Genomic DNA, 144,179 nt, shown 5'->3' on the forward strand with positions numbered 1-144,179 from the left:
GCAGACGCCGGCACTGCCATCCTCGTCTGGTTATCTACTTTCACTGCGGTAGCTCGGCCCAAGGAGGTTGGAAAAAAAAAAAAAAAAACTTACTCGGCCCCACAAAAACTTTCTCCACAACTGGGTGCTCCTCGCCTCTTGTCAGCCACTGAAAAAGAAATACCAGTCAAGGTAGGCAATGCTATTCCCTTTAAAAGCAAGCAAAAGTGACCGCCTATATGAACGAGGAGAGCGTTTGATTGGACTGTTGAATGAACGCTGCGGGTCATCGCTTGATGTTTGCGTCGGCAGTTACGTAGTAAACTGGCGTCAGGTGATTGGAATAAAAACAGATTGGAATAGTTTTGCGTTAATTGACCCTGATCGCTTTTCTTACACAATCTGTATAACGAAAAGGCTACTTTGGCATAGACAAGAAATGGCGATCACATCTAATATGTTTAGTCAGATGTCCTACGACCGAAGCATCAAGTTTATCCTCACCAGCACACCGCGTGCTATCTCGCTATGACATACTTTATCCCGAATGACGTGCCACTATTGCCCTACACGCCTCATAGAAACGAGAAGAATTTGTCGTTTATTCACCAGGCGCGGCGCAGCGACCTCCTTCCTTGCTGAATACGTCTCTCGAATAAGGAGGAGGCTTGGCAGGTACAAAGCGACACGGGCATAACATAGATGACGTTTGTATAACAGGCGCAAAAACCCAATAAAAACATGATGCCCAGAAAACCAGCGACAAAGATGTGTCTCTTAAACGGGCTGTGGCTATTCATGTTTTTATGCATGGTCCGGCATGCCATGTTACCGTCTTGACAACAACCTCTTTTCTTATTGTTGTTCTTAGTAGTGTTCGGAAACGAGAACGAGAGCACGCTATCCTCTTATATGATTAGACAAAAGATGCGGTAAAAGAAAAAGACAAGCGGCTAACACAAACGTGTTAAAAAAATAAAATAATCATTCTTTCAGAATCTCTGTCCCAGCGTTTTATTTTACTTCCCTCACCTTATCTTCCTTAATTTACTGCCTTTTCCGCTTCACTGATATTGTCATTCCCTCCAACGCGACACAATATGGAGGCAATGTGCGTAATCTCTCTTCCGAATCTCAAGATGCAAACGGTCTACCCACTCGACGTCGTTTCACCTTATCACAGTTCATCGAGCACGGTAACGCTGAGCTCACCTCAAGCAGCAACAAAAGTAAACCAAAATGTGCCCCAGAAATGCGGAGGAAACGTTTGAAACTGCAATGCATTTGCAAAAGGAAGAGCACGTTGCTATGCAATATTTAACGCAATCAAAGAGCGAAAATAAAAACCAAAGATGGAAAAATAAAAACGGGCTACAACGTTTTGCAATACCTACTGCAACCAAACGCGAGGGGGGGGGGGGGGGTGGGGGGGGGGGGGGGGGGGGGGGAACTAGCGAATAAAGGCAACATAGTCCGGAATGCGGTCTCACAGTTCCATGGCGTGGAGCAAGGCGGATGAAGTGAAGGCACGCATGCGTCCTTCATTGGTTACATGAACGGCGCGAGGTGCGAGAACGTTGGGAGCAGGGGCAGGTGTTTGTGTTTCTCCTGGGAGGTATTTTATGAAAACATCGAAGGAGAACTTGCACTTCTGATGGATTCCTAGGGCCGAAGAAACAACTATGATTTGAGCTATGACACCGCAGTCTTTGCTATCAAAAGGTTCTGTACGAAATTTCTGCTGTCTACAAGGGTCGCATAAGGGCACGTGTTGAAATAATATCTCTATAGATATAGGGGTGAGGATAAACGGCAGATATCTCGGCAGCCTTAGGTTTGCAGGTGACATTGTCCGATTCAGCAACAGTGGAGACGAATTAACAAAAATGACTGAGCACCTTAACCGAGAAAGTGTAAGAATGGCGTTGAAGATTAACATGCAGAAGACAAAGAAAATGTTCAATAGCCTGGCAAGGGAACAAGAATTCAGGATCACCAGTCATCCTCTAGAGTTTGTAAAAGACTACGTTTTTCTAGGTAAATTACTCACAAGGGACCTGGATCATGAGAAGGAAATTTACAGACGAATAAAATTGAGTTGGAGTGCATACGGCTGGCATCGCCAAATACTGACCGGGAGCTTACCGCTGTTGTTGAAAAGAAAAGTGTACAATCATTACATTCTACCGGTGCTAACATATGGGGCAGAAACTTGGAGGTTAACAAAGAAGCTCGAGAACAAGTTAAGGACCGCAAAAAGAGCAATGGAACGAAAAGTGTTAGGCCTAACTTTAAGAGACAGGAAGAGAGCGGTGTGGATCAGAGAACAAACGGCGATTGGCGACATTCTAATTGACATTAGGAGAAAAAAAATCACAGCATGTCCACGGGGTGAATGATGATGAGTGGGTGAAGCTCCGGAGGGAATCATCGGATCTCCCGCTTAAGGGGACGCTAGCACAAACGCGTTAGAAACGGTGCAGTACTCTCTAGTAAGGGGGAGCGGCCACAGCGTCTTACGCAGCCATTTACACATGCCGGAACGTGCACCGCGTTTGCCGACGCCATCACATGACTGCTGAGAGAGTATACCCCCCGTATTCATAAACGCTCCTCGACTTGAACTTGACTTGCCACCGCTTTGGGCAGCGCGTTCGAAACGCGTTGAAGGTAAGGCGGAGAGGCCATAGCGTCTTACACCAGCTTCTTACACGGGCCGTAACGCGCTAGCACAAACGCGTTAGAAACGCGCTAGAAACGCGGCCTTTCGTTAATGTTGGGTATTTATTGCCATCGTGGTGCGTGTGTCCATGTCCGCTTCGTGGCGTAGTGGGCTAACGCCGCGCGCTCGGAAGCGAGGGGTCCCTGGTTCGATTCCGCGCTACGGACACAACTTCGGAATTTTTTCTCTCAGACTGGTTACACACTACTACTACGACGACGGGGACGGAACGGGTGCCGCTATAAGGAGCTTCGCCCCTAAAAATGGGGCTGAGCAGGCCATGTAATGCGTAGAATGGATAACCGGTGGACCATTAGAGTTAGAGAATGGATACCAAGAGAAGGGAAGCACAGTCGAGGACGACAGGAAACTAGGTGGGGTGATGAAGTTAGGAAATTTGCAGGCGCAAGTTGGAATCAGCTAGCGCAAGACAGGGGTAATCGGAGATTGGAGATCACAGGGAGAGGCCAATTCATCCTACAGTTGACATAAATATAGGCTGATGATGATGATGAGATATATCCAGGCGTATACACAAAGTATTCAGAGAACTTTAGGACAATAGAGCATATATCCAGATTGAGTGAACAACCACCCACATACATATCTATCTGGGAACGCACGCGCTTTCGCGCTCATCAGCCGACTTCTGGTTCTGCCTCATGACGCCCGCGACAACAAAGTAGATCGTATACGTTGACTCCAAGCAGCGTGGAAGATAGAGCGACGAGACATTCGTCATTAGTCATTGCTACTCTGCCACCTCTCACCTCGCTGACGAGAGAGGTGATTTTACGGCGCCTTCGACTTGAGGTAGCACTCCCGCTAAGTGTTGTAGAACGATGGTGCCATTGATTGCTTCAATACGCTGATGATCCGGCAAAAAAAGCTTGCGTGTTCGAAATGTTGGGGCATAGAAGAAGCTGTCGAAGCAGTGCGCTTGTTCTGGAGGGGCTTTCGAACGCAAGAGGTCCGACGAATACGCATACCACATCCTCTCATCTCGCTTATTGCCCCGGGCGACTTCCGTCCAAACCAGTGCGTGACCTACATTATCCGCTCTTACGTCTCCCTTACGCCCTCTGCTCATACGTCGTAGAGCCTGGCCTGAATTCCTCGCTATAGTAGATGAGGAAGAAGCCACGACCAGAGGCCGCTATTTCAGTAAATGCATTTATGTTACTCGCCGTCTCTAGGCCAGTCGTTTATAATAATATACCAGTTCAAACAATAGCTTGCCAATTCCAGGAGTAACGATCAATCACAAATATTTTACGCTTTTGTATCACTCGTAGTCTTTCTTACGCTACACGTTCTTAAGAACTAGTTGCAAGCAACTCTTGCATTTTTACAACTGAAGAAGCAGAGACTGTGCACATGCACGAGCGACATTCTATTTCCGATGGACAATGTGGATGGAGAAGAGGGGAAACAGATGAAGCGGCAGTGCGAGCAAATCATTTGCCAGCAGAGCACATCACAAAACAGGCCGCAACCGTAGGCTCTGATGCCGTCAAACCAATCGATCGTTTCGCAACTCTTCGTGTGCAAAGCCTCTCAGTGTGCACGTTCGTTGGCTATAGAGGCGGCATAGAGGGCAATGGCGTCGGGTCGTTTTGCCGAAGTTCGATGGTGCCGCGTAACCACCCATTTTTCTCACGTGACTAAGCGCTATCTTTCGCTCGTTACGCTCCGATCGCGGCCCTCATTAATCGACCTCACCTCAGCCAGTTGCGTGCCCCGTATCACGCTTCCACTTCCACCGAGGGAAACATTTCTCTTGTTTCCGTCCCTAGACCCTCTCTCTTTCCTGTTTTGGCTTTGAAATTTTTATTTCTTAAGCTTGAGAATCCTCCTTGCACATACCATACCCTATATCTTCGTTTCCCGCTCTTTAATTAGCATGCGTGTCATCGCTGCCGCTTAGCTATTAAAGGCGTTGGCCACTGTTCCACGAGCATCGCTTTCGTTGCTAAACGTTGCTTCTGTGAAGAGGCAGAAGCATTGACAAAAAAAAAAATGAAATCAACAACAAGAAAAGGTTGCTCTTCAACCACAGCCTACATTGATCCTGTACTAAAGATGGGTGCACACTCACCAGAGCAGCGTTACTAAAGGCACCAGAGGGTGTTGCTAGCCCTATCTGCGAGGCCGCCACCGAGAGAACTGGAGCAGCCAGCGAAACGAAATAGGTGAAGCGCGCACACGAAGTTGGTGGTAAGTGTGTGCCTTCGTCAGTGAGTGGTATGGTAAAGCTTTATTGAGATAGAGATGGCTCATCGGCCTATTAAGGGTAAATGAGTTAGGGAATTTGGAGATGAGGACAGGGCTATACACCGATGAATGCTTCCCCACATGGTTACACCATGCGGATAATTCCCGATTTTGCAGCAAAGGCGAACAGCGCTCGAAGGACACTGTCGGCCTCCACCGAGGGACGGATCCGCTCTTCGAAGCTGGCGCCTTGCTCCCGGTGCTTTCGTCGGAGGGCGGCATACTTTGGGCCCTCCCACAGCAAGTGCCTGATGTTTGGCACAGCTAAATTAAGAAAACACGGGCATCAAAACAAGAATCGCCTGCCTATACAAGCATCATTGAACTATGTGAAGGCGTGTCTTTCGGAACAAATGCAGGGACACGCAAGTATAGGAACCAAGGTGAGGCTGGGACGGCCGTAAATGTGTACAAACATTTCCGTCATAAGAAATCTATGGCAGGTATCAGAGCAAAAATTTCCGCTAGTACAAAACGATTAAAACGTAGGCAGAGCGCTCGCCCAGATCAACACCTAAAGTCAGAAAAAAAAAAAAACAAGATGTGAGTGCAGAAAAAAAAAAAGAACGCGGATATCAGCGCAAAAGGAGAAAAGCAAGTAACAAGTATAGCTCATGAAACACGCTGCAAGAAGGAGCGGAAACGTGGAGAAAGTTTGGCAGGGGTAAAAGGCGCTCATTCTTTATTTACGACGCTGTGCTCCTCACGACCTGAAGTGGAGCTAGAATGGGGCCCGGAACCACGTCAGTCATTAAGTCAACACATCCTGGTTCTTATGGGTGCAAGGAACAGAAAACGATCAGAATGGCAGGAAGCCATAATGGCTCGGAGTACAGCATTTACAAGCATCGAGAGATGCGCCTTCAAGTAGCGTAGGCATGGATCTTTTGCATTGCCTACTTTTATCGGTAATACTTCGCTTTATCTTCAAATAATGTGTAGTAAAATAGTTGTGGCTTCGCCTCTGGAGCAGTCCGGGCATTATGCGTTGAACTTATTCACTCTACATTGCCGGGAGCATGAACTCCTCACCTACTTGGCTGAACAGCACTCGTATAGCCATGATCTGCCTCTTGTTCAGCAAATAAGTTCATTGTACGCAGGCGAAATTCATAAATGCAAAATAGAGTAGCACTACAAGGTAGAAGACACACTCAATGCAACACCACGCGTCGCAATATCTACCCAACTTCGTCCTTGTAGCACTACTGAAATTCTCGTAGCACTACATTTGCCATTGGTGTGTACAGTGGTTTACAGTAAGACATCATTATCATCTCTACATATTGGTGTTTGTGCCTCTTCTCACTCAGAATAAGTTTATAGGTTGAAAACAAGCGCTCAACATCCACAGAGGTGGCGGAACGCTAGTGTATTTTGTTTTGTTTGATGGCTTCACTCTTGAATTCTAGGGTACTCGAGTGTAAGAACCTCCGAAATTGTTTTGAGCAGAAAAAAGTCATATTTGTTGTTTACGACAGACTAGCTTTGCACACTTTTTTAGGAGCTGCTGCCACACACATGGGATGCATTGACCTTGTGTCATGGTGTGATACCTATGTCGCTACTCCTGAACTATTCACAAGAACTCTTCTTTAAACACTTTTTCTATATCAATATGGTTGTATTATTCGCAAACTGTTGCTTCCTTTATCGCAGGTTGGAACACGGGGGTATGCATCATACATTCACAAACTTGTGGAGGAGGACAGAGTTTACTGCACGGAGGCAGCGTGCATTGTCCATCTATTGCAGAGATTAGGTGAGCCGCGATCGCCTAAGTCTGCACAACAACAAAAGGAGTCGAGGTGCCGAAAAGGGGAACCACGTAACTAGAACCGACAGCATTTCCAGCACACTTTGCACGCTTCCTCCTAACAAATGTGCGGCGCAGCCTACAGTCAAGAGTCTACAGTACACATTTCTTAAATTTCTGAACCTTTCTGTCTCAAATACCCGCCTACAGTATACCATGAAGTTCCATGTCCACTGCAGAAGAAGGGAAACTTTCGTGATCTTTTCCTCTGGCGTTGCTAACAAGTGTCAGAGAGATGGTGGAGGCCCTCAATAGATCAACGAAATTCGACAACGCAAGCGCTTGATTGCTTTGCACCTTAGTCAGGTGCGTTGCCATTATCAAAAACATTTGTCAATGCTGCCAGGTCTTGTGGAAAGAAATAACCGAATGTGCTTTCGAAACAAAAAGAGTGCGCCAAAACAGCATCTTCAGGTGGTAAAAGCAAAAGTATGCATTTATATAGGCACGAAGGACTGAAATAGGCATTTATAGGCACTTAAAGTCAGTGCGAAACCACATCTTATACCATAATTGGGGCCCATACGCCAATAGGTTGGGGCCCTGGCGTGCGGGAACAAATAGTCATTTGCCTGCGATCCGGTCTCTAATTATCACCCAGGACCTGGAGTAGCATGCTAGGAGATCAGCCAGGCTAACATCATTAAGGATTGTATCTGTTTCACTTTGTTGGTGGAGCCTTTCTACTCCTGGAAGCATGCTCTGTTATGTTAGTTGTACGAAGGATAAGCCAGACGCTAACGGCCCAGGGGTGTGTCTTAATGAAATAGAATAGATAGTCCACTGATCGGTTATGAAATATGAGTTCGGCAGCGGTGCACAGGAGACATACAGCTACATTGGCGTTTATTTTTTTATTTTATTATATGGACACTTCAACCGGATTTCTGCCATCGGCGTCGCCGTCGCCGTGAGGTTCCCTATAGCTAAAATCTTCGCCGCGCGCCGTATGCCCGAGCGGAAGCGTGCGGGGACGCGCGCTATCACGGAGAGCGAACGCACTCAATCTCCCACGCGCAAGCAAGGAAGCGGGAAGCCAGCGCCGGAGGGAGCGGAGGGGGGGGGGGGGGGGTGCGCACTTCTACTCTGCCAACAACCGCGCTCGTCGCTCGCCCGCACCGTCGCTCATCTCCACACGGCTCTGACCTTTATGCGCCGTGCATTCGCCGCTCAGTTTCCGTTGAAGCGATAGACCGCACGTACCTTCGCCCGCTGCGGCGTATGCGCTTGCTGCCAGCGTTTTGACAGTCGTTGTCTGCAGTCATTCAGTGTGATCTATTCATGTTTGTTTGTACGCGCTCACACCACGCTTGTTCCTTCAGTTAGTAATAGTCGGGCCACATTTTCCAACGCACGCTACACATGCAATGCTACCCGGGTCGGCAGTGCAGCGCTACAGGTGTGTCCCTTCGCACGCGCTGCCCACGGGAAGCGCTTCTCGTCAACACCATCGCTTCACACGCGCCTTCTCGTTGTCATCGAGTCTCTCTTCATGTAGGTTTACTTACGCCGCAGCACACCTGCTTACTTAATCAGCTCATGTTTACTACAATTCATATTGCTACCAAAGCCGCTCACCTTACTTCGTATGACATTGCTGTGTTGCTATCGCATTCATTGCTTCGCCCTTAGAGCGAAACTGTGACATTTTTTTTTCTAGGTATATGATGCTTAGAAGACGTTTGCGCTTTGAATTGACGTCTGCTACTCCCATCTTTTTTTTTTGTAATGTAATGCAGTCCTTTATTCGCAATACAACTTTAACTAGGCTCAGGCAGACGGTCTCAATATCCATGACGTCAAGACGTCCTGGTTAGGTGAAGTTCAAGACGGCGTCGCCTTGATTCAACTCCCATTTTGAACACTGCATCAATGGATAACGTTGAGCACATCACACCAGTGACTAGCTGTTTACCATGTGTGATTTTTTCATTCTTTACATTTCGTGATGGCTGTACTCCCTATCGACTTGAAGCGACAAGTTTGGCTTTGACTACCTGCAAAGCTCACCCCTCCCTTATTCTCACGCTAATTCTCGATCACTTAAAACAAGTTTGACGTGTTTGCTGTGTTACTAAACAGTTTTACATGTTTATGATAACATTTTCATGATATCATAAAAATAGCATTTTGATGTTATCATTGTGAGTGAGAAATGGCATGATGACGACTAAATTTTCACAGTTGTGTCACCTTCTTCATAAATCGTCAGAGTGGGCAGCGTGTATCTCTCCAGATAAAAGAAAACGTAAAATGTAAGATGCTTCCCCAATTTACTATTGCGAACAACTCCTGTGAAGTATTGACAAATGATCTGTGGCGTTTAATGGCGCAAGGGCGAGCTATGGCCAAAGAGTGCCATAATAAAATGGTAATGAATTCTTTATGTAATATGGATGAAGTGATTAAATTGAGTTACAAATGTAAAAGTAATGTGGCTGTAAAGAGGCCTAAGAACGGGTTGTTGTAAACTGCGTAAAATATAATGACAATGATTCATGACAAAGTAAAAGGTGCATAAAAGTTTCACTCCGATAAAGCCTCCCCAGGGCTCTTGAAGTTGAGAGCTCAGAGGCATGCTCTGTAAAGACTAATGTCACTGCAGCTACAGCCTCGAAGGCGAGGCTGTGCTACACATGACCCGGGCAAATAATTTCTAGGACATTAACTTCATCTAAAAAGTTAAAACTGTTTTCAAGTTAAAAAGCGGTTCGTTGCTTAAAAAGAATGCTGGGTGAAGTGGAATATGCTGGTGATAGGCAAAATGAAAGTACTTTTTACGCTCCCTTTCTATTTCATTGCACTGAATAATGACATGGATAACTTTAAGCCTGTCGCCACACCTTCGACATGACGGAGGATCACTTCCAGTCAGTAGGTAAGAGTGGGTGCCGAAGGTGTGTCCAATTATTAATCGACAAAGGAGCACTTCTTTGTATCTTGCCGTTTTCTCCGATATGCAGAGCCCTAATTTAGGTTTGATTAAGTGCAGTTTATTGGATACCTGGGTATCCCACTGTTTCTGCCAGTGCTTCTTCAGCTTATGCCGCAAGTATGGTTTAATTTCTGTGACTGGGATGGGTATGCGTATGTCAGTGTCGCTAAAAGCTACTGAGGTAGCGTTCTCGTCAGCATCTTCGTTACCTTTTATGCCGCTGTGTCCAGGTACCCAACATAGGATGATGACTTGTTTCCCTATATAAGCTGAGCATAGCAATGCAAAGAGTTTGCTACAGACAGTGTTTTTATGTTTTCGTAAGCTCATTAGAGCTCGGACTACGCTCAATGAGTCCGTGAATACAATAGCCCTAGTGAGATTCGTTTGCGTTATATGTTTTACTACAGAAAGAATCGCGTATGCTTCGGCCGTAAAAATACTGGCATATGGATTAAGTGTACCGGATAGTGAAAACGATGGTCCTAGAGCTGCGTAAGCAACACCAGCAGGAGACTTCGAAGCGTCTGTATAAAATTCATGTGAAGTATTGACTATAATCTGCAACCGTACCACAATTTCTGTTTCTTACTCACCTCCAAGCGGTGAATACGAATGCTTGCTGGAGTGCTTAGACAGCTTATTTCAATTTGTTAATGACAGTAAATGAGAAATTTCTTTAGATTGTGACTTCAACTTAAATGTATTATATGATAGCAGTTGACCGGACAACTTTGAGGTACTTGTACTGCCTAACAGCCATCCGAATATAGTTAAGGAGCCCACACGAGTCACTGCACTGTCTTCAATAGTCGTTATTCGGTCATCATTATGCGTGGCATGTGCATGATCAAGTTTACGTTGAGCGATTAGTTTCCCAGTACAATGTGTCCAACTGGGTCGTGTGGCCTCTACTTGCACGTAGTCCCTAAGCGGGAACAGCGTCTTTCACAAACATCAATGAAAATTTCTTAACCGATTCCCACAGTGCGTGGGATCCGCCGACATTATTTAAGCTCACGGTTTCCCAATAAAACATTCAGTTGTAAGTGTAGCGATCGTGTGTGCTACTTGTGCTCAGTATTTTTACGCTACTCTTAAGTCCGGTCAACCGACACAAATTGGGCTAATTTTCGGTGTTTCTGAATAACATGAGGTCAGAGCGTTCCGTTCTTTCTTTGCCTTTTCGTGCTAATAAAAACGCGACAATGACCTGAAATCAGCACTGTTCTAAAAACTAGTTTAACGGCGCTATTTTCTCGCTCAGCATGCGACGCGTAGCTTACACGAACACTATTCGTGGTTGACCTCGACAAGTGTACTTCTGGCTCATCTCAACGCTTAACATAGGAGGAAAATAAGGCAAGTACAGGAGGCAAGTAAGCGTGGACAAATCAAAATGATATGTTCGAGGCATGAAGATTATGCAGCTGTCGTTGTGGCTGTACCGCGCATTGCTCAGGATGACCGCAGCAATAGCACTTCTGTCTAACTTTCTGCATCGCTTTGCCACCCAGATCCATGAACAAGCCGGTTAGTTCACGCCTTAGATAAGCGCCACTGTAGTTCGCGCCACCCCGCACTTGTAATGTAATTGCAATCCGCCACAAAATGCTGCGCAGTTATCGTGCCAATCAGCACTACTTGTGAACAAGTTTCCTGGCATATAGGTATAATTACTAGGTATACCCGAGAAATGAAGTACTAAAACGTGACGGCGCGAACAGTTTCGAAGCATTGACACCTCCACTGAATGGCACGAGTCGGTGGACTGCAAATAGGCATCGTATGAGGGCTCGAGAAGCAACACAATAAAATTACGCAATCAAGTGTTCCAAATGGAGGAGATACAGACCCGGTGATCGCAATGGCGGTGCTCCAGTCGATGCAATCAGCCTGGCATAGATTTTCTTTAATGACGCGTGAAAAGCACCCAGAAACTCAAAGGGAAGCTCATCAGAGAAAGTTGTGAGAAGCGTACAAGGAGAACGCACCTCATTACAAACTTTTTCCCGGCAGCCACTCGAGAAATGTAGCGTCGATTGGTCGATTGGCACATGTAGTTTTTTGCAAGGCAGCTGCGACGGCGGCCCAGAGACACCCTGTTTAAATTATACCTCTTGCTCAAGAGGGCTGGACGCGATGGCAAACTTCAAATGTCAGTGCTTTTTCATGTACGCATCGAAGGCCAGGTTGTAGTGTCTTCCTCCTAAACGCAGAGCGGCCGCGTTCTTGCATCACATTCTCGGTTGGCGACTGCCTGTACGCGCATTGTTTGTGCGGTGCCTTTTAGCTTGCGCCACCAGCTGCTTCGCGCTTTCACCGAGGTGAAATAAACTAAAGGCACACAAATACATTGAACGTTGCGTAACCAACGCTCTTCATGAGCACTTGCTTTGTTCCTGCTCTGGGTGTCCGAGACTTTTTTCTTGCTCCGATTTGGCGTGTTTGGAAAGGCATAAAAGTGGGCAGCGTGTTCGAAGAGAAGCAATGAGCCGGGTGAATAATTCATTGGCCAAAATATGCTCTGAAAGTTGGCTATTTTATTTATGCCATGTTAGGCTCTTCCACTCTTTCATAGAAATAGAAAGAAAGAAAGAAAAGGGAAAAAGAAACGAAAGAAAGAATGAAACAAGAAAAGGCACACCTTCATTGAGGCAGACGCCGATGCTGGTCATTTTATATAAGCCAAGCTTTTTTTTTTAATTACAAACGTAACTGCAGGTCCATTAAATATCAGTATATATATATATATATGAGTGTAAGACTTCATTTCAAAGATTATGTAACTTACACAGTCGAGTGTGTTTGAGCAAGGTGACACATATATTGGAATGAACAATGATAACATCGCTGTGTCAATTCATTAGGCTGTACGGGTCGTATTTTTGAATAGCCGTCACTGCACGCATAAATCATGAGAACGCTGCGATAGTTATAGAAAGCAAACAGTAGATATTTTTTGTCGAAAATGTACAAATCCTTATTGTCCTACCAATTTTTTACTAAGGAAAGAACGCTTGTTTGATTCCCAGCTTGTTTTTCATGTATTTCTCCATGCGCTGTTCTTAGCAATGCGTGACTGTTCTTTCTATATGATGTAACTGAAACATAATAGGTCGTGTGACTGCCTCCTTCAAGATCTGCCAGAAGTACCTGCGAATGCCTGCTTGAAAATGGGAGATGTGTTTCTTTCAACACATCTTGACGTTCTCTTCACAAAATTGTTAATCCTAATTCTCTTTAGTATTATACTTAATGTGGTTTTCAGGTAGCCCAGGTGTACTGAACTCACATTACATTCTTTCGACGGTGGTTTTATACGTGAACAAAGAGGTGTTCTGAGCCCGGTTCCAAAGTTTCTACAAGTAGAGATGCTCTACCTCCTCAGAATGAGCTACTTGCAAAGTGCCCAATCATTCTGGCAGTACGAGCGAGCAGTTGCTTTTGATTCTGAACTGCGATGTGTAAGTTGTAACCAGCTGCATATTAAACGGCTACGGAACGCTGTACACGATTCCGACAAGTTCGCATAGAAGATGACACGAATGCGTGTCCAGTAAAAATGTGAGTCCCGCGTCTAAAGAATGCCAGATGTACTTGTGCTAGCCACCATATGCATACCAGTCCATAGGAAGATGAAAGTTTTAGCATCTTTATTATTTAAACAAGTTCGTGACACCAATTGCCTTCCTTCGTCTATCATGCTCGTTGTGCCGATTTCTAAGGCATAATAACCATCATTTTGCTCCAGATTTGCTTGCTTGCGTGCTTGATTGATTGATTGATTGTTTGTTTGTTTGATTGAATGATTGAAGACAACAAGAGCGGCTGCCATTATTTGTTTCATTAGCTACCGAACGTGTTTGAATAATTTTGACTGTTTCGAGAGGCAAAATGCTCCACGATGCAATATGCTACAGAATGTGAGATGGCAGCACACGAGAGGAGTTGTTTTGTACTCGAGTTCTCCAACTGACGGCCATGCGCTGCGGTCATACGGCCCAGGCCTTCACTCGAATTTAAAGCCAATGTTGCACCGCGCAATATGAGCTTCAGACGTCTTATTTATCAAGTCTAAACCGATAATCATAGGCTTGTGAAGGTTGGACAAACGCTTTAAATATTACCAATTCAATAATTCACTGTGCTATCTTCGCCAAATCTATCTGCAAGGCCAGGAAAGCGAAGCTGTAGCCCAGGGAAATCACATTTTGATGCTCGAGCATGCATTGACATTCGCTGAGAGCGGTCACGGTTTGTATACCGAGACTCCATCACGGCTAGGCTTCACGCCTGCTTTTATTCGCAGCTGAGCTGTTGAAAGTGCATCCTGCCAGAAACAAAATAAGTGTGCGCGAAAGCAAAGTCAACCTGAAGTGAGCTTCACATCACGGTACGCTTGAGTTCTAGTTTGCTACAAGCGCTGCATGCCAATGCCTACTTCAGAGAAATTATTCAGCATATTTTATACTTATGCACCGGAAGCTTGCGCAATTCCTTGCTTTTGCTTTCATACTTGCCGGCAGATTGAGAAAGTCGATAGGGGTTGAAGAAACCAGGGGGCGTGTTGCTTGAAGGCCAATAAAATATCTGTCAATGTCATCATGGAACTACAATGTCCCTGTAGTGTTTTTTCTTTGAAGAAGGCTTCAAAGAGAAAAAAGAGAGGGAAAGACAGTGAGGTTAAGCAATGTAAGTAACAACTGGCTACCTTAGGAAAGGGTTAAAAGAATAAAAGGTGATAGAAGGAGAGAAGGAATAAAAAATGAAGCGAGACAAAAAAAGTTCCCACGTTATTGCGATGCAACGCGCTCCAACATTCCGAGTCGGTCCCACATTTCACAAGCCTTTAAGTATCGGAGCAGCGCATTTAAGGCCTTAAGTGCTGCAACCTGCCCGGACCAGCCTCCTAGTACTTTTGCTTCCGTCAAGGGACGATCGTCGAGTTTGTCAGGCGCGGTTGCGATAACTTTTTTTGTCACACTGTAAAGGGGGACAGTCACAGATGAGGTGCTTGATCGTCTCCTCGCAACGGCAGTTGTCGCAAGCAGGGCTGTCGGCCATTCCACTGCGGAAGAATTAGGTTTTCGTGAAACCCACGCCGAGCCATCGACGGCACAGAAGGGTTTCTCCGGTTCATGGCAACCCTGGTGGAGGACGGAGTTCCAAACGTGGATTCTAGCTGTGGAGACGTGCGTTGGTAAATTCAATTGAGTTGCACTGCGCCAGTGCAAGCCTCGCGCACGAGTCAGCGAAGCAATGTGGCTGCATCTTTTCTCGATAGCTGTATTGTCACACAGTGGAACCCACCGTGCACCGATTAACAACTTTATCCGCACTGTCGTTACCAGAAATGCCGCAGTGAACTGGTATTCCATGATGGATTATGTTGTACCCCTTGCCAATTGCGTGGTGGTGAAGTAGTCGGATGTTTGCGACTAGTGATCATGTTATGACCAGTCTACGATCCGTGACCGATGAACTCTCGCGCAGGACGGATAGCAGCGACTTCTGCAGCCGTCGATGACATAATGTGAGACGTCTTCAATAGGATGATGATATACTTCGCGGGAACTACCCGTGCACCTGCTGAACTTTTGGAGGAAACGGAACCACCCGTGTAAATGAGGAAGCGCTGACTAGTTTTTATGCAGGAATAAAAGTACGGTTTGTTCGAGGGCGAAAGGTGACATCAGCTTCGTTTTCTTTTCGATGCTCGGAATAACGAGAGGGGCTCGGAGCTGGTGCAGGCACCACAGCGGTAGAGCGACATGATATTGACAATCATGTTTATTGTGTATATTGAATCAATTTTATCTATTATGTGAGAGGTTTTCACGATGCACAAGTGAAATGCATCTTGTTTTTTATATTTAATTGTATGTAAATTTAGATAGTGTCATGCAATGTATGATCTGTTGTGTTTACTACTGAACAAACGACACGTTCTCGTTGTTATAGGATGGTGCAAAATGTCGTGTTATATAACTTTTCTTGGTCAACGCAATTTTATTGTTGATGTTTGGTTCAGCACATTTCTTTCCCAAGTTTTGTACGTGCATCACTCTGAACTGTTTGGGCTGAGGCCTCGTCAGGCATAAACTGCCTTTAGCTTCTGTCCCGGCATTAGACTTTATGTGCTGTCTGCTGCGAAACTTAAATAAATAAATATTAGCCACTTGAAAACTATTAAAGCGTAGTACAGCGAAGTAAAGATAGGAGGCAGACGATTAGACCGAAAATATAGACTGACCGACAGAAAAGACAAGGACGCGCAGCTTGCTGCTCGTTTCTTTTTATCGGTGTTGGGATTTCCTTTCATAGACGAGTTAAACCGAAGTTTCCACCCACGACACCAGTGCCAATTGCTCCTTAGACTCAAACGCCGAGGGTCGCCCCCCCCCCCCCCCCCCCCCCTCCCGTCGGAGCGACAGCGCGGCACGCGTGCCCGCTTACGTTGGAGCACGTGCTACCGGTGACATGCATTTCTACGATGCCTGGTCGTCCTTAAGGCGTGTTACACAGTATGCATATGTCGTTCAGTGCCACAACAGCCTCGAAAACATGAATCATAAAGAGCACCCCGTGAAAATCTTCAAATTTCAGAAAACTTCGCAAGTAAGACGAGGGCAGAGCTTCATGCACAGTCAAAATCGCGTATTTTACTTTTCGCACGCCTTTCTGCAGCGAAGGTGTACATGACTAGCATCCCGGAATTTCTTCGTCTGCGTCGACAGGCAATAAAACCAATCACAGTAGAATAGGCGCGCCGTAAGTACTACGGTTGCATAAGCTGTAGTTGCCGGGAAGCGGCAACCGTAGCATACGAAGCAGGGAGTGACGTCACTACACTTTCCTGCGTAAAGGAAGAAACCACTTACCATATGATTTCATTTGTGTTGTGATAGCATTATGGAAAGACCACGCATAGTTAGGACTCCCGAAGAGCAGCGTGAACACGATGAGTGGCGACGGGAACGGCAACGTCAACATGCACAACGGCGTCATGCTCAGGCTAGGCACGGCGCAGCGGTACCTGCCCAAAGCAAGTCACGCACAGTTAAGACACCTGAATAGCAACGCGAATACGATGACCGACGAAAGGAACAGCAATGTCGATATGCACAACGGCATCGTTCTCAGGCTCGGCAGGACCCAGTTCAAGGCGACGTCACATTGGTCTATCGGATCAGGTGATACCACCGCTTCACTGGCCAACCACCTGCACAGTGTGGATTGGAGCCCAATTTTTTTTTTCAATTAGTTTTGTATGGAAAATCAAGTGGCCCTTACACAGCAATACATTTTTGCAAGCTTCGTGCATATGGACGCATTTACTCAATGCTGGGGCGCTATAACGTACAATGATTCCAAACTCCTGAAAATTTGCGTAACCACCGACGCAAGCATCGGGCGGTGACCCGCAGCGTTGTCTGAACAACCGAATCAAACATTCTCCTCGATTATAAGAGGTCACCTTTGTTCGCTTTCAAAACCAATAACATTGTCTACACTCAGCGGTTTTTCTTATCTAATTGGCAGACAAGAGGCGAGAAGCACGCTCTAGTGGAGAGGGTTTCGATGGGGCCGAGCCAGCACAGTGAAAATAGATAACCGCATGAAGAGGGTGGTGCCGGCTTCTCCCATTGGTACGCTTCGCCTTACTTAGCTTGCGGTGGCTGGTCGAAAATCGTGGCGGCGTGCAACAGAAGCATAAGAATGCCGCTAAAACGGATCCTCAGCATGGAAGAGTTGGCAGAGTCATGTCGTATGCATGCCGAAAGGGCTCGATAACGTTTTACTGCCACGAAAAAAGGTTTATCATGCGCAAATAAATGCATGCTCACTGGCAGGTGCGAGTAGCGAGGGCCTGAGCGATCGGTGATAAGCCATCTTCTATTCCTTTCGGAATGGGGCAGTCTGTGGCTATTCAGAAAATTTTTCAGTTTTGTGCGGCATATTAATGTATTTTTTTCGCGCTGCGATGCTGCGGGTTACCGCCCGATGCTTGCGTCGGTGGTTACGTAAATTTGACGTCAGGAGTTTGGAATCAAAACAGTTTGGAATCATTTTACGTTATAGCGCCCATGGTGTAGAAAAACAGCGCTAAACACATGGACAGAAGGAAGAACACAGAACTTACGCGTCCGTCCTGTGTTCTTCCATCTGTCCGTGTCTTTAGCGCTGTTTTTCTACACCCTGAAGACGCTAGCTTTTCTTGGTGTTGCCGCCGCGAAAAATGTATCTTGCGGCGGACAGTTTCTGCAAAACGGCACTGGAAGCTACACCTTGTCGTGTGCCAACCAGTACATGCGCTGCCGTTCAAGAACAGGGCGAATGCCACGAGCAACGAGGGGGCGAGTACCTAGCCGCAATGCAAACAAAGCGCCAACGGGGCGCCGTGTGCGACCACTCAGGTGAACTTTTCCAACAGGAGGGTGCTTTCAGTAAGGCGCCGCAACAGGTTGCCGAGGCTGCCTTGTTTATGGTTCAAAGCCAATGAGCATTCAGCGCTGTTCGCTAGTTCTCATTTACTTCACGTGTGGTCGTTAAGCTCTGGTTCATAGAGAATGCCATTGCGTTCTCATTATCAAGAACCATGTCACCCTGCATTGCCTCATTCACGTCTTTACTGCGTGCTCCCAATGCCGATGTGCCTACAGACATTCTTCGACACACAGACTTGACTGCAAATGAAGGCCCGATAAGTTCCGCAGCACCGAGTAATTGTGGACCATGGCATACGAGAGGAAGAGATGAGCTTAAGAAATGGTACCAGGGCAATTCAGTCGTAGATCCTGCTGCCGGAGAGCCGAATCCTCTGACGGCTGAACAAATTGTTGTCGTTGTCTACGTACAACTGTTGATGCGTGGTAACTCGCTCTCTCTTGTTGCATTTGTTGTCAGTTTTTATAACTCTTCAAAAGCCTTTCCTCTATTTCTACGCTGAAAGAAGAAGAAATTTCATTGCATAACATCAGGGCTGTATATCGTGCTTGCGTGTCCTCAGCTTCAGTGCCGTTATCTCCGCCTTATTCTTATCCTGAGTATGCTTTCTATAAATCGTCTGTAAAAATAATGCCCTATAAATCGTTCTATGGTGACTTGAAGTTACCGAAATACTGCGTAGATCTGCCTATTTGACTCGCAAGACACTTTATCTGCACTTTTACGAAGTATTTTGTTGTTTAAGCGCACTTTCCGAGCTCGAGGCAAGCATTCATGAGCTTCGGGAAGTGATCAGTACGCCATTTGAGCGCACAACCTGCACTTCATTATCTTTGCTGGGGCAGAGAAAGCGTTGTATGGTGGCCAGAACAGCACTCGTTTCCGCCTGTTATCAGCTCGAAGTGTATCAATTGAACGAGGTTCCAGGCACATCGTAAAGAAATTAAGTCACAAAACTAAGTTTCCATTCGGTATAATGTTAGTTGCCGCAATGAGGTGTGTGTGCCCATTCGATTCTCATTTGGACGGCAAAGAAACTCATTTCGGGGCGTCATATTTAAATAATGCAAGCGGATTGGCAGATACGCAATTTACGCCCACGTATGTGTTATTGAAGCCGTGGCTGACTTCTGCCAACGCCTGAACGAGCTTTCAAAATAGAAGATTTACGGATCGCTTATCATTTCTCGTCTGTTCTGTCTGCATTCTTTTGGCAAAGTCTATTCTGCGAAGAGACATAGGCACACATGTAGCGCGAATTGACGTGCTGTGCGAGAGCGCGACTTCTGTCGCTCTTTCTCTCTATATATTTTCCGTGTTTTATTGTGCAGCTCACCTTGCTTGCCTAAGGGCGTTGCAAGATAACATAAATTCGCGTGCGGCAACATTAAATTACCAAGAATGAACAGATATTTTGCGAGTGATCACATAAATATTGTCCAGACTAATAACAGTTACTTCAACGACTTTCACTAAGGTCAGCAGATGCTGTTTTTGGAGCGCCTTCCACGAAAAGGCTATGAAACAGTGTGGCGTGATACATAAGAAAAAAAAAACGATCGAGTACCTTTTGCTGCATTCATTATCGTCGTTAATTGGTAGTATTTTCTTCCCGCCGTGGTTGCTTAGTGGCTATGGTGCTGGCCTGCTAAGAACGTGGTTGCGTGGTCAAATCTCGGCCACGGCGGCCACATTTCGATGGAGGCATAATGCGAAAACATCCGTGTACTTAGATTTAGGTGCACGTAATAGAGCTCCAGGTGCTCCAAATTATTCCGGAGTCCCCCACTGCGGCGTGCCTCATATTCATATCGTGGCTTTGGCACGTAAAACCCTGTAATTTAACAGTTGCTTCTTGCGGCAGTGTGAAAGCTGCACTTGGTCATGCGATATTGGCAACTTTGTGCCAACTGGCTCAGTCGTATAAGTTTCTCGTTTATAAGCCAGACAGCGCAAGGAATCTGTGGTACGTGGAAGGTTTCCTCTATTACCACTTTGCCGTACACGCCTATTTCGTTATCCCAGTCCACCTCCTCGCTTACGTATGGCAGGAAGGGATGGTCGCACCTCGTATCGCAGCGCTTGGCTCCGCGGTCAGTTGCCTGAAGCCGTGAAGTGGATCGCTCTTCACATTTGCCTCGAAGAATACCACGATCAAAATGAAGAATGCGAACCGGTTTTAAGGGGAAACAGTGAAAGCACCCCGGTGCTCTCGCAGAAATGGGCCGCACTCTTTCCTTGACTGACATAATGCCTTGAGGCGAACCAGACCGACGTAACCGTTGATGCCAGTTTTCCTTCCGGCGCTTCTAACGCCGGCGCACGAGGCGAGGGATAGGCTCTGCCATGCACGAGAGTACCACGCTCTCTCGGTCCTTCTGCGCTCGCTCTTGGCGCAAATAATTGGTGTGGATGTGGACGCATGCGTGCCTATACGCGGCTGGTTGCGCGGGCGCTCGCGTGGGTCCAGAACATATGCGTGTAACTGAAATCAAGGCAGTGCTTTTGGAAATTGAGAACGACATGTACCGAGAGCGGTTTTGATACTTAGTTCCGTTCTTTGACAGTCGCCTGAAGCTTCTTCCCAGATCACAACGCATTATGCTGAACTCGTGACGCACGAACTTAAGCACTTATTTTAAATAACTCAATGTGCTAGAGGAAACGCATCGAAATGCCCTAAAACTACTACGCTGACTTCGCCTCCTGCCGGCACCGTCATCATGCTGAATCACCATTCTAAGAACAATTAAGCATATGTCCGCTGTCAAATGTATGGAAGAACGCTGTGCATGATATGTATGTAAACCAGTCTTGAATCGATGCTCTGCTGGTTGTCGTTACATTCTGTGGCATAGTACGTGCTTATCTGAACACGCAGGCAATTTCCTTTTCTGTCCCTGATGCTTTAATGACTGTGGATGCCGGGTCGATTAGCCCGAATCCTTATTCTTTGTCCATAGGATAGAAACGCACACGGTCACATGACTCCGTATCTTTTTAATCACGATAGCCTTTCTCGGGCTACTTAAGTGCGAAAAACTTTGTGTGTGTGTGTCGCTCGATTCAACCGCCCGGCCGAAACCAAGCGAGGTACTAGCACTGGTGGCACGGGGTCATACACGTCAACATTATACAGCGCAAAGGAAACCTCAGGCATATTCGAGGCAAAATATATGTACATAACCATGATCCACAGCTGTCATGTAATTAAGAATACACATTGGACTGGTTATTATGTTACTAAAGGAAAAATCAACGCGTTAGAAATGGTGTCGAAGAGACGCTACGCGTTAAAAACAAGCCAACTGAAGCCACGGATCTGTAGCCGGCTTTAAGCCAACAGTAATAAGAGGTCGCAACAGATGCAACGAGAGGAGGGTGAACGCGAGAAATTTGTATTTAATTTAGCAAAACCTGCATTGCATCCATCATGGGGGGAGTGAGAGGGGAGGGGAAAAGCATGAAGGGTGGGAGGGGTGAGAAGAGAGGGTGCTACGTATCAGGGGCGGCAGAAGACTATCGTCTTTCGCCGTCATTTACAGCGAAGCAAGGAGATAAGCGGCCATTTTTTTTCTGAGTTTTGGGGCTGTTTTGAGAAGAAACAGATTCCCTAAGTTTAGAGGAGTGCGAATGGTAATTTTTGGGACCGAATGAAATACAACTCGAATAGTGCCAGAAGCGAATAGAATCGAATATGAAATAATTTTCAAATAGTTTCCAAATATTGAGCAGCTAAACCACCGCTAATACAAGATGATGTTCACATTCTCGCACATCCTCAACGTTAGAAAGCTGACGTTATTGACTGCACATTATGAGGCATTGTTCATTAAAATCACGAATAGATCATAAGGAAGGAATAAGCAGTTTGTTCGCTTTCTAAAGACTCCTCAGTGAGTGCGAAGTCTGGCCCCTTAAGGGATATATCCTCCTAAGTCCCCTTTTTTTTATTTATTTATTTATTTATTTATTTATTTATTTATTTATTTATTTATTTATTTATTTACAGTACCTACAGCGCCCTTGTGGGGCATTAGTGTAGGGGGAAAATATTAACATTCAAATACAAAAAATACTTGTGCAATATACTGCACATTAATGTTTTTTTTTTCAATATTCATTCGGAAGCAGTCACGTTTTCATTTTGGATATGAAGTCCGGTGCATGTAAAGAAATTGTTTACTCATATTCTGGTCATCCGGTTACGAGAAGTTTGACTCCAGATTGATCTTGACCTCGGTGGTGTCACAGACGGTGGAAGGTGACCTTAAAGTGTGATTCTAATTATTTGGGATTGCATGAAAATCTAGGATGCTGCAGCAATGTACTACACGCAGCTGCACCTTCATCTCTGTCGTGAGGCAATGAAATGCACGTTTTACCACAGCAAACATGAAGAGATCGTTACTTGTTCCATGTACATTGAGATGCAGTGTTTCGCATATAGCCGTGGTATTTAAATTTTTAAGACAATGTTTTTAACGTGCGTACCATACCAGCAGACAATAAAAACCATCTTGAAGGGCGATTATATCCCATAGCTCTAATCGGGTCTCAGGAGGATGTATAGAGTATTCGACTTCTTGCGTTTTATGTCTGCTATGGCCGCCGGGATGGAATTTATTGCAATTTTGGTCCAATTTCGTGCTTTATTGTGCACCTCTGACGACTTAAATATTTTAAAGGTAATCAGTAAATACGCGTGCTTACGCATAATTACTATACGGTTCAAATACCGTATGTAATTGAAAATTATTCCAGTTATTACATGAAAGTTTCGAATATTCGCACACCTCTGCTTATAATCAACTGAACAAACGAGGAAAGTATTCGTCTATTCACCAGCATATACTAAAACAAATTACGTGTACGCATCGCTAGTCGTCAACATTCAACAGAGTTGAAGGCTAGCACTGTCTTGTCCTGTGTGCTTATCGTTCTCGTCCCCCGTCTCTTTAGAGCTAGTTAACAATGTCTCAAGCCTGAAGTACCCGTTTTTGTGTCCTGTGGGCTTCTCGTTCTCGTCCCACGTATGTTTAACGTTAGCTAACAATGCCTCCAGTATAAAAAACGCACCAACTAGTGCAACTTTTATTCTAACTGTTCGATACGTTCGTGGAAGATAATTAATTGCACGAACAAAACAGAAACTGCGGTTCGTGCAGCGGCGTTTTTCTGTTCACGTTCCAGTCAAGGAATCAATTAGAGTTGCTCTTTGTGTTGTACCAGAAAAAGCACTCGCAGAAACAAAAAAAGAGAAAAAAAAAGACAATGAAAAGCCCATTTCTTCGATGGACCGGTGGATCCATGGCATTAAAGCTAATGTGGAAAAATGTGTGCTGGCGAATTGAGCGCTTTATGTCCAATCCTTTCGGAAATCGTGTAAAGAAACACTCCATTGGGTACTAAAGGGGTATATGTGATACCAGTCAAGATAAACAGCACGAAAGCAGAGACGGTGTCAAAATAAAATGTTGATTGTGTGAGCAATTAGTGGCCGTAGACCGTAAAAACCTATAGCTACTTGCCCAGGCCTGCAGATATATTCAGCTTCTTTATAAGATCCCGAGGCCGGTAACTAATGACGTCGACTCTATCTCACTTACACTTTATCTTGAACGCCCTTCGATACTAAGCCAGGGTGCTTCAGTCCTTTGAGCCTTTGCGATATTGAGCAAGAAATCAAAGCAGCTACTATACTTGAACATTTCATCTGGTCGTGTCTACGCTAGCACGAAACGATGCAACGCAAGCCATGAAATGACACACTTAACAAAGAACAGGCACTGCAAACGTCATGCATTTCGATACATCGCGTAGAGCAAGTAGCCACGTGTAGTACATATTGCGCAAAGGAAAATGTAGCCTCGAGGCGCTCTGCGCTCAATTGTTACGCGCACGAGAAGAAACTGCTTTTGCGAGGTAAGCTTCAAAAAGAAGGTACTTCCCCTTTCCATCCACCGACATACCAAAGTATTCTTCTTGCGAAAATTGTGCCTCGAGCACAGGTGCCAGACTTATCCTCGTTAGCTAAAAGAAACGACCATGAGTGGGCCGCACGCAGACGAAGTTACCGGCCAGCGCAATGAACCGTGGCTTCGCTGAACGCGACAAGTGGGCGTCAGTCCACTTTGCAGCCGCATATGCAGCGCTCGCGAAACGAGACTCTCTGGGAACCAAATTGATTCGGTGGATATTGTAGCCTTCGACGTCGACTATTGTGCAATTCATTCAATTCCAATTTTTTTCTCTGCAGTTGGTTACCTTTCATTGAGCTCCTTCTACTTACGGTTACCGAGAAACATATGGCTTAAAATTACGCGAGCTGATCTGTTATTTCATTAGAAATTGATTACGGCTGTGACTGTACAATCGACACTGCACGTTTCCTCTTCGTCCGACCATTTTCTTGTTTGCGTACCTTTTATAGTCTGCCTTGCATGCATTTATTTTTCATTTTTTATGCTTTTCTTTATCTATATCCTTGCGCCGGGTGTGCAACTTTCTATTGTTATTTTTTGCTCTTGGCAATGGTATTTTGTCTACCAACTCCTACAGCAGTGCGAAATATTCTTTGCATATCACGTATAATATATAATATAAAGAAATGTGGAAATAGTAATATCGCCGGTTTGCACAAGCGATCAATATTCCATGCAGCCAGTTAATTGACGAAATAAAGATGACTACTCGGAGAGTACGCTACACCCTATTAAAAGAGACGTTTTAAAACGACTTCTCTAATTTACACTTTATAAATATGTAGGTATCGCTGTAAACCGGCACCTTACAAAGTTTTCATAAAATACACGGAACCTTTAGCACCTTTTGGCTGCAACTAGAGGCGTAATGCTGCCGCATATTAGGCTACTATATAAGGCTACTACTTCATGATGCATTTAGAAGCACAGTCCTTTAAATTGAACTTTACTTTGATGACCTGAATTTTGTGTTGTAACTTCATTTATTACCACCTTAAAGTAAGCAGTAGTTAAAATAAACAGTACACAGTACACAAAGTAAAAGCATCTGTGTGTGGTGGGCCAAGGAGTAGGGAGGTGGCCGGGGTCATACAGAGATTGTTACAGCTTTGCTAAAACAACAGGTCAATGTAAAAAAAAAGGTAATAATTTGAAAACAAGAACACATGTTAACATTCAAAAAACAAAACACAAGGCAAAACAAACAAGGATAACTCGTTACTAAAAGAGCCAATAGAAGCTCTGCAGCTAACAACAATTGACTAAACAACTTTTGATCAGCCGAACAGCATTTAATTAGCGCATCTATGTATTCTATTTACGAAGAGGAACTAATGCTCACTGCAATGAATGTCAGTACTGGGTAACGTTCAGTTGCCCTAGCTTTCCTCCAACTCAGTCTTGTGCATTGGCGGCCTTACTTTATTCCTTTCTTTTCTCTCTTTTTCCTCTGTCACTGCAGAATAATAGAAAGACAAAGGGGTCATTGCCCTTATCGATTTGGAGAGGCTGCACAGTGAGTTTTAATAACAATGTATTCATTAACAGCCATGTGGCAAAGAATCCCACGCGGAAGTGGTGTCGAAGGCAATGCATAAATGCGTAGTGCCTTTTTTACGAGGACGCAGTTTCGAAGCATGTAATTAATGCCTTCATGTGAACAGTGAGTGACTTGCGTCGTATCGTTTTTGTACGACGTCTAGACGAGAAGGCAGTCCGCTATAGCGCTCCTACCCTTCAATGAACACTGCCGCTTGAGCAGCCTGCTTTTGCTCGTATTTCTCTTGAAGTATTTAAAATTTTTTGCCCTATTTCTGAATAGGTGCATAGCAAGCGCAAAGGGCCAATAGCACTGGTTGACTGTGCGTTTCCTACTCTTTATTTTTCAATCCAACTAATCCAGAATACTTGTTGATTTTTAAGTATTTTCTCATTCAGTCCACATTTGTTAGCCTGAGGTTGCGTGTGAGAATAGCCCCAGCCGGTTGATCACCCACCTTCTTATTATTGTCTATTTTCTCTTTCTTTATCAGCAGTTATATGCTCTCAAATTCTCGATAAAATTATTTGCAAATGGCATCCGCTGAAGCGAATAGGTATCGCGGTAAAACTGTTTCGTTGTTGTGGTTTCCTTGTGTTGAAAAGGAAAAGAAAAAAAATTAGTGTAGCTCGCACTGGAGGCGCAACGCTAAAGAGACAGCGGAGCTGAGGGGCACCTAGCTAGTCCTGTCTTTTGGGCTAGGCTAAGCACTACCAAGTCATCTCCAGCATTTTCCGCAATTTATTGATTAGTGATCGATTATCGATCAGCTATTTATTCGCTATCGATGAGTAAGCTTAAGTAGTCCCAACCATGCTTAGCTAGACTTAGCCACGATCAGCTTCACTAGTTGACAGGGGTATGTGCCATTCGCTTGGACCCTTTCTGCACTGCCGCCGGGATCGGCCCGCAACTTTTGTCTGCGACGGACGGGCTAACGGCTGGCTTAAACAGCTCCGCTGTTAAGAAATTGTCTCGCCATCCCGGCCCTGCGAAAGTGGATGTCCAGCTAAGCTGTTGAAAACCACCACTACAATTACTGAGCAGAGTGTGCCATGCTTTATTACTCCTCCGGCGCCTCATTCAGCCACAGGCAAATGTGGACGTGAAGACTTCCCATGTACTGGAATTCCACGGCAATACGACCAGCGGCAGCACGCCGATGCTGGTCGTATTGCCGCTTCTGTTGCCTTTGCAGCTCCTTGTATTCACGCTGCTCTTCGGGAGTCCTAACTATGCGTTGCCTACCCATAGCGGTGCTGCAACAACAGTGAAATCAGTTGCTAGGCTGGTTCTCTTATATATGAAAGTCTAGTGACGTCACTCCCCACGTCGCAGGCTGCCGTCGCCGCGGCAGCTTGCGCAACAGTAATCTTTACCGGGAAACGTATGCGGGGAGCGCAACGTACTTCGCATTGTTAGTAGGAGCGCCTTATCATCAATTACGTGGTTTGGATGCTTGTTTTGTGCTTGCTCTATATTGAAACGAATGCTGTGCTGTATTTTGTATGCGTGATAACACAGAATTATTGTGTGTACTTTTCGCTTCAATCGCTGAAGGTTTTCTTTTTTCTTTTTCTTTATCGTGAGGACGAGGCCGCGAAAAATCCAGACCAACTAGACGCTAACAGCTTCACTGTAAAATTAGCGTGCTCTAAACCACCAAATTTAATAGCACATATATGGAAAGCACAAGCCGAATCCCCCACCAATGCGCGCTGCATTTAAGTAGAGGTTGAGTGCGTTAAAAAACCAACAACAAAAAGAAAAGATGACGAAAAACGCAGTGAGTTGCATAATAGTGGGTGCCACCCTGTTTTCCTTATATTTTTGCCGACGTCGAAAAGATCGCGTGTTCTGACGTCCAAGCCTTACGTGCGAGATAATGCAATCCGAACGCCCGCATCGCGCATTCCCGGAGGCGTCTGAATTAGAAACGGCTTTATTTTCCACCCTTACTGTGCTCTCCCCGCTGGATTTCCAACATATGTCGATGCGTGTAGTTATATATCGTTCGTGACATAATCCTATCTACATTTCAAAATACGACTTGCCTCGCATGGCGTGCAGCATGTTAGTTCTTGCAGCGCACGCGCCCTTCAGTTTTCGTGCACTCCAGCGCAATTTGATATACCTTCACTGGATGCCTCTTCGCTGCAGCCAGCTAAACAGAAAGGAGAAAATGGGCGCAACTTGTATTATCTTTTCCAAGTTATTCGGTGGGACTTCGGTTCCTCGCTTCACAATAAAAAAAATTGTTTTCTTGTGTCTATAACTCACTTCTTTATACCAATAGAAAAAAAGTGTTTAAGCGAAGCGAACCAATAGACCCACATGAAAAGGTTATTTTGGGGGGAATCGCACCCTTCCCCCCAAATGTGTGTTTCGTTGAAATGCACACTACATTTTATTTTTACTGGGTTAAATTTTTTTTCTACCACTACGTTAGTTTTTCGGACGTCTACCAAAGTAATCCCGAAGTATTTTCCGAGATGTTTATAAAAAAATTAAGCGAAGAACGACAAAGCAACTGAGCCTGGATTCGAACTGCGGACATGGAGATTGCCAGTCGAACGTGCTACATCTGAACCACTCCTTTATGTTGTTGTTTTTTATTTCATGGTATTTATTACTTTAACATGTAATCCAATAAAACACTCACCAATCGTGCATGTTAGTCGCAGGATGGCAGGTACTGTTCCGCTCTAAAAGGGTGGTAAGGCTAAGCACCTCACCAAAATGGGGTACCAGTCCGGTTGAACATCAAGTTCATCATAAATATGTTTTAGATGCACAGTCATCTGGATGAAATGTGCCCTTGTAGGTATACCGGTTCGGCGTTGAGGTCCATCATTCGCGCCTTCCACAAACTGTGCATTCCCATGAGAAAAAACATGTCGAAAGGTACATTGTCATCAGACGTCGGCAGCAGGTATCGCACTGTATGGGGGTTGATTTCAAAGTCTTTCTTAAGAGTCCGTTGGAGGATATCCCAAAATAGAATGGCATCTTTTCAGCCAATAAAATAGTGTTCAATTGTCTCTGGAACGTCACAAAGACGACAATTAACAGGGGATCCTTTTTCTTTAGCCATGTTTTTACCGGTAGTACGTTTCACTATGTAGTTTATAAAAGAATCTTTTGCAGCATGGAGATATATACATTTTACGAACCCGCTTTAGTACATCGTGGCCTGGCCATTCAATGTATAGTGATTGGTAAAATGGAGGCGGAAACAGCAGGGACAGTAAATCTTTGTATAACCTCTTACGTGACACGCAGTACAAGTATTCAGTGGAAAACCGAACTGCCAGGAAACGAACCACCAAGTAAACCTCTTACATGAACCCCAACAAGCATAAACGCGAAGAAAATGTTGAAGAAACAACTAAATCAGGCAAAGCATCAACAAGTGTGACTTGTATGAATGACGAAATGTTTAATGCGAAGCCTCGCGAAAAAGAAGAAACGATACACTATTCGCCGCACTGTAAAGATGCACTAAGCCGGGCCCACCCTCACTAACTGGTCTAAAAACATTGTCTCGCCTCATGGGCTCAAAAGTGGGATCCGTATGAAAGTTGCAAAAATTCGGTGAAAGCGTTGGATGTAGAGCCTGGCACAGTGAATAACTTGCAATACGTAGTAAATTTTGGTTGCCAAAAACTTATTGCCTTGCCGAAAATAGAAAGTCGGTATGAAACGAATGCCTGAGCGTAGCTTTGCAAAGCCGAAACCCGTTCTTTCCAATAGTGTGCATGCGCTTAATTTATATTACGCTATTATATTAAGCTGCTTGTCGGCACTCAAGCTGCCGACAAGCAGCTTTTACCTTGGCCCCCTCCATTTGCTTGTAAATGGGCCCAAATAAAATGAAATGAAATGAAATATGCGTCTAGCGGCACGCCAAGATAGGTTGGCGGAACGTCAGTCCATTTAATACCTGCAAACTGTTCTGGCTTATAACACCAGGAGCCGAACTATAAGCCTAAGCTTTTCGAGGAGTTCATTTGTGCTCCTGATACGCTGCCAAATTTCTCTATTGTAGCTACAACATTTTCAACATTCGGCTTATCTGTGCAGAAAGACGCTAGATCATCTGCGTAAGCTAACACCTTAACCTGACTACCCCGTATGTTGAAGCCATGGATGGAACTTGACTGAATTACGCTTAAGCATAGTGGTTCCAGGTAAAGGGCGAAGAGTAGTGGGGACGTCGGGCATCCTTGCTTTACCGAAGAGCAGATAGCAACGGGTTTGAAGAGATGGCCATTAATCACTCCTTTATGTTCTTCTTTTTAAAGCGAAGATTTATATGTCTAGGCGAAATCGCATGTGTACAGCAAACTATCATCATTGGCATTGGCTCGAGCGTCGTCGTCTTCTTCCGCAGCTCCCTCGTTGGCGTCCCTCGGGTTGCGCTCGTGCTCGGCATGCGCTCGTGCCACTGCTACCATGTTCGTCGTCGTCTTCATCGTCCACAGCTGGCTGCGTTGCCACTCATCATTCCAGCGTAGAATTTCACTTCTCTTCTCTTGATTGGTGGATTGATTGGCGGGGCCGCCGGCCCCGCTTCAATTCTTTCTCCTCAGGGCCTCAATAAAGTTCGTACTCACTCACTCACTTCTCTTCTGTCGTCGTAATGGGGCGGCCGCGTTTACGGGGGTAATTAGCCATTCATTGTCTTACGCACCGGACAGATTTAATTTTGAAGCAATTTAATTTCGAAGAATCACAAGCGGTAATGGCGGGCGAATGCTGCTAACTACGCCATCGTGCAAACTCGAGACATCGAACGCAAGCGACAACGACGGACCGCGGGCATACCGTCAGTGACGTCGTTCTCTCCGTCGCAGCCGAACGTGTGTGTAACCTCATAATTGAGAAATACTTTAATGAAGCCTCGGGATTAACCCAGTGGCAAACACCGGGGCCGCACGTTTCTGCTTCGCTGGTTAACCATCTTCACGAAGTGAAAGGGCCGACGAATTTTTTATTGCCTTTGCTCTATTCACACAGAAATACATGGTACAATCACACCGGGCCAGCAAGGGCTGAGGAAAGAAACAATCAAAACTCTGGCATCTTCGTCATCCCTGCTTATCTAGAAAACCTTAAGGTGCTGCATTATTGCCCGTTGTTCTGTAGGAGCAGTGATGCCAGCAAGAACCGGAAGCAGTTCGCCTACAGAATAATACAGCACCTTAATAGTGCAGTAAAGCGCCTCTCGCTGCTCTGGCAGATTGACCACACGCTCTTTAGTGCTTAAATTTATTCATAAATTAGCACCAAGGTTAAACTATTGAAGTATGAAGCTTGCAGTAAGATGAGAAAGGCAGGAAGGAGAGAAGGAGAGAAGGGGACACAGTAGTTGTATCTTTCCACGTTTCGACTGGGGCGCGCCACCTCCACAATAAACGCTGGGTTCTTAGCGGTAGTATATTGCTCTTAATGCACCTGCGAATATTTATTTCAACCGACACTGCTCTAAACAACGCAAGAATTACTACGCATGACATTGCGCTGGCCTCTATGCTACACCATAATGAACATGCGCCAAAAGAACTACGATTGGCTTCGTTGACCATTGGCTGCTTATCTATAGAACACCTAGTTGAAACAAGCAAAAACAAGTGGTAAAAAGTAAAAGGCATGGTATGAAATGAAATAAAAAGCTATGTCATGCCAGTTCACCATCGCGGACGCCATGTCTCTGAAGTAGCAGGTTGACATCCATAGCCTACTGTGACCATATGACGTGCTCAAACAACTATTTGGTAAAAACTGCTTAAAAATAGACACTTATGGCTTTTTACTTGCTCGAAATGGTGAATTGCCCGAGCACCCTTAAAATCTTCGAGGAGTATGCTGCGCACAGAACACCTTTTCTTTTAGCCCCTTGAAGTTACTAAGAATGTTCTGCTAACGAATGCACCCATTTTCAAACTTTTCTAGGAAAGTAAGGGCACAAAAGGGTCTTTCGATATCAAATACATACCCGCCGGGGTGGCTCAGTCAGCTAAGGCGTTGCGCTGCTGAGCACGAGATCGCGGGATCGAATCCCGGCCGCGGTGGCCGCATTTCGATGGAGGCGAAATGCAAAAACGCCCGTGTGCTTGCGTTGTAGTGCACGTTAAAGAACCCCAGGTGGTCAAAATTATTCCGGAGCCCTCCACTACGGCGTGCCTCATAATCAGAACTGGTTTTGGCACGTAAAACCCCAGAAAGAAGATATCAAATACAATCTTGAGGGTATAATTTTTCTGGGTGTGTACTTTAGAGCCGCGATCGAACGTCAAGAAAGAAAAAAAAAAGTTGTCGCAGTTTCACCTGAAAGGCGAAGCATCAATTGCGATAGCAAATTTGTAGAGAGCTATACGTAGTAATGATATTAGCTTTATCAGCTGTATAAACTTGGACATGCAGCAGCACCGGCAACACGCAGAACTGTAGTCGACGCCGTCGGCGTTTTGCCCGCGTTCGCTCAAAATGCGTGTGGCGTTGGTGACTGTTGCCGGAGCCTCTTATATAAATAGGCACTTGGTGCCGCAGATAAACGTCGCCTCCCTTCCCTCCCCATCCCCCCCCCCCTCCCCCACGGCCTCTCGCGCGTCGGAAGAAGGCACGTTTGCTCTACATATATGGTGATTGTAACGGAGGAAAGAGTCGCCTACTTCTGCGGCCCTTAAGCGAGCACGGCGCAGAACGCGCGTTTGTTCTCCGCCGTGCGTTCACTCCCCGTGAAAGCGCGCGCCCCTCGCGCCCTTTCACTCGCACATACAGCGTTCGGCGCGCGGCGCCGATTTCATCTCCATTGACGTCATACGGAACCTCACTGCGACGGCGACGGCGACGCCGAAAGCAGAAATCTGCTTTTGAGTGTCCATATAATTGCTATCGCAATAAAAATCACTACTCTAAGAAAAAAAATTTTCTGTTCACCGAAGCGTTCCCTTTCAGTCGAATTTAGAGAGCTACTGCAAAATTTTTTTGCATGTATCCAACTGCTGCTTCACTCTGTTTCATGAACAATTCTGGTTGTGAATTTTTGGCACCGTTGCGCTGCAAAATAAAATGGAGCGTGGAAGTGCATATAATGAATCCCTGGACGCGAAGAAAAAAAAATGTTCCAGAAACCATCGAAGATGGTTGTAACAATATGCTAATAACCTATACGGACGGCAGCAATCAAATGTACAAACTAGCAATACTTCCCACGTATATACTGCTGATGCACTAAAGGTGTTTGATAACAGCGCTACAAATTATCAATGATTTGACGGATGGCTTGACAGCGGGACAATGATGACAATGGGGGTGCGACGACAACTGTGTGACGACGACGGAGAGGACGACTGAGCGACGATATCGGAAGCATGACCAAGACGGCATGACGGCTACAGAATCATGGCAACGTGACAATGACGCTGACACGACGACAACAAAATGACAGCGGACCTGCACCTCCTTCTCCACTCGTTTACACCACGGTGGTCAGACACACCTCCTACCACTCGCTCTAAGATAGTGTAGATCCCACACACTGTGGTAGTTGGTCTAAGCGACGTTGTATAGTGAGCCGACGAAACGAAACGGCGCAACTCGACAAGAGACACGCCGCACGTCGGTGACAAGCGTTCCCAACGATTGTCCACCCAGGTGTTGCAGAAATGAGACACAGCCACCACCACCGTTCACATCAACTAAACTTTCAGAGGCGTTTCAGCAGATTCAGAGACCAAGAAAGCTGGCATGTCTGTGATAATAGGCAATGCCGCCTACTGAGCTTGTTGGAGAAAGTCGATATACTGCCCGACGTCGTCGTATCGTTCATGATTCTGTCGAGCAATGGATCTCACTGATCGAACGCAACTTCAAGTAGAAGACAACGAAGACAACATGCGTACTGATTCTGAACATTTATTGAAAAGCGAGCTACGTTTAAATTACAGGCCTTAAAATAAAATTTAGCAACTACCGTTGCATTGCTCTCGCTCAAATTATGCAAAAATGTCGTTTTTTTTTTTTTTTGTCGACCTCGTTAAGATAAGCTTTCGCATCGTTGTCCGCTTCGTTATTTTATTGCTTGGATCACTCCCACAAGCAGCCAAACCATTCGACAACTCTGCAGCAGTTCACGTCTCCAACAGAACTCTTAAAAATATTTTCCTAGGCGAAGCATGCAGATAAGCAATGACAGGAAGTGTTCCATACACATTCTCCACCAAGAATATGTAGTCTTCCTGCTATTCTCAGGCAAAGAAAATTAACGGTAGCGATGAGTGCAAAGTTTCCCTTTAAAGCTTTTCGAATGAACAACGCAGGTGGCTACTTATATCAGCATTCATTCTAGGCCACATGGTAACAGACTATTCAGTCATAAATAACCCAACTTGTAACAAGGCGCCGATGATGTCACCTGGTTCAAAAGAGTGCCCGGAGATGTTTGGAATAGGAAGGGCAGCAATCTTTTCCTGTGAAGAAAAGTTGTTCGTATTTCTTTTTGTCTTTTATAGCATCGTTTACTACATGTATGCACGTGCCTTCGTGAACAACGAATGGAATGATCTAGACTGTTAACAGTCTATATCATTCCATTTGTTTTGATGAAGCAATTTCTTCGTCAAAACTTTGTCATCCGCTCGAAGCGTCTTGAGGGATCCTTCAAGGAACTGCATTTTAAGAGCTTCTCAAAAGGCGTGTTTTTTTAAGCGCTCATCAAACTCATCTTGAGATTAACGCCTAGCACAATTGTTATAATGCACATACAAGCACAACAGCGCTCATCACACACGAGAATCCCTCCCACCTGTAAGCGCTTAGTTGGATGGACCCCAACTTCCCGCAGTCGTGCTCCAAATGCGGTCACGCATGCTGCTTCTTCGGCCACATGCTCTGACTGTGACCGTATACAACGCGGGCTCCGAACTTCAATACAAGCCCAAGTGGGACGCCTTGTTGAAGAGCTCGGAATTCACGCACCAACCACAGGCCGTCCAGAGGGCCCGCGACGTCGCCGAGAGTCACCACCTTCCGGTCGAGTCGTGGGCGCAGCCACCAACTTGATTGTGGGACCCCCAATCATTTTCCTCAGGACACTTCAATAAAGTTCTTGTCAATTGTAAGCGCGATAATCGCCTCTTGAAACCGTCAGACGTTACGTACATCTCGAGTGCCTACAAAGTAAAAAAAGGAAAAATAGCACTTGGGCGATAGGGTGCAAGCAGTAAACGAACTATAAATATTCGAGAATTCGTTTTTGTTACCGTTACAGCTTTGGAAAACTCAAGCATCTTGTTGCAGTAATAATTTATTTCACTCTTCTTGTGGCTTCCCCCTGCCGTTCAGTTTTCCTAATACAAAACGCCAGGAGCAGCTAATTACAACAACAGAGGAATAAATAAAACAGATATCCCTGAAGGCTTGCGCAAATAAGTCGGATATCATCCGCGGGCAGATCGCAGACTCGTAATGTCACTCACTAAACCCACTACGCAATGCATAAAATGCTCAGGATAAATAGTCTGTTTTTGCTATGGTGAACAATTAAATGCATATATTTTCTCCTCTTTCATCCTCTTTTTCAACATGATCTTCTGAAGATACAAAAAGTAATCACTAAAGCAAGTACAGGATAAAAGGATTCCTGAAAGCCTGATCTTCAGCATAGATGCGAACAATCATTGAGCCATTTCTCGCATCATGTGCGGGCAATCGTATGCGTGACCACCCTAAATTACGTACTGTTCAAACGGTGCTCTAATGACACGAGGGCTTTCAGTAGAAACCGTGCAATTACCTTTCGAACAATCCCACCACAGGTGGGATTGTGGTTTCCTTGTGTACTGCCGTTTCAATGGGGCTCCCTCTGTTACGCCTGGTTATTAATTCATGCGTATGCACGCATAAAACACTACCCTCTCACCCACATGTGTTGCTCATCTTGTGTGCGACCCAGTTTCGAACGTGACATGCTAAAGGGGGCATCTGTATAAGCGGCAGCTCTGAATCGACTACGTGCATTAGCGCTAAAAGCGCTTTCGCTGCTGTGTTCCCTGAAATATAGCGCGGTTAATCGGCTGCGCAAAAAAGTTTTCCTCGCGTGCGCGCACACAAGTTAACGTGGCAAAGAATGTGAACGGTTCAGTAGACATCCAGCTCCTCATCGGTTTTCTCGCGTGTTTAAATAATTGATTGCCTCTCGTCGAATCATCGTGTTCCGAGCTTCATATACACCTAAAGCCACGTACCGGCGTATCTGTACACTTCTGCACCCGCCCACTCTTGTCTGCGTGCCTGCCTATTTGAATATCAGGAAGAAAAAGAAAGTTGATTCACAGTGTAGAGAAACAACCAATAAATTACCCAGTAAGTATCGCGTGTTCATTGTGGACAGTGGCACAGAAATATGTGTTAAAAAGTCCCGTGTTCAAGCTCAGGCTTGAACGGGCGGCTGTTTGAAGCTAGTCCCGCGGTCCAAATTGCAATCTGATTTTTATCATAATTGGTTGTTATGTTGCCACTGCTGTTCATTGTACCGGCAGAATGGACGTGAGCTTCATGCAGGTGAAGTAAGCGATGCAGAAACAGCACACAGCCCACACCACGTAAGTGCGATCACTCAATATTTGAAACATTATTTTCAATCTTGTACGCAGACGTGGCGGGGTTTGTGAGATAAGGTGCCGCACTGCTGCTATTAAGCAGTTATTCCTTTGCTGCCACCTTTTCATACACAAGCAAACTTCCGCATAGAGTTTAGGGTCACCCGTCAGAGTTCCAGTCATTTCTGCCTGCCGCATTTAATGAACGTGTTGCGCTATGCTTTCCGTGTGCCTTTTAGCCTAATTATTCTTTGCTGTTAAATTACGAGTTCGATGGAAACGCGTCTCGTAGGCCGGAGGCATGTGTAAGTAGTTGAAAATTAGACACAGACCACAATGCCCTTTTTGAATCGTACATAACCGAGCTGTCTGCTCTTTCATCCACATTGTGAACAAGTCTGCCTACGGAGGCAGCAGCGTCTTACTTTTGATTTTTGTGATCGGTGCCAAATTTTCGACTGCTTACCATTCTTTGCTTTACGCACATCGCTTTCTTCTTTGTACACTTAATTAAGGCCGCCGTATGAATAACTTGACAGCTCTGCAGTTTACATAAATAAAATAAACAAATATGGCTTACTTGTCACTTACCCCAGCGACACGTGCCCCTCGTGCGGATGCATGGCGACACTCGCACACATGCTCTGGGAGTGTCGAAACGCTCATCCCAACGCTACCTCTGACAAGTGGGAGAAGTCCCTCAGAAGCTCGCTACTCGCCGACCAGCAATATGGGCCGTCCAGAAGGCCCATGAAGCGGCCGCCAGGTATTCCCTGTCGGTACCGACGTGGGAGACGCCCGCTACGCGCTAAGTGCGTCCTGCAGAACCTAAATAGACTTTTTTCAGTCCAGTCCAGTGGCTTACTTGTGACACCACTGCACTTCTACAGGAAGCTACACTTAAAGTCATCTCTGGCACTTAGCATGCACCATGATCGTTGCATGCTGCGCCGTCAGACATCACGACCCATATTCACAAAAATCTCTTGCGCAAGAATTGTATCTAAAAGAAAATCCCGGCTAGTTCTGAAGCTTGACATTAGTGAAGGCGACCGCCCGTGGCACGATCGACAAGCTTGAGGAATTCGGCCCCAGATCCTCTGAGCGAGCATTACACGTCCCGAATTCGCAACCATTTAAAAAGTCCCGCCGCGCATATTCCCGCATAGTTAAGTTATTTTGGATGAGTTGTCTTTCACCGATATTTGTTAAATGTGTCACCAGCCCATGAATTTCTGCACGTATTGCCAGGACATCCACTTGGGCATGCCGCAAGTATTGCTATCAGGTTGTCGCCTCGTAAACTTGAAATGAAATCGTTACAAGAAGGCAAGACTACGATAAGGATATGACAGCAAATATCCGCAAACTAACGCTGAACAAGAAGTGTGTAAATGAAAGCGTCAGTGGGGATGAAGAAGATATGAAACAGGTAATTCAGGCACGGAGTGGGCAGATCAGGGCGAGAGATGAAAAGAGGTCTTCGACTGGGAGGCCTGCATGGGAACGAGGGCTGGCTCACGAAGCGGTGTGGGATGCAAGAAGGAAAGAAAGCATTGTTAGAACCACTGAATATAAATGAGAAATAAGCGAACTTCGGCGTCGTCTCTCTCCTCGCTGTCAGAACGCTTTCACTCCGGAAGCTCGTTCGCGCGGTCGCTTTTTGGGCGACCGATAGGAAACTGTCGGACGGGGGAGCTATTAGCGGAACTCGATTATCGGTGGAGGAACACCTAATTACTAACTTTTTTTCTTTCATTCAGTCGTCTTGCTTCGTGCATCATGGATCGGCGCAGAATGCAGGCTGACGGTGCCATGTCGACGGGGGCAGTTTGGCGTAGTGTCCTTTGCTTTCTTATTTATTTGAGACACATTTGGTTAACAGTGTTCGCCAATTTGCAACCGGTTGACTGCAAGCCACCAAACTAAATTTTTGTGGTTAACTATCGCGAATTCCAAGCATTGAATAAGGAATCTTCCAAGCGCTTTCAGAGCGCCCCGGAGTCGTATTACGTAAAGAAGTCGAATAAATTCATTCTTAGCCATCTGTAAGCGCTTTGGAAGAGTTTCTGAGTTCCTTAGTCGTTTTAAGTGCTTCAAGAGATTGAGTTGTTATCAAAGCTTTATGCAGTTGCTCGATAAGAAATAGGGTCACCTACTTCCTTTCCTCTTCTTTCTTGGGTTTTATGTGCCAAAACCAGTTTTGATTATGAGTGGAGGGCTCCAGATTAATTTTGGCCACCTGGGGTTCTTTAACGTGCACTACAACGCAAACACACGGGCGTTTTTGCCTTTTCGCCTCCGTCGAAATGCGGCTGCCGCGCTCGGGATTGGATCCCGCGACCTCGTGATCAACAGCGCAACACCTTAGTACTTCCTTTGTCATCCATGGTATTTTACCTTGTTTTCGGCATCTCACTGTCTTTAAAGGGAAGCTTTTCCTCAAGTTTAAGTCCTATTTTCCTCTACAAATACATGCGATACGCAAAAATGGTTTCAATGAATGGCCGCCGAACCAATTGGAATAAAATATGCTGTTTTAAAGAAAGAAAGTTCTATTCTACCGATTGAATGAAGCATCATTTTGATTGAGGACCCATTTTTTTATAAGATTCGGTAAGATACTTAGGTTTAAAACGAAACTGATGCACGAAGTTCACACATTATTAACTCTTCATCAAAACAAAACATACGAGTTCTGTAAACTTAATCTATTAGAGCATTTGGAGCTGATAAAGGAAATACATCAGTTTATCGCTATTGCGAAATTGATACTAAGGAGGGTTTTGTAATGATCCTACTCAAAAATTAATCGTATAGTTGAGAACGCTGTGTAATACATCAATCTTGTCGCTCTAAATGTATCAATAGGTGTTGCTAAAATAATTGTAGGCGCTATAGCGCCAAACTATTCAAAACAGTTTTATGTTCCATTTCTGCCACTAGCGCTCCATGATTGGTAAAAACATTTTTAGCCCACCCTCACAATTCATCTGTCTCTCACGTGGCATTACAAAAATCGCGAGAACTCCCCTTCTGATTTGGCATGTGCACACTAATTATGCATGATTAGGCCGAATAAAAGACAACGAGTTCTTTCTGATTCTATACCATTTCACAGGTGGCCTTCGGGTATTGGTCAAAATGTTTTGGGTGCCATCCATTTCACCTGTCTGTCACATGACGTCACAAAACCACGAAAACACATAACGTCAAAGTGACCTGTACGGACTAATGATGCATTAAAATGCCGAGCAAGACTGAATTTTGTTCCGTATAGCCGGAGACTACCCCGTGCCGAAAGGAATAATAGATGGCTGCTCAGTTCTGGCTGCTCGTAGCGACCGGGGAGAATGGCTTCGTCTGCGTATAATAAGCGTTTTTGGCGTGAAAGTATAACGTTGGCGAACCCTTTCGACACGTATCCCTTGTTCTGCAAACTCTTCCTCGCTGAGGATCCATTTTAACGACATTTTTAACCTTCCATTGCACTCCGCGATTTTGAACCAGCCACCGCAAACTAAGCAAGCGGAAGAGGACCAATCGCAAACGCCGGCAGCATCCTCCACATCCGGGTTTTCTACTTTCACTATGCTTGCTCGGGCCCACCGAAACCCTCCCCAGTTCGGAGCGCTCCTCAGCTTTTGTCAAGCAATCAGATAACAAAAATCTGTAAAGGTAAGCTTGCTATATCATTTCAAAGCAAACAAAAGTGACCTCCTATAGACCAGAACAGCATTTGATTGGGGTATTCAAACAATGCTGCGGGGCACCGGCCGATGCTTGCGTCGGCGATTTGACGTCAGGAGATTTGAATAAAATCAGAATGGAATAGTTTTATGTTATACTGTGCTTGATTTCTTCCTTTATGACTGTGTTGCAGAGTTGTAGCTCTGTTATTTGCTTCAGTTTCTTTAAATATTTTTATATACAACCTTTCTTGTCTGAAGAGTAATGGCCTAAATAAAAAAAATGTTTCCGCATAGTCCGTAGACTGCAAAATTTTTCTTTTAAGTGCAACAAACCAAATTTAATTTGGTGCTTTGGATCACCTCTGCCATGCCGTGTAAAATTATTTCTCCGTTACCATAGATTTAGATGGGGGCTCCTGAGGCGAAGTTTCCTCTTAAAGGACGCCAAGAACGATATCCTTCTAAGAATATCGTAAGAAGTATGTCATATGCAGTAGCAGGATCACTATACCTTCTTACACAATGTTCAGGTAGAGACGTATTAACTGTTTCCTGAATCGTGATAATGTTAGAGGCTAACACGGTCGAAACATTTGTTATTGGGTATGCTTCGAAAGATTCAGGGTGCGATCCGGTTGTAATAAAGATGAAGTAATCACTAGCAACACTGTTGTGCCTCGGGGTTGAGTTTTAGTCCGGAATATGCCAGGCATGGGCATGAGTACGTTCGGGAGTAGGAGCGAAAGAGAAACGTTTATCTACAAATTGAAGGAAGTTGTCAGATTCTAGTCAGAGCTCTCTCAATCACACTCGAGAGGCCCCTGTCAGTTAATCTTCCCTGGTTGCCTACACCAGGGAATTGGGTGGTCTTGGTGCGGCCAATCAGAGCGGTCGTATTGTTCAAAGAACTCCGCCTCTGATGTCCAACCTCCGAAGCAAGGACGAGGCAATCTGGAAACAGGGAGTTCACCCTTCTTACACGAAATTCGTCGACTTGGTTTCTTGCTCTCCGTGACGGTCATCTTGCCAGGATCGGGAGAGTGACCATCGCACTGTACCCCGCTTCCACGAAGAGTGGCGGTTGTGGTGGCTTCTAAGTGAGCTTCTTCGTCATCGCGTCACAGCCGGTGTCGGGCCACGTCGCCAGGTAGGCTGGCGCTGATGAAAGGGGTGACCTCGAGGGAATCACCCAAAGAATGCGCCCTGCTTACTTGGGGCGCTTGTTTGCCCGTCACGTTCGGTGACGGGCACTGTCGCCATCTGGGCGACGCTGATGAAAGCGGCTGCCTCGATGCAAACAACCAAATTATGCTCACTTCCGCTTTGGGCGCCTGTTTGCCCGTCACGTTCAGTGTCGGGCAATGTCACCGTCTGGGCGACGCTGATGAAAGCGGCTGCCTCGATGAAAACAACCAAAGAATGCGCCCTGCCGATTCGGGACCCAACAGCACAAATAGCAGCATCAGTGTTAATGTGCCGTATATCGTTATGAATGTTTAAGCTTATGAGGAAATCTACGAATCAGCGACGTACAAGCGAGGTCGAAATTTTGCGGGATCACGAGCCTATGCTACCGTGCGTTCTCTAACGAAGCATGCCGCTGGTGTCCACATGGCATTGCGCTTGCGCACCATTTCGTGCTCGTGTGCCGGCCAATAGGCTCGTAGTATAGGCAAAAACTAGGCTGATCTCAGTTGAAGTGGGAGGTAAGGCACCAGGCAACCAGTATGTAAGCTCTCCCAAGTAACAAAGGACCTATAATAAAGAAACAACAAAACATAAACGTGGCAAACTCGAGAGATCAGACAGAATTCGCTGAACTGTCAAAACTGACCAACAACATCAAATAAGGGATATTCGAAATTATAACGTGGAAAAGATTGAGGAAGCAGTAAAATATGGACGCAGCATGAAATCAGTGAGAAGAAAACTTGGCATAGGACAAGGCAAGATGTATGCACTGAAAGATAAGCAGGGTAATAGCATCAACAATTTCTATGACATAGTAAAAGCAGCTGAAGAATTCTATACTCACCTGTACAGTGGCCCAGAGCAGCCAAGCTACTTTCATTCGAAGTAGCGATGAACAGGATACAAAGGCTCCTGTAGGAAATACAGGAGCCACTGTACACAGGAATACAGGAAAAGCTGATGGAGACGATGGAATAACGGCCGTTTTAATTAAAGATGGAGGAGATATGATTGAAAGCTTGGGGCCCTGCCCATACGCAATGCCTCACGACTTCAAGTGTACCAAAGAGCTAGAAGAGCGCCAACATTATACTTATCCATAAGAAGGGAGACGTTAAAGAATTGAAGAATTATAGACCCATTAGCTTGCCTTAAGTATTATATAAAATATTCACCAAGCTAATTTCCAATAGAATCAGGGCAACACTTGACTCCAGTCAACCAAAAGAACAGGCTGGCTTCAGGAAGGGATATTCTACGATGAATCGCACCCATGTCATCAATCAGGTAATCGAGACATCTGCGGAGTACAATCAACCTCTCTATGTGGCTTTCATAGATTATGAAAAAGCATTTGATTCAGTAGAGATACCAGCAGTCATAGAGGCATTGCGTAATCAAAGAGTACAGCAGGCATACGTGAATATCTTGGCAAATATCTACAAGGATTCCTAAGCTACCTTGGTTCTTTACATGAAAAACAGAAACTTACCTATCAAGAAAGGGGTCCGGCAAGGATACACAATCTCTCCAATGCATTTCACTACATGGTTAGAAGAAGTATTCAAGCGCTTAGACTGCGAAGGCTTAGGAGTGAGGATCAACGGCGAATATCTCAGCAACCTTCGGTTTGCAGATGACATTGTCCTATTCAGCAACAATGGAGACAAATTGCAACAAATGATTGAGGACCTTGACCAAGAAAATTTAAGAGTAGGGTTGAAGATTATTATGCAGAAGACAAGGATAATGTTCAATAACCTCGCAAGGGAACAAGAATTCAGGATCGCCAGTCAGCCTCTAGAGTCTGTAAAGGAGTACGTTTACCTAGGCCAATTACTCACAGGGGACCCTGATCATGAGAAGGAAATTCACAGAAGAATAAAATTGGGTTGGAGTGCATACGGTAAGCATTCCTAAATCCTGACTGGGAGCTTACCACTGTCGTTGAAAAGAAAAGTGCACAATCATTGCATTCTACCGGTGCTAACATATGGGGCAGAATCTTGGAGGTTAACAAAGAAGCTCGAGAACAAGTTAAGGATCGCACAAAGAGCGATGGAACGAAAAATGTTAGGCCTAACGTTAAGAGACTGGAAGAGCAGTGCGGATCAGAGAGCAACTGTGATAGCCGATATTCTAATTGACATTAAGAGAAAAAAATGGAGCTGAGCAGGCCATGTAATGCGTAGGGTGGATTAGAGCACTGCACGGGCCGATTTTTTCAGCCCGGGCACGGCCCGGGCCCGTTTTTACGTTGGGCTGCCCGCCCGAGCCCGACCAAAAGTTTTATGGCAAGATGCGGGCCCGGCCCCGGCCCGGAAATAGTCCTACGTTACCCGCCCGGCCCAGCCCACCACCCCTTTACCTTAGGCCCGAGCCCGGCTCGAAACCGGCCCGAACCGGGCCTGAGACCGAAAAAGACAGGGTTTTCAGAGTCGAGACGCGCGAGGATAACTCGATGCACGGTACATGCACACCACCAGAAAGTCCGAGTCCGGCCCGGGCCCGCGTCAAAAAACCCGAGCCCGGCCCAGGCCTGGGTCAAAAAGCACATGCCATGGCCGAGCCCGTGAAAAAACTGCCCTACCCGGCCCGGCCCGGACTTTCGGGTAAGCCCGACCCTGTGCAGTGTTCTAGGATCGATAACCAGGGGACCATTAGGGTTAAAGAATGGGTACCAAGAGAACGAGAGCGCAGTCGAGGACGGCAGAAGACTATAGGTGGGGTGATGAATATTGGAAATTTGCAGGGGCAAGTTGGAATCAGCTATAGCGCAATACAGGGGTAATTGGATATCGCATGGAGAGGCCCTCGTCCTGCAGTGGACATAAATGTAGGCTGTTTTTGATGATGATGATGATGATGATGATTATGATGATGATGATGATGATGATGAAGCGATAGGTCTATCGCTTCAACGGAAACTGAGCGGCGAAAGCTCAGCGCATGCATACAAAAGTAAGAGCCGTGTGGAGATCGCTTTTAAGATACGGTGCGCGCGACAGCCCGCAGGGCCGCGAAGTACAAGTACGTAGTTGTTGGCAGAGTTGACGCCGCACCCACTCCCTCCCGTGCTGCCTTCCCGCTTTCCTCCTTTCGTGTGGGGAAATTGAGTCGCCAGTTTCCCTTGCGCCCGGTTACAAGATACGCATTTAAAGCCGTAGACAGCGTCACCCCCCTCCACCCCTCCCATCACCCCACTGCCTTTCGCGCAACGAAAGAAGTCGCGTTTTCACTCCGTGAAAGCGCGCGTCCCTCGCGCGCTTTTACTCGCACATACGACGCACGGCGATGACGACGGCGACGCCGACAGCAGAAATCCGCTTGGAGTGTCAATATAATTGCTTTCTCAATAATAAAAGTGGCAACATTAATCCGGAGTCCCTCACTACGGCGTGCCTCCTATTGAGATGGAGGGGTTGACATAAAAGCGCTTAACTTAATTTCAACTTTCTGTACTTGAAAAAATGGCATATGTAAGAACGGGTAGTGATGAGTCATTCTTTTGAAGAGAAAACAATTTCTCTTCCGCGTTTCCAGAGTATACATGTAGAATATCGCTCAACACACTGAAATAGAAACTATCGCGACGTAAGCGGTAGAGCAGGCTATTGTGCCAATAGTGCTAAGCGCACAATTCAAGTTCGCTCCTCCATTAGGCAAACAGCCTTTAGCGTCGTTGTTGTTGTTGTTCTTGTTTCCAATGTTGTTGACCTGAGTGGTCGTGATGCATAACCACAGTGGGAGATTGCCCATGAATCGGGGGGTTATTTTAAACGGATGAAGACAAGGGAATGAACAATTTCCATGTTTGAACGTATAAACTGAAGCTTTCTTCTGTGCTTCACATTTAGTCTTTTTATCCACTTAAAGGGTAGACACAGAGTGGACACGGGGTAGACATTCGGGTGGCTGTGCTGGCTACCTTCTGTCTTTCGCTTGTATTATTCAGTTGGCGTTGTCGCTGCAACTTGATAAACACTTGCCTTCTATGTCAGGCGGATGAAGAAATAAAAAAAGGTAAATGCCAAGAACAGTATAGAAGGGCGATAATAACTGCCCTGCGCAATCGTTGTAGCCATAATGAGCGTGGAAGGCTTTTAAATACCTCCGCCATCGCTACTGCACCCGGCCCACAGTTTCCAGACTGCTAACGCACTTTTCTGGTTCTCTTCGGCGCCCGTCTTTGTGCATCGTCTGAGTCGCCGCCAAGCAGGGCGATTCTGTGGCTCCTCTATTCTTGCGTCAGTGTGAGGAGGCACTTCGGTCTCCTCCCTCCTGGCCCACTCTGCTGCCGCTGTTCAATCTGCTTCACCAGCCGGCCTTTGTACCTTCGCCCCGATGGTCGCCCAGAGGCGCAAAGATTGCCTCGCTGTTTGCGCTGACCAATCGTGTGGGCGTTTATAATGCGCTTCGTCGTCTAGCCTTTGTGTCGCTCAGCCTTCGTCTTTCCTTGATTCGTCCATCTTTCTTGTCGCTCTTTGTTTGTCCTTGATGCGGGTTGAAACAGGCCTAGGAAATTTTTTTTTTCCAGTGGTTTTCTTTCCTTGTTCCTGCTGGAGACTTGGGCCGGCGATTTTTACTATTTCATTTCCGGAGTCCTGATCTTCTTTACCAACACTGATATTTTCCAGTGGCTGGTTGGCGCTATAATAAAGTATGCTTCCATGAAATAGAAAGAACTTCGCGCAATGAGAGACCACACAACACACGCTACTCCTTCTTCGCATCGGAGGAAGTAGAATGTAATGGTTCATTGGAAACAATCCTTTATTAGGTTTCTGCTATTCGAAAAGATTGACCTCATATTAGGAATGGTTGATTTTCGGAGCAAGTCGAACCGAGAAACGTTGGTCAAGGATAAGTCCATGGACAATGTCGAGGAAGATCTCGCTACCAAAAGGCTAAGAAATGATCAGCTCCGTAACAGAGCGAAGTGAACAGGAACTCGTCAAAAACAGTTGGTCCATTTCGCTGACAAATGCAGATGATATAACGGAAATGTTCATGTTTTCTAGTACGTTTAATTGTGTCAGGGAAAGCATACTTGAAGTGATCGGTCCTGAACCTTCTAGATTGATGCCCTGAGAAATGAGAGAAATTCCTGGCTACGTTGACCATGTGTCAAAAAAGCTTTACAAAACTGAAGTGCGTCATTAATTTTGTGACCCTCACAACCACCGTTCAAGCTAGTGAGATTTGAAGTAGCTTACCCCAACAAGCATTTTAACATGTCCGGTCTGGTGGTCTAAAGAGGTTGCGCCGCGCATTGTATGGTGCACATGATAAACCTCAGCTCTTTTCTCGACCTTGTTCTCATTTCAGCCTCACCCCAACCTCACTGTATAGGGTTGTCAACTGAACACACTAGATGCCTTTGCTTGCCTCTTTCTTCTTTCCCTCTAGTCTCTCAATATGTGATCTACTGTGTTTAACTCCCTTCAAATTATATTGTGTTAAGGACTCCCCACTCTTCATTTTATTACAAAATAAATTACATATATAATTGTTGGAACCTCTTAGATGTGCGAGCTTACTGATGTAAAAATGGACTGAACTCATTTGCTCTAACTTCTGAGTAAAAAAAAATGCCTTTCCACTCCGTGTAGATGGTTAACCAGCTAAGCTGAAACGTGCGGAGCTGAAACAAGTTGACTTCATTCAACGTGAAAAATGTGAAAAATAAGGAAAATGAGTTTCGCCTGTTAATTCCCCCAGTTGGTTAGGTATTTAACACCATACAGTTGTATACCTCCCTCCTGCGGGTACTAACGCTCTGTTCAAGGAACTGAATGAATCAGCGAGGCTATAAGAACAAGCACCAGTGGCTAAGCACGAAATGCATGCACAAGCACGGAGCTCCGCGCTGTAGATAGTACATTGCGGACGCCGTGTGTCGTTCTTGTTTTTCTGTTTTTCTTTTTTTTCGAAACTTCTTTCATTCATAAATTTCCTCGAATGCACTAGCTTCGCTTCAGCAGCGCGACACGTAGCTTGCCTCACTCCGACCAATATGTCTGGGGAACGTATTGTACGCGTATATAATAATTCCGCTAGCGCCATTATATCTTCTCTCTTTCTTTCTCGTTTATTTAAGACAATTTCATACAAATTGGCTCCGGAGGCACAACAAAAGGCCCAGAGAGAGCCTGACTAGGTTATGTCACCCTGACAGCGTAGGCAGCAAGTCTTATTTACGGATGATTACAAATCATATGCCGACCCAGATACAGTATAGATCAATGCAAATACAGTGAAACATGCTGTTCCTTTTTCAGAACGAAAATCAATTAAATCAAACTTAATACATATGCACAAGCTTAATGAATAAATCCACATTATACACAATTAAATACAACATAATACACAAGATTAGTACCGAGAATTCGCTCAGGGGCAAAAATATCACACCTGCTCAAATAGAAATAGGGCTTTAACTTCCTTCTTGAATTGAGTTGGAGAGACTCTAGAATTAATTAAGTTTAATATGTCAGAATACTTATTGAGGAGTTCTGGTATTTGTGAAGATAACCTCTGTAAACCATAATTTGTGCGTGATTTGGTCTTAACTATTAAGCTCTGTCGTAGTTCATAAGGGGACTGCTTAACTTGATAAGTTTCTTGAAAATTCATTATGTTTTCTCGGTATTGACGTAGGGAATCCAGAGAGCTTTTGTTTTAACAGTTGTTTTATCTGAAGTATGCTATATCTGGTACGACCAACTTATTCCTGTGAATGTGACTCTATGGACTCATTCGAACCGCGGTTCATTGTGAAGTTATTTCGCTTTCGTGTTATCCAGTCAAATTCACCTCGTTGTCCCAATTATTGATAGCTTTTGTTCCGAACGTCTGAGTTTCGGCAATTTAATTGTCTAGGAGATTTCAATTTCTCCATTTTCCTTCAGAACAACGTGACGCTCTACGTGTTGCAACATTTCTACGGTAATCCATTGGGAGCTCCACTATAGCCGACGGCAGATACAACAAGGCACGTATAGTGATGCACACATTGCGTTTAGTTTTTCTTTGGACTGAATGTTACGTCATGGAAGCGACTGCCTCAGTTTATTGCCCGCCTTTTGAGAATCAAACGCTGTGGCTGCGTCGAGGCACAAAGGTTACAAGAAAAAAACACGCTTCGAAGTGTCGAGATACGGGCAAGCCGCCATGCCGTGCACAGACTACAAACCGTGACAGAGTAACATCACCGTTATTGGAGATAAAATGAAATAGGTCGAGGTAAAAAAGAATTGACAAAATTAAACATAGAAGGAATAGCCTGTGCGTTGCTACATGCCTTCGCTGTAACATTCAGCTCCGAGTAAACTGTCCTCTGACCCGAGTCTTTTATTTTATTTATTTATTTATTTATTTATTTATTTATTTATTTATTTATTTATTTATTTATTTATTTATTTATAGCATAGCAAAGCTTTGCTTTGCTTGCTTGCTTGTTCGTTTGTTTGTTTGTTTGTTTGTTTGTTTGTTTGTTTGTTTGTTTGTTTGTTTGTTTGTTTGTTTGTTTGTTTGTTTGTTTGTTTGTTTGTTTGTTTGTTTGTTTGTTTGCAATATACTGCGATTACATTGAACCAAGCTGATGGGATCCTGTGCACATGATGAAAACAAAAACAGAAGCACAGTCATGGATATTTAATCTTCTGGGAACCTTTGGGTGGTTTTGCCCGTCGATAATGATGACACCCACCAAGGCAGCAGTTTTTCGAGGACTACATCACGCCATGAGAGCATTCTACCATCAAGATTTCTCCCCGCCAGTATTCCAGCAACAGCTCCGCGGGTCCTTTGGTTAGACGTCGGTTCCCTGGGATTACAAAGAAGTCCGCTGTGTCATTCACTGACCACATACCCTGTCTCACATTTGTACGTCGGTACTGCGTACGTATGTGCCGTTGGATGTGTTACGCGATATGCCTCCACTGCAGCGTTCACCATTCATGTGTGAGGATCCTCCTCACACATGCACAGTGTTCTGAGATGCCAAGCCAGCAGGGTATTCTGCGAGACCAATGAAACAATCGCTTGCGTTATAAGCCGAGACCCGTATTGTACCTTCGCTCTAGAAACCTTACAGATGATCAACCTTGCGAAAAGAAATGCCCACAGTGCCACTTGTCAGTGGATACCTGCACACTGTGGTGGGACCGAAAATAAACAGGCAGCAGAAAAAAAAAACAAAAAAAAACAAAAAACTTCGAATAATGCCGCTGAGGTACGTCTTGCTTTCTCACGAACTGACATGAGCTCCCTGCTTCATTTCGTCATACACAACGTTATATTTCAGCACTGGACTCCACCAGATCGATGACACAAGCGATTGCCATAAATGGGACCCAGAGATGAAGGTCCGTGAGCCCTCATAAGCTCAAACCAAACAAGTATAGTTCACCGGATTCGCCTTGGTGCTGCATTTACCAGGCGCTATACGAAGACTGCGAGCACTGTCAGGTGTGTGTGTGAAAACTTTTTATTTGCAAAAGCACAGAGGCTCGACACTTTCGAGCCTAGGTGGGCCATACCCACGATGGCACCGTTAGGTCCAGCCCTTCAGCGATATCGTGGACCCTCTGGACAGCCCGTAGCTGATATTGAAAAGATGAACTCTGTAGCAACTTCTTCCAATGGAGCCATTCTTCTTCAGTGTCAGGTGCCAGAAACATTTACACACGTGTTTGGCATTTGTCCCGCGTACGCGCGAGAACGACCGAAGCTGGCGTCTTCCCTCGCACACATCGATAAGAGACCGCGCTACATTTTCTGGAAAGTGGCCAATACGTGCGCAGACGAGAATTGCAGTAATTTTTCTTTGCACATTGTTACGTGCCCTAGCGTAGCTTGCGCTGCTCTTCAGCAGTAACAGTCCTTTCGGGGTCGACGTATGTCAATGACGTTCAGTGGGTACTTTCCTCTGCACCCTTCCATCATTTCTTCAAAACAACAGGCTTAATATTTGCGCTTATTGTTTACAAATGAATTTCATTAACTACCTCGAACCATCTACGTTGCCTCCTCCTCAGTTACTTGACACTCTGTGTTAGGACGTAAATGGTGGCATACGCAGAGCATGCTGGAAATGAATGACAGACGACAGCGACGACCGCGTCGAGGAGTGGCGGATTGTGAGCTAGTGTCATTTTAAGTTTTGCGCGAGAAGTCTGTCTCGAGAAGTAACGTTCCGTGTGGACGGGCAAGTGATGGGCGGTAAGTTGTGTTGCGTTGCTGGCTACTGTCATTCAAGATGCACCAACAAGCCCATTCTCCACACTAGGCGTTACTGGCTGCACAAATTTCAGCCCTCACCAGCCGCATGCCCAATTTGAGAAGATGTCGATAGCGTTCAGCTGACGTTAGGCCCATAGCACAGTCGTTGAGTTCGTGCGTCTGCTACCCGCTGATCTGACCTGAAGCTTAAGCCATTAGGATGAGGAAAACTGCTTTAGTAGTTCAGTTTTGACCATACGGATTTGAAATCAATCATTCTTCGTTTCGTACGATGCACACACAAAAAGCGAGAAGAGGCGACACGGCGCACTATCGACATCGGTACGTTGCCGTTGTCGAAGGCTCCCAGTCGCGCTCGCCGGCGCTTCCCTAAATAAATGTGACTACGCACATTGGTTTATTTGTGCGTATTGTTGACTCCTTATTTAACTGACTAGATGCACTAAATGCATTTTATCCCCGAACGCGCAAGAACTCGTGGCCCTTATGATAAAGAAGAGTAAGCAACCGCGTCGTTCAGCTCCAGCCATATCAATACTGGCATCGGCGTCCCAGAAATAAAACTACGCATTCTATAAATGAGCGATGATACGCGCAAAGTCTTAATCTGTGTTAACTTTATCGAACGCATCAATTGTGTACATGAAAAGAGAACGAAGAACGATAAACAGGCAGTATACAAGCGCGTACTTTAAGTGCGGTCTCCCGCTGGCTGTCTTCGAAGGTGTCCGGTCGCTCACACCGCGACTCAGAGTGATTCTGAGAGTGCGTACAGGTGCACATTCAGCATGTGTTGTTTTATTCTGACATTATTTCATGTCACCGAGGCGCAGCCTGCATTATATTCCGAGCGAACGACGAGCTGTCGCTCTGTACCTGCCGATGTAAACAAATGCACCCTTCACTGCTTTGGACTGTCACCGCTGCTCTTTGTGAGAGATTGTGCGCTCTATACATCGACATTCAAATGCGGAAGGCGGCGCTCCAGGAAATTTTATAGCGAGTATGCGAAACGATTCCTCGAGAAGGGGTAAAATACCTAAAATAGGAAGCAACATGTGTTTAATTATTGATTTAAAATTTCCTTACAGGCTCGTATAAGGCATTGTGTAAGAGGGGCGTCACAGTAAAAACTAAATGGGGACCGAGCAAAACGTAATATACAAACATAATAAATATACACTATAATAGTGTATAGAAAACACATTATACAATCCTTACAGCACTGCACAAAAAGTGGCAAACGCTACTATTCATAATTACACAAAAAAGAAAGATACAGTCCCTATAGCAAAATAAATAATGACGCACAAAAGTAGCCATTGCAACGTCAGATAAAAAATACAAGAACAAAAAATAGGAAGAATTAACTCAGAAATTGAACTAAACAGCGTACTAAACGCATAAGGCTGAAAAAAATGAAAATGTGCCGTTCGCCCTGGTTATGCAGTGAAATATGAACTTACGAGCTGGCGGAATCTATCAGGATATGATTCGGAGACAATGAAATCAGGAAGAGCGTCCCATAACTAAATGTTATGAGGAAGTGCCGACCAAGTGGATGTGTAATTGTTCGCGTAGATACGCCTGAATCTGAGATGATTATGTAATCTGCGCGATAAGCAAAAGTGTGACTTCAAGCCGTAAAGAATATTCTCTAGCAGCATGAAGGTACTTGTGAAGTAATGATCCGAGTGCAATGTCACTGCGAATACTTAAGAGTGGTCGTGAAATATCAAGTTTTATTTGTGATACGCTTGAGTTATGGTTACGTGAGACAAACCCGGTGGTCCTATTTTGAACCGATTGTAATAAGCTGATTAGTTTGTTATGATAAGGTGACCAAATTGTAGTGGCAAACTCGAGATGCAGTTGAACAAACGTCTGAGAAGCTAGCTTGTGGATGTTATAGGGTGAATTGCGTAGGTTTCAGCGTAAGCAACACAATGAACTTGAAGCATTGGCACATATATTTGTAGCAACATGATGGGTCCAGGAAAGGTTTGGCACTTGATTAATGCCTACGTACTTATATGAGGTGGCTGGGGCACCAGGCTACTATTTAAGTGATAAGAGAAATTATTTAGACAAATTTAGAGTAATTAACCAAGAATTACGCCGAGCCAGAATGACCTGAAGATCGTTTTGAAAAGGGAGGTGCTCATCAGGGATGGTTATAGGGCAGTTAGTAATGCAGTCATCTGCGAAAACTTGTACTCGCGATGATAAGTTAGTCGCAATATCATTAATGTATATCACAAATAGTAGTGGCCCAAGAACGCTACCTTGTGATACGACAGAGGTGGCACAGGAAAGCGATTGTAAACTGTCGACGATTAGAAAGAAAGTTCCGGAGCCAAGTTAATGTCAGTGAGTCTAAATTAGTGCGGTTGAGGTCAAAATCAGGCGGCAATTGGGCTACGCGATCAAACGATTTGGAAAAGTGGTGGAAGATACTATCAACCTGTAGGTTACGGTCCATGTCCAAATGCAAGTCGGTTACGAATTCTAAAAGATGCGTCTCACATGACAAACCTTTCCTGAACCCATGCTGGCTAGCAAAAAAAAAAAATGTTTGATTCGAGATGGTTGCACATGTTAGAGATAATTCTATGGTCTAACATTTTACAAGTACTGAATGTTAGTGCGATCAAATCATTGGTTATAGGGTATCCTTGGTAAAGATGTTGCAGCGCTATGTGCTTGGCATGGGCGACCGGCCTGCTCACCAACTAGCTCTCTCGTGGCGGCGTGTAGATAGCGAAAGGCGATTCATGGCTATTAGTCGAAGTCGCAGCTGTCACTGTTTGGCAGCTTGGAACAAGTGGTTCCAATGGTCCAGCGCCCGGTCACGAATCGGGTGGGTGTCTTCTAGCTATTCGCCGCTTGCGTTCTTTGTGCTGGCGAGACCAGCATCCCTTGCGCGCCTGCTCCGCTATCGTGCCACATGCATCACGCAAAGGGGTTCGCTCGACTGGTCGGTTGGGTTCCGGTTTCCCGCTTTCTTCCTTATTAATGTCATTTTCGAATTCGCGGAGAAATTCTACTACCAAACGCGGAACATAAAATTGCCATTACACCAACTTGGTGAAAATATCGCCGCCTAACAAATTTAGCGACGAAAATAAGAGCACGCAATCCGCCTTTTTCATTTTCCTGTGCTGTCCTCTGCCGCGCGCCGCTGGAAACGTTTTGGTAGGGTGCTGGGGCTTTCGCCGGTTGATTTGTGAACCTGCGCCCGTGTTAAGTGCGCATCGGTTGTGCGTTTCGTGGATCGCGAATAATTATTAATGGCTCCTGGGGGGCAGTATATCGTTCCTGGAAGCCATGTAGCACTCACCAGCTATATACACGTAGGGTGAGCAGGCCTGAGTGTGCTGTTTTGTTTACAGTGCGGCCGGTAAAGGCACGCTGAGTTCCCTCTGCCGTCGCGGCTGCTTTGGAGTTTGTTGGCCCTAACTCCTGCACTTGCACCTCGCTTTTTTTGTTTACACATTCTTTAGACATTTCGCATAAATAAGATGTTTTCGAGTACGCAGCCTTCCGCGTCGGATTTAGCAAAGCGATGCACTTGTTTACATCGGCATCTACAGCCACAGATCGTTGTTAGCGTCACAAAATGGGGGAAAGGTGCATATATTAAAAGGCACTGATATGAAAAAATGTCAAAACGTAGAATAAAACACACATATCTGCTCATATGAGCCGCGTTGTTCCATCGTGAGACGAGTCAGTATGAGCGGCTGAGCCACTTAAACAATGGCGGCTGTGATCCAGTTACAAATATTGGGCTGTTAATTTATTACTGATTCTCGTTTTTCTTTAACTTCGCGATAGTTAGTTTGCGCGTGTCATAAAGCATTATTAGAGCAAACTGTGCTCGCATAAGCGCTCATTTAAAGACCGTGTTGTTCTCCTGCAAAAACGCGGATGCCATTGCTGACACCGTTGGTATATAACTGAGCGAGGCGGCTGTTTATGCTGCTGTACCGAATGTACCGTCTCTTGTTACGCGTTTGACGCAGAGATAAAGAGTACATCTCGGAAATTAAGAAATGTGTCAGCATGCCGACACGTAAAAACCCACTCATCTACGTTGCGAATACGACCGGCAGCCTACGGGAACGGTGACGTACAAATGTTGGCACAGGCGTTGGGCACAGCGCTGTGTCCCCGCTTGCAGCTTATTGTGTAAGCGGCGATCGAAGCGAAGGGTAGTTTATTTCAAATCGCTACGGCTAGAATTGGACTATAAAAGCAGTTTCCTTCATTATAACTTGCTTACTTTTCAGTACCGGTCCGCCGGTAGCGGGTGCGCGAACTCGACGGTGCCAGGCCTAACCTTCGCTGAACAGGTCAACATTGGCTCAAACTTATGTGCACGGATTGAGGGGGTCTAATCTTGTGCATTTCAACTTCGTAGGCATGTCTTGACTCACTTTGAGCGCGATTATTTATATATACTAACGAAGCCGTTGCGGATATCGCGTTATTGGTTCGACGGCCGATCGCGCGGGGTTCCATCGAATGATGGTCGGAACACTGATTTTATCGGTGCCGTCGACAAGAAAGCCCGTCCCAGTACGACAACTCGCGCTCGTCGGTTACGTATTGTAGGCCTGGTATGATAAAATGGTCTCAGCGACACAGTGCTGAATGGTCGGCCAATCGTAGGCGTGCGCGTCTTGTGGGTCTCGTATCGACCCAGTGTTGCCGCGCCTTGAACGAGTACGTGAAGTCGGGCACACGCTGCCACTACCAGCAAGCGAGGACCGACGCTGCAAGAAGTCTTCGTCAGCAACGTGTTTTTAAGTGTCGTCCAAGTGTAACGCAGGGGTTTATCGATAAATTTGCTATTACAGCCATCAATGCAAGGCGGCAACTACGTGGTTCCCTGTGCAGTCTAGACGAAGCCCTCACCGCTTCCTCTTAAAAGTGGACTTGCAGTCTTACGCAACGCACGTTTTCGGTACCGCACCGACGTCGAGCTCCCAGTGAAGTTTCAACGAGGTACACAGCACGAGTTTGCACTTGCAGTAGCGCGCGTGCGAGCGCATTTTTTTTTTTTTCGGGGGACGTTCCCCCGAGACGGGGCCACACGGCGCGCTCGCGACCCTTCCAAAACGTTTCGCGACTAATCCGCCAGGGCAGGGCGCATGCGCCGTAGCGCCATGAAAAAGGCGGATTGAGGCTTTCAGCCCTCGTCCCGTAATTCCGAGTCGCGTCTATTGCCTTAGTTGTCGCCGCTGTAATTTTTTTTTTTTTCGTTCTTCCCGTCTTGCAGTGCCAGTTTCTCTTATAGATCGTGTGTCTACGTGGAGTCCTTAAGTCACAGATACATTGTTACCGAATCGCTACTTGAAGCAGACGTGAATTTTGCTTGTTCGCTTCTTCTTGTCTTCTATTGCTTCTCGCTCGCGCAGCGTATACAGTTGTGCCAATCAAGTGCTTATCTTGTTAGCCGGCGAAGGGTACTTCGCGCTTGAGCAGACGTGCAATTAGACGGATCGTTCGGCTCGCGCGGCTCAATAAGCCTGCAGTGGACACTGGCGACGACGCTTTGCGGGCAGCGTGAGTAATGACCCATGCCGGCAAAGCAATGGGCGACGAAGTCGAGTTGTGCGCCAGAAGACGCGTCGCTCCATGGTTCCCACCATGCTGCCTGAGCTGCGCCAGGTTAGTGGTCGTTATCCTTGGTGCCCCTCCCCCATAGTTTTCTGTATAAACCACACCTATCTTGCGCCAGCATGACGATGTGCCGAATCAAGCCTCTCTGCACTTGCACGTTGCGAGAAGGTTACTATAGCCTTCTAGGGAGCAAATTTCCTGTGTTTATATATTAAGGCGTGCGTATCGTGTTTTACTTGTTTGCTGTACAGTCGTACATTTGTGTAACATGCCAGAAAGCATTAGGCAAGATAAAGATGATGGCAGTCCTCAAAATTTATGTTTCTTTTTAAATATATTGTGAGTTCTGTTCTGCCCGGCGTGAATGCACAAGGTTCAGTGGCTCATGAGCTCAGATTCCATGGCGTTCTACTGGTGAGCACGATTCTTCTGGCTCTATTCCGGACCACGGCGGCCACGTTTTGATAAGGTTGAAGTTATTCTTTTTATTTATCTCGTAAAACGTACGTAAACGCAGCACAAAGAGCAAGATAAGCAGGTTGGCAACTATCTCTTGATAGAGGCACCATGCCAACGCGCTTGAAGAGGAAAGAACAAATAAAGAAAATAGAAGAGCAAAGCACAACACATCATATCACACGCAGTGCTTGAGGAACTGCAGACGAATCTTGAGCCCCGTAGTTGATAAGTATTCTAGCACAGCTTTGTGAGCCTCCTATGGAGCTGAAACGCGACCTTCCGGAAATAAAACGTCATTGAACGCAGTTCTAGAAAAATCAGGCTCCATGTAGGTAATCAGAAGCATCGAGTTAAAACTGTTGAAAGCTAACATTCTAAAAACAAGCGCTCATTTGTTTCGCTGTATGGTGCCCACAAGCCGGGTGTCGGCGCGCATCCTTGCCGGTGAAGGCGAGGGGCGAAAGGAACCTTACGATGCCGGTTAAAGCATGACAATAGATTCTAATGCAGCCATCTTGGAAACTTCAAGTATAGTAGAGGTGAGTCAGCGGTGGCACTAGACAACCGGATGAGAGTCCCGCGGGAGTCCCTGGTAGCTACAGCCTTTGGCAATTTTGGATTTTGGCTAATGCATTTCCCTGTGACATAATTATACTGAACAGTGTAGAAGACTTCTATGATGTCGTATATTTTATTCGAAAAGGACACCCTGCTGCAAGTTCAGCGAAATAAACCGTATAAGTTGTACCACTTTAGTAAACAAGGACATCTATGTAAACATTCGTAAACATTGAGCACGAATCTTCTTTACTAGAAGGAACACTGTGAAGGTTGGAACCAACAAGCACTATGTACGAGGTTTTCAAAAAGCATCGAACCTTCTTCTTTCCCACGTAAGCCACTGAAATGCAGGAGGCTTCCTCCGGTGGAGATATGGTGGCGACATTCATGCACATGCGTGAATTGCTTTCCGCCCGCAACAAGCGACAATTCCTGGCAGTCTGCCTATGAGTGAAGACGTGTAGTGAGCGCTTTTCGGATTCCAGTAAGTTCTAAAATAACGGAACAACACGAGCAGCGATATTGCATCAAATTTTGTCAAAAGCTTGGTGATACCTAAGTGGAAATAATTCGCAAGATTCAACGGGCTTTCGGGGACGATGCCATGACCACCTCACCGATAAACGAGTGGTACAGCACCTTCCAAGATGGCCGCACATCAGTGGACGGCGAACCGCGTTCCCGCAGACCCTCAACAAGCGAAATGAGAATGTCATTGAGCAAATGGGAACTTTGGTCATGGAGGACCATCGCATCACCGTCCGAGAACTTGCGAACGATATAGGGGTAATCAATGGATCAGTACGTTCAATTTTCAACTCGGATTTCCGCATAAGGATAGTGTCCGCCAATTTGTACCGACCCTGCTAACAATGGAGCAGAAACAACTCCGTCTGGAAATCGCACAGCATGCTGTACAATGCAAACAATTACCTCAACTTTCTGAACACGTGGGTTTGAGAGTCGTGGGTTTATGCGTATGACCAAGAAATTAAGATGCAATCATCACAGTGGTAACATCCGACATCCCCAAGGCCATAAAAAGCAGGGAAGGTCCTCGACCATGTCAATTTCATGTTGACCGCTTTCTTCGACTCCCATGGGGTGGTGCATCATTTAAATAACGAAGAGGGTTGGCATAGCTGGTGTTGATGCAATTCCTGTGACATAGTTACAAGAAAGCCTAACGGCTCTGTCCTGTCGCACTTTTTTTCCGTCAGCCTTGTTCGCGCAAGTAACTATGTCACGGCAATTGCATCATGAGTGCGCACCACAAGACCAGACCATTACAAAGGAATAATACCAGAAGGTCTTTCGTCGCCTTCGTGATGCTGTGCGGCGGAAACGACCGGGTCGGTGGGCAGCGCAACAACTTGGCAGCTGCATCATGATAACGCACCCGCCCATTCTGCGCATCTGATTCAGACTTTCTTCACCAAACACAACATTCTTGTGGTTCGTCAGGCGCCATACTCCCCCTAAACGGCTATTTCCCAAGCTGAAAATGCCGCTGAAAGGAAATCAATCTGAGTCAAGAGAAGACATATGACGGCCTGGCTGATTACCCTTCCAAAAGACGCGTTCCAGAAGTGCTGCCAACAATAGCGGGAGTGCGGGGAGAAGTGCGTGCATTACCAAGGAGACTACTTTGAAGGAAATTAGGATTTTGTGCCTCCTAATCAATAACTGTATTTCTGCTGACCAAAGGATGGATACTTTTTGTACACGTCTTGTAGAGTACCGCCCTTTAACTGCACGTTACAACAAGCCGAGGGAACAACATTATTTCAGTTTTCTTCACTATATACGGAGTCTTGTAGCGTCCGTGTTCCTTTGGAAGTTACTCTTCCGGTTAAATTTCGCAATCGTCTTTCTTTCTTTCTTTCTTTCTTTCTTTCTTTCTTTCTTTCTTTCTTTCTTTCTTTCTTTCTTTCTTTCTTTCTTTTTTCCGTGGTTAACACCATGATATTGCCAAGTAGTTGATTTATTTGTTTCATAGCTGTACAGCGCAAATATTTCGCATGGCTGCTGACAGATAGCTGATATGGTTTCACGCGGCACTGAATACATGAGCGATGAGCTGTCATCGTATAGAATGGTTCCAGGTATTCTGCCAAAGGTAAATAAGAAATCACCCTCCAGTTGCTTTTCGGCATTTTGCGTAAAGGCCTCCGGCAGCGATGAAAGGATCTGCATTTTTTTAGAAAAAAAAACTGAATCTCACCAGTACCTACTGCAACCCTGGTAAGTCGCAAATAAACAGCAACACTCGCTCCACGAGATTGCCTCAAAGCACCAACCTTTCTTGAACAGGAGGGGATATGCTGTGGCAATAACATCAGTGTGATTTGAGTCCCCGCGCAGTATTCGTCTAAACCAAACCAAAGTTAAGTAGGAGCTACGGGTAGAAAGATACTGGTTTCACAATGCTGTTTCACTACACAGAAGATGACACAGGATAGGGTATGCATGAAGGCGAATAGCTTTCTCTGGCTCGTTTGCCCGTTTTCGTGACAGGCGGCTGGACTCGGTCGATGCAAAGGCTCTCGCGCTACCACCAGTCTGGGGGCGTGTTCACCGCCGAATTACAACTTCTAGGAAACTAACCACAATCGTGCGCCACAGCTCTGCGTTGTTGGCTGAAGGGTTAGGGGCTGTGGTCGGTGGCGGCCACGGTGGTGATGGCACTGTGTCCCCGCGTTTTTCCGCCCCTCGGGCTGACGGCTGCGCGGTGCGTTCGACGCCGAGGTCCAGTGCGTTCTCTTGTCAGTTGCGCCGTTTCATCTTCTCGGCTCACCGTAGCTTCGCCAAGAACAAATTCGACAATGCATGGGTTCCGTATGATATTAAAGCCAATTGATCGGAGGCGTAGCTGGCCTCCGTGGAGTAAACCAGCCGAGAAGAAAGCGTAGCCGCGCAGCCGTTGAAATTCCATCGTCGTCGTCATGCCGTCCTGGTCACGTTGCCGTCGTCATCATTCGATCGTCCCCCGCAGGGGCGTCTGCGCAAGCAGGCGTTTGGTGAGTTGCGCCACCACGTACCCGAGCACACGAGGGTTGGACCCTCCCGCGTCTAACCGTGCGCGGCTTAGCCGTGTCTGGGGAAAGGAGGATCCTGGGGGTTGAGCCGATGCTGGGTGCTCGGACCTTTAAGGCCCCCCGGCGGAGGCAACACACCTCTTCGGCCTCTGCTTCACATAGACGGCACCTCCAGACTGACCCACCTGGAGGAAATCGGCAGTCGCCTTTTCCTGTCCCCCTCTTCAATCTTTTGTGCTTCTCTCTCACTTTTCCATCTGTCCTGTCTTCTAGTCACTTCTTCTCACTTCCGAATTTCTGGGCGGCAAGGGTTAACCTGGTGTAGCTATCCAACCTTGGGTATTTTATATTAGGTTATAGCGGCGATGCATGGCTGGCGTCTGCAAGCATTCCATCCTTGTAGCGTCCCCTTGTTGGGCTCGGTGGTGGGTGGCTACCATCGACGCCGAATTTAGCATTGTTATATGGCAAATCCTTTTCCCCCACTTCCTGATCGCTCCCTGAAAAGGGGGCGCACCGATGACACTTTCAACTTTTTCATGAAACCCAAAGAAATATTTCCCAAGTACCATGTCATTCATAGCCAACACGAAACGAAGACAGTCTGTACTATATCTCCATTTGTCGTAGCAAAATGCCTGACAGAAGCAATCGGCCCAGGTTACAAGGTAACTAAGATGGGAAGCGGAGACCTCCTTCTGGAAGTGCGTGATAAACCCCAGTATAACAAATTGTCTAAACTTGTTGCATTTGGTGACATCCCCGTCTCAGTGGGCCCTCACAGGTCAATGAACACTGTACGTGGTGTCATCTCGGATGACGACCTTCTAGAACTCAGCGAAAGCGAGCTGTTGGATGGATGGCAAGACCAAAACGTAGTAAAGGTTCAAAGAATTAAGTTAAGGCGTGACGACAAGGAAATTCCCACAAAGCATGTAATTATTACGTTTGGAACAAGTGACCTTCCAGATTCAATCGAGGCGGGATATTATAAGCTCCGTGTACGACCGTACATACCCAATCCGCGCCGATGCTTCAAGTGTCAGCGTTTTGGGCATGGGTCTCAGAGCTGCCGAGGGCGCGCTACTTGTGCAAAATGTGCTTCTAAAGAACACGCCTCAGATAACTGCACTTCCACAACCCATTGTGCCAACTGTGACGGAGACCACCCCGCCTATTCGCGATCGTGCCCGTCATGGAAGAAAGAAAAATAAATATTACAACTCAAAGTCAAGCTAAACATTTCCTTTCCAGAGGCGCGCAAGCGTTTTTCTGCCCACAACCAGTCCAGTCCTTCCTACACCGATGTGGCGCGCCGGGGGGCAGCGTCACATCCTGCGGCGGCTGCCCGAGTCACACAGAGTGTGACAGCGGTGACACCATCAGCCCCCCTGGCAGGAGCAGCCAGTGCTGTTCCGCCCCTTACAACGCAGGGCCAGCAGTCCTCCGGGCCTGCCGGTCCCAGGGCCACTGCTCGTGCAGACCGGCCCCAAAAACCCCCTAGTGTGCCCGCGGAGCGGGCAGCAGCCAGCGCCTCTGACGAGGCAATGGATGCAATCATCACTACTCCGGCGTCCCAGGCGCCGAAGGAACGGCGTAGCTCCATGGAGCGCGTCGGGAGAAAAGAAAAATCCCGTATTACGGGGCCTGGAAAGGTCTCGTGAACTAACTTCTATCTTTCTGTACACACATCACTAACTTCTTTTCCATTATAGATACCCAAGTATTACAATGGAACGTGAGAGGACTTCTACGTAATCTTGACGATGTTAAAGAACTCCTCCGCAAATTCAGTCCAAATGTGATGTGTGTACAAGAAACACACCTAAAATTAACACAGACGAACTTTTTAAGGCAATATGTCACTTTCCGCAAAGACCGCGACGCCGCTCTCGCCTCGTCAGGGGGTGTGGCCGTAATGGTCGATAAGGGCGTTGCATGTCAGCAATTAAGCCTCCGAACGTCCCTTGAGGCAGTTGCTGTCCGAGCAGTGTTGTTTGGTAAACTAGTCACAATTAGCTCCATCTACATTCCCCCTTCCCATCAGCTTTCCAGAACAGAATTTCAGAGCTTCATCGATGAACTTCCTCCGCCATACATAGTCGCTGGTGACCTTAACGCTCATATCCCCCTGTGGGGCGACTCTCGTTGCGATGCGCGAGGGCGCCTTATAGAAAATTTTCTGTTTTCTTCAGGTGAATGTTTATTGAACAAGAAAGAACCTACGTACTACAGTATTACACATAACACATACTCGTCCATTGACTTAAGCATAGTGTCGAGCACACTAATGCCATACCTGGAGTGGTCTGTCCTCAAGAACCCCTATGGAAGCGACCACTTCCCAATTATGTTGAACTCAGCGAAGCGAGATGGATGCTTGTCACCACCTCCTCGATGGAACGTGGACTCGGCGAACTGGGAACTGTTCCGAGAGCTCACACACTTAGGCCGTGATGACATTGTTGCTCTTAACGTGGACGCCGCCGTAGCATATCTAACTGGTTTTATTATTGACGCTGCTACAAAATGTATTAAACAAACTAGTGGACTGGCTCAGAAGCGCCGCATTCCTTGGTGGAACGAAGAATGTCGTAAAGCGCGCAAAAATCAAAATAAAGCTTGGGGATTGCTTCGCGATTCTCCTACTGCCGAAAATCTTATTAATTTCAAACAGGTTAAATCGCAAGGCAGAAGGACACGTCGACGTGCCAAGAGAGAGAGTTGGGAGAGGTACATTTCTGGAATAAATTCCTACGCAGACGAGGCAAAAGTATGGAACAGGGTGAATAAATTAAAGGGCCGTGAGACGAACCCGCTGCCCTTAGTGAGTACCCAAGGAGATGGCCTGGAGAATCAGGCAAACTGTCTGGGCGAACACTTTGAATATGTCTCCAGTGCATCTCATTATACACAAACATTCCTGAGGTTCAAAGAACGCGCAGAGCGACAGCCCCTCGATCGGAAATGTACCCGAAATGAACATTACAACTGCCCGTTCAGTTTAGCTGAACTTAAAGCTTCTCTTGCTTGTTGCAACGGTTCGGCACCAGGTGCTGACCGTATCATGTATGAAATGATCAAGCACCTACACCCTAACACAAAAGACACTCCTCTCTCTTTTTAATGTCATGTGGGCTGCTGGTTCCATTCCATCTTCTTGGAAAGAAGCTATAGTAATCCCCATACTTAAACAGGGCAAGGACCCGTCCTTACCTAGTAGCTACAGACCCATTGCTTTGACAAGCTGTCTGTGCAAGCTCTTCGAAAAGATGATTAACCGGCGCCTAATATGTGTCCTAGAAAGCAACGGAATACTAGATCCTTACCAATGTGGCTTCCGAGAAGGTAGGTCGACTACAGACCACCTTGTCCGCATCGAGGCAATCATAAGGGATGCCTTTATACACAAACAGTTTTTTCTCTCCGTATTTCTTGATTTAGAGAAAGCATATGACACCACATGGCGCTTCGGTATTATCCGAGACCTTTCCGCTATGGGTATCCGTGGCAACATGTTGAGTACTATCCAAAGTTACCTTTCTAACCGTACCTTTCGTGTAAGGGTGGGCCAGGCCTTGTATAGGTCTTTCACCCAGGAAACTGGTGTCCCGCAAGGCGGTGTGCTTAGCTGTACACTGTTTATTGTGAAAATGAATTCTCTACGCACGGCTATTCCACTAACGATGTTCTACTCTGTATATGTAGATGATGTCCAGATTGGTTTTAAATCGTGCTACTTTGCTGTCTGCGAACGACATGTCCAGCATGGCTTAAATAAAGTGGCTAAATGGGCTGATGAAAACGGTTTTAGGTTGAGCCCACAGAAAAGCACATGCGTCCTTTTCACTAATAAGAGAGGAATAGTACCAGACCCTGCTATTGAGCTGTCTGGTACCACACTACCTGTAAGCAAAGAGCACAAGTTTCTAGGCATCATATTGGACTCAAAACTCACATTCGTTCCGCACATCAAATATTTGAAGGCTAAGTGCCTGAAAACAATGAACTTATTGAAGCTGCTGTCGCGTACAACATGGGGCAGTGACAGGAAATGCATTTTGAACTTGTACAGGTGCCTTGTCGGCTCACGACTTGACTACGGGGCGATAGTTTACCTGTCTGCTGCACCCAGCGCTTTAAAAATGTTGGATCCTGTTCACCATTTAGGAATCCGCCTCGCGACAGGGGCCTTCAGGACAAGCCCCATACAAAGCCTTTATGTGGAAGCAAACGTGTGGTCGCTCCACCTTCAGAGGACTTATGCCAGCTTTACATATTTCCTTAAAGTAAATTCAAACCATACACATCCTACCTATTTTACCATAAACGATACCACATCTGCCACACTATTTAATAATCGACCAACAGCGAAGCAGCCCTTCTCGCTACGTGTGAGAAAGCTCAGTGAAGAAATGGGTGCTGCACTACTTGAACATTGCCTAATGCCTCCAGCGAAGCTGCTACCGCCGTGGCAGTGGCAGCTGGTTAAATGTGACACATCGTTTATTGAAGTCACAAAACACGCGCCAGATGCACACATTCAAATGCACTTTTTAGAAATAAAGTCAAAATACTCTTGCCCTGAATTTTACACAGACGCATCAAAGTCACATGCTGGCGTTTCCTATGCGGCAGTCGGTCCGTCCTTCTCGGAATCCCATGTACTTTATCCCCACACAAGCATCTTTACGGCAGAGGCCTATGCAGTACTATCGGCGGTGAAACACATTGATAGATTGAAACTCCAAAAGGCTGTAATATTTACCGACTCTTTAAGCGTTGTTAAAGCGTTAATGATGCCGCAAAAACATAAACACCCTGTAATTATCAACATCTACTCACTGATCTGCTCTGTTTATGCATCTAAACAACAAATCATAATATGCTGGGTGCCTGGGCATAGAGACATCGAGTGTAATGTTCTTGCCGACCAAATGGCCACATCAATAACATCGCACGCTATTAATCCTACCGCTGCTGTCCCTGTAACAGATTTGAAACCTTTCTTGCGGAAGAAACTGCGAAGCTACTGGCAACGCTTGCGGGATGCGCAAACAAATAATAAGCTTCACTTGATTAAGCCAAAGTTAGGTTTCTGGCCCTCTGCATCAAAAACACGGCGAACTGATGTCCTATTCTGTCGCCTCAGAATAGGACACACATATGGTACCCACAATTTTCTATTGAATGGTAATGATCCTCCAACCTGTGGTAGATGTGGCGAGAGGCTCACCGTTCTTCACGTCCTCCTGGAGTGTAGGGAAGCCGAGAGAGAGAGGAAGAAACATTTTCCTCTGGCGTACCGCTGTTCTATCCCTCTTCATCCCGCTATGTTTCTTGGCAAAGAACCACTTTTCATTACCAAAGCAGTCCTCGCTTTTTTGAATGATGTTGTCTTGCATGTTATCAGTCCAAGAAATACGTAGCGCATCCTCTCTCAAGAGGATGCCACTGTGATAATAGCTCAGTATAGCACATGCCTCCAGGCCCTTACATCATCATCATCATCATCATCATCATCATCATCATCATCATCAGCCTATATTTATGTCCACTGCAGGATGAAGGCCTCTCCCTGCGATCTCCAATTACCCCTGTCTTGCGCTAGCGTATTCCAACTTGCGCCTGCGAATTTCCTAACCTCATCATCCCACCTGACTTTCTGCCGTCCTCGACTGCGCTTCCCTTCTCTTGGTATCCATTCTGTAACCCTAATGGTCCACCGGTTATCCATCCTACGCATTACATGGCCTGCCCAGCTCCATTTCTTCCGCTTACGGAAGAAATGCCCTTACATCACAAGGGCTCTATTAGTGTTTTTGAAACTTTTAGCCTCTGACAAATCTTAGTATATCATCAATCTTTCACAATGCATCCCTCGTATCCATAGCACACTTCATTAGTCATTGCCATATTCTTAGTACCTATAGATTTTACGCATTTTACAGCGACTATTTTAGGCCTCTTTACAGCCATGCTACATCTGTTTTATCCACACCTTCTAATTCACCATTCATGTACCACTGACAAGTCATTATCATCGCCTTGGCGCTCTTTGGCCACATCTGGCCCTTGCGCCAAAAAACTCCAACAATCATCATCATTCGATCGTCGTCACACGGCCGTCACCACGCCGCTACCGTCTACCAAAACTTAATTGTCGACGATAATCTGGACTGCCATCATCAAAAACGGTTATCGAAGTCGGCAGTATACATCGGAAGTATCGTTAATGTTTCCATTTGATCGCTGCCTGTGATTCGCAGACGCTATTCGCTTACATACGAGCGAATGATATCCGACGTGATCTGGACACATGGCATTACATTTTGCAGTGGCTTCCGGCTCATTGTGGCGCCTTCGGCAACGACTTTGAGGACGAGGCTGCCGGGTATGCCAATGAAGACACCCAGATGCTTCCAATATCTTTGGCGTGGACGCCTGCTGCCAGGGAACTTTATCTGCTCGACCGGAGTTTTCTGGAGTTCGAGTGCCTCCAGTTGCGGGCTGCGTGAGCTGAACCCCTCGCTACGGCTGCAAGTGCCGTCTAGCGCCTCCTTCTGCTTATCGCTGGGAGTGACGTTTACAAACGCTTACTCCTGCCGTACTGGAAACAACGGTAGCCCAAGAGAAAGAGAGAAAGAACCACTTTGTTTAACGCAAACCGCAGTACGGGTCCGACATGTAACTCTTGCAGGTGCGAGGAAACTATTGAGCACGACAGCCTGAGAGAGAGCGACAGAGAATTTATTTGTTCTCGCTACGACATGTAACGCCTCTCTCTACGGACAACTTTTAACCGGCCGGACTCGAGAACGTTCTCTGTGTGAAAGCTACTCGAGCAATGGCCACATCCATCGCTGGCACAAAAAGTAATCCACGCAGCTCTTGAAGTGCAACAATCTGAGTAACAATGTGTAGTCCTCGTGTGCATCCTCCAACGTGTTCACAGTGTTCACTCTCTCCCTCGTTTCCTCCTCCTGTTCCCCCTTTCCCTTACCCCAAGTGTACGTAGAGGACTCTCGTCTAGTTTACTTCCCTGTCTTTGCACTTCTTGTTTTCTCCACGTCTCTTTCAATCCTTTTTGCATGGCTTCTAACACATTTTTACAGTCTTATCCATTTCTTCTGCTTTACGCAACGACTAAATATTACTACTTTGCCTACATACTGCGTTGAATTCTTCTCAAAAAGAAAGAAAAGGTTCAGGTATTCAGATTTCCCTTTGTTTTCCTTGTTTCATCTTACTTGCTTCTGCATTCTCACGACTTTGGTCCAACCCACAGGAAGCTTCATTAATTAGAAACAGATAAAACGCAAGAATGATTTAAAAGATATTCCTTCAGGGCTGTCATAATAGAACGATGTCCAATTGTTCTTTGTTCTCTCTTTAGTATGCTTAGCTTTGTAGCAATACATAATAAGCAAGAAGTAAGATGCCTATATTATCGCGAAGAAAGATTACTCGCTCCCAGGAAAAAGAAAATCTAAAAATGAGCTGCATAGTAATAATTAAAATATTCAATATTGTAGTCTCACTAATAGCTTCCTCACTCCTTGTGGCAAAGCCAAGAAGTTCAGCACTGAGTTACAGTTCTTCCCGTTCTGCGTAATACGGAACGCTTTATCCGTAAAATCGCGGCAATTTCTGTAGCATTGGAAAATTAGAAAAATTGAGCTACTTTATGAGGAAATGTTGAAAAAATATATATATATATAACATTTTCGCCATAAGGGCGAAGCAAAGAATGCGATAGCAACGTTTTACAATATTACACGAAGTGTAGGAGCTGTAGTAGCTGTAGTGGCAGTATGAATTTAAGTAAGCGTGAGCTAAGTAAAAAAAATTAATATTCCTTCCCCTGTCGAGGAAATGGGATTACGCGAAGCTTGTGGTAAGACGACGCTGTCGCAGCCGTTCCGCTTCGTTTCCCCTAAACTCATGGTCGGCGGCTCTTGGCTGACGTTTGGCCTCAACATCACGCTCCCGCCACTCGGGGTCCGCGGCTCTTCGCTGACGTCTCGCCTTGGCTTCGGCAGCCCTCACGCTAGAATCAGCAAGCTACAATGTGACGACAAGATTCCCTTACCCCCATTTTCACGACAGGGGAAGGGCTGATGATTTTGTCTCTTTAGGTCCCACGTGTGACAACGGTTGTTCAAGGGCGCGTTACAGGCCCGCGAGCCCACAGGGGTATGTGCCACTGAGCTTGGACCCTTTCTGCACTATCACCAGGATCGGCTCACTTGTCAGCGTGACACCACCACCATCACCACCACCACCGACACTTGTGAGGCAGTACAAGCTTCGCTTGAAATTATTAGCCTCTCCCGCCGTTTCCTTCACTTGCGCTAGACGTTCTTTTTTTTTTTTTTTTTTTGCGGTCACACCTTCAACGGCACCGACACTTGTGAGGCAATGCAAGCTTCGCTTGAAAACGAACTGTTGTGGTAGGGGTCCTGTCTGAATCATGACAACGGACAATATTATTTCATTTATGTTTATTAATTAAAACCAGCAACTTTCTTAGCGAATTTACCACACACTTTTCCGTATCGGGTATGTTTGAAACCTCTTTTCTGGGCTGATCACGGAGGTAGTGCACCAGCCGCGCCTATAAAATTACACTATTTTCAGGTTTCAGCTCTGGTATTATTTCCCACACTTAATATCTAAGTCTGAGAAGAGTTAAGATAAAAGGCAGGCGCTGTCGGTGTGTTGTTTCACGACATTTGTTTGTGGGCTACCATTCTCCACATTCTGAGGAATACTTTTGTCAAGAATGTAACACCTGGTGTGGGCAACTTTGGTGGTATAATGGTGTGACAATATAACTCGCATATACCACAGGCCATATAGCATGGCGTGGTATATAGCATACATATACCTAAATATATACGGAATCTCACGATGACGCCGACGACGGCAAAAATTATCTGGAGTGTCCATATAATGGCTATCTCAATAAAAATTGAGGGCCATTGAATTTCCTAACAAGGTTAGGTGACCGCTGAAGTCGAGGCTGCTGAGGGCTGTAAGAACAATAAAAGCAATCTCAAAGAGGTGTGCAACTGTCACGTGGTTGGCCATATATAGCCCCAGTATGCGCGACTGTAGCGCGGTCACAGTGTTTCTTGCTCGTTCGTAAGGCCCTCTGGCGTTGTTACCTAATGCTGTCTGTTGAAGTTATTGCCGTTTATGGAACGGATTCCCAAGACAAACAATTTGGTATAAAAACAGAACATTGGTAGCTGTAGAACGCGACGAACGCTGATTTCCGACAGCTAGTGTTTCGTTTCGCGCTCCGCTAGAATGTTCAGCTTGCACCAGTGTTTTCGTAGATGCTGTCAAGCAGCAGGGGCTGATGCCGCGTGGTCAATAGTGTCGGCGGCAAGATGCGTTCGATTATCGCCGTCGACTACAAGCTGCATCCCGTGTAGCGCTGTCGCCGAGGGCTTCGCTTCATCGAACGACGCAACTCAAGCAGCGCAGCCGCTGGTAATTTGTAGCGATGCACTCTACTTAGGCCGATAGTCGAGCATGCATTTGGGCTTTTGTATCAGTCATTCAGGCCAAAATGGAGAGCTCCGTTGTGCTGAAAGTACCTCCACGAAAGAGTGGTGGCTCATTTCGCGTAAGCGTAAGCTTGCGTCGACGCGTAAGAAATTTTCACTGCTTAGTCGGCCGGAAAACCTGGTCTTTAGACAAGCAAAGCGTATCCGTACTTCAGCAGACTGTGGTGAGTGAGTGAGTGAGTGAGTGAGTGAGTGAGTGAGTGAGTGAGTGAGTGAGTGAGTGAGTGAGTGAGTGAGTGAGTGAGTGAGTGAGTGAGTGAGTGAGTGAGTGAGTGAGTGAGTGAGTGAGTGAGTGAGTGAGTGAGTGAGTGAGTGAGTGAGCGAAAGAACGAACGAACGAGCGGGAAGAGAAATAACGAGAAAAATAAGCGAAGTACAAAAATTAAGGCAACATACCGTATATTTCGTTCTCATTTTGTACTTGTCCAGCACAAAGAGTCGCCCAGACAGGGGCTTCTTACTAAAATATAGGTTATTCTCTCTGTCTCTCTGTCTCTCTCTCTACAGAACATCAATGTTGCAGTGAGTTACACTTGCCTTCCCTTTCTCTCTTTTTTTTCAGGTTGCTGGATTTTTACGTTTTCATTTGCTGCAGAAAAAGATCCGTCTTAGAAAGGAGTCCTCTGAGTTTTGCGACTTGCTCGGTATATCTTAGTGGCTTATCGGAAAACCTTGAAGCTTTACTGATGCAAGTCCTGAGTATATATATATATATTGTTTTTTGTATTTTTTAACGTCAGTAAGCCCAGCAGCTTGCCAGAGAATCAATACTTCCTCCGACGAGGCGCAAGTAATCGAGACAAGTGCGCAATAATCTTTGAAGGGCCACAAGCTTAAGAAGACCGGTGCCATTTTCTTGCTCTCAACCATATAATGCTAACATATATTGAACTCGAGGAAAGCACACCAGAATTATATTTTGTTTTAAGTGGACTGTAGAAGGAATAGGGCAAAGGGGAAACGAAAGCGGTCAAGAAGTAACGCAGATTTGACCCGCGTTGGGCTCTAAGTGAGGCGACGCTTGTTTCAGTTGGCAAGGTAGCAGCAGCAGCGGGTGACACGAGCGCAGTCTCGTTAGATGCCTGGGTCACAACGAGGACGAAGGCAACGTATGATGACAGTTGAGGCAAGAGAGAGAGAGCGATACGAGGCGTTAATGGTATGCTGGAGATGCGAGCTGACATGCTACTCCAGGCATGGGGTGATGATTATGATATCATCATCAGCCTATTTTTATGTTCACTGCAGGACGAAGGCCTCTCCCTGCGGTCTCAAATTACCCCTGTCTTGCGCTAGTTGATTCCAATTTCTACCTGAAAATTTTCTCATTTCCACACCCACCTAGTTCTTGCCGTCCTCCACTGCGCGTCCCTTCACTTGGCACCCATTGTGTAACTTTAATGGTCCACTGGTTCTTCATCCTACGCATTACATGGCCTACGCAGCTCCATTTTTTCCGTTTAATGTCAACTAGAATATCGGTTATCCCCGTTCGTTCTCTGATCCACACCACTCTCTTCCTGTCTCTTAACGTTAGGCCTAACATCTTTCGTTCCATCGCTCTTTGTCCGGTCCTTAACTTGTTATTGAGCTCCTTTGTTAACCTCCAAGTTTCTGCCCCATATGTTAGCACCGGTAGAATGCAATCTTTGTCCACTTTTCTTTTCAACGACAGTGGTAAGCTCCCAGTCAGGATTTGGCAATGCCTGCCGTATGCACTCCCAACCCAATTTTATTCTTCTGTAAATTTCTTTCTCGTGATCAGGGTCCCCTGTGAGTAATTGACCTAGATAAACGTACTCCTTTACAGACTCTAGAGGCTGACTGGCAATCCTGAATTCTTGTTCCCTTGCCAGGCTATTGAACATTATCTTTGTCTTCTGCATCTGTCTTCTGTAATTCTTATGATTATAAAATATACGATGATAAACCCTTAAACAGCACATGCACTCACACACACCCATATGCACTATATGGATATTTGCAAAGTTTGTTGCGGAAATAATGGTCATGAGTAGTGCATGCATGAGGAGTGCGGCACTTACATAAATAAATTTAAGGTTTCATATCCGTTGTGTCACAGTGGCATTTTCGTACTGCGAGATAGGCTGAGAATGGGTACGTACCCATTTGCAGATACCCAGTGCTGAAGTTCCCTGTTCGTGCACATACCGAGCTCCAGGGCCGTAGGCAGGGGGGGCTAATGGGGCTGCAGTCCCTCCCAAAATGTTTTCGTGCTGTCATGCACCGCCGACCAAAACAACCACCGGCGCCGGGAATCATTCTGGATTTTGTCTACAATGTCTTTTTGACGCTCGAAAAGACATTTCGGCGCGAACATTGCGAACTCGGGCTGGATTTCGTGGCAACGCCCATGCACCTGGAGTCACATAACGCAAGGAGCCCCATCCGAGCACAAGCTTTCAAGGGCTTTTCGATAGCGAGCGGCCGCCTCGCGGCATCTCGCAGCGGCCGCGGAATCTACAGAGCGCATGGATTTCAATTCCGAAACTTTATGGGTATAAAGTTATCACGCGAAATGTGCACTGACATTTCCATAGGCGTGCTTTAGATTTTCAATTCTGGAACTTATGAGTTTAATGTTCTTATAAACTTGAGCCAACATGCGCGCACTGGAGCCCTCGTGTCCAGGCTAGAGCACTGCACGGGCTCGGGCTTATCCAAAAGCCCGGGCCCGGCCCGGCCCGTGGGCCGGGCCGGGCCGGGTAGAGGAGTTTTTTCACGGGCTCGGGCCGGGCTCGGGCACGGCGTGTGCTATTTGACTCGGGCCCGGGCCGGGCTCACGTTTTTTGACGCGGGCTCGGGCCGGGCTCGGGCTTTCTGCGAGTTATTCTCGGGCTTCTCAACTCTGAAAAACATGTATTTTTCGGTCTCGGGCCGGGTTCGGGCCGGTTTCGAGTCGGGCTCGGGCCGGGCTCGGGCTTAAGGTAAAGGGGTGGCGGGCCGGGCCGGGCGGGTAACGTAGATTATTTCCGGGCCCGGGCCGGGCCCGGGTCTCGCCATAAAAGTTTTTATCGGGCTCGGGCGGGCCGCCCAACGTGAAAACGGGTCCGGGCCGGGCCCGAGCCGCAAAAATCGGCCCGTGCAGTGCTCTAGTCCAGGCCGTTCCAGAAATGGAAGCACGCGCTCGCAATCTTCCACACACACGAAAATATTAAATATCATCGTGACTCTCAGCTGGCAGCTGATAATTTTCTCCAAACATTTTCAGGAAGCGCGCCCTGTGTGATCGATCAGCTGGACCAGGGCAGGCAAAGTAAAATAGGAGAAAACGGAAGAAAGCAATTGAGGCAGTTCTTTTTTGCGGGCGACAAGGTCTGGCTCTCCGTGGCCACAGGAACAGTGGTCCTATATTTTTTAAGCAAAGCCCCCAACAAAAATACTGGCATTTTCAGAGCACTTCTTCGCATGCCAGTTGATTGTGGAAATACATATCTGAAGAACCATTTGCAAAGTTGGCCCAGTAATGCCTCGTATTTAAGCCCGGATGTACAAAACCAAATTATAGAAGCTTGTGGTGAAATTATCAAAGAAAGTCGAGATGCAAAAGTAAACGCTGCAGGCTGCTTCTCCGTACTTGCTGACGAAATGACGGATATTGCTGGAATCGAACAGCTTACTGTTTGTGCAAGGTAACTAAACAAGAATGCGAACGACATCGAAGAAGTGATTTTAGGTTTTAGCACAAGAAAAGATGCCCTCTGTCGTTGCCACTGCTGGTCATATGTAAATGTGCACAAACTGCTGCAGATTCTAATCACCCTTCCAGCGACCACTGTCAGCGCAGAGAGAATAATCTTTAACATGAGATTACTAAAGAACTACTTGCGCTCTACAATGTCTGAGGAACGCATGGTTATGCTGGCGCTTCTATACTCCCACAGAGACAACGGCATCAACGCGTCCGAAGTCATTGACCGCTTCGCTAAACTTCCCCGCCGAGTGAAGTTTGTCCTTTAGATAGCGAAGCATGACAAATCAATGCCTGTAAAAATATGTTCCTTCACGTCCATAAGCTCGTAGTTATGAAAACATATGACTGTTCATTAGCTTTTAAAACCACCGAAATTTTCGCCGTTTATTGTAACAGTATCATGATCAAAATTATCATGCGAATACGAAAACTACGAGGACATGAATAACCAATTTTGACCGACCTTGCTCATTGAAAGCCCGGTTCAGGCGGCGTTTCCCCAAAACACATTCGGATATTCAGTAGTTCAACTCGCCGCATCATCTGTGGCTTTCCTTTGTCATTTTCTTTCGTCTTTAGCTACTTGCTTTTACTTCTTTTTTGAAACAAAGCAATACCCTTCTTTATTTTGGGTGCAGAATAATTGTGGCCACTGTGCAGGCAGTTAAAATACGCATTTTTGTATTGATCTCTGCATTCTTTCTCTATTATTCTACAGATATGGTGCTGTCGCGACCGCAGCATGGCCCAAATGCTTATCAGCGATTTCTGCGATCATAGTTTTGTTCTTGCCCGGATCGTCTGTCTTTATATGCGAGACGTTTACTATCTGTAACTGCGCAGCATGTTTATAAGTCTTGTTTGACGCATTATATACAGTGACGTTTGCTTAGATACGTAGATTTATTGGAGACTTATATGTATACTTAAATATCTTGTTGCGAGGTTTTGTGTATACAAGCAGTGAACTTCGTTTCCAGTGACACTTTGTTGCCTTTTATCAAGCTGTATCTTCGCATTCGTATATTCCATTGTATCTTCGCATTTCTAATCTATATTTTGCAGAAATCCTGCTTTTTATATCTACTGTTTGTCGCGACTATTATTTCGGAACAATTCCTAACAATACACGACCGGTGGCAGCTGCTCCTGCGCAATACATTGGAACGAAGGACAGCGTCATTGAGGTTTTTCCCTGGCCGTTGTACATGTACAAAAATGTAAACAAGGCTCTTGAATGGCAAATATTCATCAAAATATTTGTCCTCAAGTTGTTCATTTCATGGCCTTTACGTTTTTCATATCAGCTGCATGCACTGCTTTGCTGATTTCGAACTAATATGTGTTTCGAACTAATATGTGTTTCTTCAGCTTCTTAAGTTTTGGGACATACGAATATATTCTTTTATGAAAAATACAGATTTTACTTGTGTAGACGGTGCGTAGCGTCCAATATTTCGTATGCAGCATCTAATATACTATGGCATTGGCAATGGCAATGCAGTTATTATTCATGTATTTGATCCCTCCACAAATTATATAAAGAGGAGGCCGCGCTGCAACGTGAACCCCTTGAACAAAATTTCTGGCTACGCCACTGCCGAGGTCGGCCGGGACATGTGGCCGGCACGTTTGGTTGACGTCCCGGCCTTTCTGGCTCTTTCTTGTTTCATAAAAAAAAAAGCGGCAAGAGGACGAGAAACAAAAATCTTAAAAAGGACACTGGCACCCAATACCAAGTTGAAGCTCTTTCAATATATTTCGTGGCCGCAACGTAAAGATAACGAACAAAAACTAATAACATAGTTCAGCGGTAACCGTTTCTGATCTTTAGAAATATATCGCTAGAGGGGCAATATATTTCAGTGCAGCGCGAGAAGACAGGGAGCCCGTAAGCGGCGAGTTTAGTTTCCTGCGAGCGCACTGCTATATTTAGAGCTTCTACGGCCAGAGGTAAGTGCGCCCGGCTTCTTGTTTTCCCTTTATTTTTTCCGCACGTTGGTTGCCACATCGTAGAGATAGATAAGTAAAGGTGGCCGTTAATTAAAGATTGCCTTGAGCATCGTGGCGGACGCGCTGTTGTTTATTTTTAAATAAGTGATTTTTTTCGTTCAACAAAGCGTTCCAACCTACCCTCTCTCTCCCTCCCACCTTCTCCTGCTCCCTGAAATAAACAGAAACATCGGGACACAGGACGAGATAGGAGGTGATCGATAAAATGGGATAGTGCGCGATGGCGTGGAGATATCCTGCCTGCGCATGTGTGCGCCATGACTTCACGACAGGTATGAAGCTATCACTATTAATAATTGTTTAATAATTTAGCGCTCTCATCTAGTCTATACCCGTTCAATGTACAAGTACTGGCACTCCCCTTTTTGGCTTAGAAGAAACATATATTTTGTGTCATTGCACGTTTATTACGGTTTCTGTAACTTGTCTTTTACAAAGTTTATGCAGCATTAAGTTGGGTGCCGCAGTAAACAGGAACAGCCATTTTGCCCTGAGAAATCTGACAATTTTCCAATCTCACGGGCGGGACTCGATCACTCCGGCAAATAATTCGCGGCACGCTCCAAACTCTATTTAGACGATCCAATCTACATACTTCTTTGCATTTCCGACAACAAATGCTTTCTCCCGCCGCGGTATTCCATCAAACGCCAGACGAGTCCGAGCTTGAGTGTCGAGGATTTCGGTGGACGCCTTTCCTTCGTTCTTTCTTTTTGTTTGTTTGTTTGTTTGTTTTGTTTTACTGCGTGTCGAAGCGTCGGGCTTTTTCAAATCTGTTCAATTATTGCCTCTAAACACCCACATTTGCTAAATGAGGCGGCGCAAATCGCGTCTCGCCCAACGTTGTGCCCCTTTTAATTAGCTCACTGCGGAGCGGGCGCTTTGTCTTCTTGCACGTGAGTACACATACAATGCACGCCCGCACCGTACTAACATAATGCGTATACCTGTTGTCCCTATCCTGCTTATGCCGCAAATGTTAAGGCGGCATGCTCCTCCGCATCCTAATTGCTCTCTTTTTTTTTTTGTCATTTTCTTTCGGCACGTATGTGCCGGCGGAATGTGTGTATGAACTGTGGTTCGTCATGATGCATGTTGTGACGGCATGAACAAGCACATGGCCCCAGTCAATGCATTAGTTAAGCTCACTACCCTTTCCAAACCTAATTATCGCGCGATTTCAATTCCACAACATCATTTATTCGAGGTGAGTGAGTGAGTGAGTGAGTGAGTGAGTGAGTGAGTGAGTGAGTGAGTGAGTGAGTGAGTGAGTGAGTGAGTGAGTGAGTGAGTGAGTGAGTGAGTGAGTGAGTGAGTGAGTGAGTGAGTGAGTGAGTGAGTGAGTGAGTGAGTGAGTGAGTGAGTGAGTGAGTGAGTGAGTGAGTGAGTGAGTGAGTGAGTGAGTGAGTGAGTGAGTGAGTGAGTGAGTGAGTGAGTGAGTGAGTGAGTGAGTGAGTGAGTGAACTTTATTGTAAAATAAATTATTCAGCTGGCCTCATGCAAGGCTTATTTATGGTCGGGGCCCCTATTTCAGCGCTGCGCTGGCTTCCTCAAGCCTGTTAGCTCTTCTGACCAGGAGGATCTGGTCCTCTAGGTCTGAGCTGGCCAGCAGTGCCTCCCACTGATCTCTATTTGGATTTGGTATGTGAGGTTCGATGTTGTGTGATGTACACTCCCATGTTATGTGGTACAGAGTTGGCGTTGACCCGCACCACGGGCACATGTCTCTAAAGGTTGAGGGGTGTATCTTGTGTAGTTTATGTAAGCTGACGACGGTGCCTGTCTGTAGCCTACGCAGATCGGTGGCCTCTTCAGTCTTTAGTTTTCTGTGGGGTGGTGGGTAGAGCATACGATTCCCTCTATAGTAGTTAAATATAATCGAGTAATCGGGATCGATGGGTGTTAGGTCCTCTACAGCGGATGTGTTGAGGGCCCGGTAGTGAGCGTATCCTCGGGCTGCTCTATCCGCATATAGATTCCCTGTGATCGCTTCGTGTCCGGGTACCCATGTAATCGTCTGGATAAATTTTTTTGGAATTCTTCTTTGAGTTTGGTGAGAATTCCGTGTTCCTTCGTACCAACCCTTCCTCTTTGGAAATTCCTGCATGCTGTTTGCGAATCTGTTAGGATTGTCAGTGATTTCATTGATTTCCTTCCCTCTTGGATAGCGAGTGCGATGGCGACTTCCTCCGCTTCCGTGATGAAGCTGAGGGATATCGACCCGCTGGAGGTTATTGTTCCTCTGCAGTCAGTCACCACTGCTACTGCTTTCTTTGCGTTGCCTGTGTAGAGTGCGGCGTCAGTAAATCGTGCTGCATTCATAAAGCCGAATTTTTTTTCGATACATAGGCGTATCTACCGGGGGGGCAGGGGGGGCACTTGCCCCCCCACTGTCAAAAGTGGGGGGGGGGGGGCAATGTATGGCATTTGCCCCCCCCCCCCCCCACACACACACACACTTTTGAAAGATGACACTTTCAACATCACACAGCTGAAACAAAATTTAATTTCTTCTTTTCGGTGACAGAAGCCGATTGCTAATCAATACAGTGGTTTCTTCGTGATGCTCCGCCAGTGCGCTTGACACCGTGTACCCGTTGGCTACATCATTGCGATGCTGTTGTAGGCTTGTAGGCTTTAAGTTCCCAGTTCCGCCTTATAGCACGCCTGGCAGTCTTGGCACGAATTTTTGTTCAACGATGCCAGGGTAATATCTTTTTTAAGGTGGTCTTTGACTCTGACGAGTTGCTGCGTTATTTGCTTGTAGAGATGTGGCAGACTCGCACTTCGTAACCTTTGAAAATCCTTGAAATCACTCGCTCACCCCTCGTGCCTAAGGAAGTGAAACCTGCTTCCTTGTTGTGCTTGCTCTGGCAGGAAGGTTAGCAGTACGCCTTTTTTTCCGTTGTTATAGGCTGGTCGGGATTGCCATTGTCGAGGAAGTCTTCAGCTCATGTTTTCGTGCGACAGCAGTGGAGCATAAAAGCCTAATGCGAAATATATAGGCGAAACTGAGAACCCAAAAAGAAGGATACAACAGCGCCGCAATGATGTAACCAAGTGGCACACTGTGTCAAACGCACTGCCAGAGCATCCCGAAAAAACAGGACACGGTATTGATTGGAAATCGACTTTCGTCATCGAAAAGGAGAAGAAATTATCATCCCGCTTGTTCCTTGAATCATTTTGCATATAATCTGCGGCACACACGATTGACCGGACACGGGGACTCCCCCTGAGCTACACGCAAACGCATTACGCCATTCGCCATATATATAATAAAGACCGTCATGGTACTTCGTTCACTGTGAACAAGGCACCCGTATTGGGTGCAAAAACGCCAAAAAACGTTCTCGTTTTTCTTTTTGTTTTTCGGTTGGCGAGTGCTCGTTTTTTTCAACCATCTCGCAATTTTTATGCGTTATACACGGCATTTAGCAGCTTTTTTCCCGGTATCCTCGGCAAGATATGCGAGGAACGTTGCTTATATTTCTTCAAAGTATGAAGCAATGTTTTCAGTGGAGAGCGATAAATGTTTATTCTGTGTAAGTTCATTACAGAGTTTGTAGAAAGTTACTCATTCAAGCATTGCAGGGTGACATACTGCCACAAATTTAAATGTTTTCCAGACTCATAAAACAACTGCACGTGATAAGAACTTAAAATTTTGCAGTGCGTCGGGTGTTGCAGTGCGTCGGGCCATGTGTTGGAGGTAACGACGGAGCGAGTTTCCATGCCGATGTGTGACGCGACTTGTGCTTTCGCAGCGTCGCAGCGTCGCAGCTGCAGGTTTGAGGCACTCTGAGGTGCTCGACCTGATAGGTCTTGACAAAAAGTTGCGTGTAAGCGAACTGTCCTGATCAAAAGCCGTGCCATCGGAAGGAGACCCCTGGCCTGTGATATGCGTCGCGAAAGTAGGAGTTGCGAGTCTATTAATGCTCGAAACAGTAGACAGCTGGGTGTGCGCCGAAAACGATCGTTTCTTGGGATTCTGGTATGTTGTGGGTCTGTTGCGGTTTCTCAGCGGCGTCTGAAAGCATTCGGCCAATGGCTGATTTGAAGTCAGGAGTTGTGGTTGTTGTGTGGATCTTGGAGATTGCGTCGACAACAGTAGTATATAGGATGTCATCTCGGGCTCTGGCAGTGATGGTGTAGTGCCGGATGATGAAGCAGAGTTCGAGACCCGCGGCGGGAAAAGTAGCTGGCAACCGGGGTCTACAGCGGGGCAGGCCATGAGCCTGTCGGTCAAAACCTTGTTGGGTGCAGCTGCCGCGGCGAAATCATGCTGCTCCCGAGCTTCACGGGGTTGCAGTCTCCGAAGATCGGCTGGCGTAGACGGCCATGTCGAAGTAGGAGCGGTGGTCGCCATGCGCTTCCCACCGTCTTTGGTAGAGCCGATGGCGACACCCGGTGAGCCGGTGTCTGCGATTGGGCTGCCTGCGGACCTTTCTGTCCAGGCGTTGCTGGACACCACTGCCGCGTCAAGGTGGTGCCCTTCAGGCGCTCCGGCCGTAGAGCAGTGCTGGCCGGGCTCGTCGCAGACATACGTGAGCGGGCCGAAAGCAGCTATCAGAGCTGCACTCCAGTCAGGCCAGGACCACTGCTTGATGCTTTCGTAGTTGTCCCATGCCTTCGCGGCGTCGCAAAGTCGTTTTGCTGCAACCAGCCATCTTTTGTTGTCTGGCCAGGCCTGATGATCACCCAAGGCATTTATGTTGCGAACCCAATGGATGGTGTCGTCTTTAAAACCGCGATAAGCCAGTATTTCCACGAAAGCCGGCTGCTGGAATTCGCATCGCGGCAGCCTCAACGCTGCCATGCTGCATGCCCAGCGGCCTGAGGAACCAGGAGCGGTGGCCACGGACAGTGCGGTCGTTGTGGTAGTCCCGGCAGCCGGTTCTACCACCAAAGATGCATCGACGGCATACCTTGGTGGCTTGGAGCTCGAAGTAGTGATTGGAGGATACCCTCGCCAAGGGAAGCGTGGACGGCGTTCCCAGGCAGGACGCAACCACTGACTGATGCGAAGGCGCTCGTCATAACCTGGAGCTGTTGTGTCAGCGTGGCGATGGCTTGGACGAGGTTATCGGTACAGCCCTGCCCTAGAGTCGCCGAGGAGGCCTGGACGCCGTGCGGTGGTTACTTGCGGCGGTGGTAGGGTAGCCGCCTCCATAACCGAGGAAGCGTGGACGGCGTTCCTGGGCTGGAGCTGCCCGGCACGCCGAAGGCCCGCGAGGACACAATGAAAGCGGCAACGCCTTAAGGCAGGGTCGTTGTCGACGGCGCCATTGTAAAGGACGAGATAGACACAACACCCGTTATTTAGGCAAGCTGTTGCTGATGATGATGATGGCCTGACACATTGGGTCGTACCCACGCTGGGTACGACCCCGTGTGGGTCGTATATAATAGACCACTGTCGGAGGACCTCTTGCTAGGCGCAGGGCCACAGAGTTGGCAGACAATAGAGGCAATGCGTGCTTTTTCACGTTTGTTAGGCGACACGGGCCTGGACTCACGCTTGTGATAATCATTTATGCAATGTGTCCTTTCGCCTCGTTCCTCACATTATCATCCCCCATTGTGACACCCTTTCTTCCCCTCTTCCCCTTCCCGTAGAGTAGCAGGCCAGATGCTCCAATTTCCCGCCGACCTCTCTACATTTTCAAATCAATAAACTATTTCTTCTGGCCAAGAATTCGCTGCCTGAACTTTTAAGTAATGCTTTGATGATTTACATATGCAAAAAAAGAAAAAATATGGAAAAAGAAGAGCAAACAGATCAATATAAAAGCAATAATTTAAAAATTTATTCTTTTCTATCTCCAGCCTCGTCGTCTTCTCCCTGCCCGCGCCTGCAGACCGAGCGCGCGAGCCTCAGCGTGTCTCTGTCTCTTCATTACACTATATATATATAAGGAACACATTTAATCACCTTGTAATGGGTATTCCTTGTAATATGATAGTAATCATTTAAAAGAATACATATTTTAGGATGTAATGTTCTAACAAATACGCTAACCCTCATGGGGCTGACACCATCTTATTCCGCAGCTGTGTTCTTCCTCAACCACAGTAAACCTCCTCTTCGTCGTTTGCTAGTGGACAGCGCAATGATTCACGTAACACCACACAAGTGGAACACACACGCAAAACTTGCCCGATCTTCAAATTTAGCAGGTTTCTTCGTTTGGTTGCCTACCCTTTCTCCACGTTTGTTTTACCCTTACTGGGATCCTATGGAGCGGCACTACTAATTGTCACCCTCTCGACTGTTCCAGATGGTTCCTCATAATGCATGGTCATCAGTATTTGGCTTGCTCGTTTTAAACACCATAAATACGCTCAATAAAAGGATGCCTTCGAGCCCTGTAAGCCTTTCCGCGCGTGCACTATGTGTCCCGACTGAATATTAGGAAGACGACTTGGATGACAGTTGTAAAAAAGCTTATTAAAGGCATCTCAGTGCTTTTGTGTTTGTTCTATTCCACACACCAGTGCAGGGTAGCAAACCCGAAACTCGCCTCTGGATAACCTCTCTGCCTTTCCTATATATCTCTCTGTTGCTGTTTTTCTTTTGTTCCAGGATTATGTTAGAAATAAAACTAAGTATATGTCCGCTGGAAGTCAAGGGCTTTATGCATGCGCGACAAAGTGTGTACTATACATTCAGGAGCTGCTCTGTGCAAGACGGTGTGATAAGTTGCTGCCGCTTTCAGCGCCCACTACCCCACCCAACCCTAAACATCGAGGCACATTGAGATGAGCTGTTTGGTGTCACTGATTGCTCTTTCGGCTAGCGTGTTGGTCTCTCGCGGTGGTATGGAGCAGGAAAACAAAAGGTTGGTCATTGAGCTAGTTGCTTCTGCATTGTCTAGTTGTTTTTTTTTCGTTGTTTTTTTCTCAGAGTATAAGACGCAGCCAAGAAAGTGGACACACACAGCTCTGAACTAACAATGAAGTTGTTTTCCTGAGCACCGCTATAAATGCCCGTGACAAGTAATTAGCCGAAAAGACCGACAGGGCAGGCAAGGGAGGCGAATTGATAAAGCGCATGTAATCGCAAAAGGAAAAGACAGACTTACACGAGAAATTATCGAACCACAAGGGATGTTGAAAAGGGGCGACAAATGCGTTAGCGTTGCATTGCTGTCATTTTCAAGGAAGCAGCGCGAATTCTTATCCCAAAATAAGTGACGCGTGCATATACACGCGTGCGCAAGATGTAGGCTTGTCTGCGGCTGATCGCCTTTTTCTTGCCTCCCTTGTTTGCTTTTCCTGCTTTTCCTGGTCATGTGCATTTATAGCGAAAAATAAACTCCACTTGTTAGCTCAGCGCTGTGTGTATCCACACTTTCTTGACCCCTGTTAATGCGCTCAAGAATACCTCAATATAATTTTCCTGAGTACACTTCGCAACCTTCTTAATGGGAGATGCTACTCGGAAAAACTACTCTTTAAATATTTGTGACATCTCAATGAAACTTGACCATTTACAGAGTTTGAGCTCCTCTTTTCAAATCTACCTTTAGTTTTGCGATAGCTCATGTGGTAAATTTTTTGCACACCATGCATTAGTAAAAGCAATGCATTTTTGTGCAAGCTTAGGCGATTACAGTGAGCACAAGAAAGCACTAAAATGCAGCTCATATTACTCGCAGTTAATAGTAGAATTCAATAAAGCCAAAACATATAGTGTAACATGTGTGTTTTAGTCTAGACAGAAATTCCGGCGCTGAGCTTCAGTTTTACCATTCTCAATGAAAATACTTTTGAAATTATCTTACTGATTATGTTTGTTGAAAGCTCTTAAAGTTGTTTGTTTGAATTCGGGACATGTTAAAGCATAAGCGTGCCAAATTTCGTTATAATCAGACTACATAAAGTGAATAAATTTTAGTGTACAAACTCTAAAAAATTCTACAAATCGAAGAACTGAGAAAAACAGGTTTAAAAGTTAAAAAACAAGTCGCAACGCTAGACTTCGGCAGAGAAACAATTTTTGTTTCGTATTTTCAGCAAGAATGCGGTGCTGCCGAAGTGGGAGAAGAGGGTTTGGCCTACATCCCCGCGAAAATTCAAGAGCAGGCAACACCGCGGAGCGAACTGCCGCGCGCCCAAAATTCGAGTAAATTCGCATTTTTAGGAGCCACCGCGAGTGCGTTTTGCATCTTTTACTAACTTCTAGTTGATTCTCAGCTTTCTTTTTTAATGCATAAAAGAGGAGGCTTGGAGGAATACAACACACAACAAAACACAAAATCGACTTTCTCGGACAACCCCCATCTCCCCTTAATGCTAAAAGCTGCACCATTAAGGCTACCAACACTTTCGTTTTAGAGCGCAGCTCTTAGGCGCCCGTTCCTGCGGCGACTTCGGCGTAACCGAGAGAACGAGCACATCGAAGGAGCAAACGCGGAGCGCAGCGGGGGATGAAAGACGCGAGCAGGAAAGCGGATCGGAGTAGGGCGTGAGAAGCCTAGTGTGGCGACGATGGCTACGAGATGGCGCGAGAGTAGCGCGTGTCGTCGGGAGGTCCTGCCGGCGGCTGCTGTGAATCGCGTCAGCCACGCGTCGCCTCTCCCGATTAGCGAGGCAGTGGCGCCACACTTCGCTCCGTTTCCAACGTGCCGCACGATTCTCCGCGCCAGGCAATATTTTCAATATTTTGCGAAATGAAAACACGAACACAGCTGCGCTCAGCTTTCGCATGTACCAAAAAATCACCGACGATTACAATACTCCCTAGTACTGTGTAATCGTCGGTGAATTTTTTCAAACATATTTGTCTTGAGAAGTTCAGTAGTGGTGTTGCCGTGTTTATTTTCTACTTTCCCAACTACATTTCCATAGTGAACTGGTCGATACTAACCAGAAATGATTGTGCCCTCTTTTAGCCTTCCATTCTTCGTCGAAGTTTCGCTACGTCTGGGTACATCCACCAGATGCCACAACAAAATGCTCTGCCATTTTGTTTCCACGAGGCTAGTATTTGACCTTGTTTACTTCTCGTTTACGAAATGTATGAGTGTATTCTCTTCTTTTTATGTTTTATTCGAAAGTTTAACCTGCTCTCTATTTCATATGGTCTAAAGTACATTTTACAGCGAAGCTGTATACGCCTACAATGAAACACTCACGTTCCAACCACAGAAACCCTCCGGCGGAAATAAACATATCGGAAACCTATCGAAAACTTCGCCTCTCGTTCACTTGGTATATACCAAAATTGGCATGGAAGGGTACGAATGTAGGACTAACATGACTGATAGTTCATGACATCAATAACGTCACTTGCTCGTTAGTTACGTCACGATTAACGATAATAAAATCACGTGTGGCGCATACCACCATTGGATATGCGGGTATGAGCCAGGGACATGCGTGTATGAGCTATGGACAAGAAAGAAAAAAAGAAAGAAAGGGAAGTAAGAAAGAAGGAAGGAAATAACGTGTGGCTCATACCGGGGCCGCACATTCAGTTTCGCCGGTTTACCATCTGTGCGGGGTGCATGGGCGGTGAGTTTTTTTTTTTTTTTTTTTCAAGTGAAGCTTGTATACGCTAGCCTGCGCCGGCGATGTAACGCTAGGTGGTCGGCGATGTAACGCTAGCTGCACAGGTGGTCGGCACGCGCTCGTGCTCGCCGCCCGCTCGTGCCACTGCTCCCGCGTTCGTCGTCGTCATCGTCTGCTTCCACAGCTCGCTGCGTTGCCGCTAATCATTTCAGCGTAGAATTTCACTTCTCTTCTGTCGTCGTAATGGGGAGGTCGCGTTTACGGGGGTGTGAGACATTGCTTAAGGGAGTATGAGCCATTCATTGTCTTACGTAACAGTCAGGTTTAATTTTGAAGAAATTTCATAGAAATCCATCCAGAATGAACGCGCTCGGGAAAGGGCTCGTCGTGACGTACCGTTTCTCGTGAGGGCTTCCGAAACCCAGGCAAAATGTCAGCGAACAGCCGCGGACCCCGAGTTGAGGGAGCGCCATGTTGGGGCCAAACGTGAATGACGTCTCGCTCTCCAGGAACCCGACAACGGTGGTGCACGCATCGGCAACGCTAGCGCCAACTTCCCCGGTGCGACAGCCAGTTTTCAACGCGATTTTCTCAACCGGAACTTCGGAGCCAGCAACAGTGCGTGTGACCGGTTGTGGTACGAGCCCAACGTGGTACTCGTCAGTGCAATTTCTTCGCAGGAACACCGAAGAAACACACGACAAGTTTTGCTTACCCCCATTTCCTCGACAGGGGAAGGGTTACTAATTTTTAAGCGAAGCTTTATACGCTCACAAGTGCCGGCGGCGGGGATGGTGGTGTTGGTGGTGGTGGTGTAACGCTGAAAAGTGGGCCGATCCTGGCGATAGTGCACAAAGGGTCCAAGCTCAATGGCACATACTCCAGTCGTGTGGGCCGATCCTGATGGCTGTGCAGAAAGAGTCCAAGCTCAATGGCACATACCAGGGACAAGAAAGAAAGAAAAAAAGAAAGAAATCACGTGCGACGCACACCTGCATTGAATATGCCACACGCGTGATCACGGATCACGTGACACGTGGATCACGTGACAAGCGCGCGACCAATTAGGTTCGTTTGGTGTGTCGCGAGGAGGGACATGGAAGGAAAGCGGGTTGGCGCGCGCTCCTCCGGGCTTCCCTCACCTCAGATCAGTTTCGGCGAACAGATGGGAAGGACACGCGTGGTGCGTTCTGCAAAGGAGCAAGCTGCGTTTGATGAACGCCGGCGTGAACTCTCTCGGGAAAGGGCTCGTCGTCGACGTGCCGATTCTTGAGTGAGGGCTTCCGTAGCCGAGGCTCGCCGGCAGCGAAGAGCCGACGATACCGAGGCGAGGGCTTCCGAAGCCGAGACCCGCCGTCAGCGACGAGCAGAGTATCCCGAGGCGACGGATTCCGAACGTTACCCTGACGAAGGACAGATATACACACTACCAGCTTCGCTTACCCCAATTTCCTCGACAGGGGAAAGGCTGGTGATTTTTTTTAGGTAGCTTCCAGTAAGTCTTCGAAAACCCGCCGCGTCCGCCAAGCTCTGGGATACCAAAAAAAAAAGTTCTGATACGTTCGGTATTTTTGGAACACACAGCCACCCTTTATCAAGGTTCATGTATAACACGATAACGTTAAGGGCCCCGTGTCGCAGCAAATCCGGCGTCGGCATCGGTGTGGATGTTGGCGTCCGAAGCAGAGAAAATCATCCGCAACCACCTCGACCGCTGGGTCCCTTCGCGTGGCGCAAGGGGTAAGTGCAGGAGAAAATCATTTCGAACCACCCCGACCACGCAGGCCCTTTGTCGTGGTGCAAGGTGTTAGTGAAAAAAAATTGAATTTTTCAGAGTGAGATCCGTCAGAAAAATGGTAAAGTACAACTTAAGCACAACCTACAGACATGGTGGCGTCGGACTGTTATTTGAATGTACGCGAAAACATAATTCTGTTACGAGAAAACTCAAACACAAACCCCTTTTTCCAGCATTTCTACCGGGTAGGCTACCGCGCGCTCGGGTGGGCTACTTGCCAAAATATTATCCAGATGGTGCCTGCAACCTCGGCAGGTCAAATTGGGACTTGGCCTGCCTGATGCGTTTTGGACACGCGCGCGCGTCGGGGCAATAGGAAACAATTCATAAAATTATGAAAAAAGGTTCTAGGGCCTTCACATTTTAATATAAGACGACTTATATTGATCCTGAAATAACGTCTTCCCTAGCAATGCATTTCTGTTTAAAAATGAAGCCGACTTTAAGGGAATCGATGTAAGCTTGGTCTTTGTAAGCTGGCTTTCCCACGTTCTGTGTTGCAGTGAATGAAGCCTGCTTGCCGGATGCTAACGATGCGATGCGAATGGGTCCCTGATAACGCTATCGCGTTCTACTCTTAAAGGCGAAGCTTAAGAGTCCTCTAATTTTTTCGTATCTTCCTCTCAGTCTTAGATATTAAGGCATACCAGACATTTCAGCGGTATGTGTAGTATTGACAGTGTGGCTGCGTGAGGAAGCTTTCCTCCTGGTTGACGGCAAATATAAAACGTAAACTGCTGTATTTCAAGATTCAAGATTCATTTTATTTCTCCAAGAGAAAAAGGCCCGGGACAAAAAGCTGCCTTGAAGCAGCTTGACGGAGTCCGGGGCCTAATCCATCTCGCAAACCTAGATTTGAGCGAAGTTTGAGAGACGGCGGAGTGCTTGGTTGTCAATGAGAAGTGTGAACTCACGGCCTTCCAAGTATGTGCAGAAGCAGTGTGAAGCAGTCACAACTGCTCAGGCTTCTTCTCTGTAGCTGGGCAATTTTCATGTGCTTAGGAGAATGTAGACACATGATACCCAGCGTCATTTAGCTGGCGACCAGAAGGCTCTGTGGAGTCTCCCTGTTGCAGTACAGCCCCACTTTCTGTATTAGACGCGTCTTTGCGGAGTTAAGGTGCGATAAACGGCCTGATTGCTAGTATGATAACATTGACATTACATGTAAAACTAAACGGAGTATACGGAGTAAACGAGTGGTTGTTATATACAATTGTGCCGCACATAAGCTGACACAGCCACATATGTGTAAACTTACTTGCTGTGATAAGTTAGAGCTGGCTCTACGTGTTAAGAGGTACCATTAGAGGGAGCGCGAAAGTGCTTGCCTTCGGCTTGGCGCATGCCAAACAACAGTGGTGGCAGTACGGGCTTCATGCTTGCGCGCTCAGTGCAGCGTCTGGCGCTCTTCTCGACTCGTCTGGAACAAAAGCTACGGCGGCACGGGGAAATGGGGAACGAACAATCCAAACTTCCCGCCTTCCCTTCACCACACAATGACAGGTAAAATTTAAAAATCATCATTTGTACTTCAGCCATGGGGCATCCGGGCTCGCCAACAGTATATATATATATATATATATATATATATATATATATATATATATATTGTGGCGTCCCCGTAAGGGCGGACCTTTATTGAGCCCGAGAGACGACACGGCGAAGAAGGGCGGCGTCCAAAACCGGCTTGAACAGCCTTCGGCACAGTCCACGCTGATGATGCGCCCGCACGCGCGATGAAGATGAAGGGCACACGCATGATGATGATAATGTACAGATCATGAAGCAGTGCACAATAAATGCCCACACTAATTTCCCTCGCGCGAAAGCGGCCATCCTGGCCGCTGCCTAAAGGTACGGGGAACGCCACGTGAAGGGCTTCATACGAGAAAAAAAAAATTATAGGGTTTTACGTGCCAAAACCAGTTCTGATTATGAGGCACGCCGTAGTGGGGGACTCCGGAAATTTGGACCACCTGGGGGTCTTTAACGTGCACCTAAATCTAAGTACACGGGTGTTTTCGCATTTCGCCCCCATCGAAATGCGGCCGAGAAACGTGGACCACTTCGGTAGAGCGACAACGGCGGTCAGTTGGGGATACAACAGGGGTCACTCGATAATTAGCTGGAGAAGTCATTTCCAGGACCGTGTAGGGGCCAATAAACTTAAACTGAAACTTCTCGCTCAACCCATGAGTGCGAACTGGTGTCCAGAGCAGCACTTCATCGCCAGGCTGGTAGAATACTACGCGATGATATGCGTCAGAATGATCCTTGCGGTCCCGTTGTCTGGCTGCGGTGTTGCCGCGGGCACGCTGGCGACAATGGACGAGGCGGGAAACAAGTTCTTCGCAGGAAGATCGAGATGGCCTGACAGGGGCAGAGAAGAAACATCGAGAAAGTAACTGGGTGAACGGCCATAAAAAATGTAGAATGGCGAGTAACCGGTTGTGCGTTGAACGGCGGTGTTATACGCCAAGGTGGCGAATGGCAAAATTGTATGCCCGTTTCTGTGATCTGGTTGAATATAGGTGGCTATCATGTCAGAGAGCGTACGATGAAACCGCTCAGTCAGGCCGTTGGTCTGAGGATGATAACTTGATGTAGTCTTGTGAGTGGGTGCCAGAGACTTTAAGCACTTCGCCTACCAGTGGGAAAGGAATGTCTTTCCGCGGTCGCTCAGAAGGACACGAGGGGCGCCATGGCGCAGGATTATGGATTGAAGAATGAAGGCAGCGACTTCGGAAGCCGATGTTGAACTTACACAAGCTGTTTCGGCATAGCGCGTCAGGTGGTCGACGGCTGTCACTATCCATCGACTACCGGCAGGAGTCATGGGAAGTGGCCCATAGAGATCGATGCCCACAACCTCAAATGGTTCCGCAGGACATGAGACTGGTAGTAGTTGCCCGGCAGGAGCTGATGTTGGACGTTTTCGACGCTGACAAATGGCGCAGGAAGCTACGTATCTCACCACACTGGTAGACAGGCCAGGCCAGTAGAAGCGACTTCTTATGCGGTCGTACGTTTTCTGGATGCCAAGGTGGCCAGCAGTCAAATCGTCATGAAAGGCTTGAAGGACACGAGTACGAAGGCAACGAGGTAGCACGGGCAACCAGCGTCGTCCATCAGGATGGTGGATATAGCGGTACAGAACGGAGTTTTCCAGCTTAAAATGTGTCAGCTGTCGACGAAGCCGGGCGTTAGGCGGGCGCGAAGCTCCACGAAGGTGGTCTATAATACGGCGACAGTACGAGTGGGCGAGTTGTTGAGAGGAAAATGATTTATGGTCGTGCAAAGTGAGATGATCAAGAGCGGCGAAGAACAAAACCGCCGTAGAAGAGACGTCAGTAAGAGGGTCACTGGAGGTGGTGGCGGAAGCCATTGATGAGTGCGGCTGTATATAGGAAGCGGGCAGCGAGGAAGAGCGTCTGCGTCTTGATGCTTCTTACCAGACTTGTAAATCATTTCAAAGTCATATTCTTGCAAACGAAGAATCCAGCGTCCAAGACGCCCTGACAAGTTCTTGAGTGTGGAAAGCCAGCATAAGGCGTGATGATCCGTAACGATGGTAAAATGGCGGCCGTGGAGATAAGGGCGAAATTTCTGGACGGACCAAACGACAGCTGAAGCACTCCTGCTCGGTGATGGTATAGTTCTTCTCGGCAGGTGTGAGCACACGGCTGGCATACGCAACGACTCTCTCACGCGAAGAGTTCTCTCGCTGGAGGAGCACAGCACCGATGCCATGGCCGCTAGCATCCGTGTGCAAGAGTGTGGGAGCAGTCTCGTCAAAACGACACAGGACAGATTCAGATGTGAGGGCGCCCTTTAGCTGGTCAAAGGCAGATTCACATTCAGGTGACCACACGAAGGGAGCACAGGAACGAAGTAAGTGGTGTAAAGGTGCAGCTATACAGGCGAAATCGCGAATAAATCGGCAAAAATAGGAAGCGATGCCAAGGAAACTGCGTAGGTCCTTCGTCTTTTCTGGACGACACGAAAGTGAAGCACCGCCGAAATCTTGTCAGGATCAGGTTGGATACCATCCTTGCTTACAATATGACCTAAGACCTTGATCATCTTGCTTGGAAAATGACACTTTTTGGTGTTGAGCTGAAGACCAGCGTTGGTTATGCACGTGAGAACCTCGTCGAGACGTTGCAGGTGCTGTGCAAATGTCGACGAGAAAATAACTATATCATCCAGATAGCACAAGCAGGTCGTCCACTTCAGGCCACGCAGAACGGTGTCAATCATGCGCTCAAAAGTTGCGGGAGCATTGCAGAGGCCGAAGGGCATGACGTTGAACTCGTAAAGACCATCTCGGTTGGCAAACGCTGTTTTTTCTTTGTCGGCTTCGTGCATCGGAATTTGCCAGTAACCTGAACGCAGATCAAGACTGTAGAAGTACTCGGCACCTTGCAGGTAATCGAAGGCATCGTCAATGCGAGGCATGGGGCACACATCCTTGCGCGTGATCTTGTTGAGCGCTCGGTAATCTACACAGAAACGCACGGAGCCATGTTTTTTCGGACCAAAACAAAGGGAGACGACCAAGGGCTAACAGAGGGGTGAATTATCTCACGTTGAAGCATGTCGGTGACCTTTTGCTCAACAAGTTTGCGCTCAGCTAGAGACACGCGATCCGGCCGGCGACGCATGATGGATCTGCCGTCTGTCTGAATCCTATGCGCTGTGACGGTCGTTTGTCCCAATGTCGAAGAATGGGCGTCAAATGAACCTTCATGCTTCTTCAACAAGGCAAGGAGCAGTTGCATCTGCGAAGGGGTCAAGTCCGAGCTGATTACAGCAGCAAGAGCGGAGGTAGAGCCAGAATATTCAGCAGGAGGGATTTCAGAGGAAGCAGCCTTGAGGGGAACGACAAATAGAGGCTCGGAATCAGCAACGCAAGCCAAAGTGGTGCCTTTAGGAACTAGAATTTTCTCAGGTGTTGTGTTTCTTGCGGCGAGAAGCGCATAACCTTTATCAAATCTAACTAGGCCTGAAACAATGGCTATGCCTTTTGTGAGTCAACGCGCACAAAGTAACACTAACACATCGCCATGGTCGATGACGTCGGACGTAATGGTCAGAATTTGCTGACAGCTGGAGGTAGCTCGGTATCTTTTGAAGCGAGTAGACGAAGTGGCTGGTACGGTTCATCGGCGAGTGAATAGTCGGTGTCGGTCATATGTACGACACCTTGCCCACAACATATAGCAGCAGAAGCAGAGGCAAGGAAACACCATCCTAAAATGAGGTGGTGGGAGCAGGGCGACAGCACAGCAAACTGTATGGAGTGGAAGATGCCATCGATGAATACACGCACTGTACAAAACGCGGAAGGGCGGATTGTTTTCCTTTGAGCTGCAACCAGCGCGGGTTCATGGTAAGGCGTCTAAACTTTCCTGAGACGCCTACACAAATCAGAATGCATAACAGATAAAGTCGCACCGGTGTCCACCAAAGCTTCAACCTGCACACCTTCAACAAACACGGACATCATATTACAAGGGCGCGATGGAGGAATTGGAGTCCTGTAGGTGAATGCAGTTTTTCCTCCGAAAACTGCATTACTTAGTTTTCCGGGCGGCGGTCAGAGGTTAATGAGGCAGGCCGAAGCGGTGACGAGGAGCGGCGGAAGGGCGAAGGTGATCGGCGTCTGGTGGTGCGGTAACCATTCGGCGTCTCGGTCGTTGCGGGCGGAGATGGGGAATGGCGCGGAGGGGAAGCGTAGCGACGGCATTGGTAAGAGGCCCCACCAGAATACGCATCGCGTTCACACAGGTCGTACCCGCGACGCTCATCTTGTTGGCGTTTGTGGCAAAAACGTGATACATGGCCGCGATAACCACAGTGATAACAGGTAGGACGAGACGGTCGCCAAGGCGGGTAGTAGGGGGCGCTCGGTGCGCTGTGAGATAGTACTGTCAGATCGGGCGATGGCGGCTCAAGTGGTAATGAGGGGACATTGGCCGGAGGAGCGACACCAACCTGCGCGTATGTGGGTAGAGGCAACGTTGGACGTGCACTAGTTGCAGGCGCGGTAGCAACCTGCGCGTATGTTGGTAAGGTGCGAGGGGCCGGAGGGTCCACATGCGCAGATCAGGTCATTGACGCAAGTTCCTCTCTGATGACGTCACACAATGCTGCACCAGAAGGCGGAGCAGGAATCACCAACGGAGATGACAAGCCAAGTGATTGGAGTTCTTCGCGTATGATCGCCCGGATCATCATACGCAAGTAAGGGTCTGCCGCAGAACGGTGTTCGCTGAAGTCCGGCTGCAAGCGTACTGACTCGAGCTCGTCGAGGCGCTGGCACGTCAAGACGATGTCAGCGACGGTAGCCGGGTTCTTGACGGCGAGCGCGCTGAAGGCCATAGTCTCAATACCTTTAATAATGTGGCGTATCCTGTCTGACTCAGCCATGGCATCATTGACACGGCGACAGAGTGCAAGCACATCCTCGATGTACGATGTGTAGGACTCGCCGGAGTGCTGTTTGCGAGCATCCAGAGTTTTCTTAGCAAGGGCGGAGCGAACCGCCGGCGTGCCAAAAACTTGCCGAAGCTGCTGCTTGAAGTTCGGCCAATCGGAGAAATCAATCTCGTGGTTGAAAAACCAGGTCTTCGCCACACCGGTCAGGTAGAACGAGACATGGCGGAGCTTGTGGAGATCATCCCACCAATTAGCAGAGCTTACGCGCTCGTAATCATACAGCCATTCCTCAGCATCTTCACCGCGAAGACCAGCGAACAGATCACGCTAGTGGCTGCTGATGATCACAGAAGGTACGGCTTGTGGAGGCGTGATGGTTAGGGTAGAAGCGCCAGGCTGCTCGTCCTGCGACATGCTGGCGGACAGTGGGCACAAGCGGCGACCCGAACGGAGCTCCAGGGAGTAGGATAGGGGTGTAGAGGACGGGGAACCAAGACGGACCTCCACCACTTGTGTCGTCACAGTATAAGGGCGGACCTTTATTGAGCCCGAGAGACGACACGGCGAAGAAGGGCGGCATCCACAACCGGCATGAACAGCCTTCGGCAGAGTCCACGCTGATGATGATAATGTACAGGGGATGAAGAAGTGCACAATGCATGCCAACAATATATATATATATATATATATATATATATATATACAGGGTGTTTCAGCGAACACTTTCAAAAATTCTTAAAGGTTGCCTGTGGTAGATAGCACAATTCTAGTTCATGAGCTGGTCTACTCGAAGAGGCGGACATTACTTTCACAAGAAATTGCAATGCATAATCGAATAATTAATAGAAATTCACTAATTAAGTTTTTAACTAATTACCTGATGGCCCATATTGCAATTTACAAATTGTAGCCGTGGAGTTCGCAAGGCGGTTCCACTTTGAACGAATTCTCGCGGTGACACCAGTTTCGAGATATTAATTCCAGAACTTTGCGCAGAAATGCATTGGCGTTCCAGTTAGGTTCTTAACAAAACGTCGCTTTTTGCATTGAAGCACAAAATTAACTGGAACGCCAATGCATTTCTCCGCAAATTTTGGGAATTAATACCTCGAAACTGATGTCATCCTGCGAATTAATTCTAAGTGGATCGGCCTTGCGAACTCCATGGCTACAATTTGTAAATTGCAATGTGGGCCATCAGGTAATTAGTTAAAAACTTAATTAGTGAATTTCTATTAATTATTCGATTATGCATTGCAATTTCTTGTGCAAGTAATGTCCGCCTCTTCGAGTAGACCAGCTCATGAACTAGAATTGTGCTATCTGCCACAGGCAACCTTTAAGAATTTTTGAAAGTGTTCGCTGAAACACCCTGTATATATATATATATATATATATATATATATATATATATATATATATATATATATATTAGGACTATAGCCTTTGGGTTCGTCCTAGGCCATCTCGGCCTTCACGCGTCAACCTATATGTGTTTTCCGTCTTCTTTTTTTTTTCAATATATTTTTTTGGGGAAGGAGTAATGCCACATGGTGGGGCAGAGCAAGGGACTGAAGAAGAGAACGAGGTCCGCCTTGGTATCGCGCGTCGACGCTTACGCTTCGTAAAGTGCTCACGCTTGGAGACGCACTCAGCCTGTACTATACAACAGGGTACACGCGACAAATGTGTATATATATATATATATATATATATACATAAGAGACAGAGAGAGAGAGAGAAATATACAAAACAATGTCGAGAAGAACGCGCCTGTTGGTGTCCGCGTGTTGTCCTCTTCCTTTTATGCCTTAATCACGGCAGTTGCCTTACGCACAGGTAGCACCTATTTTTATATGTGCATGACAAGGTGCCTTCGTACATATGGGAAAAGACCTTTCCAGGTTTATGAAAGTGAGGAAAAGAGGTTCGCATCTTGCAGTAACACCCCTACGGATACTTTGGCAGCCATGCAAATCGCTTCATTTTATCACGTCCAAGAGAGCGGCTCAGCGCATCAGCGGACGACGAAACGCAATTACCGGCAACGGCTGCGCACGTGAGCGGATAGTGCGTGCCGCCACTGGCACTTGATGCCAAGCCAATAGCACGCACTCGCTTGTGCCCTGCTGGAAATGGAACCCCGTGCTTGCTGCAGGCGCGTCTCTTAATCATGTGCTGGATGCGTTATCGCTACACACGAGATCGTACAACGTACCATAAATATTATCCATTAGAGAATACAACTTTTAACTAACCAGAATTGTCCTATGCAGCTCGCAAAAGAGACACATTTAAAAATAAGGTAAAGAACAACCACTTTGCGCTATAACGTCAGAAATGGTTGAAGTAAATGAACACATATTGTGCACAAGCAGTGACCACAGATTATGCCGCACGAAGCAAAGCTTCCATATTTCTCTTTGCCAGGTACCGCCACAGCGCTGCGTGTTTTGGAGCACTACATTTCTGCAACGCGAGCGCTCTAACGATGCTGCTGCGTGCACGGCGTCGTCCACCGGGTCGTTCTTTCGTGGCATCCGCACCTGAGATTGCCCGTTCTCGCTACGCTCGGTGAGCGGCGTGTGCTTCGGGGATATTCCCTTGAGAGACGTGGAATCTCCCTCTCCCTACTGGGTACCAATCTCCCGCCGGCCACTGCGCGGCCGCTTCTCCCGCTTCGCAAATTGCTGAGTTGCACGGAGGAGGAGTCGTCCCTCCTTATGTGCTGGTTGCACAACTGGAACCATCAGCTTCCCCTGCACTCTCACGGTCGACGCGGATAAAGGAGTTGCTGATCCCGTTGCGGGCACAGTAAACACTCAAAGGAAATGCAGGCAAAAAGAACGCAAGAAGATCGCCGCTGACCGTTTCCTCTTATTGCTGCGCTTACTTCTCGAGGGATATGCTCTTTTGTGTCCGTGGTTTTACGTTCCTTTCTATGGCCCACGAAATATATGCGAGCGCTTTGTTACGCAAGGCCTTTGCTCCCACAGGGGATGGTCTGGGCGGCACGGCGAAAAAAATCTTGGTCCCAACTGTTTAGAGTATGTGTGTGAGCCTACACAGCTGGTGGAATGTAACGATGCCGACAACACGTGGTATTTTTTCTGCACTGGAGAATTCACATAGTTTTGTTCGCTCACCCTAAAATATTTCTATAATGAATGAAAAAGCACTCTAACGAACACACCGTCCGGATACGAATCACTGCTGCTCGTAAACGTACACGTCTTGAGAGATGTGAAACTTGCTCCAGTACTACAAATCATGTCCGTAGAAATTCTGTTGAGGAACTTTCTTGACAGGGAAAAGTAGCCGTTCATCCGACTGTGGCGCATAGCTACAGTCGTATGGCAAAGCTACAGTGGACGGTAAGTGCCAAAGTTGAATCGAATAAAACATTTCAATAATTTTCCTATAGCTTTCTGAATAACAAAACACCGTTTTTATCATTAATATGAACCACTCTTGCCAACGCAAGAAGCAATGCGCAATAACACCTTGTCCTGTGTCGTTAGGTTCCGCTGCTTATGAATTTAAATAAGGTTAGTTTTTTTTCGTTCTTTTTTTTTCTTTATTCAATGACAAAGCATGCAGTCTGACGGAGCACCTTTACAATATACGCTTGCGATACAAAATATAAACAAGCTGAAAACTGGGATCCTAATTAACAGGCACGGTCATATCCATCATAAAGCAGTGTTTTTATCTTTCCGCATTGGTGAAAAAAAAAAAAGTCGAATCCCAACCACGGCGGCCGCACTTCGATGGAGGCGAAATGCAAAAACGCCCGTGTGCTTGCGTTGTAGTGCCCGTTAAAGAACCCCAGGTGGTCAAAATTCATGCGGAACCCTCCACTACGGCGTTCCTGATAATCAGAACTGGTTTTGGCACGTAAAACCCCAGAAAGAAGAAGAAAAAAAAAACTGTCAGCCCTTCCACTGGGGTGGAGATGGAAGACCAGCGAACCTGTACTATGGTGGGAATTATGTATTTCCAATTATGGCTATTAATACGTGATGGTGTAATTGGTTATTTGAACTATTAACTAATGAGAAATAGAAGTCGCATGCAAGTCGGGAAAACGACACGCAGACGCCGACTGCCTTTGTCGGTTTCTTGTTGAGTGGGCAGCACAAGACGATGACGACACGATCTTTCTGTGACTCGTGGACACTGCCGATCTTTCAGGCCGGCAACGGGATGACATTGAATGGCTGCCGCTGATTGATTACCTGGAAGGACGAACCTGCAGCGTGCCGAAGCTATTTGCAAGAGGGCTGGCGTCTTACTGCTTGTGCCGCAACGTACTCTACAAGAAGAACTTTGCGCCTGGTGGCAGCAACTATTTACTCGTTGTTCCCTCATCGCTTCGACGTGAAATCTTATACGCCTGCCACAACGAACCGACCGCTGGGCACTTGATCTACACTCGCACATTGGCACTGGATTCGGCAGAATTACTACTGGCTGAGACTTGCTGCGGTCGTTAAACGTTACGTTCAGACTTGTCTAGATTGCCAGCGTCGCTTACTGCCGCCCGTCAAGCCAGCCGGCCTACTGCACCCTGTTCAAGTACCTGCCACACCATCTGCACAAGTAGGCATGTATTTTCTCGGTCCCTTCCCAACGTCTACTACCGGCAAATGTGTGGATAATCGTCGCCACGGATTTTCTGACTAGATATGCCGAGACAGGTGCTCTGCGACGAGGAACAGCAGATGAAGCGGCACGATTTTTTCTTGAATACATCGTTCTAAGGCGTCGCGCTCCCGCAGTAGTCGTCACGGACAGCGGTACTGCCGTTCAGGGCCAAGCTTTTCGACATATTTCTACGTTTAAGTGGTACCGCCCACCGGGAGACAACGCCCTATCACCCTAAAACAAACGGACTGACGGAACGACTCAACAGGACACTGACTGACATGAAAAGCATGTACGTAGATGTAGAGCAGAAGAACTGGGACAAGTTTTTACCATATGCCACCTTCGCGTACAATACGGCTCCTCAAGAGACCACTCGCAAGACACCCTTCAGTCTCCTATACGGTCGTGAGGTTACGACAACATTAGACACAATGCTCCCTCATGACTTTGTTGACAATGAGACTGGTGCTGAAAAAAATTTGCCTCGTATCTGCGTGCTTCGCTGCAAATGTCGTCGAAAGACGATAGTCTTCTGCCGGCCGTACTACATGAGTGCTGGTCTAATCCGCGGCCACCCGTGATGCTGTTCTCGTACCATTTCCGTCCTGGCATGATAAATGCAATGGAGGTTTGTTTGAACAGATTTCATTTTACCGCATTATTTCATCAAGCGGCCATTTATGTTTTGCCCTGCCTCAGACAGCGCTTCCTTTATGTTGAATCGGCCGCATCTGGCTGGCATTGATAAAATTGAGGAGGCGCTGCGTGAGACATGGACGCCATCTGGCAATACATCAGGAAACATGAGCTTGTGCAGAGGGTTTCCTTCCTCCATGGCAGAGGGCACTCGTCGGCGCGCAGTTGGGGAACGTCGTTCGTCGGCGCGCATAGCATGGCATTTTCAGCGCAGCTTAAGAAACTAGGGTCTTTAGGGTTACGTATCTATGTATTTTCTATTAAAGGAACACACCTCCTAATACGTACCTAGTGATGTTGCGCCTCAGATATGCGTAATATTTACTTTGTGATCGATAACGTTCACAAGTATGAACAGCCGTACCAGTTTAAGTAGTGTGGGCGGTAAGCAAGTGGTCCAACTTTGGCCGGGTGGCTGAATCGGGTGACAGACAGACAGACAGACCAAATTTTCAGCGTTTAGGTTCCCCAAGAAAGACTATCGTCTTTAATAATCACACAACGAGCAGAAGCAGCTATAGGCAGCTTGCGTGTTTGCGAATCCACGCGCAACAGGACTGTTACGCCAGGCGCTACAATCTTCGGCACAGACCCGTAACATACAACATCGGCGACAAAGTGTGGGTCTGGACTCCTATTCGTCGGCGTGGGCTCTATGAAAAGCTCCTGCGCAGATACTTCGGGCCCTACACAGTTCTCCGACGCATCAGTGACGTCAACTACGAAGTCGTTCCCAACGGCTTTCACTGTTCAAAGCGCCGACGGCATTTACCCGAGATAGTTCACGTGCTTCGTATGAAGCCGTACTATGAAGACTGACAAGAGTGCGCTGTGTTTTTATTACTGTTTTCCAAACCTCTATTATCGTGACGATGATTTTTTTTTTCTACGGGGGAAGCCAATGGAACAACTATATGACCAAGGGTATGTGCCAGTGGGGACGAGGTTGAAGTAGCGCGGCATTTTAGGTTGAGCGTGAAGACGAAGAAAACGTTGTTGGTATTCTTGCCGATTGACAAGGTGCATTTCTTGGTGCTGCTCCGCGTCCTCGTCGATCCCACTTCGTTACAACATGATCCGGTGGTTTTAGGGGCGAAGCTCCTTAGGGCGTGGGTCTGTCCTTCCTCCGATGTAGTATGTAGCCACCTGTAGTTTTATGAAGTGTTCACTAGATGGCGTTCCGGTTCCGCTTCCACTTCCGGTTCCACTTCCAGTTCCGGTTCCACTTTGCGCGCGTTCGGTGCGAACGCGGGCAAAACGCCGACGGCGTCGACAACAGTTCTGCGCGTTGCTGGTGCTGCTGCATGTCCAAGTTTATACAGCTGATAAAACTACCTTGAGTCGACCCCATGGCTGCTTCGCATACTACTCAGGGTTCCCCTACGGGAAGATGGTGTAATTTTCTCTCTCGTTCCCGACGCGCGCTCTCTTTATCTCTCGTCCGTAGCTGTGGTTTACCCGAATGATCCCCCGGTGCTTCGCCCACTCATCATCATTCACTTCGTGGATATGGTGTGATTTTTTCACAGCATATCCACAAACAATACTTCTTAGATGTAAGCCGTTTAGCACACTGATCCGCAAGGCATACTATACTGCTAGCCACATCTAGCGGCGGAAATGTGTACCACAGTCAGTTTGGGAGCACTCCGCTTGTGTGCTACACGCGCCGCACAAGAATACACAATTTGACTGCGATCTTCACAGAAGCGTATGTGCAAAAATAGAAGAAATTCCAAGCCACGGATTGTCTTCACTCTTAGGATAACAAAACAATTGAAACACGCGCCACGTATTTTCTCGCTATATTGCGAAAGACGAATTCATAAAGAGAACTTACAACGCTCGCCTTATGTGCTTTAACCCTGTATAGCCCTCGTTGCCGTGTCCAAGCGCTCTTTTCTTACCCTCGCTTTCATAGTGTCATATCGAATTTGTGTTTCTTGTCTCTGCGTCTTTATCTTCCTACCATTACTAATTTCTTGTAAGGAACAAAAGTTTTTTTTTTTTTTTTCCTGCTGACTGCACAGCATGCAGCCAGGAACAATTGCTCGAACTCTTTGTGCAACGCCAACCTTGGTGTTCCTGAATACTTTGAAGTAATAAATTTTCTATACCCGAGCAACATTAATGAAGGCAGCTACCAGATTACACTGAGCTACTATTCTCAAAGGGCTGTCATGTACAGGTGATTAATATAACTTCATGTAAAAATTTTAATGGTTCTGCCAGAGTATACGCCTCCTAGTAGCGCGCCAGCTTGTCTCACTTAATCCTAAACAACTTCCTGGTCCTTCTCCCGTTTCTGTCGCAACTGAATTCTTTCTCGCTCTCTTTGTTCTCATTTGAGCTCCTTTAATGAACTCCGATAATGAACCATAAACATGATATCCGACACGAGCTAACTCTGGTTAAAACGTTTAGTTAGGTTACTACATGGCACGAAATAATAAAAAAATTAATCAAGGAAATATAAAAATGTTGAACAAAACAATTCTCAGCTAGCCGCCGTTGCTCACGATAAATAATTTTCAAGGGATTACTGGGGCTTCTTATATAGTGGATGTTTAGTGAACGGCCATGCAAACATGCAGAATGGCCCCCACTCTGTGACTTTGAAGAAACTAACTGCTGCAAGTCAACCCCTGCTCTCGCTTCTTTGGATATTGTGACTCATGTAGGCTAGCAATGAAGTTAAGTTATAAAACAATTAGGGCCAGCTTCACACTAGTGGTGCGAAGACTGCGCAAACAGCGAAGCTGGTGACCCCACCTAGCTTTATCTCGATTCGGCCAAGTTTTTGCGAGGTAATGCTTCGAGACTCGGCCACGTTTTGCGCAAGATCACCCCAGAATCATCGACAGCCCAAGGAGCAACGTACACTCGGTCATTAAAATATGTGGACGCTCAAACGCTTTTGCTCGGTTTCGCGGGCTCTTAACTCCGGATCTTCTGCGAATCGCCGACGTTTCACCTCTGCTTCTGCCATGCTTCCTCTGCTTCGGCAGTGACGCTCTTCTTCGGCCGCCTCATCTTCGCGGCGATATGCTCGGCGCGGAGACAGCGGGGAGCTTTTGTGTCGCCGTGGCGGCGACGCGGAGCTATATATCCCGTGGGTCGGTGCAGTGACGTCACGGCTTAGCTCCGACTCTGCGGAGCCGCGACAACCACTCCGCACGGCGCGGTGACGTCATGGCTTGGCAAAGCTAAGGCGAGGCGATGCTGCGCGCGCGATGACGTCACGGCTCACGCAGCTGTGGCGAGGCTCGGCACGGTCGACGACGCTGGGACGAAGTGTTGCTAGGCGATGCACGGTGACGTCATCGCCAGCTGGAGGTTTTGCGGCGTACACTCGATGGACGATTCTCCAGCTTAAACAGCTTCGCTATAGTTCACAGGGGTATCTGCCATAGCGCTTGGAGCCTTTCTGCACTACCACCTGGATCGGCCCACATTTCAGCGTTACACCTGACAGTAAACGGCCAGGTTAAACAGCTTCGCTGTTAATAAACATGCCCTCGTGTGCAGGGAGTGAGTGAGTGAGTGAGTGAGTGAGTGAGTGAGTGAGTGAGTGAGTGAGTGAGTGAGTGAGTGAGTGAGTGAAACAACTTTACTCGGTCCACAATAGACGCGTGTAAATTCAATGTCACCTGGCTAAGTCCACTCGTGGACCATCTGGTCAAACCTGACGGCCCTCTCGCGAGCCCTCTGGACTGCCAGGATTTGAGAGGTCTGATCCTGGGCCTTAATAATTAAGCTTCACCATTTTCTCTTGGCTGAAAGGGGGACCGGCAGAGGCGCAGCCACACAGGACATGCTCGAAGTCCGCATAACCACCACACAGGGGGCAGTCCGGGCATGGGAACCGGTCGGGGTACACTGTGTGCAGTGCCGCAGGGCTCGGGTAAGTGCTTGTTTGTAGAAGTCTGAGAGTGACTGCCTGGGCCCTGCACAGCGAGGAGTGCGGCAGCAAATTTTTCAAACCAGTTTCTGCTAGCTATATTCGGTGGGAGTGTAAGTAAGTGGTGGCGCTGGGTGCCACAAGTACGCTGATTCTCCAGCGGCCGCAAAATACACCCGCCTCAATTACAAGTCCAAGCAGTACTGCCTTCGCTGGGTTTCTGCCAAATTCTTTCTTTAGCGGCTGTGAAATATGGGAAGTTTAGCCACTGAACGAAGCTCCTGGTTTTCATAGATGCCCACTATGGCCGACCAGGCATGGTCATGATCACGTAAACTTTATCTCGGTTAGCCCAATCTCTCGAAGAGGCACTCTGCAAAAATAAAAAAAGCTTCACCGGCGATTACGATACTTCCTAATGTAAAATTTGAGCGCAGCACTTTATTTTCAACGTTTTATTTATTTATTTATTTATTTATTTATTTATTTATTTATTTATTTATTTATTTATTTATTTATTTATTTATTTATTTATTTATTTATTTATTTATTTATTGAAGTACCTCAAGGACTCTGTACACAGGGTTTTACATGAGGGGTGGGCGGAAAAGAGTTAGTTGATGTTTCCCCACCTCCCTTGCGTGCGCGAGAGGTGGGTTGCTCAGGAGCGAGCCGGATCTTTTGAGCCGCTCTTTTTAAAGAGCGAGTGAGCCGTGGTTCAGTAACAGTGAGCGACGGTTCTTTTGGAGAAAGGGAGACGTTTCACTCTCCCAAAAAACCGCCGCTAACTTGAACCACAACTCACCCGTTCTTCAAAAAAATGTCACAGTTTCGCCCTAAGGGCGAAGCAATGAATGCGATAGCAACACAGCAATATCATACGAAGTAAGGTGAGCGGCTTTGGTAGCAATATGAATTGTAGTAAACATGAGCTGATTAAGTAAGCAGGTGTGCTGCGGCGTAAGTAGACCGACATGAAGAGAGACTCGATGACCACGAGAAGGCGCGTGTGAAACGGTGGTGTTGGTGAGAAGCGCTTCACGTGGGCAGCGCGTGCGAAGGGACACACCTGTAGCGCTGCACTGCCGATCCGGGCAGCATTGCGTGTGTAGCGTGCGTTGGAAAATGTGGCCCGACTATTACGAACTGAATGAACAAGCGTGGTGTGAGCGCGCACAAACACGAAGAGATCACACTGAATGACAGCAGACAACGACTGTCAAAACGCTGGCAGCAAGCATACGCCGCAGCGGGCGAAGGTACGTGTGGTCTATCGCTTCAACGGAAACTGAGCGGCGAATGCACTTAAAGGTCAGAGCCGTGTGGAGATAAGAGACGGTGCGAGCGAGCGACGAGCGCGGTTGTTGGCAGAGAAGTGCGCGCCCCCCCCCCCCCCCCCCCCCCCCCCGTTGCTCCCTCCGGCGCTGGCTTCCTGCTACCTTGCTTGCGCGTGGGAGATTGAGTGCGTTCGCTCTCCGTGATAGCGCGCGTCTCCGCACGCTTCCTCTCGGGCATACGGCGCGCGTCGAAGATTTTATCTATAGGGAACCTCACGGCGACGGCGACGGCGACGGCGACGACGACGGCGACGACGACGGCAGAAATCCGGTTCAAGTGTCCATATAATTGCTATCGCAATAAAAGAGCGGCTCAAGAGACAGCCGAAGGCGAGGGGGTGGAGGCGGCTCTTGCGAGGTAGGGCGGGAGGGCAGTTTCTTTCTCGCACCGCTAATAGATGGCGCGCAAATCGCACCCAGCAGAAGAGACGGAACGGTTCGCCACAGCTCGAGTGAGAGCCGGCTTCCCCTGTCCGAAAGAACCACCGCTCACTTACTGAACCACCGCTCTTTTCGCTCTTCAAAAGAGCCGTGGTTCAGTAAATGAGCGGTGGTTCTTTCGGAGAGAGGAAGCCGGTTCTCTCTCGTTCAGTGAGCCGTGCTGAACCGATCCGTCAGAGCCGGGTCTTTTGCTGGGTTTCGAGCTTTCGATTTCTGACCGACGAATGGTGGCCGGCGTGGGCAGACTCGCGCTACTCGTACTCGCTCGCAGTGTGTGGTGTGCGCAGCAGTCCCTTTGGTTTTTTGTGCGTCCTATGGCGGGGCACCCGATGCCACCGAAGGGAGAAGTAAAAAAGCCTTAATTGGCAAAGGATGATACCGATCGTTGCCTGCTTCTGTTCGAACGATGTCTCAGGACTCTCACCGATCGCAAATCGTGCGCTGGCGCAACAACACTTCGAAGATGGTCTTCCGTGTCTTTAAAGACAACAGGTGAACGTACAGTTTGCGTCCTGGTCTTCATTTGTGCTAATTAGCGTATTCATGAAAATGTCGCCCACGGCATCCGCTTCTGTGCATTTTCTGAGCGTGTATCATTAGCACGTCAATAAAACGAGGCGAATGATCTGTTGTCTTGTAATAGAACTTCATTTCTTCTTTTTCTTTTTTTCTTCTTTTTTTTTTGTCCTGGCGCACGATGGCATGATCGCCAGTATCGCGCGTGCGCTCAATGAATGAATGAATAAACCTTTATTTGAAACAGTGAGTTAGTTGCCAGTCGAGGTGGGAGGGTCCCTTATTCCAGGAACCCTCTGGCTTGGATCGCCCTCCGGGCCCGGGCGACGAGTTCGCGCTGGTCGACTAGGTCCGGCTTGGAGATCGCAGCCTCCCACGTCTCTGCGAGGAGGGTTGGGTCTGCGTCTGCTGCTATTGGTTGTGTCGTTGTAATGCTTGCTCGGGTGTGCTTGCATTGCAGTAGGAGGTGTGCCAAGTTGTCTGGCACGTTGCAGTGTGGACAGGTGTAGCTGTATATCGTCGGGTGGAAATGATGCAGTAAGCTTCCGTGGGTGAAGGTATTGCTCTGGAGTCGCCTGTAGTCGGTACCTTCGTTTCTCGTTAGTTTTGGATGTGGTGGGGGGTATACCCTGCGTCCAAGCCGATAGTGCTGCAGTAGCGCTTGATAAGTTTGCGGTATTGATTCCGTTTCCTCCGCTGATTTGGGTGGGTGGGACATGTCGAAAATCTCGTGCGGGGAGGCCCGGTTGACGCTTGCGCGGGCCGCGGTGTGTGCCGCTTCATTCCCCTCGAGTCCCTCATGTCCCGGAACCCACATGATGCTCAAGAGAGAAAAAAAAACGAAAGGTATGTGCGGTAGTCTAGTGGATCAGCAAGGTGTCCAAGGGCAGCGCGGGTTCTCGGCCTTATAGGAGATATAATGGCGAATAGCCGGCGGTGGCGTGACGCGATGAATTATACGCGAACGTCCACATATGGTAAATGAAAATCCCAGTCGTGGCGGTTGGCCGCAACGTACTTCGAAAGCATGTCGGTGATGGTCCGGTTGAGGCGCTCCATGAAGCCGTTGGTCTGTAGGTGGTACGAGGTGCGGAACTTGTGCTTTGTCGAGCAGAAGCAGAGGATGTCTTTGACGACTGCCGAGAGAAAGCTACGGCGTTGCTCAGTTAATAATTGGCGCGGAGAACGGTGCAATAAAATTATCTCGTAAAGTAGAAAGTCAGCGACGTCAGTAGCGCAGCTTGTCGGGGTGGCTTTCGTGATGGCGTACCGCGTAGCGTAATCGGTAGTGACGGCAACCCATTTATTTCCGGAGCCCGAGAAAGGAAACAGCCCAAGAAGGTCTACAACAACTCGGAAAAAGGGTTCGGGTGGTACGTCGATTGGGTGGAGACATCCAGCTGGATGCGCGGAGGGCTTCTTCCGGCGCTGACAGGGCTCACAAGCGACAACCTAACGCCGCACGGAGCGGGCGAGACCCAGCCAAAAGAAGCGACGGCGTACACGGTCGTATGTGCGCGAGACGCCCAAGTGCACAGCCAAGGAAGTGTCGTGAAGTTGGCGGAGGACAGTCGAACGCAGGTGTGATGGATTGACTAGAAGAAGGTCAGGGCCATGTGTATCATAATTGCGGGGGTATAATGTCCGCTTCTTGAGGAGAAACATCCGTAGAGAGGCGTCACCAGGCGTGACCCCATACAGTCGATGAGGGCTCGTGACGAAGGATCGCGGCGTTGCTCGTTGCCGATTTGAAGCAACTGGGACAAAGAGAAAACGGAAGCGATGGCGTCCACATCTGCCGGTTCTTCCATGGGGTAGCGGGACAAACAATCTGCATCCTGGTGCAAGCGTCCCATCTTATATACGACGGAGAAGGTATATTCTTGCAGGCGTAAAGCCCACCGAGCGAGTCATTCCGTGGAGTCTTTGAGCGAGGGTAGTCAGCAGAGAGCGTAGTGATCAGTGATGACACAGAATGGGCGTTCGTACAATTATGGACAAAACTTCGCAACTGCCCACACATGGGCAGTTGGTCTCAGCTTAATAATGAAAATCGCGATACGAAGAGAGAGATACCGGAGTGAGCAAGCGGCAAATGAGTATCCGGAACTATTGCGTAGGCAAGTTTTTTAGCCGCATTACTTTGGAGAGCCAACCCTTCAAGCACACGATATGTCATTCCCGATGTCACATTTCGTAGGCTCAAGCAACCGACGGGTGCTGTTTCGGAAAAGCCTTAGAAAAATACGCATGTCTGGGAGACGCCTACTTCTTCTGTCAGCAAGGTTGTATCGCCTAGCCGTCACAAATAAAGCTCCGCGTGTAAGTTTCCCCTTCTTTTGCAACGTGTAACAGATGGGAGGGAGAGGGCCCGTCGCGGCTTCTCTATTTCTCCGAAAGGAGACGCACACAGCTGTCTAGCTACACGTCTTGCCAGGATGCCACCGCTATTTCCTTCGCGCGGCAGACCACAGCATTGGCAATTCTCGGTCGCATTCTTCGTTTCTGTGTATCTCAATTCTCTCTCTGTATTTCTACTCGAAAACTGCCGCGCTTAATGACTTGTCGGCGCTCTCGTGTTTTCATTTTTCAGTTGACATGTTGTCAAGAGCAACGCTTTTGAAGGTAAACCCGTGGGAAAATTGTTGTTAGCAAATTGTGGTATAAATACATGAAACATTAAACAAAATAGTATTGTCTGTTATGGAGGCAAGCTTATGCCACACGAATTCTTTATTACGCAAGAAAGAGGACACACACACAAGGAAATAACGCATGGCGCTGCCCGTTTTCTTTTTGCGCCATTGTTCTTGGCAATTGAAGGACAAACGTAAAGGTGCAAGATATGTGACATTTCTACGCCGTTAGTCTGGCTCATGCCTTCAATACTTTTCCAATAGCCTCTTTAAGTACGTACTATATACTGGCCCATGCACTATTCGCGGTTGTAACTAAAGTCCCTGTGTTTGCTTTAAAAAATATAAATAGCTACAACGTCAGAAGTGTTGCTGAGAAATCATATCTGACAGCGCTAGAATTCTGGCTGGAGGCTGTGTCCGTTCGCCATGTTCTTCGTAGCGTGGTCCGACGCTGTTGAAAAACAAGATTACCGGCCAGGTTAACAACGTGTTTCAATACAAAGAATTGTGCGTTGCTGTTCACATTCTCTGAAAATCATTCTGATCTTGTGCAAAAAATTTTTCAGAATGAAGGCACGAAAGTATATGCGCTTCCACAATGTACAGACACCAGCACCGCAGTTTCCGGCTGTACGTCTGTTAACATGGGGCAAAGTCTACGCATGTTAATTGAATGGGCAAGAACGCTTACTGACACAGTGGAATCACTTTCAGGATATGCCATTCTTCGTAAAGGTATCGCACGGAAATTACAAGTATAGCAGTAGCTTGCAGCATGCAACGCGCTACGGATCGCCGAAAACGATGCCGCGAGATCAGCCACGACCATGCACTTCGCAGACCATCACCACAAAGATCGGCATTTGGGCTTACCGGCAGAATGTTGTGCTTGTTCCGATTTATAATTTTATTGCGATAGCAATTATATGGACACTCTATGCGCACTTCTGCCGTCGCCGTGATGTTCGGTATAAAGTCCAAGGGCGATAACATCGTCGCCACGCGCCTTATGCTGTATGTGCGAGCGAAAGCGTGCGATGGTGTGCCTACGATGGTGGCTCATTCTCGCGCTCGGAGAGGTTATTATTGATGATGATGATGAAGCGGTGCCTTTCTCTTTGAAACGGGTGGCCGTTACAATGACGGCCGGGCAAAAACGAAAAAAAAAAACGGAAGAGAAACAAAAGGAAAGCAAGAAAACGACAAGAGGAAGGAAAACAAAAACTATACACAGGTGTGTTGCAGGAAGAGTGGACGACTTCGTGCCCTCAAAGCGCACCTACACTGTCACGTACACTTAGAGCACTGCACGGGCCGATTTTTGCGGCCCGGGCCCAGCCCGGGCCCGTTTTTACATTGGGCGGCCCGCCCGAGCCCGATCAAAACTTATATGACGAGACCCGGGCCCGGCCCGGGCCCGGAAATAATCTACGTTACCCGCCCGGCCCGGCCCGCCACCCCTTTACCTTCAGCCCGAGCCCGGCCCGAGCCCGGCTCGAAACCGGCCCGAACCCGGCCCGAGACCGAAAATACATGTTTTTCAGAGTTGAGAAGCCCGAGAATAACTCGCAGAAAGCCCGAGCCCGGTCCGGGCCCGGGTCAAAAAGCACACGCCGTGCCCAAGCCCGGCCCGAGCCCGTGAAAAAACTGCTCTACCCGGCCTGGCCCGGCCCACGGGCCGGGCCGGGCCCGGGCTTTTGGGTAAGCCCGAGCCCGTGCAGTGCTCTACGTACACTTCCTCCCCGGTCTTCCACGAACGCTGTTGGCAACCGCCTGCCTTGCAGTGTTGCTGTTCTCCACTGTTCAAGGCGTCGCTTTGCTTTGGACACTGCTGCAGCCTGCACATCTCCCTCGGTGTCATCGAAGCCGAGCGCTACTGCTAGCGCTGTCCGAGATACAGCCTCGAAAGCGGGAAGGAAGCGCGCCGTCTACCGTCGCGCGCAAGACACCGGTGGGAGGGGAGGAGGAGAGGGGCATCATGCGCCGTCCTAATAGCTTCCGGACTCTACCGCTAATAGCTTCCGCTACCGCTAATAAGAGTGATAGGACGGGATATGACGGGTCTCCTTTTTATATATGAAAGTGTGGTGACGTCACTAAGTATATATTGTAGCGAAGAATACGAACGCCATAGCGGGTCACGCTCTCCAGCCCTTTATAGTGGGTCGATCCCTCCTTCACTGCCCTCGAGAAACTCCGCTCGTGCTGAGAGCTCGGACCTTCAAACAACGGACGGCCCAAACGGCTGGCGTCTGATAAACGCCTTTACAATTATATATATATATATATATATATATATATATATATATATAGTAACTGGATTTTTCAATGGGCCAAGCGTATTTAGGAAAATCAGAAGCACAACTTCGCGGTTATCTTAGGTTTATTATTTGCCCAACAGTTTCGGTCGGTGGACCGACCTTTTTCAAGGGACCTCCCTTGAAAAAGGTCGGTCCACCGATATATATATATATATATATATATATATATATATATATATATGCTGCATGCCTGATTACAAATAAAGATCTGCCGTTCGCCTTCAATTGTTAACCTGGAGTTTTGTGTTTACGCCACCCAATTTTTCGACCAACGAGAGGTATGCAGCTTCGCTGTAAAATAATTGTAATAACAGGAAAGAATCTGCTCTCTGTCGTGGTTACGGGTGCGTAATTCTTAGTAGTGTTGACAGCTTGGCGAGTATACGTAAGGATGCATTGATACAAACTGTGCAACAAGACCCAAGGTATGAAGGGCACACACGAGCTCAGACTTACAACACACATTTGTAAGTCTGCGCTCGTCTGCCACCTTTTGTCCCGTCTTGTCGCGCAGTTTGGATCAATACGTAACTCTTGTTTACGTGATGTTGCTCTAGTGTATGAGCGGGCTGCCTTATTTGCTCAGTTTTGACCGGACCAAAGCCGTCGCTCGAGCGCGCCCTGATGCGCACTAGATGGGGCTTGGACGACGCGTACGTTAGCTCCTACAGGGTCGGCGGCATTTCTTTGTTCGCCGCCGGCCGCCAGTCGCTTCGGCTCGCCGGGGCTCCTAGAATGATTTTAGTCGGGGCTTCGGCAGCAGAGCGCGTCCTCCGTTGTCTCGGCGTCCTGTTTCTCTGTGCTGTTTCGTCGCATTTTATTCTCTGTTCTGGGGTGCGCGATGGCAAGGGCGCTGGCCAAAACTATACGACCGCTCTAACGGGCTTTAATTTGTGCTTTTTCTCATCGTAGTGCGTCGGCCTCCACCGACTATTTGGCCATTTTATACAGTAATCATGTTTCAGCTTCGTTGCGTAGTATAAGTAGTTACTTTCAAATTGTATGGGATGAACGCCCTGTTCCGAAGTGACAATTAGGGTCTTCCTTGCTGCGCTGCGGGCTCGCCTTTCCCTGGCTTGGAGCGGCTGAGTGCGTGCTCGGTGATTGGCGCGAACGCGGCACCCTGCGGAGTTCGGCGTCCTCGAACCCACGTGTTTGTTTACCGTGCGACTATAGAGTGCCGTCAACAGCTATAAAGAAGAGAGCTGTGGCCACAAAGTTCATCTTTAAATATGTTCATATGGAATCCGCGTGTGTACGCATCGTTTTCACAAGTAAAGAGTATAATTGTCTTGACAACTAATTAGTCTGACACTGTTTTCGTGTTTGTTTTTCGTACCAAAACAGATGCACATGGTCTCCAGAATCTTCTTTTTTAAATGCGAACATTTCTTGGCGAACATTTGCCACTTAGATAGATAGATAGATAGATAGATAGATAGATAGATAGATAGATAGATAGATAGATAGATAGATAGATAGATAGATAGATAGATAGATAGATATCTATCTATCTATCTATCTATCTATCTATCTATCTATCTATCTATCTATCTATCTATCTATCTATCTATCTATCTATCTATCTATCTATCTATCTATCTATCTATCTATCTAGCCGCCTACGTCTTGGTGCTCTCATGGTCGGTTTCGTTAACTTGGTATGTACCAAAATTGGCATAGTATGACAAGAGTGTATGACGAACATAAATGATAGGTCGTGACAGGAATGTCATGATATGCGTGCCATGTAGGTCAGGAAACAGCCACCTACGTCTTGGTGCTCTTATGGTCATTTCGTTAACTTGGTAGGCTCCCAGCACACTGTATCGCATAACATCGATTCCCACCGGGCGTGGGATCTGCCGGCTTTTCTCTTGTGTAAAGGCCATTGACCCACCTTTCGTTTTGTTAACAACCGCAAAGAACACAACCAACTTAGAAAGGTTAGGCAATTCTACTAGGTTAATCAAGTGGTGACAGAAACGGGTCATGATTTAGTGATATAAAGTCCGGATATTTTGACATATACTGGGTGCGCGAGGTAGTCGATAACACGGTTTTGAATCACCACAGACATTAAAATTCTTGTTCTATCTGTCTAGGCGCATAACATCGTCTACACCAACCAAACCCTTTGTCGGCTATCTAGCACGTTTATTCCAGGGTATGAGCTTTCAATCGGACACTGGAGATGGAGCAGCTAATACATTCCCCTAGTCGCCATGCACACCGACTGTAGCCACTTGGAGATCATCACCTTCTTGAATGTCGCGAAATGGTTTGTTTTCGGGGTCGGACAAGGAGTTTGTGGCTAATTGTCACCTGAAACAAAGGCAATTAAGCGCGGCCAGTGGTCAAATATCAATCAGACGGTTTAATTTCTTTGAACCCTGAAAAGCCGATTAGAGCTTCTCACAGTCAGCTCAGGTGGCACAATCAAAGAGCAAGCTTCCTGTGCATGATTTTATTATGAGCCAATTCTAAATTGTAAGTTTGCTTGCACCCACAGTGCCTGCGCCACACAAGAACGTCTCGTTGCGAACTTCAGCGACCACGTGACCCTCAAAGGGTGTAGTTCCAAATATCCAAACTTGTTCGCTGCTATGTATGGCGCGCGTAATTGAGATAAGGACTACAAGAAACAGCCACACAATGATAAAAACTTGCTAAAGCCTGCTATTGTGGAAGCATTGCCTAACATCAACATGCGCACTATCTGATGGGAGTGTATAGACATTATCGAAGCCGGACTGAATCAAGAATTGAAGCTTAAGATGGTTTTATTTAACAGACTTATATGAAAGCAGCAAAAGAAACACTGAAAAATAATTAAAACGAGTATACCGAATGCTATCTAAAAAATCGATGCTAGTCCTGAAGCTCCGATTATTTCCTCAAGTACCTCGTGCAACCGGAAATTGTTGCCGGAATAGTTTCCTGGCCTCAGTAGATATTATGTGCCCAACTTTGGTGTTTGCACACCTGTTTCATTCCGGCCTGCAACTGCAGATACTGCACCGCGCGTGGTATTTCTAGTTGATTACATTACACCGTTGCTTTTTGTCGTTCTGTCGCTCTTATTCAGAGGAGCTTGGAGATTACATACTCTGCGCGTCATAATAGGCACAATGATGTCGCGCATTATTCTCAGATAACAGGAGTTTGGGGAACGTATTACCACCAAAAGAGTCTACTCGAATATCTTTGTAAACAAAAAAAAAGAGGGGGGGGGGGGGGGGTACGGTGGAAGAATAGTAAGTATGTCGCACTCTGACTCAGTTGCATCACGGCACTAACTACAGCTTTCGGCATTTTCAATTGAAACCAAAGTGTCCTCTTCCCCAGCTTCACGCCAGTCAAATAGCACACTTTCATTTTATCTCTTATGTTCTATACTCTCTATATTATGTGCTATATATATTTTCTTATAAGAAAGGGACCTAACTGCAACGCCATGCAACGCCATCAAAAGGCTTTTATAAAAAGAACTCACTCTGAAAATTAAAAAGAGAAAGATAACTTCAGAGGCATCTGCAAATAGGAGCGCTTTCAATATGGTCTGAACGTGCGTCAATTTGCCGAAACAAGAAGAATGCAGGGTGAACAAAAGGCGCAGAAGTTGTGGGAATCCTCGGGCCCCTGACCTCCACACGAGCGGCGAACGTCGCGTCGGGCGCATGCGCGCCAGGCAGGTTGGGGAGAGGGGAAGCTTTCCTTTCGCGGGCGGCGCACGGGAATCGCAAGCGCTATCAGCGCCACCGGGTGAGTCACGTGAGATCCCGCTGACATCGCCCGAGTCTCTTTGGTCTGCAGTAGAGTGTACTAGACCGTATTCTAGTACACTCTAGTCTCCAGAAAGCGGCGATAGCGAAAGTATCCGCCGCCGCTCCCGTATTCCCGCACGTGGTTAGTCAACCGCGTTCTTGCCGCGGCAATCGCCGCGGCCGCCCGTATTTCCCAGTTGGTAAGACGTAAGCCCTTCTAGTGTATTATTCTCTTCGAAGGAACCCTCAGCGCTCTCAACTATAGCTAGCTGGCCTGCTCGAAGTGTTAGTTGTAGTCGTAATAAATGCTTTCCGAGTGTACACGTGGTTGTCCTCTATTGTTTCCTCGAGCTTGTATCGGACCGCGGTTGATGGGCAAGCATCCGCCAACCACTGGGCTCGGTGTGCCGAGGCAGAGAGCCGTTGGCATCCCCCCCACCGCCCCCCCCCCCCCCACCATATCCCTACAAAGTCCGAAAAACCATCGAGAAGCACAATATCGAGGGAACGTATGTTGAAAAAAAAAAGCGAGAGATAGGTTTAGGACAGGCGGTCTACAAGGAGTCCAAATAGGCTGGCTGAGTAATATGTCCAAGAAGCAAGCAAGAGAAAGAAGAACATGCGAGAAGGAGCATGCGAACAGCTCCAAAGAAGCGCCATATTTGAAATCAAACTAGCGCTCAGTGACTTCAGGGCCGCATTTTTTTTTTCTTTTTTACCACATTTCACCATCACTCGCCACCGCATTTCTTTTTTATTTCGGCACGAATGGAGGGTGAGGCTCACTTGAAGAATACTGATTTCCGTCGTGGTATAGCCTTGTGGCTCTTCGCTCGAGAACTTTCTCGTATAGCCATTGCGCGCGCACATCGCTCAAACCGAGAGCACGGGAAAGAAATTGCTTCACCTTAGAAGATCGGGCGCGAAGCTTTAGAAGAACGAAAGACAAACAGTGACAGAGACGAAGGGTGCTGTTTCAAATAGACGAGGACCGCCGGACTTTTGATGTAGCCGACTGAAAAAGGACGCCTTAGGCATATGCGGCCCGATTCTTTCCGGCAGGGGTGAAAACTCTGCGTTGCGATAAATGAACTGCGAGCATAAAACAATGGTAGGATGGCGCTGGATCTTTCAAATTCCTGTACATTGTACCTTAAAGCCAGCCCTCAGCCTCCAGATGCGCCCCCCCCCCCTTTTTTTTTTTTTTTTGGTTGGGTTCACTTTCAGGGGCGCTGGCATATTCGACTGTGGCTTTTTTGAAGTGTGTGTTAAAAACAACAAAACATGTGCTTCCGTGAAGGTTGTTGGAGGGCGAGAAAAAAAAACAGTTGGAGGGCGAGCAAAAAAAAAATCATTTATAGAGGAAAGACATACCTCTCCCACATACAACATGCAGTCCTTTAGGGAGCAACAACGTAGCAATGCCCTACATATTTACATTTTTCCCCCACTGAAATGTTGATGGTCCAGGTAGGATTCGAGCCGACGTCTTCGTGTCCAACCTCAAAATTCCCCATCCATACATTGGGTGCGTTAGACAGAGAACCAAGCGTAACACTATATCATTCCATGAAAACGAAGAATGAACTTCGGCGCATACGAACATCAGCAAGCTTAACGGCAACAACGAGACTAATAAGCCAGTAGATGAAGCGGCAAGCATTTTTCAAGGTGTAGAAATGGTACTGCATTGGCAGTCATCGTCAGAGAGAGACGAGAAAAAAATGCGAATACGCCGATGAAACAAGCGGACGTGTTCTCTGAATCAGGGCTGACTTAGGAATTCTTTCTCCTAATGACTTGCACAGAGACACTGTACTTATCTAGTTAAGCAGCACTGTCGAAAAACTATTTTCATAATGTCGGCAAGGAACTCGAACCAGGGGCACGTCCTCAAAAATTAAAAATTAGTAAAGAAAGAAGAGTAAAGACGAAAAATAAATCACGAAAAGTGGGTCAAAAGGGCTTTTGTTCTGTCTTCGAATCCTCCCTAGCAGGGCAAGCGTTGTCTTTTGTTCGCTCAACGCGGCGACGGGAACTTGTCAATAGCCTAACGTGCGAGGCACACGAAGGCAAACTCGTATTAAGCTTTATCATTTTCCTTCAACAAGTGTCTTAACTAATGTTCGACACACTGGCAAAGGCATCGACGTGCGGCTGGTCTGGCACAACATTCCTCAGACGGAAACAAAGACGCCGCTAGCGGCCCGCGCAACTATATCATTATTTGGTCGATGTCCTTTATCTCGCTTTGTTTTACCCTCGCCTTGTGACTTCTTCGCAGCTCCTAATAAGCCTCCTTATCCCAGCACACATTTTTAAATTTGCCTTTCAGAAAGATCGAGCCATCCTTCGTCCTCTCGCCTTTTTCTTACTGTCGGGGGCTCGCTTGAATCGAGGCGGTGACCGCTCTGTAGGCACCTGGCTTACCGGAGCCATTTTCTCCGAGAAGGATTTTCGCAATTTCGCACTTCCCCCCAACCTTTCTCGATCGATCTTTCGCAGTGTCTCGAATGGGTCTAGTTGAATATGATTATTTTTCCTCATACTCACTTTATACTCCATACTTACTTACTCGACACCGTAACAGGATTTTGTCATTTCCACTACAAAAAGTATAAGCTAAAGTCTATTAAAAAGAAGGAAATATATTTTTCGTATATATGAGTGGATATAACGGCATTTCGTTGCTCCGTCAAGCGGCGAAATCTTACAACTCCTTTGGCATCTCTGACTCTGTGCACGTGCTGAGCATGAGACTTTCTCCATGCCCAAGCAACAACGACGCAGAAGACGTAATGGCAGAGTACCGGGTGCTGTAGTCACTACAAACCCACTTTACTATAATTTATTGGACCACCCGGGTTAGCGGTTTCTCACCTCGGGACTAGGACTTCAGTACTCCTAGGATGTTCGCGGCTAGTTAAGATAAACGGAAGATTGTGCTGGTGTGTTGAGAGGACGGACGGGGGTGTATTGAGACGTTAACTAAACCAAACATGCTGCCCCACTAAACCCGTTAGGCGGGGGATAAACGCATTGTGGCGTCTTTAGTGGCCCAGTAAAGGGAACTAGAGCTAGGACTTGGAAGATAACATAGAACCTTGAGGAGAATATAACAATCGCGCAGTGAGCAATGGAAAGAAAAAGAAAGCAGCCTAGAGTTGTGAAATATGAAGGGGGCAGTCTGGCTTTAGACACGGGCAGGTGCTGTTACAGTTGAGAGTAAACGGAAGAAATTGAATTCGACAGGTGATCTAATGCAAAGTACATTACCGGTGGTAAACAGCATGACTTTAAATGGAAGCGGTAAGCAGGCCAGGGCTGTTCAGAATTAGGTAGGGCTTCCTTACCGCGGTATTGAACATTATTTTATTGTGATAGCAAGTACATGGACACTCCATGGGCATTTCCGCGCTCGTCGTCACTGTCGGCGTCGCCGTAATGTTCCGCACAAAGTCCAAGTGTGATAATTAGCATCGTGGTCGGGCGCCGTACGCTGTATGTGCCAGTGAAAGCTTGCATGGATGAGCCGACGATGGTGGCTCGACCTCGCACGCGCGAGGGAGGAAGGCGGGAAGGAAGAGCGCCGATCTTCCATCGCGCGCAAGGCACCAGTGCAGCGGGGGGGAGGGAGGGGGGATCCACTCCGGCGGCGGCCGCGCGGGCCCTATATTAAAGGCAATCTGCAATGGGGACTGCGCCTTGTGCTGATAGCTTCGTATGCGCTGTGTTCTCGCCACTTCGCATTGAAGCGAAAGGCAGCACGAATGTCAATCCGCTCGCTGCTGCTGCGGCGCTTAATCACGCCACCGTTTTGACAGCGAGCGTGCGCGGTCATCGAGTGAGATGTGGTCATGTTTGTGCACACGTGACCCCATGCTTGTTAATTTAGTAACTACGTGAATGTTTAAGTTTATATGGCCGATAAATCTACTATCCTGTATAACAATTGAGTTGCAGTTTCGGGAAAAATTGTTACTTTTTTAAATATACGTCAAGGATTTAGAATGAGTAAAATGCTAGGGAGGGGGGGAGGGTTCACAAGCAAAAAACGTTAGGAGCAAGAAGCTATTTTGACAATGCCAAATACATAAACGCAAATGTAACAGTTAAATACATTATTTCCGAGAGAAGAACAGTCATATCAGACATTTCTAGTAAGCTATAACTTATACAAGTCATTCGGTAAAAGGCAAGTTTATAGAGTCAACACCGTGGTTTAATTGTTTGTTAAAGTAATAAGTTATACACTCCTGAAAATGAATCAATGGAACACTGGTCTTCAGCCAAGTAAGAGACTATAGGTCACACTGATCTTCTACAGAGAAGCTGTTAGCCTCTAGTTGGTAGGGACGTTTCTCGCCGTCGTCCTCAAGGAAAAAAAAGACCTCCAGTGATTAAAAAAAAGTCACAGGCCTGCGCGGCACACGCAGCACAGTCACAGCGTAAGGTGGTGGAGCGGCTCACGAGTAACTCCAATTTGGGCACCGCGTACAACAGGGTCTTCGCAGCATTCTGTTCGCCTCGTTTTGACGAGAACGATCTGAATTGTCCGCCCGGCGTCGACGGCGAGCTGTGGCTGGTAATGCTCTCAACACAGCAGTCTGCTGAGCCCCATCAAGCCTTACAACTGCAACTTACATGTCGGGCGCGCCGCCTTTGCAGGCAGCTTAACTTAGATGGCGCCACCATACTGTCGGAGGCTCGGCAGCTCGGGAGCGCGTTGATTGCGCGCCTCGTCTGAATCGCATATCGTCGTCCGCGCCTGCGGACGCTGCGTTTGCAGGCATCTTACCTAGATGGCGCCACCATACTGGCGAAGGCTCGAGTCGTCTCCCCCTGCGTGCTTGCCATATATATGAGTATTTCCCGCAAGCGCTTGCATGGCTCAGTGGTAGAGTATCCGGCTCCCAAAAGCGGACGTTGGTTCGATCCCGGCGGGAATCGGGTAGTTTTTTCGCGTTTCCGGCGATAGCGGTTACGCGGCGGACGCCGGCGGCGGCATAATCGCGCCCCGAAACGGCTACTAGAATGAGCCCATAACAGCTTACGCTGTAAAATACCTTCAGCGATTGAAGCGAAAAGTCCCTAAATATTTTGGCAACATGCATACAGCATACAGCACAGCTTTCGTTTCAATGAAGAACATACACAAAACAAGCATTCAATCTACATCCACGGCCGCTGGATAAAAAAAATGTCACAGTTTCGCCCTAAGGGCGAAGCAATTATTGCGATAGCAACACAGCAATGTCATACGAAGTAAGGTGAGCGGCTTTGGTAGCAATATGAATTGTAGTAAACATGAGCTGATTAAGTAAGCAGGTGTGCTGCGGCGTAAGTAGACCGACATGAAGAGAGACTCGATGACCACGAGAAGGTGCGTGTGAAACGGTGGTGTTGATGAGAAGCGCTTCCCGTGGGCGGCGCGTGCGAAGGGACACACCTGTAGCGCTGCACTGCTGATCCGGGCAGCATTGCATGTGTAGCGTGCGTTGGAAAATGTGGCCCGACTATTACTAACTGAATGAACAAGCGTGGTGTGAGCGCGCACAAACAAACATGAATAGATCACACTGAATGACTACAGACAACGACTGTCAAAACGCTGGCAGCAAGTGCAAACGCCGCAGCGGCGAAGGTACGTGCGGTCTATCGCTTCAACGGAAACTGAGCGGCGAATGCACGGCGCATAAAGGTCAGAGCCATGGGGAGATAAGAGACGGTGCGGGCGGAGCGACGAGCGCGGTTGTTGGCAGAGGAGAAGTCGTCGGGCGTGCAAGCCGATGCGTTGCATCGCCGATGGCTAGCGCCGTTCTGCCCAGCCAAGCAGCCGACAATGCAACTATGGTATGGCTGTCACATTCGCTTCCATTGCAACGCGCCCAATCTAGCGCAATGAACGTGATCCCGAGCGTCCGTCGGTATGTTAGCGCCATCTAGTTAAGGTGGCAGCAAAATTTACAGTGTCTGAAAGGTTGCGTTTGCCGGCGCGTTAACTAGATGTAGCCACCATACCGGCGGAGGCTTGGGAGCCGCGTTGTTTGGGTTCCGCGTCTGAATCGCATCTTGTCGTCTGCGCCTGCATAGGGCGCGTTTATAGGCGCGTTTCCCGCTCTAGGATAGCAAGCGCTTGCGTGGCTCAGTGGTAGAGTATCCGCCTCCCATGCAGCGGGCCTGGATTCGATCCCGGCGGAGAGCGGGTGCTTTTTTTCTCATGCGATAGCGGCTACAGGGCGGCAGCGGCATCATCGCGACCCGAAACGGATATTGGAATGAGCCCATAACAGGTTCGCCCGAAAGGCGAAGCATCAATTGCGATAGCAAATTAGTAGAGAGCTACTATACATAATAAGGATAGTAGTTTTATGAGCTGCATAAACTTGGACACATTCGCTTACTAACTGAATTAACAAGCATGGTGTCAGCGCGCACAAACAAACATGAATAGATGACACTCGATGACGGCAGACAACCACTGTCAAAGCGCTGGCGTGAGCAAGCGCTGCGGCAGCAGCCGACCGAAGGTTCGTGCGGTCTATCGCTTCAACGGAAACTGAGCTGCGAAAGCACCGCTCATACAAAGGTAAGAGCTGTGTGAAGAGCGCTTTCAAGATACCGTGAGTGCGACAACCCGCAGCCGCGCGAAGTACTCAGTTGGTGGTAGAGAAGAAGCCGCGCCCCCTTCCTCCCGCGCTGCCTTCCGACCTTCCTCCTTTCGCGTGCGAGATTGAGTCACCAGTTCCCCTTAGGCCCGCTCATAAAATACGCATTTGGTACCGCAGCTAAACGTCAACTCCCCTCCCTCCCTCCAATGCCCCCATGGCCTTTGGCACGACAGAAGACACCGCGTTTGCTCTCCGCCGTGCGTTCGCTCTCCGTGAAAGCACGCGTCCCTCACGCAATTTTACTCGCACATACAGCATACGGCACGTGGCGACAATTTTATCGCCGTTAAACTTTATACGGAACCTGACGGCAACGGCAGAAATGCGCTTAGAGTGCCCATATAATTGCTATCGCAATAAAAAATCACCGCCCCTTGCACTCCATGAAGATGGTCGAGTAGCGAAGCTGTGAACGGCGCTACTTGCCGGGGATGGGACGCATCGGCGACCACGTGCGACGGCGTTCCTAGCACGTTCCTCACGCTTTTTTACGATGTTCCCATGAGACGAATTCTTGACCAAAGCTCCATATAGACCTACACCACGGCGCTACGTCACGAAAATGGGGTGGCGCTGTTGTCGGAATTTAGTTTCGCATGGTAGGCCCTCCGCCGCCGAGCCGCAGCCAGTGTCGCGCCGACCACAGCAGCCGCTGAGTTTCGCGGGCGGTTGTGTAAGGAAATGCAGTATGTCGACGTGCCGAGTTGCGTCAAAAATACGCTAGAGGTAATGTTTTCATAGGTTTCCTGTTGATGAAAACCGTCGCAAGCAATGGGCCGCCGCGGTAAAAAGCGAAAGTTGGACTCTCATACCAGATGATACATTGCGCTCAAAACATTTCGTAACCGTTAAACTTCTCTATTATTTTGAGTGGCGTGCATGAGTCAACCTGTGATCTTAGGATCGTTATTAGCGCGTCATTACAATTTCATGCCACACTGTGGGGAAAGCTAGATTAGGATTAGCCTTGAACGTAGGTCGAGCGAACAGATGCCCCACAAAGCATGTCACATTCAAATTTATTTTCATCTCAAAGAATTGCGCCACTTGCAGTGTAGATATCACACGTTCAGATACGCAGGCTGCACAGTCACAGCTGCGTTAATTGCAGTATGGATGTCATAAGCACGCCTAAACGTGTCAATTAAATTTCGAGCGCGAAATAATATGTACAGGGTTAGCGCAGAGTTGGAGCGATGGGACGGCTGCGGCCTACAGGTCAGACTGCGCGGTCCTACACAACCAGCGTCGCCGTCGGGACGACAACTTGCGACGCGAGGAGGGACGTCACTAGCCTTTCATATATAAAATAACTAGCCTAGCAACTGATTTCACTGTTGTTGCCGCAGCGCTATGGGTAGGCAACGCATAATTGGGACTCCCGAAGAGCACCGTGAATACAAGGAGCGGCAAAGGCAAAAGAAGCGGCAATACGACCAGCGGCGGTGTGCTGCCGCCGGTCGTATTGCCGTGGAATTCCAGCACAGGGGAAGTCCGCACAACCACATTTTCCTGTGGCTGAATTATGCTGCCGGAGGAGGAATTGAGCACTGCACACTCCGCTAAGCAGTTGTAGTGGTGGTTTTCAACAGCTTCGCTGGACATCCACTTTCGCAGGCCCGGGAGGCGAGACAATCGTTCTTTCTTGCTTGGAGGTTACAGAATCTCTTAATGTCAGCGATATTAGTGGGAAGACCACTCCAATGCTTAATGGCGCAGTGGCAAGCAGATTAGATCAGCGCATTGGCCCGACCAAAGATAGGCTGAGGCTTATAGGATTGCACAGGCACCCAGATCTATTGGTCAATGAATTAATCAATGAATGAATCAATCATTCCGTCAATAAGTAAATAAATCTATCTATTTGTAAATAAATGTATTTTAGTTCATTCTACCTTTACAAAACTGAGGGCAACGAAAAGGAAGCAGCGTCACAGCACCGATTCACAGGCCTCGCCGGACGGTCCATCCGGCATGTGCCATGATAGACGAATGAGTGCTGAGCTGCTCGGCTAATGACTCTATGTAGCAGACAAAGCAACGCAAATTTTTTTGCACGGTTACAAGGGGGGGACAATGATAACCTAATGTTAGTTACGCTCGAGTATCAGCTATAATCGCTGCCAGCGAGACGTCCGGCACTGTGTCGGATAGACTGGAGCATGTGGATAAGATATGCTTAGTGATGTCACCAAATCAATCCCACAAATTTGAGTCGGAGTCAAACTAATGTGTTGTACACAAAATTTCTGGCGAAGGAAGGAGCGCCACGAGAGTGTTTTTCTTTACCTTCAAATCGTCAAACCAACATTTAGACTTTGCCAGTAAAGTTCTTCAGTTCTTTCTCGCTAGTCTTCGTTGGCGTTGCTGAACAGGACAACGTCGTCTGTAAGCCATAGGTTGTAGAGGTGTTTCCCTTTTATGTTACACCTAATGATTTCTGATGTAGTACTTTAAATACCTTCACAGGTGCAATAGGTAATAATTGCTTTTCCTTAACTGGCACCCTTTTATATTGATATTTTTTCTCGTTCACTGCTCCACCGCAACGTTCCCGCTTAACAGCCTTATATTGTCAACCTCGTAAACAGCGCAGAAGCACTGAGTTCTTCTTGTGCCGAAGGAATGAGCCGTGTCGCATATTCTGTCTATACTACTGCGACGATAGGAAGCTTGCTGAATCGAATCTATCCAGTTAGGGACGCAATTCAATTAGAGGCTTGGACGCAAGTAGCAGCAGGAATTAAATCAAGAGCTCGCTTTTAGCTAACAACTCTCTGCCAGCGGGCTCCTATATAAGTCGCTGTTGATATCACAAAGAGAGCGCGACCGCCAAGTGCCCCACTCTGAGCCAGACGGGAAAGCCGGCATGATCAGCCTGGACTGCGCTGGACAGTCTAGGTAAATTTTGGCTTCATAAGCTGGTACAGGGAGCAGGAAGGGTCATTCCTGCTTTCCATTCAGCCCTGTCTAAGGCTCTATATTCGTTAGTTCCACTATGGATCACGCGGGTGGGCCACGCCATGCGCCAACACCACTTAGTACAACTGCTTGCCAACGCGAGACAGCATATCTATCCATTCAGGCTTTCCTAGGCCGCCATTCTACGCAACCAAAGTTCAGTCCCTGCTACCCTACTTGGCATGACCAGTTAGGCTACACGCTCCTCAGCAGAATGTCATCCATCTATAGGTGCGGTTGTTATCTGTTGCCTGATTTCGTAACTTAAGATCACCCACACGTGTGGAGGAATCACAAGTGTCGCCTCAGAGAAGCAGGCTCTTGTGTCATTTGCTATACTTGCAGCGTTTGACTACCGCTGAACCGCGCTATTGCGGACTCACTAGACAGCAAGTGTCACGAGTATTCGGTTAGTTGCAAATGCGAGAGCATTTCTTTGACGCGTCTCGCCTGCTTTATATGAGCATGCAAGAACTGCATGTAATAAATGAGATTGTTTTTTTTTTTTACTTTTTGATAATAATCAGAATCCTGAACTTGCCTTCACCGTTGTGCATCCCTCTTTCCATGTCATCATCATCCCTCATCTCACCTTTACGTACCCGTTTCCCCTCCTCCTGTGCAGAGTAGCAGGATAGAGTGCGCCAACTTAGGTCGACCTTCAAACAAATTCTCTCTCTCACATGTGCAACCGAAAGGCTTTATTTAATGGTATTTTATTGTCATAGGAATACTATGGACGCTTCAGATAAATTTTCCGCTTCACCCTCATGTTTTGTGTAAAGTCCAAGTGCGATGACATGCTATCGCACCATGCGCCGCATGCTGTGAGGGACGAGGAAAAGCGTGTTAGTGAGCCGAGAAGGATGGTGGCTTGATGCTCGCAGTAATAGCCGCGCGCACAATGTTGGAGGTTACGTAATAAGAGCGCTGTGAGGGGCCGAATGAGTGCGCCTCTTCGACTCTAGACCGGCCTTGGCTCTGCGTCCGCACGTCCCATCTTGGAAGTAATCTACTGCGGGTGCAAATGTTGGGCGAGCCGAGATGGCTTATCGCTTCATATGCACTGTGTTTCCGCATACCTAGCGTTGGTGGTCGCGTAATCTCAAGCTTCGGAGATGCATAGAAGCGATAGGCAGCACAAAGCATTCGCTCCCCACTTTCGACACTCTTCATCACGCCAGTGTTGTGACAGCGTGTTCGCGGTCATCCAGTAAGATCTGTTAACATTTACCTGTGCGTGGGTGAGATTGTGCTTCTTAATTTACTAGTAGGCGACTGTTTACTACAATTTATACAGCTGATAAAACCATGAATCTTCGTGTAGTTGTATAACACTCTGCTATCGCTATGAATGGATCGGCTTTCAAGCGACTCTACGATTTCTTTTAGCAACGGGCTCTTTGTGCTCTTCAAATTGTCTGCCAAATATCGGAAGACTGCTTACATTGTACCCTGCTACCGGTATGAAGCTGCATGCCAAGAGAGTACTTTTCAAGTCATAGCTTTCTTCTATATATATAACGATAGAGAGGAACGCACGGCCGTGTTCCTGTCTCTTGCCCCTTTATAAGTCAAACATTTCTCTTCCAGCGCTCGTTCCACGGTCTTTAAGTTCTCAAGCTTTCTTGTACTAGTAGTTTCGGCTCTGTATGTCGCTAGCCCCAGATTGTAATAAATGTACACCTTTTATTTAAAGGTATTGAAAGGGTAGCGGTAAGCGTACTGTAATAATTCGGCAATACCTGCCGTATGTGCTCCAACCCATTTTTACTCTTCTGCATATTTCATTTGCATGGTCAGAGTACCCTGTATGTCATTTGAATAGGATCCCTTATAAATTACCCCTTCCTGAAGCCAGTCTATTCTCTTTGCGGACCGAGGTCGAGTGTTAACTCTGATTCTGTTAGAAAAAACCTTGGTGAATCTGTTTTATAATACTGAAGACGTTATGTAAAGGGCCTTTAACGTCTTTAACGTCTCTCTTCTTATGGTTTAGGATGCTGTTGACATTCTTCAATCTGGTACACTTGAAGTATTGAGGTATTTCTAATAAAAAGACGCAATATTTTCGAACTTAATACCTCTTTCATCTTTGATCAAATTGATCATTGTTCCATCTTCTTCTTCCTTTTTTCCCCGGGCCTGTCTTGAAATGCCCTTCTGACTTCGTCACTACTAACACAAGGAACTTTAGTATCCTGTTCGTCGCTACTTCCAATCAAGGTTGCGTGGCTGCTCTAAGTACTGTAAAGTTCAGTATATAATTTCTCTGCTGCTTTTACTATGTTATCAAAACTGCTGATCACATAACCCTGCTTAACTTTCATCGCATACATCTTGCTCATTTTTATGTCTAGTTTCCTCCTCACTTGTTTGATGCTGGCCCCGTTTTCTGTACACAGAAGGCCCAGAATAGAGCAGGAAAAGCAGGCTGTCAGCCTCAAAGAAAAGTCGCACTCGGCCATTTGAAGAAGCTCATATGAAAGAAAAGGAAAGAGGGGCGAGGTACCTTACAAGACGCGTCTTGCGAATAACACTTCAGACGCTACCTCAGATCTCCTCTTTTCCGCATCTACACCGTTCATCAATATACGGGCCTTCGGCGCCACTTCCTGCAGTCAGAATCTTGAGTAGCCCTACCCGCACAAGTCAGAGGTTTTACAGCCAGCTGAAACTAATGCCGAATTATGTGCCAATTTTGTCGATCGCATTGATCATCCTCAACCTAAAACTCGTCGCCACTAAACGTGCCTGCTACTCGCGTAATGTCCCAGCAAGCAGAATGTCACGCAGTGAGAGGAAGAGTGCTGACGCCTTGTCGAGTGCTTGAACCACGGTTTGAAAGCGACCATCGGACATTTAATTACTTTATTTCTAGTGACAGCTTCTGACATCTAATCTCCCAACTAGGTTGGTCATAAACGGTCAGAAATTAACGAACTGCTCAGTAGGGCGAAGAGCCAAAGAAAGCTATCACTTTAAAAGTGGACCAATCCTTCGCTCCTCCTGGTGCTGTCTCAGCTGTTTCTTTATCTTGTGCCTCGAATTGTCGTCTTAGAAGCGGGACATATCCTCCTATCGCTCTGTTTTAGTCTCCATACAACGGTCGGATATGTTCGTAACCTCCCTGGAAAACGAGTGCAGTTCAGGTTGTGTAAAGTTTGTTATGCTTCCGCTCAGGGGCGTAGCCAGAAATTTTTTTCGGGAAGGGGGGGGGGGGGGGGTTCACCGGCCCGACCGGGGGGGGGGGGGGGGGGGGCAAGCTTTTGCTTTCCTCTACGTCACGTGATTGATAATAAATATCGGTACTTTAAGCAGACTCTACACATGTATATCAAAGACATGGGACCGCTCCCCCCCCCCCCCCCCTCGCGTGTGCGTGTGCTTGTTAAGAAATTAAGTAAAAAGTAAAACAAGCTCAGTAAATACAATAAGTACGACAGGTACAGTGGGCGTTTGGAGCAACGGTCTCTCATCGCGCCACTGAATGGACCAGTCTTCGAAAACGCATCATTGAGATGACCCGTGCGATCGGAGAAGACATCATTAATTGTTAATTTACGTTAAGCGTAGATGGCGTCGTCCTAGGCGAGGCGAAGTGCGTTTCACAAGTCAAGGACGGCTATACGCGTGAAAATGCACGTGTGACCAGGCTATACCTACTCCCATAGCAATAGCTTGTTCGCTGCGTCTTTGCGCTAGAAAACTTAAATACGCGCAAAAACGCGTAATGCTTTTTTTTTTTCCGAAGCTTTCGTCGCCCTGCTTCCTCATACGAGAGGGTTGCATTTCTTGCGGCAAGTGCATGGTCCGCTGTGTCTTCCGCTGTGTGCGAGCGTGCAGCTGTCATTTGCCTTTACGTCAACAGTTTCAGAATTGTACAGAATATTTCACCGCGCAGAATAGATATGGCTTGTGTACGCATTTTAAGTAGTGCGTGCAACTCATTTCTGCCTCACTTACGCCGGTGCAAACAGGAAGCGGCCTTGTACCTTCACAGAATCTCGACTGATTGGTGTACTAGTGATGCAGGAAAGAACTCCGGTATTGTTCAGTGCATATTATTGCAAACAGGAAGCGGCCTTGTACCTCACAGAATCTCGACTGATTGGTGTACTAGTGATGCAGGAATGTACTCCGGTCTTGTTCAGTGCATAGTGCACATAATCAATTTCTCAGGACGCGTGAACTCCGACGAGAACTCTCAGCGCCTGCAACAAGAGTTTACTTACGCTGTACTGCGCACAGCCAGCAGTAATCCATGCTTGTCGGCTGTCTGTTTCGTGCATTCTGTTGTGAGTCGGTGGAATTTCACTGCTGTCATCAACCCCTTCGTGTGTACATTGCTTGTTTGGGATTCCACAACAAAACAGCAACTACCAGCCTTCCGTAATTGCTGGTTTGGGATTCAACAACACAACAGTAATTACCAGCCTTCCGTAGGGGCGCAATCGCAAACAAGAGACGTTTCTCGCGCAGGCTAAGCCTACGTTCACACTTGGGAAGCGGCAAGCGGGCGGAAAGGCCAAAGCGGCCGGAAAGGCCAAAGCGGCCGGAAAATTTTTTCCGCGCCTGTCCAAGTTGTTCACATTTGTTTTGATACCGCCGCGGCCGCCGCTGCCGTTTTCGTCCAGATCCATCTCGTCTGCGTACGTTTGTCGGCGTGGGGGCGCTCATTATCGCATTATTTCGAGCGGTACGTTCATTCTTTGACCCACGTACCGTCATCAAAAGTGATCATTTTACGCAACTTCGCGTGTCATCTGCGACCTTCGGTAAATTCCTCGTTGGCGTTCCGTAATTCTCCTCACACGCACGGTAGCGCTGAGTCACAGGTTGGTGCCTAGGCGTGAGAATATTTCTTTAATAGCTTTTATTTACAAGTTGTAATAACATTTCATCATTTCGTATTGTCGGCGCCTCCAGGACACCAAAGGGGCAACGGGAACACCACAGCTAAAACCCAGGCTGGTCCTTGTGTTGGGGCTCACCAAAGCCTGCGCGTCCTACGTAAGACCTACGCTCCCAATCTATCGTCGCGACGAGAAAAGCACCCCGCGACTTCTGCAACATACCGTACAGGTGCGAGGAGAATTAGGGAGCGCCAACGAGGAATCTGCCTAACTATTATCTGCCGTGGAAGTGGAAGAAGAAATGGCTTTTATACTTCTACCTACTTGTTTTCTAGAAATGGACAATGAATAAACGGAAGACGCGGACACCTCGGAAACGGCGGTGGTGGGTTCGCCTGGCTTTGCAAAAGCGCGAGAAGTTGGGTCATGCCAAGGCTTCGTTGCCGCAGCTCCGGTCGCTCGACGTTGAATACTATCGCGAGTATTGCAGACAGTACGTTTTAGTGCCACTCTTGTCGTAGAGCAAGGGCTGGTTCTTGATCGCGTCGATCAGCATTACAGCCTACACTTTTGGTGCCATGTTCAATTTTACGACCGGTTGTTTACATGCTAGTGTAGCTTCCAGTGAAGCAGAATGACTTTCCGCCGCGTTTCCACTTCGCCATGGCGAAAAAATCGGCCCGAGACCGATTTGGCTCGCAGCCTGTTTTTCTGCCTGTTTTGCCGCCTAGGCGGGCGGATGTTTGCAAGATTTTGCCGCTTCCGACAGCTTCGAGACCAAGTGTGAACGTAGCCTAAGATCCTGCGCGAGCGCGGCCTAACCGGCACCTGAAGGTAAGCGGCGGAAATGTATACCGGATATTTAGACCACCTGGGGTCTTTAACGTGCACCTAAATCTAAGTAAACGGGCCTCGAGCGTTTTCGCCATCATCTAAAATGCGGCTGCTGCATTTGTTGCTTCATTTGTTGCGCATTTGTTGCTTCAGAATGCGGCCGCCACATTCTCGCCCAAAACTTCACAGAGTGTCAAAGCCTTGACAAACACCGTGACAGTTTTTTCCATATGCAGACATGATTCGCTGTAAATTACCAACCCAAACGGAAGCGCCCAGGAATGAATTTGTGATAGTAGCAACGGTTTCATGAATTATGCCAGCGCGAAGCGACGAGAACAAAGGGTGGGTAAGTGGGGGGGGGGGCGAAAAAAATTTCGGGGGGGTTTGAACCCCCCCCCCCCCTGGCTACGCCCCTGCTTCCGCTGTGTCGAAGACCTCACAAAGAAACACCAGGAAGCAAGCTCTGTTTCATCGACTACTGCCGATACTGGATGCGGCACTGAAGGGTCACTTATTATGAGTATCCGTACGGAGGTTCTCTAAGAGATTCGCATAGCTGGTGGCTCACTAAATGTCAGTTCTGATGAGACTAGTCAAAATTGGTCACATTCATTCGAAATAATGAATATAATTTTAGCGCACGGATACCGTGGTCCTCATCACCTATCAATATGTTTACTGAAGTGACCCTGTCAGCTATTTCGTTCGTGCAAATCACATTAGTCAAATCGCAATGACTTCGCCGAAAACGAGTGAAGTAACTAAATGCGAGAAATTTCAGAAGTGTGATGACATTGGTCTGTCTAACAAAGCTCACGTGAATACTTCCTGCGCATTGATTGCCTTGCATCCCGGCACAGGAGAACGCACGCAGAATGCAGGCCGGTCCTTAGCGAAAATCCGATTGCCTCGGCTTTCATTCCGTCTTCACATCATTCGTGTTTCGTGAGTGCGAACAAGATGCGACGTAGAAAGGCTCAATATGTTGTACTGAACAATGGATTAAAGCACTAAGCGAGAGTAGAGACGGAAATCATCCAATTTAGACATGCTGCTTGGAGAGGTACAAACAGGGTAAGTCTGCATGTTATTTGCCTTCGGCATTCTTTTGCTTAAATTCCGGTCCAGCATCCCAGATACCAGATCGTGCAACCTCCTTTTTCTCCGTCTCCGCATCATCATCTTTCTACTACAAGGTCTTGGCTGAAAAATCTTCGGCAGCGCAAGAAACGCCCAGACAAAAGATAGCATTTCACTCAAATTAATTGAAGCAGCTGTGACGACCACTGATTTTCGATATCACAGTCTGTAAACATCGGCAACACAGCAAAATATGCTAGAATAAGATCACAATCTGAAGATTCTCTTTCTTTCTTGTTTGTTTGTTATTTTTAGGCAAAAGATAACCCTTTCTATAAAAAAATTTCGTCAGCCCTTCCACTCCGTGAAGATGGATGATAAGCGAAGCTTGTCCCTTTGTATACTAACCATCCCTTTTGCCATGAACTTTGTTTACTGGAATGTGCCGTTGTGATTAACAAAATGTGCATTGTGTGGATACTGGTGACATCAATGAAGACACGTTGGCAGTGAAATACATGTTTATTGAACCTCGGAAGCTTAACCGGTCAATTTTTTGCAAGTGAGCAGAGTAATCTTGTGATGGCTGTGGTATACCGCAAGGGGTTCGGTCATCTCGATGTCACACATGTCGTTTACAAATGTGAAATGTACACATGGACGTCTTATAGTACTGGGTACGTTCATCGAAGTGCCACATCGAAGTGAGAAGCGTCCAAGCATAAATGTGATCAGTCACTGTCCTTGCTTTTTAACAGCGGAGGTGTTTAAAGGGACACTAAAGCAAAACAATAAATCAACTTAAACTGACAAAGTATGCTTCGAAAACTCTGCTGTCGTTAATTACATTGAAATAGGTCAACTATTATAAAAGAAAATGAAGCTCAAAGTTAATTGTTTTTAATTTCATGCGGAAACCCCAACATCAGCAATTCAGTGTGACGTCACGACTTCCAAAGTAATTTTTTGTATTTGGGCCACGTTGGCTCAGTAAAAGTTCGCTAAACTTGCCATATTCAGTCTTGGGCTCCTTCAGAACATGATGCAGTCAACCTTTACCTGCTAAAGAAATAACTGGGACCTAGAAGACACTGTCAAAATCTATGACGTCACGGTGAGCTGGTGCGGGAACTCTAAGGCGGCGTCGCCAGTCGCCTTCTGTGTTTTTCGTTTCTTTCTGGCTTACCAAGCGGCTTCTCGCGGTTAGAGTGGTGTTTTCGGTAATGTGGAAAGATAATCTGCTGATACAGAAGAAATCATTTTTCCCTTCAGTGTCCCTTTAAGGCCGAGGTTGAACCGTGCCGTTGCGTTGATCAGTTTTGTGAAGCGAGGCGAGTGAAGGAATGGAGAGAGAGAGAGAGAGAAGAGCGGAGGCGCAGTTGATTGAATGTTGACAGGAGAGAGTTGGGGACGGCCTTAAGGACCGGCCCCTCACAAAATCTAGAAGCGGTCCTTAGTCCGGGACCCCTGTGGCTTCTGCTGCAGCACGCGCTAGGGCCACTATACTCCGTTTCATACATCAGGTGCAACGCTGTGGAGGCTAGAGATACCTTTTGCAGGGGCTGCGTTCGCAATTAGAAGTAGTTAAGTGTTTGTTGAAAAATTTTGGAATAATGTTCTTTATATACGCTCCGTTCTGATCGAAAAGACGAATTTACCCTTAGAAACAAACAAACCATGTACTCATCTGGCTGATAACACGTGGTTTTAGATCAATTTGCTTCTCGTTTTCTTTTTTTTTTCCCAGCCCGTCGCTGCAGTCTCACGTGCAAGCTCGCGCGAGTAAACGCCGCTGGCACGCAGCTACGGTGGCTAGACCCATCTAGCCACCGTAACGCAGCGAAGCATAGACGAACGCGCGGAGTGAGACATTTTAATGACCGTACTTCTTGCGTAGCTTCCACAGCATTGCACCTGATGTATTAAACGGAGTATAGGGCGCGTTGATGCTCCAGGGTCGAGCAGCCAAGCAGGGCAGCCTCCCAATTCTCTCGGGTAGGGGGGAATGGGAAGGGGTGTGGCGGGACCGCCGGGTTTGAGGGGCAGGCCCACACCATGTGGAAGAGGTCCGCGAACGGATGCTCACAGTGGGCCTCTTCGATTATCAGTCCCTGACAGTTCCGGACTGCTTGGGACTGCTGTGCCACATTCGATTTCGCTCAGGACAGCTTCCGAAGCTCCGTCCACTAGTCCGAGTGTTGTCAGAAGCGCGTTCGTTTTTTCACGGACCGGAAGTTCCGGACTGCCCGCGGACTGTTGGAGCTGTCAGCAGATGTTTGCTCGGACAAGCGCAAGTAGCTAGCAGACGACGGCTGTCTTAAAAAGAGGCGCGCTGTGTTTGACGCCATGTTGTGAAAGATTCCGTGTGCTTCTGCGTACTTTGCGCGCTCCAGACGGCAACTACTGTGCATTGAGTTATCGCTTCTGTTACATCGGTGCTTTGTGTGCCATCATGCAAGTTTTTTACGAGCCGTCTAATTGCTGTAGCTTAAGTCCTCGTGTTTTTTAAAAGAAATAAGCACAGCGATCAGGCGCACATGCTTGCTTTTCTTAATGGGTTTCACGAAATCTGTCATGCTCATTGCTATATACGTACGCAGTAAGCAGGTGAATTTTGCTTTTCAGGTAACTGAAACTAGCGTACGTGCAAGGAATCATATATTGCATGCAACTATTTCACCCCGGTAGCTGGGGTGGTATACAATAGGAGGCTTTCGCGGATTGCTGTTGACATATATGTTGATCCCTTCTGCTACCAAGTGCGAGCATTTGATTTTTGACGTGCAGGATTACTAGACGGCGTACACGCGCTCTCTAACGCGTCGAGCCTTTAATTAGCAGACGGTCTCGCGAGCTTTGAGGATGTAGGCGGGTGCTTTCTGCATGAACAGCGACGTGGCACGACCATGATTTCGGAGTCTCTCCACAGCAATTTTAGAGCCAATAAATATATTTCACCACCACCACGATTTTGCTTACGTCCGTGTGGGAATTCCACTTAAATTTCTCAGGCAATGAGCTGGCTAGCGCGACGTAATGAACTGCGCTTTGCAAGAACGTTCTACGCGCTCAGGCTACGATTACACTGTGCTAGATTCATGGTTGTGTTGGCGACGTACGCCTCTGAGACTGCACCATTTCGGAGGCCACGCTAATAAAAACGCTGGGTAGGGGGCTATCTACAAGTAGCAAAGAGCAGACGACGGCAGCCAGGAGAGTGACTTTCGGTCGCGGTTCTTCGACCGAAATCTCGGACAGTCCCCGACAGCTGGATCACGTGACTGTGACGCGCTCTTCTGTCAGGGCTAGTCAGACCGGAAGCCGCGGACGGTTTGCAGACAGTCCGGAATTGCATAATCGAAGAGGCCCAGTGTAGGCAGGCCCTGGAGAATGCCGGGTTAAAGTGTTTGAGTATTGCCGGGCACAATACCGTGTTGGTGTAGAGATGGAAGAGCCAGCGCTCGTCCGTCTTGTTAAGGCCCGATGCCGGGGGTGGGAGTCTGAGCCTGTGCGATTTGTACAGGGCCGTGATTACTTTGAAGGATGTAGCCGGATTGGGTGCCATGACATGAGACAGACGGGAATCGTTCGGCGTTAGCTAGCATCCTGTGAAGCATTATCTAACGTTATCTTTACGTTTACTATTCAGACGCACACTCAGCAGCTCAGCAGGAACGCTAGTCAGCTAATGGTGTGAGCGGCACAATGCTAATGCCAGCAGAGGAACGCAGGAGGCTCCCATTGTGCCCTTGCTCTGCCACCGAGACAATTGAGCGTAGTATTGACGGTGTGTCGATTTCGTTTCGTCGTTATAGCCGCAAAATGCACTCCGCTCGTCTAGAGACCGTTTAAACCACAACGCTCGAGCCAAGCATACGCCGTAATCAAGACAGCACGGCAACAGCCGCGCCGACGGCCTGAAGGCGCTTCGATTAATTATACATAATTGCTGTCGCAATAATAATGCGTTTTCAGTGCCTATGCACGAAGGAGTATTGTGAAAATGGCAGTCATGTAATATACAGGGCCGGTATTCACAAGAAGCTCTTGCGCTAGAGTTCTTTCGAACAGCGAATTTGAACCAATCCTGATGCTGGACATACTGTTAGCGAAGCTACAGCCAGCCAACGGTAAAGAACACTTGCGAACGAGCAGCTTCGTAAATCTGGCCCAGCAGAATAATGAAGTGACCTCCATTGTTTTATTCAAATTTGCTTATCACAGTAAAGGACACGCGTTTTGTTTTGTGCGCCCAGTGTTCGCATGTGTATTTGCAATTTGCGGCACTCTTGTTGCTGACGAGACAAAGCATACCAAGGGAAGAAGCAGAAAAACAGAAGTAAGGCGCTTTGTGTGTTCTGCATGTTTCACGCGTATGATAATGTATATATAGCATCGCCGATTCGCAAGAGCAGCCACGCTGGAAAAGTGCTGCGCCGTAACAACTATACGCAATCACCATTGTGTGGCTCGTTCTAAACGACGAGCCGTGGACGCTGCCCAGTTGCAAGCCTGTAATTTCGGGTGTCGCCATCTGAGGCGCAGCGCGTAATTAGGTGTTTTAGAAAGAGTTCCGCTGTTTCAGTGGACGCATGGGCGTGAGTGAGATTAGATGCACACAGAAGAGCAATAATAAACGCTGCTTTCTTTCGTGAGCACTTGTGTAAAGACACGTTAATGCGAGCTTAACCGCTGTTCTGCGCCAAGTCTTATGCCCTCCGTTGTCGCGCGTAAAAGCGTGACCTTTCATTGCTTTCCGACGAAGGTGAGCGACCTTTACAAAGAATGGTATTTTGCGACAGATCACAGTACGTCTCCTGTTGTTGGTTCTTTATGGTAAGCAGTCTAAAAATCTGACAGCCTTGCATCATTGCTAAAAATCTAAATTGCGAAAAACATAACAGTGTATAAATCCCACAAGTAAAATAAAAAAACAACGCAAGTTACTTAAACAACCGCACAAACTGGCATGTAATAAGTGCATGAAGTCCACGTACACATCAATGCACCACGTGTCTGCTGTCATGTGCAACGCTGGCGTAGACGCGGTATGCGCACTGCGCACGGCCATAAATTTATAAGAACAACTCGAAAGGCACGTCGTATTCTAAGGTGCTGAAAATTTCAAAAGAGGCAAGTCAGTTTCTCGCCCTGTTGGGAACACATTGAATAAGGCCGGGGTAGCTGAAGAGCAAGACACTGTTGACTTGGATGCACACATACCGCTTCTGTCGCGGCAGTTGGAACTGTTGTGCGAAAGCAAAGCCCGGATATCTACTCGTAGGAAGGAAATCGCCACGATGTTGCTACCTACTATGGCCACGCCTACCTTGCCATTCCCGCCAGTTCGAAAGGAAGCCCCTGCCGATTCGGTCATGTGGCCGCTTGTACTTGGCACCCTGAACAAACTGACACAACTGATTCGAACAAGTATTCACCATGGCTAACTTTCTACGTAAGTGGCAGCCAGCTATTTTACAATGGAACTGGCACGGTCTCTCTAACAAATTAGGAGAACTAAAGTCAAAAATACAGTTCAGCAAACTTAATGTGTGGGTGTTGCTTCTACAGGAGTCAAATAAACTCTGTGCAATCCCACATTTCATTGGTTACCATACCCCTTCCATTTCAGATAAGCAGCAAGGTTCCTCAACAGAAAAACCTGGGAAGGACGCCGTATATATCGATTCAAACTTCCCTCAAACACCGCTCAACCACAATAAATGGTGCACATAACAACAAGTGGTTACGGTTTCAACCTGTTAGGCCAAATCATCAATAGTTGTCTCATTTTACGGGAGACCACGCAGCACACGCCTCAATCTCGGTTGGTTGCACCACATCAGGTCTGTATATCCAGGCGTGCCGGTTTTTGTTGGAGGTGAATCTGTGCCGCGCAAACCATGTGGGACTATGAAAATTGCTCAAAGAGATGCAAGCAGGTCTAGGAAGTCTTCGCGGATTCCTAGTTTGCCCCTTCTGAATCATTCAGGCGTACCTACCATCCCGGCAACTCGATCTCAGGCACCGGAACTCACTTGGTGGCTTGGTCCTGAATCTCCTGCATGGGCGGCCGAGCCAGATGCATGGGGAAGTGACCACTCACCCATATTGATTGGCATGCATACTAAATACATGAAGTCGTCGCAAAATATGGCTAACCGATCGGGGCAAGGTCCGCGACGTTGACAGAGCAGACATTCAATCCTACGACTGCCATCTCTACCTTACGATCAATCTTACACGACTCAAAGATTTCTACGACAGTAAATGAGGACCAACCGACCCCTGACCTAAACCTTCTCTAACTATGGGCGCAGCACCTGCAAGGCGCAACATCCGACTAATCGCAACCCTTTGCAACACGAAGCCATGCGCTTTGGCTAACCGCATTACTGCGCGTGGTCGGTGCTACTAAAAGCAACTGTCACGAAACCACTGGCGTGATTGGTGTGGGCGCCTAGGACCCGGAGCAGAAAACAAGAAATTATGGCGCACTTTTCGGGCCATAGAGCACGAGGTTATTCTGCAGACCCACCGTCAGGAATGTCGACGGGCTCTCAACCTTACGCCGGAAGATTTTGCTAAGCAAGCAACTGTCAGTTTTTCTCAAGGTACAGAACAACATGGCACAAGGTACCATTCAAGGCACAAAACAACACTCAACGTCTGGGCATGACCGTCTCCCATATGAGATTTTTAACAACTTGGAAGGTGAGATCATCGACACTTTACTTAAGGTTATGAATAGCATATGGATCGATGGATCTCTCCCACCTCAGTAGAAATACTCTGTAGTGGTGCCCATACCTAAACAAGGAAAGCCGCCAGCAAGCTTTGAAGCTCTCCGGTCAATTTCTCTGATACTAACGACCTGCAAATTGTTTTAGCGAATGCTGGCTACTCGACTTTCGGGGTGACTCGAACACAACCATAAATACCATCCAGCTCAGATCGGATTCAGGCTGTACTTAGGTACGGAAGATGGCCTAGCTATACTGGCAGATGAAGTCCTGCACGTTTCGCTTTACAGTGTTTTGGTGAGCACTGTGGTGCCTACTGACATAGCCAAAGCGTACGATAATGTAGATCACGAGACCATCTTACGAAACATGCACGCACTCGGCTCGCCGCCTTCAGGCGACGAAATTAGTGCACTCGTTCTTAAGGAAACAGGGCAAAATTTCGCAAAAAATTTATTTTTTGTTTGTTAGAGATTTGTAATCCCCAGTCTTTCCTGAACAATACTGACTGCGTCATTTACGCGTGCGCGATTTGTATACCGGGAAAATGACATTTTCCATACCTAGGTGGTGTCCGGTCACGCCCCCTTTTATACATATACATGATCTGTACCTCTCCTGTGTTTTAAAAAATCAGAAAAAGAACGCTGACTTTCTGTAGCTTTAGCGCAATGGTTATTGCTGGTTTGGCAACACCAAGAAGCTGCCCAGCTTTCCATTTTTAGCCATAACCTTAGACGCTGCCGGTATCACTTCAAGGCCAATTATCCCAAACAACAATTTTTGCGACGTTTGACCCTTTTTCTCTGGAACCAAAAAAGCTAGGAGTATTTTTTTCCACTACCAAGACAACACAAGGCGTAGTCTACTGAACTGTAATTATGGAAATTAATGCAGGCAAATTTATCGGACAAGCTGTTTATTGTCCGGTTTGGCTTAAAATTGGGAGGGTCCACTAAAAACAAAAGCAAGAAAGAACTAAACTATATATAACAATAATTCTAGTTCAGTAACGAGAACACAGATAGCTGAATACAGTATACCAACACGAATCCTTAAAGCCTAGCAGATCCTGATAAAAACTGGTCACACACATAGGCTAAAATATATGGGAGGTATAGGGCCTACCCTGTTTCCTTAACCCACCAAACATTTTCTATACATGTATATGGGCAGGAATTCGGTTCTTTTACAGCAAACTGCAGGGTATCACAAGGCTCCGTTCTGGTACCGTTATTATTTAATATTGCATTCATGCCTCTAGCTCATAAGCTACATGGATGTGGATATTATTTCTTTTTTATGCCGACGATGTCATACTGTGGTTCACTCACAGAGACCTTGAGATAAAATGTGAAGAACTGCAGAAAGGTCTTGATGTGTTACGCTAATATGTGCAGTCCTCTGGACTCTAGATATCGACACAGAAACCTCTCTATGTACACGTTGCCCACAAACCGGGAAGGAAGTCAGTTAGCGATAGCGACTTCCATTTCAAAATTGGCTTGTCGCCGATTCCTGAGACTGAAGAGCTGTGGGTTCTTAGCCTGCAAGTTCACCAGTCGGGATCTAGCCGTGAAGTGGATGAAGAAGATAAGACATTTACGGAAACAGTTCACCTCATTCGCAGAATTGTGCCACGGAGTGCTAGGACTCGCACTGCCGTGGCCAGTTGTCTCGTTCGGAGCTCCGTCCAGCAGCCTCGCATTACATAGCAAGCGCAGTTGCTACGACTGACTGCTCAACAGTGGCACAAACGAGCTTATCAACAGAAGTAACATGATTACGGCCCTCCCTCGTCTAACACTTATACCAACGCTACAAGAGCAAGCACAGCTTAACACCATTTCTGAGCTTGTTGAGCAGCCACAGTAAGCAAGTAAGCTTAAAAGATGAAACATACCAACAGTTGCGGCGCTCTAGTCCTATTTCTATGGAGATTGTGCCATGACTACGAACTTGGACAATCTTTCACCATGGAAGTATACATCACTAACCTATAACAAGACGACAAAGCTACGCCGACGGATTCAACCGATTGCATCAACTGAAACGACCGTACCTATGGGACGCTGTGTGGAATACACGGATGCGGCGGTTAACTCAAAAGGAGGACACATAGCTCTCTCAAGTCCTACACACCTTGAGATCCAAGCCACTCGCAATTATGCAACGGACTTTTCAGGCCCCTTATTATTTGAACTGCAGGCTATACACAATGCGATAATACCTTGTCAACTTGCCTAACATCAACGAAGCCCACATCTATAATGACAGCCTCCGCGCTGTTAAGCATTTTAACGCTATAGCATTAAGGGCCCCGTGTCGCAGAAAATTCGGTGTCGGCGTTGGCGTCGTTGGCCAGCGAAGAAAATCACCCGAACCACGCCGACCACGTAGGCCGTCCGCGTGGCGCAGAGGCGCTGATGAACTAATTGAATTTTTCAAAGTGCATCAGAAAAATCGTAAAGGACGACTTAACCACTATCTAAAGGCATGGTAGCGTCGGATTGTAATTTGAATATACGAAAAAAACATAATTCTGTTACGCAGAAACTCGAATACAAACCCCTTTTCCAGCATTTCTACCATTCATACAGCGGCACGGCCAACTCGGTTGTCCTTGCAAAAACGACATCCATATGGCGCTCGCCTCCTCGGCAGCGTAAATAGCGTTGCATGTAGGCTCCATACGGCAGCGGCGCGCCGAGGCGAAGGTGCAAAAAAAAAAGAAAGCTGCAGTTGCCCGGAAGCCTGATAAACAGTCAGGGATTTTTGAATGCTATCGCGTTCCACTCTTACAGGCGAAGCTTAAGCGTCCTCCAAATTTTTAAACAAGTAAGGAAAACGTTGAGCATTTGTGAGCACATGCAGAAAATTCACAATTATGCACGTGTGAACATTACTGTACACTGGGTCCAGCCACATGGTCATGACCACAACAACGACCTTGTGGGCCGCATTTGCCACTCTTTCTCGACACCGTTAACTCCTCTTTCCCTTCCCTGTCACTCTGTTTTCATTGCCCGAAAATTCATCCTCCGGAGTGTCTGCTCCCTTCCCCACAATCTTTGTCGGGTGGAGTAAGTTTCTCTCGGGAGACTTCGGGCTGAGGCGGATCTTTACACCAGCCATAACTTGTGCTTGGAGTTAACCATACGAATACATTGTACAGTGTCCCAAGTGCTCCGCTCCTGCGTCTGCAACGGATGCCTACCATCTACATTGAACGTGCCCTGGGTCCAAGACAATTCGTGAAAGTGCACTTAAAAGTGTGAGTTTGAACAATGATCAAGCTCAAGGCTATATGAAAGATGGATTATGGAACAAATTTTACAAGTCATTGTTGCAGTATCTCTGTGAACCGGGCCTGTACGCTTATATTTAGCTACATTATGACGTTATGCCGGGTGGCAACCCACGCGCAAAAAAAAAAGAACAACTAGGGGTAAATTTGAATAGACCGGGCATGCTAAGCAGTTGCTACCATTGCGATCTCCGTGTGATGTCGCACGACTGTATTCTCAAATTCAAGAAAGCTATAAACACGAGTTATAAAATTCACGACAGAGATGTTCTTACTGGCTGTGCTGCTCACGTACAGCTCAGACTGCGACAGGTGCGACAGACCGAAGCTTGCTAAGATATTCGCCGTTGATTCTAACTCCTAAGCCTTCCCACTCCAAGAGCTTGAATACTTCTAAGCATGCAGTGAATAGCATTGGGGAGATTGTGTCTCCTTGCCTGACCCCTTTCTTGATAGGTAACGTTCTACTTTTCTTGTGGAGAACCATGGTTGCTGTGCAATCTTTGTAGATATGTGCCAATATATTCACGTATGCATCCTGCACTCCTTGTTTACGTAATGCTTCTATGACTGCTGATATCTCTACTGAATCAAATGCTTTTTCATAATCTATGAAAGCCATATAGAGAGGTTGATTGTACTCCGCAGATTTCTCTATTAACTGGTTGATGACATGGATATGATCCATTGTAGAATATCGCTTCCTTAAGACAGCCTGTTCTCTTGGCTGGCTGAAGTCAAGTGTTGCCCTGATACTATTTGAACTTATCTTGGTGAATATTTTATACAATATTTTATACAATACAAAGCAAGCTAATGGGTCTATAATTCTCCAATGCTTTAACGTCTCCCTTCTTATGGATGAGTATTGTAGAAAAGACGAATAAACGCGAGCAGGCGGGCACTGCGAAGAAGAAGAAGTTGGAACGATGAGTAGCTCTCTGTCTGGTTCCTTCGCGTCTCGTTAGTTTCCTACATTTTGGTGCCGGAAACCTCCGTGCGGCCTCGTTACCTTCATCGCACGTCTCCAAGGGCCCTCTCCTCCGCCGCTTCGCGCTGCGGGCGGCGAGGAACGACTGGATAACGCATCGTTCATGATCGGTCCTGGAGACCAGACATCGGTCAAGAGCTAATCGGATGGATCGCCTCAAGACCAAGCGGTCGGCTCGACGAGCATAGAATACGAAGATTCTGCAGGAAGCACAGTTGCTACTTACAGATCCTTCCGTGGACAAGCCCAAGCTTTCAGGTATTTTTGACCGTCTATCTATCTGTTAGCAACAACGAGTTCTCGAAACTTAACGATGCACTCGAAGAGCACATTACCGACGATGAGCTCGAAGCAGAATACGTAACTGCTGCAGAATACAACGATCAAGCTATCAGCATGCTTGCCGAGATTCGGTGCAAGATCGACGCTTTGGGACGCGTCGATAGTACAGCGGAGGCTGCTTCTCAGAATCCAAGCCCGACATTTCCTAACGCTATGCCCAGAATTGGCCCAAGGCTACCTAATCTTAATATACCAGCATTTAAAGGCGACATTCACAAATGGGCAGCTTTCTGGGAGCAGTTCGAGCAGACTGTTCATCTCAACAACGCTATATCGACAACGACGAAGTTTTTCTATTTACGGCATTATCTTGCTGGGGAAGCGGCAGCGGCCATTGCCGGTTTACCGACTTCTGAAGCTTGCTACGCAGATGCCGTAGAACTTCTAAAAGAACGTTTTGGCGATCGTAAAAGGATAGTGCAGCACCACCTGACATCGCATCGCCACCTACCTTATGTAAAGTCCTGAAACGACGTACGCGGCCTCAGGCAGCTGTATGATGCAGCGCAACTAAATATCCGATGTCTGACTGCACTAAACGTACCCACTCTCAGTTTCTCTGCAATGCTGATTGATATTCTACTGAAGGCGCTGCCATACGAGATCGTTCTTGCATATACGCGAGGAAAGCGGAGTCAGACTTTAAGACAACGTGGATCTGATACGAACGTCTCGGAGCCAGCACTAGCAGCTGCAACATCGGAAGCTGGAGTTAAAAGAGCTGCTCATGTTCACACGTGTTCAGTTGGAAAAGTGCAACAGATCGTCACAACGATCTGTCGATGACCGTGCTGGGAAAACTCGAGGCAGCAGCACCGCTTCCATACTGCACAGTGCATCATACAGCTGGAACGAGTGTTTCTTCTGTCGATCTAAGAAGCATGGTACGATGCCAACCTATCTCTTGTTTCGAAGAAAGAGAAGCTCGCTAAGAATAACCGCTGTTATAGGTGCACATCACGAGGTCACCAGGCACGGTCTTGCCATGTCAAACTCACGTGCTCAGCTTGTCACGGAAGACACGCCTCGAGTATGTGTGACCCTAACTACAGAAAGAAAGACACTCCAGCGGAAACTTCGCTAACAGCGGTGGGCTTCGGGTAGCACAGCAGGGATAGTCTCGTCGCAATCAGTAATGCTTTGCGACAGAGATTCCACAAATGCTTGCGCAAAGACGGACAAAGAAGTATATCTGCAGACGTTTCGCGCTTTTCTCGTTAAAAATAACAGGTCCAGATACATCACAGGGATTCTGGATGGAGGCAGTCAGAGATCATTTATCACAGAAGATCTCGCTGTAAAACTGCAATTGCAGGTACTGGGAGAAACTCGAATTGTGTTCAACACGTTTGGCAACGCATCCCGAAATTCTGCTGAAATACGCAAAGTTGTTAAAGTACCACTGCGTAGTCAACACCGTTCCGAGATCGATATTGTTCAAGTAATTATAGTTCCAGTTATCTGTCACGCTGGTAACTTCATTCAGAAGTTGCGATGTGCAGGCAAATTTCTTGCTGACGACAAGAAGTTTTTTGAAGCGGAGACTGAGAACGGCCTCAACTTGTTGATTGGAGCTGATCATCTTTGGGAAATCATTGACGGCAGAAGTTGCAAGGAGCATAGAAATTCAAGGACTAGTCGCAATCAACACGGCATTCGGATGGACACTGCAAGGACCGTGTCACCAAAAATCCTTTCTTGACTGCGACGCTAACCTTATGGTCTGCGTTTTGCGAGTGGAAACGATTACAGACAACGAAACAACGCTACCTTGGGAAGAAGATCAGAAACAGCTACTTGGAAGCAACCGTGATACCGCGCTCACACGTCCACAAAAACTGGCAAACAGGCTATCGATGAATGAAAGATTATTGTAGCACTACGACGCAGTCATCCGGCAATACCTGGAGCAAGGACATGCTGGAATGGTACCTAAGAATGTTCCTATTGATCGGGCCAGCTATTATATGCCACACCGGGAAGTTATAAGAGAGGAATCGCTTACCATCAAGCTCCGGGTCGTATTTGACACATCGTCACAAGCTCATGGCTTCCCATCCCTCAACGCCTGCCTGGATAAAGGGTTGAACCTCAACCCAGAGCTTTTACAAATACTAAACTCATCGTTATACGATGAGCTTAGTATTTATGTATCGTTCGATGAGCTTAGTAAATAAATACGATGAGCTTAGTAAATGTATCGTTCGATACATTTTCCCTGTGTCATGTGGACAGACTCAATGAGCACACAGATAAACGAAAAGTCAGTGTGACACACGACATGTACTTCAAGTACCGGGAAAAGTGGACACCTTGATTGACGTAAGGAAGTTTAGCAAGCAGCAGAAATTTCCACACGTCACCGCCTGGGTATTTCGGTTAACGGATCGAAGCCTAAATACTCAAACGTCGCTCGGTGGAACAATTTCGACAGATGAGCTAAAGAAGGCTGAAATGTTCTGTCGTGTTCAGCTCGCGAGTGGCATTGAACACCCTCGGCTTAGAGAGGTTGTCACAAAACACTATGTACTGCGCGATCTCCACCTATACCTGGATCAAAGCGGTTATCTTCGACTTAGTGGCCGACTTGAAAGAATGAACGCTACGTATGACGAAAAGCACCCAGTTATATTCTACCGCAAAGGCATCCCTTCACCGCCTTATTTGTTACTGAGGCTCACTGCTTTACATGGCGGGGTGGCAAGCACTATGATGCAGATTCGACAGCGTTACTGGGTTATACGTGCTCGACAAGAAGTTGAACGGATCATCAATGCTTGCTTTCTCTGCAAGAAATACAACCTCAAGCCTGCAAAGGTGCAATATGCACCAATGACTGAAGACAGGCTTCTCACATCACGGCCGATTGAAGTTGTTGGATTAGACTTTGCAGGCCCACTATATGTAAACATGAGACTGAGGAAGTTACATACAAAGCT

Source organism: Dermacentor silvarum, chromosome 2, assembly GCF_013339745.2.
Source record: "Dermacentor silvarum isolate Dsil-2018 chromosome 2, BIME_Dsil_1.4, whole genome shotgun sequence".
Classification (NCBI taxonomy): Eukaryota; Metazoa; Arthropoda; class Arachnida; order Ixodida; family Ixodidae; genus Dermacentor; species Dermacentor silvarum.